Consider the following 125,135-nt stretch of genomic DNA (forward strand, 5'->3'; position numbering starts at 1 on the left):
AATGCAACACACACGCACATCTCCTCCAAAAACATAATATCTGCTCTAGCTCATTACCTAAACAGCTGACAGACTCCATTAATTTGACATTGAGTTGGGGAAAAAAAGAGCTTTATGCTTTGTTAGTTATATAAGGGCAAGCAGAAATCATTCCTACATGCTTTATCATTATTAATGCATTTTCTGACTGAGGGCAAATTATACAAGATCCTGCACCCTTGGAGAGGATCACCTTTGGAAATATTGACCTTGAAATAATGTAACCCTCTCAGATGTCAGTGGCAGAGGTAAGAAAGTGAACAAGCTGAAGATGGATAACACAACTACTTTTTGCAATGAACACCAAGACTTGCAATTATTCTCCCTTCTAAATCTACACATCTTTGTCTAACTCAAGAACTTCTACTTTAATGAACTCCCAGGAAAAACAGGAGTATTATTTGCCTTCCTAACCACTTCATAAGATTACAAAAATATACATATATATATATTTTCATCAATATAGTATGGGCATTTCTGATTTTTTTTATCAACAGTCTGTGAGCTATTAATTTTATCTAATGAACTTGTATTGATTATTAAACCAATATTTAATTACTGAAATCACTGCAGTCTTTTTAGACTGTCCCCTATCCATATCTCCACTGTCAGAATCTCACAAGCTGGCCTGCCTTATGTAGCAATTGAAACTAGATGTAATTGCAGCCCTTTTGAACCTGAAAGTCCATGAAATACTTGAACCAAAATCTCAGGATCTAGGCAGCATGCCACTATTTTTTTCACTCAGTATCCAAATATCATGGGAATGGCAATTTTTCAGTAGAATTTTATCAATCTGGCCACATCTACTGATAGAATAATAAAAAAAAAATTATGACTAGGACCATTAAAAAGAGATCAAATGTGCCACAAGTACTTTTGTCCAAGGTGGCATCCCACAGCACAGAACTTACATATGTGAGATTAACAAGGTTGGGTGCAAAATTCCTTCCAAAACTACTTCCAATGTTCTACCTCATAAACTTTGGAAGTCACATTTTGGTCTCATTTGCAACAATGTTAATCCAGAGCTCAATCAAACTCAAATTTATATCATTACAAACATGAGCAGAATTTGGCTCTTAAATTACAGCAACTAAGCACAACAGTTTTTATTTCCCTGGGAGTGTTTCTAAGCTCCTGATACAGAGACAGCTTTTATGTCTTTAATAATACCTCTTCCTGAATTCAACAAGGTAAGCATCAAACACAATCCAGAAGAGCAGGGCTCCCTTCATTTCTTACAATGGCTTTAATTTATTCTAAAATAGTCTTTAAATCAGTGCATAATACATGCTAAAAGTGACAGAGGAATCAAGCTTAGACCTCATTGTCCAAGCTTGGACCTCTCCGCAAAATGCTGTACCACCTTCTTTTGACATTTTGAGATAACAGAGAAAAAAAATAAATAAAAAGGTGAAAGAAAATCTTAGGAAGAGGGACTGTAAGACTATGCTGTACTTAATTATTGGATTTATCATCCAGCTGCCCCACGGATTACTGGATCAAAGACCAGGGGTTTGTCATCTAGTGAATAAAGCTTACAACTCATCCTACTTCAAAGCTTACCCAGCCTTTAGGCTTGGCTGTGTAACTGTACCTGTATGAATTCACAGGCTGCCTTTTCCATTCAGTGCCCCTTTCAGGCACTCAGACATTGGTGAAGACAAGGAGCCCCCTGGCCTCACTTAACACCGGGAAGTGTAGCTCACACACAGTTACGGATAAGCCAGACTTAACGGATGGGTCAGTCAGAGAACTAATACTAGGGCCCAAGTGGGAAAAATCCCACTGCCCTGACTGTGCTAATTTACCCTCTGCTGCAGAGCTGGTCCCACTGCTGAGAGCCCAGGATTAACTCCCCAGTGCACATGAGGATGCAGAGCACCCACAAAATGGTCACAGTCCTCCAATTCACAAAGACAAGAGCATGGATCTTGTCACCATATTCATGAAGAACCAGCAGCTCGCATTACACTGAAAGCACACACAGTGAAGTCCTGAGGCACAGTAACAGTTGTACAGAGACCTGTACAATTGTACCAGGTTCAGATTATTTTCCAGCTGCTTACAGATGAGCCACAGGCTTCTTTCTCTCTCAGCATCCTTCCTCCAGCATTTACTGGAGGTAAACCAGTGATTTATATACCCTGGCCAAAGCCCTTTCCAAAAATTTAATGATTTTTGGTCAGGAATTGCCACAAATCACAGCTCAATGCTGCCAGACAAACTGGGAAGAAGGAGTGTATCATTAAGTAATTGGCTAAATAAAAGAGACCCACTTTCTGTAAGCAAACTCTCCTATTAATCCGTACTCAGGAGGATGGATGTGGTCCGAAGTTACTTACTACTTGCTGCTTTGTGACTGTAGTGATATTTTTTAATAGCATCCTTACAAACACATTTCTTTTTGTAGTTCTCGGCCTGCTTAAAGCAAAAGACAGTGAAATGTTAAAAATGTGATAAAAAATTCAAGTAATGGAAATGAGCTGAAGGCTTGTGTTAAATGGGAAAGAGTACTTGACTAAGCTGACTCAATCATTGTCAGCTCTAATTCACCTGTAATTAACACAGCTCAGCACATTGAATGGTATATTAGTAGGGCTATATCAACTATTCTGGCCAAGTTAATCTAAAGGATAGAAAATAATGAGCCACTTTAGTTTTAATTCACTAAACAGTACACAGAAAAGCACTTCATCTTTCCAGTACCACAGGGAAAAAAAAAAACAACAAAAAAAACAGTGAGCATAAACTCCTGTGATGTGCCATGCTGCCTGTTACCTCTGTGCTGCTCTTGGTGTGACAGCTCTCCTTAGGATGAAGCATGCACTCAGGAACAATGGGATCTGAATCACCATTGCATCTTTATAAGTCTGTCTGCATGTAAGAGACTAAAGCCAAACAAAAAACATAATTCCTCCTGACAGACGTACACAGCATCAGACATCTCTAACAGAGTCTGGGTAGAAATAGTGGAGCATCTGCAGGCTGCTCTGCTTTTCAGGCAGAAAGCTCAGTCCATGGCAGCCTACATGCTCACTGTTATCTTCTGGAAACTAGAAAAACATATGTTACAGCAGCTGCTGCACTATGATTTCCCTCCTTGGATGCTGTTAAGGGCATTCAGCTAATTGTAGCACTGTAATTAGTTGTGTTCTGTATCTCAGAAGCAATTTTTTTCTACGTGGGAGAATTCCACTGGCACCACTTCTCTGAGGAACTGTAAAAAGGCATGTTAAGGTTAATAAATGGGGAAAGAGAAGGAAAGATAGTAAATTAGAAAAACTGGCCTAAACTGGGTCTACAATGCAAGTTCTGAGTTGCTCCTGAACAAAGTGGGCTGACAGGTTGCAGCCCTGAGTGAGAAACCTTGTACCAGCTCCTCCAAGCCAGATCTGTCAGTCCTTACTCCATCAACCCCACATTTCAGGTCAGTGGCAGATCCAAAGGACTAAGGACTGGGGGGTTTTCCTGTTTGCATTTTTTGCCTGTGCAGAGCAAACCTACAACCTACAGCTGCAGCTCTGGCAGCTGTTATCACTCCTGCAATTCCTCGGTGCAGAAGGGCTCACGTACACTTCTGCACGGCGGCCTTGAGGCAAGGATTCAGGAGAGCACTCCAACACGTGTAAAGAAATCCCTGCCAGCACTTGAGGAGAAGAATAACATCAGGCATATCTTTAATTCCCTGTAACTTCAGTGAATCTTCAACCCATCGAAGTCAAGCTCCCACTTAAGTACTGCCAGAATAAAGATAGTTCCTTGAACTGTAAAATAAGTAAGTTGCCATTCATTATGATTATATAGCCATGTAAGAATATAGGCGTGAATCTCTTTGTTGTAGCTTTGTAGTAGTTACAGAACTGTAGAAGGCTTCTCCATGTATAAACTGCTGTTACTCCTGAATCTGTCAGTTTAGTTTTAAGACCTAAACACTTATACATGAATATATGCCTATACCACAGATAATTACTGCTTCATTTTGAATAGATATTAGCTCAGGAACAGATGCGCAAACAGCACAATTAATGATCGTGTCTTTCCATGAGAAATAAATTATTTTTGCTTACAATTCTAATTTAGGTATGTTAAAAAAATTTGGTGCCAAAACACTTTGACAGGTAACATTTCTCAGTTCCAGGGAGCGTGGTGTTCAGGGATAGGTGCACTTTCAGGGGGGTAAAAGCCAGCTGAATGCAAATTATTGGGCTGAATGCAATTAAGTATGTTTGTTACAAATTATTAAATGGCTTTTGCATTTGATCACAAAATATATACTTTTACACACATGAGCATAACAACACATATATTATAAATACAAGATTTATAATTATGCAGCTAATTGTGATGCTTTGCCAAATTTGCTGCATGGGCAGGAGGAGGCTCAAAGACCTGGTATGTCTTGATATCAGCACAAACCCAGCCCTCAGTGAGCCTTAAGTTAAAAAACCCCTCATAGCCACTGGTACTTTACCTGGAGGTCAAAATGCTGAAGGAAAATGCGAAGGTAAAGACAGAGAAATTCCCCTGCAGCCTGTGCTATGTTGGCATTGCTGCCAAAGACAAGGGTGCAGCTCACACCCAAACCAGCTTGAGCTAGCCAGCTCTCATACGGCTGCAGCACCAAACAAAACCACCTCTGTCCAAAATGGTTTCATCTCAGCAAGGCCATTCTGTCCCTACAATTCATATTACAACCCCACAGCAAGCCCTGAAGGTCACAGAGGCCACTCAAAATGTCTTGTCTCCCAGGCGTGACACAGGCAGAGCAGTGCCACCTCTTCTGCAGGGACCCTGCTGCGAAAAGTAGTCATGCCCTCAAACATCAGACACTGTTCTAACACACTCATTTAAAATCTCCTCAAAAGCATCTGAGCATCAGTGAAATTCTGCAAAACATCAAATTTTGTGGATAAAGGGGGCAACACCTGACACCTACCAGGCAAAGAGTGACAGCAGGTGTCACTCAGCCCCATGTTCTTCCAGGATGGCTTTGTCAAACAAATTTTCTTATTAATTTTGTTGGGTTTGGGGTATTTTTATGATGACACACTACCTTGCCCGACTTTGGGAGTATAGGCAGTTTTGTGGACAGGCAAAGTGTCCAGTGGAAGGGAGTTTGCTTCTTCATATCAAAAGCATGTGCAGTCAGTCAGTAACCAAGCTCCTCCTTGGTACCCAGTGACTTGGCAGAAGTCTGGAGATGGGACTTTCTTTCTTGCCCTCTGACTGTCTCCTCGCCAAATCAATGTATGTGGGCACATGTAAATAATGCAAGAGTATAACCATATTTTTCCTCACCCATTATTCCTCCTGTAGCAAACCAAGCTGCAGGAACCCAGAAACCTGCTACTGTTCAACCCTGGCAGCTGAGTGTCCAGAAAGGGTCAGCAGTGCTACACAGACAGATCAAGGAAATTGCAGGTGCTCACCAGGGAACAATGTTATCCTACGTTCACCAAGTGCCAGTTCTGTTGATCCCTTGATTTCACAACCCCATCACTTTCTTTGATTTCAAAGGTGACGGGGAGGTGGGGGGAGGAGGAGGAGAGATCAATACAAAGGCACATGCTGGCTGGAATTAGGTAGACCATCCATCAGACCAACCCTGCTGTAGTGTTGGATAAAAGGGTGTGCTGAGCATAGAGGAGTAAAGTGATGGAGCACACCTCAGAACGATTGCAAGGTCAGGATAAAAGCTAGCATCACTATCAGCTAAAGTGGAGCAGATGACACTGAAGGAAGAAGGTTGAGTGGATGGTAGGGCTCTTGGAAGGGACAGCAACGCAGGGTTTTGTCACCCTACCCTCCTGTGCAAGATTTGGTTCCAGTTCCTGGCCCAGATGGACGCAGGTCATGCTGCAGAAGCGAGTCCAGGGGAGTTCTTAGCAGTTGCTAACTATTCTCCATGGCTCAGTCTCTGCTGAGAACACAGGGATGCCCCAAACCACACATGTCTCATGCCTCCTTCCAGTCTCACATTTTATTCCTGAAGTCTATAAGGCCTCATTATTTGATTCCATGATTTTAAAGTTGGAAAAGTTGCTGTCAGGCAAATCCCATGTGGTGCTGGGTCACTCCCTCCTTGACTCTGACTTTTCCTGGATACACTTGAAGAGAGGGATAGGATTACGTACCCACACTTATTTTATATGATGATATACCTTATTTTACAAAGCCTGCTCGGGCAAACAATTATATTTTTGGTGGCTTGCTCCATCACTCACCATAAATAAGATCCTGATTTCTAACTAGCTTCTAACTAGCTTCTTTCTAGATTCTCGAAGCTACAGTTGTAGCAATACATAATAATAACAACAACAGCAATAATGATAGTTACGTGGAAAGCAGTCCTTTACAAAATGGATGGACCTTTGTGAAGAGCAGTAGTGCTGAGAACATGATTGCTGCTTCCACACAAAGGGTATAATTGATCATAAAGTAACAAGTCACGTACTCAGAAATGCCTCTCCAATCACCCAGCAGGCAAATTATAATCCTTCATCAGCGACCGTGCGTGGAGCCGTAAGAGAGCGTTTGACACGGACATTTGTATCCCAGCCGCTTCCATCTTCCAACGAGGCTGCTATATTCGCACAATAAGCATTTACCCCGTTAAGGGAAATGCAGCACATTTTCCCCCAGGCATGAACTCTCAAAGACATTCACAGCCAGATAAATGGGTGCTTGCAGGGCCCACACCTCCTCACACCTTTCCCGCTAGGAATGCGGGAGCAGCGGGGAGCTTTTCCTAGCAACGGGCAGCGTCTCTTGCGGTCCCTCCTAGGCAGGGCAGCGGGGACCAGAACTTCTGAAAATCCGTGGAAACCTTCCGCCAGCCACCCGCAGGCTTCGCAGCCAACTTTCCGAGTCAGAGCAGCCGAGGAAGGATGTTCCGCGGGAAGCCGCGGGGCCCGGAGCGCGGCATCCCCGCGGCGGCGGGCGGCGATCCCGCCCCGGGGCGGGGGGAGGCGTGCGGAGGAGGCGGGGGCGCGGGGCCGCGTCCCGCGGGCTGCGGGAGGGCAGAGGCGAGCGAGAGGCGGCGGGAGGCGAGCGGGGCCGGCCATGGTGCCCTCGCTGCTGCTGCTGCTGCCGCTGCCGCTGCCGCTGCTGCTGCTGCCGGGGTCCGCGGGCGCGGGCGGGCGCTGCCCGCTGCGCTGCGCCTGCACGCACGGAGCGCTGCGCTGCCCGCCGCCGCCGCACGGCGCGCTGCCCGCGCCCGCCCGCGCGTAAGTACCGCGGGCTGCGCGGACGGGGACCGGGACGGGGGGGACTGCGGTGCCTTGCACCCGCCCGGCGGGCTTGGAGCATCCCTGGCCGCGCGGAGGTGCCGAACGTGAGGCTGAACTTTTCAAACTTTCAAAGTTCAAACCAACCCGGACGGGGAGTTTTCCCCTTGGGAAGGAGACGACCCATTCTTTCGGGACTTCTTCTCAAGGGGCAAACTTTCTCGCTCTCCAGTAGCTTCAGTGACAGAGGAACGGGGTGCAGGTGTCAGGGCTTTCAGTGCTCTCTCGCTGTGGCAGGAGGCATAAACTGCCTTTCCTGTTCCAAAACCAACCCCTTGCAGTGGCACGGTTAGATTTAAAGAAACCCGAATAAAATATTGAGAAGTCATCTTAAGCCTTCTGTCAGTTCTAGGTTTATTTTTTTCTTTCTTAACTCTGTTGGACTTCGTGTAACCTTTTCTCCCAAAGTTTGTGCGATTAGTTTTCCCTCTATCCTGAAGCATCAAAATCCTCTTCACTGTGCTCATTGCATCTTCTTGAGGTTCAGCTCATTGGCAAGTTATTGACTGATTTCTTTTCCCCCTCTCTTAATAAAAAAAGCTGCAGTGAGTTTTGACAGCTGCTTACATCTCTGCAGGGTGATCCATCATAACTTCCTGCTCAATGCTTTGCTGGGAATTAGGATTAAATTAAAATAACAAGGCATGATGGGCATTCACTTTTACCACTCACACACCATAGTCCAAGCTCATGATCTAGAGGACCAGACCAAATAACTGATATACGTAGGTATTCAAATGTTGTGTTGTTTATGGGCTCAGTTACAGCCCTGATCTAAACAATCATGGCGTCAAAATATAGGATTAGAGACGCAGACAATAGGATGGTTGCCATTTCCAGGATCCCTTGGTTATCTCTGCATGAACTGAGCTGGGGTTTTCATATTATGACCCTTTTGGTAACAAAGCCTGTGTTTTCCATTTTCATCTGACTTGTTTGTAAATTTAACTTGGTCTTGAAATTCCCTAGGCGTGATACTAACCCTGATCTCCTCTTCTCTTTCTTCCTAGCTCAAGAATAGATAGGAGTAAGAAAACCTAATTTGTAATAATCTAGAGCTGTGTGAACCACTCCTTCTAAGTCAGAGATTCTAGCAAAATCTGTGTCCTGGATTTGTTCCCTCCCTATTTCTCTGTGTTACCTTAGTGTCAGAGAAAGCAGAGCCCATGGGAACAGGAGATTCTCCCATCATGTTTCTTCCCCAGTGTTCACAGCACATGCAGAGCAGGCAGTGGACTAAGCACATTTATTAGGAAGGTGCACATCACAGCCCAGAGAGGTTATCAAGAGTCCTAAAAGTACATGATTTTATTCTTTCTCTATTTTGGTTTCATCTTTTATTCTTCCTTTTTCCATCCGTCACCCCAAGAAGAAACCACATCTCAACCTCAGTGATCATGTTAGGACAGATAATGGGTTTAGGGCTGCTTCCAGTTCTGCCTCACTGATAGCAACAGGGCTAGGTAATGGACAAAAAGAGAAAAAAAAATTTCCTTTCTACCTTCAATAGAGCATTTAATCCTGATGATTGTACACAAAGTCCCACTATTAGGCTGGCTGTAGAAACCAATTTTATAGTCAGAAAAGAGTTCAACTAAGATTTAGCTCAATACTCCCACAGAGCAAATATTTACACTTAGAGGTTAAAAAAATCCCTGTCTTTCACAGACATGTCCAGCTCCTTCTGCTTCCAACCTGACTTACATTGAACCTGAACCTATACTATTAGAATTTCCACTTCTTTGTATTTTTTTGATAGAAAGCTTGCATTCATCATACAATTACAAGCTGTACATATGGATGTAGTCACTAATGCTATATGTATTCTCACTCTTTTGTTTAGTTGTTATTCAACCTCTTTTCTTTCCTTTGAAAGAAAGGAAACTTAACTTTTCTCTTCCTTTGGTTTTCATACCAGTTTCTTACCCATATAGCTGCTGTCTTCCCCTCTGTCTTACTCTTTCCCCGCTCTCTTATTCATACAGGTTTTGGAGCTTTGTTAGTGCTCACTGCCTCTTTCCATACCCTCCCAGTCCTCCTAGCTCCCTTCTTCCCTGCAAAGCTCTGTGGATGAGAGAGAAAGCAAGAGCACATTAATTTTGTCCCCTCATAGCCACATCTGTGCCCATGTGCATCAGGGGAATCGCAGTGTGATGCTTGCAAGTGCATTAATAATTTGGGGGGAAAATGCTGGTTTGGGTTGTTCCAGCACAGTTCCTGGGATGCCCACATCCTGCCATCAGTGCCACTGTAACACAGAAACCAGACCCCAGAAAAATCCTTCTTAATTGTATGGTCAGTCAAGAAAATAAGCTCCAGTATTTAACTCCAGCTATATCTGAATAAAATCTGATGCTGTAATGATCTGTGCTTCCAAATGTATTTTTGATATTTTGTTATATCACTAGTACATATCCCATAGGGAAATTTCAGCCATTTTTTTCACCTGAGTTATCCTTGCCATGTCATGTTACTGCTTAAAAACTTTTTTCAAAATTATTAGGCTTCTGACAGGTTGCAGAATTATGGGGTTTATACAGTCCTGAATTGACCATATTTTTCTCAAGTTACTGTTTTAGTTTGGACATTACACAAACACTACAGGACTTCCATTATTCTGACACCTTTGAATGCCCTTTGGCTACAGCAGCTGTATGTCCTCTTAGTCTCAGCAGAAAATGAATCTTTAATACTCCATTATGTTTTGAAATGAAACATGATTTTCCTTCTTTTGAAATCTCATATGTACTTTTGGGGCTTTAAGCAAAGTCTAGTCAGATAGGCACCCAACTCCAGCTGTGCAGAAATGGGCATTGGATAACTTTAAGACATCTTTGCCCCTTCAGAAACTTAATTTCTTGGTGAGGTTCACTTTGCTGTGCCTGAACTTGTGCCCCTGTGTGCAGAGCTTCTGCAGTGGGGTGAGTGACATGCGATTAGGCACCCAATTACAAAATATCAAATACAAAACTTTGTGGCAAAAACCTGAAGAAGTAAACAGTTCTAACAAGTCTTCATTGGGAACATATTTGGCTCTTTGGGGTTGTCAAAAGAACTCAGTTTCAGGGACAAAGTCTCTTCCATAGGAGATTGTATCACCCATCATCACTTTGTGAAAAATGCTATTTGGGTGCCTGTGTGAGATATCACAGTTCACGTTTCAGGTACGTAATGCCCAATATGCAGGGCTTTAAAAATCAATGCTAAACCTTCACACTGCCCCCAGAAGCTGATGAAAATCCTAGGAAAATAGTGGGTTTTCAGCTGTAGTTTCAATCAATATTCCCAATCCTCCCAAGTTTAAGGATGCTACAAATTAAAATGCTTGCCAACAAGAGTCTACCTTACGCGTTCACCTTTTGGGCATTAAAAATACAAGTAATCTTATAAAATAGTTATATTAAAATATAACAACCAATCCAGCTATAATAATTCATTCATATCTATTGCTATTGGGCCTGTGCTTTTTATGTTATTATTATTTATCAATTCAATTAAACACTTTTTGCAAAAGGTCAGTTCTGTAATACAGTGGTTTCCTCCAGTGGCCTCAGTGGGCTTGGGGTTTGACTCCTCCTCCGCAGGACTGCAAGTGGCCCTGAGCTCCTGGGGCATCCAGAGCTCTTAAAAGCTTTTCATGGAGCTTGAGTCTATCTGGTGGCAGTTCCTATCTTTCCCAATGCTCCTGAATAGGCTTAAATACATTTAGCTTTGCCATTTCAAACCTTACTGCCTAGAATTATGTACTTTGAAAACCAATCTTGATAACATAGAAATGCCAAGGGCTGCTGGTTGCCAGGAGGTCTGGCTGGCTCTCCACTTCTTTCTGTCTTTTTCCAAGGACGAGAAGTCCTGCAGTTCTGTGGAGCCACAGCATTGTCAGCTCTGAATGACAGCAATGAGTACAAGCATACAAGTCATGATGCATTAGATATGAAAGAAACTTTACAGGTTTTCTTAAAAGTGCAAACATTTATCCTTTAACAATAGTCTTCAAAACAGTGCAGGCAACTTGTATTAAAGATGGGTGTATCCCCCCTTTCATGACCTACAGAAGTCAGGCCAGCAGTGTGGGCAAGTTAGATGTATAAAAGCTTTGTAGCTTTGTAAAAACATTTTTTATTAAAAGCTTCTTCAGCTGAATGGCCATATCTGAGTTTCACAATCTGAGTGCTGAAAAGAAAGAAAGAAATCTGAACAGGCCACCCCACCAGGAAGACTGAGCAGATGAGACATCTACAGACAGACAGAAACAGCCTCACATTCACAATTCCTGGTCCTCAGGGGGCACTTCAACAGCAGCAGGACATAAGCAATCCAAGAGGTTCCTGGAATCTTCTGATGATAACGTCTGTCTCCAAGTGATAGAGGAGCCAAGGAGGACAGGTGCAGTGTGGGCCTTGTTCTCACCAACAAGGAGGGGCTGGTGGGAAATGTGAAGCCCAAGGGCAGCCTTGGCTTCCAGGACCGTAAATGATGGACTTTGAGCACCTCAGGACAGCGAGGAGGGTGCACAGCAAGCTCATTACCCCTGACTTCAGCAGCCTTTGGTCTTTTCAGGCACCTGCTTGGCAGAGTCCCAAGGGATAAAGCCCTGGAGGGAAAAGGGGCACAAGAAAGCTGGCTGATATTCAGAGATCAGCTCCAGGCTCGGGAGTGATACATCCCAACAAAGAGGAAGTCAGGCAAATCACCAAGAGGCCCGCACGGATGAACAAGGAACTCCTGGACAAACTCAAACACAAAAAGGACTAGAGGGTGGAAACAGGTACAGGTAGCCTGGGAGGAACACAGAAAAATTAAGCAGATGGGATCAAGTTAGGAAAGCTAATGCCCTGATGGAATTAAGGAAAGGGGAAACATAACCCCCATTTTTACAAAGGGAAATGAGGAATACCCAAAGAAATACACGCCACTCAGTCTCACCTTCAGGCCTGGCAAGATCCTGGAACAGATCCTCCTGCAAAGGCACATGGAAACAAAGGAGGTGATTGGTGACAGCCAATGTGGCTTCATTTAGGTAAATCTTATGCCTGACAAAGTGGGTGGCCTTCTAGAATGGGGTTACAGCAGTGGTGGATGATAAAAAGCCACTGACATCATCCACCTGGACTTCTACAAAGCATTTGACACCGGCCTGCATGACATCCTTGTGTCAAAACTGAAGAGAGATGGGTTTGACGGGAGTGCCACTTGGTGGATAAGGAGTTGGCTGGGTGGTTGCACTCAGAGTTAGTCAATGGCTCAATGTCTGAGAGGAGAGCAGTGACAAGTGGCATTCCTCAGGGGTCATACTGGGACCAGCTCTGTCGGCAGCATGGTCGATGGGACAGAGTTCATTCTCTGCAGGTTTGGGGGCGGCACTGAGCTGTGGGGTGGGATCGGCATGCTGGAGAGGAGGGACCTTGAGAGGTGGGAGAGGCTCGAGGCCTTGAGACTGTGCAAACCTCATGGAGTTCAGCAAGGCCAAGTGCAAGGTCCTGCGTGTGGGCCAGGGCAATCCCAAGCACAAATACGGGCTGGGCAGAGAATGGATTGAGAGCAGCCCTGAGAGGGACTTGGGGGTACTGGTGAATGAGAGCTGGGACATGAGCCATCAATGTGTGCTGGCAGGCCAGAAAGCCAAGCGTATTGGCTTTGGGCAGCAGGGCGAGGGAGGGGATTCTCCTCTCCTACTCCGCTCTTGTGAGAACCCACCTGGAGAGCTGCCTCCAGCACGAGGGCTTCCAGCATAGGAAGCATGCGGACCCACTGGAGCGAGTCTAGAGGAGGCCATAAAAATGCTGAGTGGACTGGAGCACCTCTCCTAAAGGACAGGCTGGGAGAGCCAGGGTTGCTCAGTAAATATTCACAGAATCATAGAATGGTTTGGGTCGAAAAGGACCTTGAAGATCATCACCTCTCATTCCAAGCCATCACTGCTACAACCGGCACACTGCTCACCACCAGCATGGTAGTAGGCTCATGGCCTGATGTAACTGAAATCCAGGATCTGGTTTTACGTTCTGCACTTTCAGTCACATTTCCATTTCCTTTGTTTTTGCAAGCACTTTCACAAAAGGTATGCTTTGTTTTCCAAGCAGCCTGAGCTGATGGTGCAGTTACAGGGTTATAGAGCAGGAATTTCGCAGCTTCTACTTTTTGCTTCCTCCTGAAGTTATTTTCCTTTTGGATGAGACTGTTAAAACCTACAGCAGATTACTTCTACTTGTCTCTGCCCTTCAGGGAAAAAAAATACTTTCTTCAAGCTGCATGACAGTTTCATTTCTGATTTAACCAAACCTCACACAAAGCAAAACATGCCAGCATCAATCTAGGGACAGGTATGACCCAATTACAATGGCATGACAAACATATATATCCTTATATCACCCTTGTTAGGCAGGGAAGCATTGTTATTCCCAGTTTACTGACAGGGAGACAAGGTCCAAGGGAACTAAATGATTTGCCCCAATTCATACAGACTTTTTGGAACACAGCTAGGAAGTGACTTCAAGGTTCCTTGGTACATCCAAATTTGTAACCCCTAGACACATTATGTATGACAGCCTGCCTTTGTAATATGTAGGTATGACATATTTTTTAAATATATAAAAATATATACATATATAGATAAAATGAACATTTAACAAAATATTGACAATAATAAACAAATGTCTTCATATAAAGGATTATGATAACAATAAAAAGAAAAAATCAGGTTATGTGAATAGCATAGAAATATCTCGGTCAAAAAAGCCTTGAGGGGGTGAGTTTAAGGATGGGAAACAAATGTCTCTGGCTGGATATTTGTCATTCTAAAGCAAAATGGAGCAATTATCTGTTTTCACAGAGATAACATTTTGAAATATGTTAAATATTTTCCTATGGCTATTATCAGGGAAAGTGTGGTCATGGATAGATAAACTTGCTGGTAAAAGTACTGTGGTTCAGATGTGGAGAATGGTAAAATGTGTCTGTCTTCCAAATCATTGTTAATTTCTCAATCGGAGAAACTAAAAAATTAAAAATTAAAATCCACACTTGTTTTGAATCAACTAACCACACTGATTCAATTTATTAAAAAAAAGAATTTCATAATACCAGCCTGATTTGAAGTTCTTTTGCACTTTGTGCACAGGCGCATTCATGATGCCACACTGCAACATTACAGGGATGTTGCTGGGAGGAGAACATGGTGCAGCGAACACAAAGATACTGTTTTAATCGAGGAAGCTTAACATGAAAGCCACTTCTTCTGAGGGTCTAACATTAAATAGCCTGTAGCTCCCTTTAACAGTAGCAGCCTACTTTCATCAGGCTATAAATTTACTTAATAGGTTATGATTATTATTGATTTGATGGTGATTACTCTCAAATTTATGCTGTTGACGAACTGACACAGTATCTTTTGAATTCCATTTAACTAAGATCAATGACAAATTGATCAGGCCCCAGAGGTACAGAGAACTGCAGGAAAAATAAGGTAGCATTATGCTTTATTGGTTTTCTCCCTACCATAATGGTACAATTATAAACAAGGAAAGCTCATGCCTTACAACCCTTTCCTCCCTCTCTTTTTTTGTTTTTCAGATCATTTACGCATCTCCCTGTTAAAGTAATCCCATCACATGCATTTGAAGGACTTCAAGATGCCTTCATCATGTAAGTTGTCAATATTTTCCATTGGCTTTTCCTTAATTTCTTACAAAAATCATCCTTTTATAATAATGTAAAAATGTCTGGATAATACAGTCTATTGATGAAAAAAGTACACAGGGGAAGGATAAACATAGCATTCCTTTCATGTAAACAGTACACAAAAGAGCCTTTGAAAATGTGTGATTTTTAACAGCCATTTAAATAGCAAATAATGAAATATTAATCATGTCAGAGACAACTGGATACAGCTTAGTAACTGATGAGAGGAGCATTTGATTAGCAGAGAAGATAGATTTCTATCATCAAATATTACCTCTACAATGACAACCATGGCACTCTGTGGTTATACATTTATAGAAGACTCAAATAAGACATTTCTTCAGCATTTTGCAGTGCTGGGGGTTCAGAAGGGACTGAGCTCTTTCTTTGATCTTTCAGTTTGCAAGTGCTGTAATTCTGCACACCAGGTCTGCACTGCTTCTTGACCCTCAGCATTGTACCTATTTTCCATCAAGGATTCAAGACCATAAGGCTCCTCTCATCCCTCTTACCCTCATTTCTGCTGTTATTCCAGCTGAAATGGCATGCTTGAGTCTCCCTTATTTATTATTTTTTATTTTGTCTGCATTGAGTGGCCTCTAAAGGACAAAGCTGATGACACAGCAGTGCAGTGAAGAGCAGGGGAATGACCTCCCCCAGAACCTAAGCAGCAGCACAGAAGATGCTGCTTTCTTTTCAAGGTGCACTCTTTGTACTTCTCTGCTGCACATACCCAACTGCAATACAGTATTAAAGCAGAATCCAGTGGTGCTGTACTCTTGTATTCACTTGCATCTGAATGTTTAATGAGAACTTAATCATTTTCACACTGGAGGCCAACTTAAATCTACAAAATTTCTCCTGCCTATATGACTTGAGGCTATACTTTCTCAAACTGTACACATCATATTCTCCATAAAGAATGGTTCGTTCTTGGACATTTTCCCTTCATAACAAGTATTTAATTGATCTTTTTGTGTGTGTTTAATGAATCTCTCCAAATTAACTGTGTGCAAATCAATGTATTTTTCTGAAGTTAGTTTGTAGAACACGTTATAATTTTATGGAGATTTAGTGCTACTTTGAAAAATGCATATTTTATAATTATAAATCTCTGAGTCAGCTATTTGGCAACACATTACTCTCTGAAAGATGATAAATTATTCTCATGCCATAAGTCATTCCAACACATGTAAATGGAAAAACTGTGGCTGACAGGGAGGATCCCATGGAAGAACCATGTTTCAGACCCCAAAAGAGTTCTGTGAGCAGTCACTGATCCCTCCCAGCCTGTGCATCTCTGAGGATCAGGTGTCCAGCAAACCACTTATTCTACATCCATCTTTCATTTATAAGTAACCAGTGCAATAACAAAAAAAACATTCTCGCTGAATTATGATGATGAAAAAAAATCCTTGATAATTCTTTAAGACGCACATACACATTAACTGTGTGATTTCTAAGGTGCATCCCCCTTTATCCCTACAAATGAAATACAGAATTCAATCTGGTCTAAGGGATTTTGTATCACCAACAGAGTTGTCTTCCCATAATTGTAATTGAATTAAGCTAACACTCAGGTCTGTGACAATACTGACTCTGACAGTGTAGACATACTCCAGTTGTTTGGAAAGCATTTTTTCTTGAGATTATATTATCTTAGGTTTACTTTGTGTGCCCTTCTAGTCAATTCTGTTGAGAAATTTTGAAGATCTTTCCCTTTGTGTTGGTTTGAAAGACAGGTATCTGCTAGGGAGGGGCGGGACCTCTCTAGGAGTGGAGAATTCCAATCCCCTCCCTCCAAGTCATTATAATTTAGAAAATTAAAGAGGCTTTTCAGTCGGAGCTATAGGGAAAGGAATAACAGTTCTTTACTAGTAAGTATAACAAGGCAAACAAGTATCAACTACAGCATTAATAATAAACAGAACCAGGAACCTCGAGGGGTTTTGTTTCACAAAGCCCAGGGCAGTCAGATCCCTTGGGACTCTGAGAACACAAAGCTGGAATGGTGGAAAGTCCCAGGCTGGTGGCTGGAATGGCAGGATGTCCCCGGCAGGCAGGGGGAATGTCCCGGCAAAGTGAGCAGTGCTGAAGGAGCTGCGACAGCCGGACAGGGCTGGCCCAGCTCCAGCAGGGCAGGCGAAGGGGCTCAGAATTCCTGGGCACATGAGCAGGTGATGGTAGATTTCCCAGGACCGGACTTTCTGTTCTTTTGGTTGACAGACTCCCGCAGCAAGCAGCAGCCTGACCGTCCTCTCCGATGCTGAGAGCAGGGAGAACCCCCAGCTCCCACAGCCCTGTCTTTTTCCCTCCCCCAAAACTCGTGTGATCTTCCCCCCCCATCAATTTTCGGCCACGTATTTTATGTTGGTCAAGCACCCTCTAAGCACCAGTACTTAGTCTCTTGGCAACTTATGGAGAAAAAGTCTAGAGAAAAAAAAGAAAAAAATGAACAAACCTAACTCCCAACATCCTTATATATGGCTCAATGTATACTTATTTACTTTCAGGACTCAGCTTTGCATAGCCTCTTAGATCTTAATCTAACAAGCATTTTAAAAGCATCTAGTAAGTGGATTTTGGTTTTCTATGTCAGTATTGATTAATCTTGAGTACACACGTGGAATAGGAGCATCTGTACATCACAATCCGCAGTTTGGTGGAGAGTGCCATCAAATACAGTCATGTTGGTCTGTGTCGTGATGAAAAGAGCCACTTCCTTTCAGTTTGCATACACGTAATGAAAATGCCATTTAAATTCAAAAATTGTTTGTCAAGTGTGCTGAATCCATATCTGTATTTCTTCATCTGTGGATTAGATGACCATAGTTGAGAATATCATATGAGCACCATGAACATCATCTATGTCCTCACCCCACAAATAAATTCACTTAGCAGAACCAACGATGGGAGGGAGGAAAAGGCTCACGAGGCTTGGGCTCACTCTGTTTACATTAGTTCTGGCCCTCAGTCTCTAGCTTCCCTGCAATTTACTGAGGAAATGGAGACTGGCTGCTACAGCGGTACTCATTCCTAAGGGTTGGCTTTCCATTTTGCCAAGACAGAAAAGGCTGGTCCTCTCTCAAACCCCACTGCCACAGGATGTCTGACATGAGCCACAGATAAGACTCATAGGAGGGATTGAACAAATGTGCATAAAAGGAGGAAATAAAGTGGAAAGCCAATTGCTGGGGTCTCTTCTGGTAATGTGTTGCTTTGTGTCTACTGTTTTCATTGTAGTGAAATCTCTCAGAGCGACTCCCTGGAGAGAATAGAAGCGAGTGCCTTTGACAGCCTTCCCACCTTGTCTGAAATGTGAGCACCAGTTAAGAAAAGGCATCCAGGTTGTGGTTTCGGATCATCAAGGACTATACAGTCTGCAGAGAAGTATTCCTGGATCAAATCTGTCTCTGTTACTTTGATTGGCTTTGATTGAGATCTATGATGAGAAACATTTCTCTCCAAAGTACTGTATGAAATAGTGAGTACTCTGTAAGGCTTGGCCTTGGAGATCTAGCTCATGCAGAGACATGCCTGCACAGAGTCCCACTGCTTTCAGTGAGCTCAGTGGCAGGAGTGGAGCTCTGGCACTGTCAGGTTTTCTAAGCAGGGAAATAATTTGAGATGACAACAGATGAGAAAAATCTTTCTTTTTGAAGATGTCGTTTTCAAAGTCCTACATTATTTAAATACAGCTGCTTAGTATGCATAGCTCTTCTGTGGAGCACTAAAATATTACTCAAACAGAACATGCACTGATTTTAAACTTGACCTGCATAGCACAGGCATCTGAAAGAGAGTTAAAAGCAATGACTAGGAGAATGCTCTGAAATATTTAGTGAAATTGGAAACTCTAAATCTGATTCAGTATCTCATTACTGCCTTTTTCGCACAGCATGACCAGTGAGTGGCTGAAAATTGTGCAATTGAGTGAGGACGAATTCATCTCTTTTTTTTTTTTTTTTTTAATATGTGAACATCACTGAAGCCAGTTACTCACATAAGCAAGGGATACAGATTAGTCAACCTCTGATAGAGTCCAACTTCCACTAGAGTCAGTGGTGTGTTTAGGGAAGGAATGAAAGGTTTGACCCCATGCATTCACCTACAGTTTATGGCTAACTTGTCTTATGCCTGTCTTCCAAAACCCAAAAGCTAAGCAAGACCATTAAAGAGCTACAAGAAGCTAGCAAGAAAACCTCCTTGGATCTTAAGTGCTGTACAGAACATACATTGCAAGGGCTTGATGTCCCAACCTGAGCTCAAGTCCACATTGAGGGGATGATCAGGGTAGTGAGTTCAATAGCAGCCTTGAATTTCAATTTCCCTTGCCATCTCACATGCTGAAACCTATTTATTTTGTAAGTCATGCACCAGGAGGGAGCTGGGCTACAGTTATTTGCCTTTAGGGCAAACAGAGCTTTACCAGATAGTTCCACTGCAGAAAGTGCTCCTTGATTTTGAGATCTGCCTGTTTTTTGAATGACCACTAGCAAACAGGGCTTCTCACACATTTCTCTCCCAGTTTCTGCTGATCCACTCCTACCAACCACTGCTCTAAGGAAGTCCATGGTGCTTCTAAGAGGTTAAACTATCTGAGGAACCACCTTTTCTGGCTGGGAAGAGCATCAGTAATGTAATGGAAAGGAGGGGTGATTTGAAGGGATCTGATTGTGGAACAAGGAACAGGTAGACACACACACACTCAGGTCCAGGCTTGGCCCCACATCCAAGCCCAAATATCAGTGGATATCTGGATTTGGATGTCAGTGATCAGGATATCCAAACCAGACCAGCTCAGAGAACCATAGGAATTCAGGCAGTGTTATCTTTTGTTGGCTGCCTAAAACTTGCAGGCTACTTTTACTACCAACAGTCCCTCAAAATGCATCCAGCAGCATATTTGCAGGCTGTTTCTGAGGAAGTAAATCACAAGCAAAACTCAGAACCCTCCCAAACCTATATTGATGATAATACTGAAATATTTTTCCCTCCTTGCAGATTAATCCTGAACACGAAAAATCTGTTGCACATTGAGGATGGAGCTTTCAGAAATCTTCCAAGGCTAAAATACTTGTAAGAAAGAGTTCTAGTCCTTTGCTGTTTATTTTATTTATTCCTTTCTCCAAAGGAGTACACAAATCAAATTAAGGAGTGTAAGGAAAAAGGTATTTCATGCATTACAATATCCTAGAAGTACATGACATTGTTTACAATAGCTTTAACCTGGAGTTAGCCAATAGAGAGGTCTTTCAGTGTACAAGGCCAGGGCAGTGATGGACAAAACAGAAGTCTGCAAAGTAGTTCTGGTAAGTGCTTATTTCTAGAATAAAGCTTTCAGACTAACAGAGTACTAAACAAAAGATGTAATTAAAATCTCTCCCTCATGCGTAATGTAGTGAGAACATATGCTGCTCCTCCAAGACACTGCTTGAGAATTCTAAATACTTGATTTTTACAGGCCTTACAAATACCTTTGGAGCCTACTTTAAAAAATTAGATTTGTCAGTCACTTTTTAAAGCACTGTTAGACCTACCAAGTCAGCTTCTTGTTGCATCCACTCTGGTAATATTTTCTTCTATAAATAGGAAATATGCTTTTCTCTAGGAGCATTTGTAATACTGGAATAAGACAATTTCCAGACCTGACACAGATCTTCTCACTGGAAGCTCATTTTATTTTGTAAGTAGACACCCATCCTAATCCAGCTGCGAGTGTTTTCCATCTTGTTCCTGAGTCACTGACAAAAACACCTTTTTTCTTTCCTTCCAAAGGGAGCTCTGTGATAACTTGCGTATGACAATTATACCACAAAATGCTTTCCAAGGGATGAACAATGAATCACTGACACTGTGAGTAAAATAATCCTAGCTCCAGTTCCTTCTGCGAGGATAACACTTCTGCTTGAGGGAAGTGGGTTGATTTCATGAAAATCTTGACATTAAGCCCCATAATATATATATATATATATATATGCATTGCATGTTGAATTTTAAATACCTAAGAAACATAGGAATGTTCTTCAAGATGAAGAGCAGAGTTTTATCCAAGTGATAATTTCACTTAGGAAAGAAAATAGGACCAGGGATCTAAATCTTCATCTTCCATACAGTGTTGATTTTCAAAACACCATCAAGATATAAACTACAAAAACTGCACTGGAGGCCAAAGTCTCTGCTCTTACCCCAGGGATGTGGTTTTTTGAAACCACAACGGTTTGAAGGGATCTGATTGTGTAACAAGGAACAGGTAGACACACACACTCAGGTCCAGGCTTGGCCCCACATCCAAGCCCAAATATCAGTGGATATCTGGATTTGGATATCAGTGCTTTCAGGCACAAAGCAATCTGAGGGAGCCGAGCTTCAGCTGCACAGGGTCCCTCTGAAGAGGAGGGACGGAGATACAGAAGAAATCAGTACAAATTACAGCTGCTGTTTCTTACCCTGATTTCTTTTGCCTCAGCTTACTTTCTTATAAGTCTCCACACCTGAGACTTTCCTTTTAGCCAACAGCGGGATCATTGCTTCAGCCCCCTGTCAGGTGGGTGGGTTCGATGCTATGACATGCCCCACCTGAGGACCTCAGAAAGCAGCAGAAAGCCAAGGTGAAACACCCTCTGCCAGCACAGAAAGAACTCCGTATGGATTTCAAAGCTCACTTGTCTTCAGAAAAACTTCCACAATGTAGTGCTGGAAGAGAATTCACAAGCTGAGCCTCTCAGCAGGATGTGGCCAAAATTTGGGTTTCCCAAGGAAAGACCCTGTGAGCCATAGAGAGCAGCAGCAGGGACCCACTTGGTGTGGTAGCCACAAGCCCCAGGGGAGCCCTGTGAAGCCAGCCTCTGAGGGCCAGGCTCCAGTACACATGCAGTGGGACCCCTGCCCAAAACTCCATGGGTACTTGCACCTGCAAAGGAGCTGTGCACATGAGCAAGAGCTGCAGCTGATGGACTCGTCATCGGGCTGATGTGCCAGCACGACAGTAATTTTAACCCAGATTTTATGTATTGACCAATACCTCCTGGAAACAGGAGAGGAACTGGGCGTAGATGTGACTGGATGCTACTCCTACATGATGCTAAAGAGGAGCAATTGCTTGGATTAGTGCATCATTTCATCTTATGAGCCTCTTTCCTCCCAAAATAACTTCAGCAAAATTATGATTCTGCTAATGGTGTAAGAAAATGAACATAAAAGAGATGGAGAAAGGTGTTTAAAGTCTTTACTGTAACCCTAAAGTGTATAAAATTGGAGGGAGTCTAAGTCAGGAAACAGCCAACAGTCATTTTTTCATTTTTCTTCCATCCTTTTGTGATTGGCAGCTCACCACAAGTAGAAAAGAATTATCTTATCAGCAGCTTCCTAATTGTAGAGCTATGTGTTAACTCCACCCCATGTGGTTAGCTGTAATTAGGTGGAGTAATTCCTCTTGCTACAGCATGGTCTGGTGAAACACAAGTAATCTGTGGAGGTGTAAACTCACCCTGCAGTCACACTTTGCACTGCAAATAGCTAATTTAGCCTTTCCAGCAGCTAATGTTTCTTGTGGATTGGGAAATTGATCCCACATATTGTCATGGTCTTTAAGGCTATGGCTAATTTCAGCATTATGCTGAGGTATGTACCAGCTATCAAATGGAGCCAGGTGCTCCCCACACTTCAGCACTTGGGAGCAGGTTTCATAGGGCCATTTTGTGCTATCCCAAAAGCAAGTGGAAAAGCAACAGAAATGTTGTTTAATTCATAAATAGTTCCAGGTTTTCTAATAGGGCTTCATATTAAAGAAAAAATAATATATACAAGTGACTATATTGAATTTCTATTGGATACATTCACTTAATACCACAAACGGATATTATTAGACCCATAGGTTACATTTCCTAATGAAGGAAAAGAGCTGGACTTGAGGTGTAGCACAGCCCAGGCTTTAGGTGTCTGGCCCTAAAGGGTGGGGAATCAGGAAGCAGGGTGGCATCCAGTGTCCCTGTGCAGGGCAGGGGACAGCAAGGCTTCCACAGCACAAATCAAGCCTGGCAGCAGCACTTTTGAGAAGCTGATAACTCCCTGCCTGCTGGATGATGCACAGCTCACCCCTGCCTCACTGCAAAGCTGTCTCTTGGAAGAATTGTCCATGCATAGAGGATCTGCAATCCAGCAGCTCCCTCCAGGCTTTACAGTTGCTTTCCACCTGACACATCTCTAGGCCTTGCAGTCTTCCATCTGCACCTCAGGAGCTTACCTGGACTAAAGTCTTGTTCCAGGACCTCAGTCCCAGGTAGGCACAGGCAAGCCCTTCCGCAGGGGGAGGGTCTGTACCTCAGCAGAAGTTATCTTCAGCAACTAAACAGGAAGGAGCTTAGAGAATTTAAACTGCATCTTTCTTCATTTAAGAGCTATAGTTACCGTCATTCTTTATAAGCAGAGCCTCTAATCATTACAATGAATGCAGCACCAGGGTTTGAAACTTGTAGCACATAACATTAACCTCACCTTTTCCAAATCCTTTTCCCTTGTGTTTATTTAATCTCCAGCAAGTTGTATAAAAATGGATTTGAAGATATCCACAGCCATGCCTTCAACGGGACAAAGCTGAATCAATTGTGAGTATGCTATGCCTCCTCAGTAATTTAAACAGTAAATAACAATTTAAATACAGTCAGAGGCTCTTCCTTCAGTTTAACTGCATGTGTCTTCTGTTTGCCAGTACCCATGGGAAAACTGCATCTTTCAGTGTCAGTGTGACTCAGTCATTAATCCTTCAGCTCTCACTGCTTTTCCTGAAACATCCCTTAAAATAGCACAGCTTTTGTGAGAAAAGCTCATAATTCTTCAGAAAATTTCGTAATGTAGTGTAAAGCTTGAAACAGCAGCCCAGATAAGGAATCCACAGTTTATGTCTAGAAACATCAATAGTTTTTAATCTCTCTCACACGCTGGGGGACTAGTCTCTTGGTTTAGGCAAAATGTATATTTGCTATGGTAGTGAAAGAACCAGCCTTGTTGTTCCTGGTTTAAGTCAGAAGAATCTGGAATTTATCAGATTTAAGTGTAGATGATAATGAGCTGATGGCATCAGAGGAAGTAAAGGTCACATGGGAAATACAAGCACTCCCCAGCCAGGCAGTGCGACAACCACCGCTGTGGTGGGAGAAAGAATTTAAACAGGTGTGAAGAAGAAACAAAAGAAGTGATTTTTAAAATACAGATGTAAAGAGAGTTCATTTTTGGTTCCACAGAATCCTGAAGGACAACAAGAACCTCAGGCGGATCCACAACGATGCCCTGAGAGGGGCCACAGGGCCAGACGTGCTGTAAGTATCCACAGCGGCATTACCTGAGTGTCCTGCGGGAACTGCCCTGTGCCGCCAGAGCTGTGTCACCACAGCAAAGACAGGAGGCCTCGAGCCTGGAAGGAGATTTGATCTCTTACCCTCTGTGTACAAAGTGGAAACACGTCAACAAGATGCCATGCCTTTCACTGCAGAACGAAAGGAGCTTGCTCCCTGGCAAACACATATCAGTTCTAGTGTTGGCGTTGATCTACACCTCTTAGGCATTTTGGGGTTTGCTTTATTTGTGTCAGATCCTCCTGATCCTAGTCCTGTGTCTTATATTCTCACATTGTAAACTGACTTGTCCTTTGGAAGGATGGGTATGTTTTGGCAATGTATATTGGTTTAGAATTTGTTTATAAAAGTGAACAAGTTGATTGCATGCTGTAAGCTCATGCTGAATAAAACTTGTTATTATCATCCCCATGATTTATTAATCAAGGACTTACTGGAGGGCTGCCCTGGCTCTAATTCCACGCAATAAAACAGTGTGGTTCTGTAACTAGAACTCTATGCTATGCTATGCTGCACATGCCTTTTTTGTGCCTTTTATTTGTGCTTTATGGAACATGACATTACTGATATCACTTTCAGAATTGTGGGCCTTTTTTTCCTTTGTTTAATGTCCTGACTCTGAAAATCCCTAGTCACTGTTGGACTTTCTTCACACAAACAGCCCCTCTGCAGTTACTCTAAGCCAAACTGCTTAAGTTTGTGTTGGCAAGAATGGCAGATTCTTTTGGGGTTTTAATTAATAGCCATTTAATTAAAGCACCTAGAACAGCCCTTCAGAACCAAGCAGAGTGAAGAGGGTGTCCTACCTGTTAGCTGGCTGGAGAGTCACTAATTGCTCAGCTTCTTCTCTCCCTATTTCTGGCTTAAGGAGGCGTCCCTCACTCCATGCATGGATTTCAAACAGAAAGGTCAGGACAGAGTTCCTGGAGTGGTGGCTTTCAGTTTCCCCAGGACCAAGGGAGCTCCTTGCCTGGCTGCAACTGCTGAGCCAAAGGGATGCTCTTACCCTGCTGCTCTGTAGTGTCACAGACCATGTCTCTGAGCTGGGCATCAGGTGCTGAAGCAGCTTTTTAGAGCTGAACCTTTGTGAACAAACCAGTTGCTGTTACCTACCATCATGCTTTGGTGGTATTTTTATAGGGATGAAAAGCAAAGAGAATGCTCTCTTTATTTCACAGGGATATTTCTTCAACAGCGCTGGAGTCCCTGCCTAGTTATGGGCTTGAGGCCATTCAGGTCTTAAATGCAACGTCATCTTACTCATTAAAGAGGCTGCCACCACTGGATAAATTCAGCAGTCTTCTGGAAGCTGTCCTAACATATCCCAGCCACTGCTGTGCTTTTCGAAATCTAAGGACAGAAAAGTAAGTCCAAATACCATATTATTGTACTGCGGTGCTTCAGAAGCTCCAAAATGGCACTTCTGCTTTATTCAGCATAAAAGGCTTGATAATTTTTATTCCAGTTACAAGGAGGCTGTGGTGCATTGCAAGGCCTTGCAGGAAACAGCAAATCTCTGCTAAGGCCAGGAAAATTATGTCCATTTATTTTAGAGCAGAAATGGATCCCATCCTGTGCCCTGGATCTGCCAGCAGAAACATTTTTCTAAGTTTCCTTAAAGCTTATATTTTTCTTGGTATCTCAATTAAAAGCCTACTGGCACACAGAAGACAGACCTTTATCAATGACACGTTGCCCTAATTAAAAAAAAAAAAAAATTAAATCCCTGTAGCCTTTAGCCTAATTAATACAGGTGATATGATGACACAGTAGAAAGGGCAAGCTTTCAATTACCCACCAAAATTATGGCCTACCACAAGCCTACTGAGAGAGGTTACATGGTTTAGTTCCAACCATTTAAAGTAATAGACAGTGTTGTTCTCCCCACAACTGAAAACCGTAGCATGGGAGAGCTTTGCATCCACAAACTTCAGGCAGTTAATCCAAGACAACTGGAGCTCATTTTTCAGCACTTATGCTTCAAAGAAACCAATCCCCAGTTGGCTTTAGGCAGCCAAAGCAACACCAAATGAGTTTATTTTGAGCCATGAAGGTGCCTTGTTTCTCATCTGTCTCAAATGAAGCCCACAGAAATGACATACTGAGCAGGCAGTTGTAAGAGCCCTGACCGGTGTCACTCCCCTGCCTTCGCTTTAGGGATGTCCTGGAAAGGCAGGAGTAAATTCCTATTCTTTAGGATAAAATTAGGGGTTAATCTATGCTTTCTCTGCCTACCTCATTTTACTAAGGAGTTCTTGATTCTGCAAGAACAGAACAAAGATTCTACTGTCAAGCATTTCCATTACTAATGAACTGATTCAGTCACAGATCACATCTCTGAGTGTATTAAATGCAGGAGCAACACTGGCAGAGAAAAAATGGTATTTATTCTGATAATGACATTTCTGATACTGTATTATTTTTTGGGCGCTTGACTTTGCAGCGTGGGCATGATCTATAAAAACAGGCGTGCCTTAGTAAGTCATTATATTGTCTTAGTAAATTGCTGGGGAAAAAATCCCATACAAATCAGGAAATGACTGCTCCCCTATCAGGGGTATCAGCAATGAGGTGAGACAAAACCATTTCCATTCATATCAGTAGAGTACCTAGCTGCTGTTTTCAAAGCCTCAAAACCGGAGATTTTGCCAAATATATCATCTTTCAACTTGTACTATTCAAACTACTTTACTTCAAGCATGAAAAGTCTGCCTCTGGATACCAGACAGCTTTTAAAATAGTCATCCGGGGAAGATTCACCTCACCTGGAAGAGCACTAGTATGGGCTTGGGGCAGAGCTGCTGGAAAACAGCTCTGCAGAGGAGCCGGGGACCTGTCCCTGAGCCAGCAGTGTGTCCTTCTCACCAAGAAGGACAGTGGTGTCCTGGGATGCATTAGGAACTGCATTGCCAGCAGGTGGAGGGAGGTGATCCTGCCCCTCTGCTCAGCCCTGCTGAGGCACATCTGGAGTGCTATGTCCAGTTCCGGGCTCCTCAGTACAAGAGAGATACGGAGCTGCTGGAGCATACGAAGATGATCAAGGGACTGGAGCATCTCTCTTGTGAGGAAAGGCTGAGGGAGCTGGGGCTGTTCAGCCCCGAGGACAGATGACTGAGAGCGAACCTCATCAACATCTGTCCGTATCTGAAGGGAGGGTGCCAGAGGTTGGAGCAGGCTCTGCTCAGTGGTGCTGGGCAATTGGACAAGAGGAAACAGGCAGGAATGAATGCACAGGAAGTTCCATCTGAATATGAGGAAGAACTTCCTTCTGTGCAGGTAATCAAGCAATAGTACAAGTTGCACAGAGAGGGCGTGGAGTCTCCCTCACTGGGGATATTCCAGAACTGTCTGGAATGTGCTCTAGCATGACACAGGGAGGTTGGACCCGATGCCCCGCCATGGTCCCTTCCCAACCTGACCCATTCTGTGGTTCGGTATCAGGCCAGTTTCCCAGCAGCTGTTAACAGGCACTTCTCCAAAAGCCAGCCCAACTGCTTCCATTCATCCTGGTGGAGAATCTGGCCCACTTCAATACAATATTTCAGAACACACGGTTTAATTGAATTTCAAGTTATTTCACTATTAAAAAAATCCTACATAATAACCAAGCTGGAAGACCATCCTTACATGACTTACACATCCTTACACTGCCTATTTTCACAGCATTTGAAGCCTTCTCCTTCCCACTTCCAGATGTCTGCAGGAACCTTTGTGCTGCCTTGAGGCCAGCGCTGGCTTGCCTTACATGTCTGTGAAGATCACCTGCAGAGAAGACAAGGCTTTGGCCAAAATCCAGCCTGAAACTTAACTTTCTTTTCATCCTTCTTGCAGACAGAATTTGTTGCTTTCCATTTTTGACAACTTCTCCAAGGAGTGTGAAAGCACCATGAGGAAACCGACTAACGAAATGCTGTAAGTACCTCTCTGCATAGAGATGATGGAAGTAGCAAATACAGACCTCTTCTCCTTTCTGCCGTTCACATGCTTTTTCACTAAGCAGGTCTTTGCCTGCCAATTTAGTCACCCCTAGAATTTGCACAGTGGTAATTTTGCTATCATTAAACCAAGATTTGGATGTTCCAAAGGAAAGGGGAATTTAAAAACCCTCATGATTTCACAAGCTTTACTCATTCCATTTTGTCTTCTGTGTTCTGAAAGAAAACAAAGATTAAATACTTACAGAAGTTAGTGGCCTACATGGAGACTTTCCATTCCCTGAAATAAATGCAGTTGTTGGTGTGATTCAAAGAGCTGCTATTGTTAACTTTTTTTTTTTTTTTTCCCCCATAGGAAGGATAATTAGAACTCTGTATCATTAGTTTTCAATGGTAGAATGGAGTCCCTGAGCTAGAAGTGTGACGATCCCATGCCAGTGGTTTACTCCATCTAAACATGTCTTTTCATATCAGTTTTGCTTGACAGTGTTCAGTGTGACAATGAGAAAGGCTAATATGAAAACTGTTGTGTTGGCTGTGCTGGATGACAGGCTCTAACCCAGCTTTTAAGGGAGAAGTTTAAAGATTTGCTATTCTTCATCCCTCTGCAGCTAAATGGGAGACCTTGGGACTTCTTAGCAGCCCAGACATGGCGTCAAAGCATTCTAAAGTCTAGAAGAAACAAGGTTATGGTCACGAAATTCCAATGGCTAAATACAGCTGAAATGTGATTGATTCATTGGGATAATTACTTCCTTGGACATTATGTTGTTTGCTGGTTGGTGAGGCCTCCTACACTTGCCATTTGGTTTTATCAGTCTGCTTGTTTTGGATTAGCATCTGTTGCACTCCTGCTGTGCATTAAATTGTCTGCCCAGCCTATTGGCTCCTGAAGCTTTTTGCTTTGGCAAATCCCAATCCCAGCAATTCTCTGAGCAGGCATTATAATGAGCAAGTGAAAATAAGGTTATGGTTCATGGGCCTAATGGCTGCAGAACTGCAGCAGAAATCACCTGAAAGTCCTGAGTTCTTATTAGTAAAAAAAAAAAAAAAAATTAAAAACCCACAAAAACCCAGCTTGCACATAGCAGCACATTCACACAGCCACTCAAAAAATCACAATCATTTTTATAAGTAAATAGACTCAAATGTATTCCCTGCTCTTCCAGTTTGAGCCAGGTGAATAAATGCAAGACACTGGGCAGTTTTCCATACACAGAGAGAAGAGTTAGGATGTTTGTGATGTTATCTGCCTCACAGGAATAGCTGAAAAGCAGCTCAGTTTCATTTGCCAGTTAACACTCTGCTCCAGAAATATCATTTAATGGACATGCTTCAGTAGATGTGGAAGCTTAAGCATGTATTTAAATTATCCAAAAGCTACCAGTTTTCTCAAGAGTTGTCCTCAATAGAGATATTTTCCAGGTCCCACACTGCAGACTGAGTAGTTGCCGACCAAACACTCACAGTCAGGATGACTGAGAAGTTGGGAAACAGGCACCTGTTGTGGCAGGGAAGTGCCAGAAAAGACAGTGTTTTCTTTTAAAACATGTCTTCTTTGTTAGGCTTATCACCACACTCTTGATGACCTAGAGATTTTAGAAGTCTATCTTGAAAACCTACAACATTTTTTAATAGGCATTGGGTGCAGCCTAAATTTAATAAATTCCTAGCTATCAATGTGATTTCGTTAATCATGCACTCCTTGTCCTATAATACTGCGAACAGCAAATTCCTCAGCACCTCCCAAGCCATACATAGTCTCAGGAATTCATTTGCTGAATGCCTTTCCTTAACTGTGCAAAGGTGCACAGTTAAAATCCATAGGTTATTTTGGTATGGCTTCTACAACTGCCTGTGAAACCTCTGTGCATCAAAGCTGTAATCCATCAGCCCAAGTGTTACTGTAGCTTGGACTGCAGCCAACCAGCAGCATGAGAACGATGGCTCCTTCACGAAGCAGTAAAAGTGAAGTACTTACAAATAAGCAAGTTGTATAAGACAGCATTTCTGTGGATGGGACTGTGACCCCTGCTGCTCTCCAAGGCCACTTCCCAAACACAAAGCATCTTTACAAGGTTTCATTATTTGTAAACACCCTGTAGAAACACATGGAGGGAGTCACTGTTTTAAAACAACTGTTATCTGTTGTCTTTTTCAAAGGAATGTGAGTAGCGTGTAACAAATAATTCACTTCTGTTTGGGGGATGGTTGTTTCATGGTTACAGAGATGACTCCAACAACACATTGCTGTGGTCAGCAGAGAGGAACACACATCCCTTTGCAATAGACGATGAAAGTTCTCCCTACGGCTACTCAACCATTTTTGATGACAGTGAAATGGCCGGCTTTGACTTTGAGTATGACTTCTGTCAGCCTAAAGTCCTCACGTGCACTCCAGAACCAGATGCATTTAATCCCTGCGAAGACATCCTGGGATACAGCTTCCTCAGAGTGCTGATCTGGTTTATAAACATCCTCGCCATCGCCGGCAATTTCACTGTGCTCCTCGTTCTCCTGACCAGCCACTACAAGCTCACCGTCCCTCGCTTCCTCATGTGCAACCTCTCCTTTGCCGATTTCTGCATGGGGCTGTACCTCCTGCTCATCGCCTCCGTGGATGCCCAGACCAGCGGTCAGTACTACAACCACGCCATCGACTGGCAGACGGGCAGCGGCTGCAGCACCGCCGGCTTCTTCACGGTGTTTGCCAGCGAGCTGTCGGTGTACACGCTGACAGTGATCACCGTGGAGCGCTGGCACACCATCACCTACGCCATGCAGCTGGACCGCAAGCTGCGGCTGCGGCACGCCGTGCCCATCATGCTCGGGGGCTGGCTCTTCTCCATCGGCATAGCCGTGCTGCCTCTCTTCGGGGTCAGCAGCTACATGAAGGTCAGCATCTGTTTACCCATGGATATCGAAACGGGCCTGTCCCAAGCCTACATCCTGCTGATCTTGGTGCTGAATGTTGTCGCCTTCATTGTCATTTGTGCTTGCTACATCAAGATTTACATTGCCGTGCAGAACCCAGAGCTGGTAGCGGCCAATAAGGACACCAAGGTCGCCAAGAGAATGGCAATACTGATCTTCACGGATTTCACCTGCATGGCCCCCATCTCCTTTTTTGCCATATCCGCCGCCTTCAAAGTTCCTCTCATCACAGTGACCAACTCCAAGATCTTGTTGGTTTTATTTTACCCCGTCAACTCCTGCGCAAACCCCTTTCTCTATGCCATTTTCACCAAAGCATTTCGGAGGGATTTCTTTTTGCTGATGAGCAAGCTTGGTTGCTGCAAGAGCCGAGCAGAGCTCTACAGGATGAACTATTTCTCCGCTTATAACTCCAACTGCAAGAACGGCGGCGTAGCCACAGGCCCCAGCAAAGCCTCCCAAGCATTCCTGCTTTTGTCAGCCTTACAGAAGCCCTATCCTGCACCACGGCACAAGACATCCCGCAAGGAAAATTAACCCAGAGTGCCAAGAGATGCAGCACTTTGCAAGGCCAGTTGTGATTATCTTAGTGACTAGGGATTGTTTTACAATATCTTGAACATTTCATAATAAATAAACATTCCAGTCAGTAATTCTTATGCAACATGACTGTTCTGATGTTCAAAGTGGTGTTTTCCCTTCTCTTCCTTTGAGATGATGGGTGTGGAAGGCAGCTATCAGGCAAAACTTTTCTGCATGGGGAGCCAGAAGAGTCCAGGACCAGCCAAGCAGCCAAGCTGCTCTTGAAGCTAACAGCTACTGCAGTGATTGCAGCCTAGCTTTTTTTTCTCCAGGCCGCTTCCCTGGAGTATTTAAAGCCTGTTTGCTACCTTTCATGGCTTCTTTTTTCATTCCTATCAGCTGTGCTGGCATTGTTGTTTTAAAGAAAGAGGCACTAAACTAGATGCCTCCATTTCATCAACAGAAATCACACAGCCACCTACACACAGTTAAAGAAGAGCGTTCAAGCAATAAGCTGTAAAGACGTCACCAAGGAGGAAAGTTGATCTATTGAACCTTTGTCACTGACAATTTTGCAGTTTACATTAGATCTCAGTCTGAGCTGGTGGGTAGTTTACTTAAATTATTAACCCATACACAGCCATGTGGGATCTGGAAATCACAAGAGATGCAAAATCCCCCCTGCTGCACACAGGACTGAATTTAGGGTATCACATGTGCACACACACAAATCAAGTAAACTGTAAAGGCTCCCTCTCAACAGCAGGAGAACTGCCTCCTGCACAGGCAAGGACATGCTGCCTTATTTTCCCTCCTGGGACAGTCTCAAGAATGATTCCCACCTGTCCACTCTCTGATATCAGCAGTACCAGTAGCATTCAAGAATGCACCAAGGCCTCTTCAGCGCACACGGTCCAGCTTTATTCCCAAGTGATGAAGCAGAGTAGCAGAGTAGTTACCTTTTCATGACAATGTTTCCCCATTAAAATCTCTCTTTTCTTTCACTATGCATTGCCTGATGCTAAGTGATCATGCTAAATGCCTGGTCCAGATTTGTGACTGCACTGCTAATTTAAGTGCAGAGTCTGATATATACAAGAGAACAGTGCTACTGCAACCCCCTTTACATTCTCCTTTTCAGGTGAGTCCTTTGCTTTGACAGCAACTGAGTTCCAAAGCACTCCTCTTGTTGCCAAAACACTGCACCACAAGAAAAATTTGCTTCACAAAAATGAAAGCAATTCTTTTTACTAGTGACTGGTCTATCATTAGTTCATAATTGTGATAATTAGAAATAACATTTCTGACCCACCCATCTTCAGTGTAGTGGCATGATTTCAATCAGTACCAAAGCTCTGGATGTAAGTGCAGCTGTGCTCAGGAGCAGTTCCCACAGGTGGGGAATGAAACAGGATTGAGAACAGAGACTTAAAACTCTGTGGTTTAGCAATCAATACAAATTCCACATGATGCACCTCTTCACACACACCAGCTCCTGAGCTTAGCCCATGATCAAATAGGACTATACAAACCAATGGTACTGGTCTAAAAAAAATAGCTACTGCACCTAAAACTTCTCTATCACCTATCTCAAAACTGATTTTTGAGACTCATTACTTTTGACATCACATGAAGGAGTCCTGCACATGATTTAGGACATGATAGCACAATATCTTAAGGGGGCAACAACTGATTTACTTGCATTATGTTTCAACAGGACATGAGCTTGCCAGTACACTCTCCCCACCACAGAACATGGTCAGGAAACTACAGGCAAGGGAGATGAGTTAGAATTAACAACTGATAGTACCTGCCCTACAGAGCTGCAGAGGTAACAGCCAAGCAGCAAGAGGGTCTCTGTGGGCATTTTTCTTTTTGTACCTGCTGTAAGAAGAGTGAAATCCACCATTTACAAAATTGCTGTTAAAAAAAAAAAATAAATAAAAACCACTAACATCAAATGTAATTTATACTTAAAATTTGCCTACACATGAAAGTAAGCCAATACATAAAACTGTAATAAGAAGTTTAGATTCCTGCCAGAGCTTCTCATACAAGTTACACTTGTTATTCTATCTATCTCATTATTTTGACTTTACTTTCTTTTTGGTGTAAAGTTTTAGGCAGCCATTTACTGAAGTATGTTTGAAGGCCTTAACTGGTATTACACACTACATCCTGTCACATCTGCAGCAATATATTTGCTAAACTGTAAGTAGCAGCAATCACAAACAGTAATTCCATAGACTACTCAGATCAAAAGCACAGACTACTGCTTAGGTGACAGGCTAGAGCTTACATTTTAATAAGATTTTTTAGTATAAAAATTCCTGATCTCAGGTGTATTTAGTTGTAAATATCTTGTTCAAAGTTATAATTCTTTTCTAATATTATCTTCAAAATTAGCTAAAAACTAAGTGCTCTTTAGCCACTTTATTTAATGGTCACCAGGAAAAACAGGTCAAATTCTGAAGCACCATTCACAGCCTTTGTGGTGCTTAGTGAATGGTGCATATCCAGTCCTATTCCATGGATTCCTGTACCACACTACCTCTGCTTCCAGTCTTTTCCGACATTGGAAATGGTCCGACAGTTCATAATGTGCACATTTACAGAGCACAAACACCTCAGAGCCTGTGAGAGTGTGCTGAAACCTAAAAGCATCTATCATGTGGTAAAGGCTGCATTTCTTGTGCATTTATTGGTCTGAAGTGTAACATCAGTGCAGTTACAAGTCACCCAAATGGGGGAAAAGAAATCATACACTGGAATATTTTAACTGCCTCTGAATAGACATTTCTTCACATTCTAGTAGCAGCATCTATAAAATACAAAAGAAATGTCACACCTGGTTCAAATTCTCTAGTTCAGTGTCCTATCTTTGATACTGGAGAGTAGCAGATGCATCAAAAAAAGCATGCAATAAATTCAATAATTGTTAAAAAACTAGTTCCTGCCTTATGGCATTAGCACAAGGGTTTGCACCATTATGAAGAGGGCTTGGAAAAACCTTTGCCTTCACTTCCATACATTCATTCTCTCCCACTTCCACACTTTTTTTCTTTCCCTTCTCCAAGCCTCTGCACCCTCTCAGGGATTAGAGATAACCAAAATGCCTCACAGTGTCTCATGCCAGCAGACATCAGAGGCGTGCCTTAGTGTAGCACTGCCCTTCCAGCAGGATGATCCTGTTCTGAGAAAGCTTTACCGTGGAGCTGCCCATCTTGCCCTACAAAGAACAGGAGCCAGCCAGGGAAAAGCTGCAACTCTGAAAAACGAGGGCCCAGAGCTTCTTTTGGACCTTTATTTCTACAAGAACTAATAAAAACATTGATGCTGAGGGCTGGGAGGAATGCAGTTTTTGTGGAAGGGTGAGCTACTGCCATATGCATGGTTTGTACCCATTCCTCTAAACAGAGTTTATATTGAGGGAACACAAAAACAACTCTGTGCTAGAAATGTATATGAGATGACACTTTTATTATTATGCACAATTTGTATCATTCACAGTTTACTGGTCTGTAGTCCTACAACGAAGTGGAAATGTTCAGTAGCAAACTTAAATGACTTTGCATTGACAGTGAAAATAAATCACATTTTAATGTTACATCACACTACTCACTGCATCTCAGTAGACATAGCTAGTACAGAATAAACAATAATAACTCTCATATATTGAGAGCTCCAGGATCTTTCCCAGACATTTCCCTTATTGCATCTAGAGTGCATGTCTTTAAACTGAAGTCCAAAAAACATAAAGCAACTAAAAAAAAAAAATCAAGAGAAGTGTGCAGCTGAAACAGCCACAGGTTTCAGACTTGCACAAATATTGTGGCTTTTTTTTAAACTCAAAAGTCTTTGAAAATAATAACACAGTGCATTTTTACATTTCAAGTCACACCTCAGCTTTTAAGAACTGGGGAAAAAACAAAAGAACTAAAATTTATTTAATTATAATCAGTAAGTATTTCTCTACTTTCTTGAATTACAAAAAGATATAACATTTCAAACTTTAAAGCTATTCATTCCAATGATGGTGCTGCATTGGAAAAAATGAACTTATCAGAAAAGACAGCTGAGTAGCTAACAGTACAGTGGTTTAGTTTGCAAATTAAACAGATTAACAACACAGATTTTACACCTTTTTTATCACAGCTTCGTTTTTTGCTGATTTGTTTTGCTTTCATGGCACAACAATAGAAAGTCCAGTTGTTTCACAGAAGGCTTAAAAGGAAATAATGCTACAGTCTTCAAAGACATACTGGAGTGAGGTTTCACCACTCTGCATCTCCAGTGGCTTTTGCAAAAACATGGTCTTTACCATCAATGGACATCACTCCATCTTTCAAGTAGAACTTCCATTTGTTCTTAGTTCGATGTATCTGATGAAAAATAATAAACAAAATTAGTGCAACCATAAATATACATTAGACCATTCATCAAAAGAAAAAAGATATTTCAGTACAACCTGTTTTACACATCTGGTTTTTATTTTAAAATCTTTACAGCCCAAAATATTCAATGGAAGCATTATACATCAATTGTTCATAAAGAACTCCCTGCCCTCCCAAGAGAGAAACTTCCTGAATCTTATGCCATCATGTTCCATTCTCCTATCCCACAACTTTCCCCAAAAAAAGCATTACCTATGACAGCTCAACACCAACAGGACAAAACAACAGTAATGGGGCAATCCCAAAACACAGCACACCTTGCAGACCACTGTAGCTTAACTAAAATGTAAAGTTTTCCTTTCTGCATGACAAAGCAATGTTGCGTGCAGAGAGGTGTTAGGAACGGGGTAAAAGCATCAAAACTTGGCTTAAAAGCAAACACTGCTATTATATTGAAAAAAAAAAAAAAAAGAAAGAAAGAATTTGCATATTCTCTTTCTTTTTAAAGGCCTGCAAGGAGATCCACATTGCAGAAAATTTTGTTTAATGCTAAAAGAAGGAATTTAAAATACCTCTAGAAAATTCCTTGAATTGTCAGCATCAGTCTATTTTCAATTCCAGAAAGAAAAGAAACAGGACAGCAATTTTACCAACATTGTCTTAAAGGTAACAAGGTAATTTAAGACATAACTGTTTTTATCTACTTTCCATTGGGCCTACATGTTTTATTAAATCTGTTATTGCAAAGGGGAAAGTTACCAACATCTTTCCCCAGCTTCTGTAACTCTCAATTTCTAATAACATCTGATATTAAATTTCCTGTAAGACATGCCCAATGCTGACCTTCCCAGTAGTTTCTTTTCGATTGTCAAGCAATTTTTCAGCTTATTTCAGATGAAACTTGTTCTAGATAACAGTATGCACTACCTATAGCAACTCTAACATCTGAGTTCTGAAGCTGCAAAATTTGGTGTACCTTTCAATACAATACAGACACACATGGCTTCAGTTCAGAGGCATTTTCTGAACATATCCCCATAACCTTCCAAAATAACTGGTCTCAGGAACAGTCAATCTGTCACAGTTTCATAAAGACAATTTTCTTAGCACCTCTCTGTTTCCTAAACCACACCCATTAAGACAGGCCTAATTAGACACACAAAAAGTCATCACTAGTCACTTTTGAAAGCATATTTAAAAGGTCAATGCACACTCAAACTACAGGCACATTTTTGCATATTTACTTTAAAATATGCACCTTTTTTATCTTTTAAATTACTGACATGTAAGCATCCAAAACCATACAATAGCTAAAAGGACTTAATTTGATCTTCAAGAGTTCAAAATAAGGTTGAATTTTAAACATTGAAAGGAAGGAGGATAAAAAGGCACTTAACTACTTTGTTTTTCAAACACAACAAAATGCAGGCAGGAAAATCTCTCAGTAAGCACTATAAAGACAAAAAATGTAAAAGAATGTAATACACCTTTCTTTGTGTTATCCATTTTAAAAGTCTTAATTCACAGCTGAATATGCCTCTTACTTAAAAGTTAAGGAAATAAACAAGCTTTTGCACCTGTAAAAATCATAATTTTGTCAGACTGTTGTTCCCTTTTCCCTTTAATAGGCCATTAGGATTTTGTTCCCTTTTCCTTTAATAGGCCATTAGGATTATCCTCTTTTCAGAAAACAGCAGGAAAGTCTTCAGACTATTGTCAACTAAAACACATCATTTAAACACTATTACAGCATTAGAGTTTCTTCAAAACACACTGACAGGAGAGCAGACATGGATTTGCTGAAGATCTTGCTTAAGATGATTAAAGAACAAAGATAAAAGTGTATTACTGTACCTTTTCGTACTGACAAACTATCACGTTTTCGGTGTCAAACAAGTCCGCAAGGTCCTGTTCACTGACATCATCACCAGAGTTTAAAGGGTCCTAGAGATGAAAATTCTGTTTTATACATTCTTTCAGAACAGCATTGAATATACTTGGAATTAAACATACCCAAAACAAAAAAGTTACCATTACAAAAGTCAAGACCTGGAGGCTGTGAAGACCACATTGCACCAACCTTATTCACAAGTACCTTCTACATGTTTGCATTCTCAAAACCCAAAACACCCTAAACAAAAACACAGATCAAAAAAGCAAAACTGCTAACTGAAAAAGCAGATCACAGTAACTGAAATGATGATCAAGTTGTATTTATGTAAAGTCCAAAATTGCACATCTTTAAGAAAAAGGAAAACCTAGGCAACACAGGGCATTAAACAGAGAACAATGTCCTTGCATCACATTGTTCTCTGTCTAATCCCCTGTGGTCCTTCAGAAGGAAAGGAAACCTGGATTTGTATCCTGATCTCATTTAAATAAATCTTATTTAAATCTAATTCTTTAAATAATATCTTACTTAAGTAAAAAGCAGAACTCCATTCCACTGAGGCCAGGGTTTTACAATAAAACTTTTATTCTGATAGCTAAGTATCTTAATTCATCCAATAAAGAAATGACTTTCCAACAGTTCTTTCATTTGTCCACACTCCTCATAATGAGTTTTTGAGTAATTTCTCTGCAGTACCTCCTATCTCCAGAGGTTTGTAACTTCACTGTGCATGCCCTGCATTAAACTAATCAGGAACTGCTCTAGGTCCAACAGTTCAACAGCCAGGAGAGATCTAATATTGTTATGTGCTTCTAAAGGCTTAAAAGTAAATTTACCTCCTCAACTATATCTATCTGGAGGTCTTCATTGTCCCCATCACTGCAGCTGGACTCCATGTTTGAAGAACTGTCACATTCTTCATCATAGTCCTCCTCATCATCCAGAACTCTTAGATCCTCTGAATCAATAAAGCCAAGGAATTCATTCTCTTCTTTATCTTTTGTATGTGGTATTTGCTCCTTGGAAGAAACATCCCCAGTGCCATCGAGCTGGCTTATGCCTTCAATGTCACTGCAGAGGTCCTTCTCCAGTGGTAAATCAGATCCCGTCTGCTCCATGGGTTCCATGGGACAGGAATGAAAGAGACCAGGGACAGCTTGTGAATCAACATCACAATGGAAGCCATCTTCAGCACAAAGCCTGAGAATTTTGTTCAATAAATCAACAAGCCTGGGGCACTAATATGAGAGTTTCAGGTCCCACTGCTTGTAAACCTGAGTACATTTGCAAAAACTGTGTTGCATCTAACTTAAATGGATCTCAGGTGAAATATTTCTCAGCAATGCAGAAAAATTTTCTTACACTTCTCTGAACACCCTTGTATTCAAACAACTCTAAAACAATGGCCGTCAAGTGGACACTTAGAATTTCTATCAAAAAAAAAAAAAAATCCCTCCCATAAAAACAAAAAAGGAAGCTACTCCTCCACCCCCAAAAATAACGTTTTTCACTTTTGAAATAAAAGTCAAGATGAACTGATCCCTCTCCCTCAACTCATTTAAAATGCTTTATTTAAATAAGATATAAAAAGGTGGGAGAGGCAGTAAATATTTCAGTACATCAAGTTACTGTTCATAAAAGTGATAGAATTCCTAAACAGAGCATTCACAGGAGCGTAAAAAGGGCTTTAAGGTTTCAGCCATTTTCAGTTTCTCATTAAAGCTTTATTGTAGCACTTAATTCCCATCCACATACACTTTCTAGCTCAAGACAGTAACACTTTGTTTTGACCTCCCATTCTCACTACAGATAGTCTTCACTATGCTGCCATCAGAGTTCAGATGAGCAACATAACATGCTTTCTATTTACAGACATTTGGCATTACTGTCATTAAATCTGCATTTAATAAATTTGCCTCAATCAAATGTGAGCACTACAACTCAAATTCAGCAAGCCAGCCTGAACTTCAAACATCTGCAAATAATTTCTGGAACCAAAATTAGATGAGGTCAGGAAAGCAGCTTGTTAATTAAAATCATTCAAGTTTCCCACACAGCTCTAGCTGGGTTCTACTTTGTCCAGGACTTTTTCCCCAAGGATACACATTTTCTTCAAGGAGATTTTCACTTATCAAATTTGACTTTTCATCCTGAATGCATTCTCAATACAACTTTAATGCTCTTCACACATTACAAGTTAAAATCAATCCCAGCTGATCTTGCAAAAGCACTTTGCCCACAACTCACCCGTATCCATATGCGGATCAGTGTCAGAATCCAGGAGTCTTTCATGTCTGCTTAGTCACAAAAAACCCCTTACAATTCTCAAAAGTAATCAATAAGTCTAATACATTCTATCTATCCATTACATTTTTCAGTATTTTTAATTTGATATTCTCATCAATCACAGTATTTTAGCAGTACTTTTGACAAATTCTTACTGTAAAAACAAGCAGTCAGATACTGCTATTCTAAACAAGCTTAAGAATGAACCATAAAATCAAAATAACTTTTGTTCTTCTCATTTAGAGGTGCTTAGAAATGTGTTCAAAAAACAATCTCTAACAGATGTACTTTCATTAGCTGAGAAACAAAAGGCCTTACCTTGTTAGAGGAAGCAACGCTGCCCTGACCCTTTAGAAATGCATTTTCATCCAAACTTTCCCCTGCAATAATCAGGTCAATGATATCATCAGACACCTGCGGCTGCAGCAGCTCTGGATGCTCCATGTCCAGCTGCCCCTCCACATCCAGCAGGACACTGCTTGAGCTGCTTGCCAAGGATTCCTCAATAAAAAGTCCTTCAGAGCATTCTGGAGTAAACACAGCTGTGTGAAGGTTGTCATGCTGGAATTTTTCTGTGGATTCACTGCACTGATTCAACGCTGCATTAATTTCAAATTCGTGCTGACTCACAGAAGGCTTCTGGACCAAGGTAGCAGAGTTCTCCAGGTGTTGTTTTTCCACACAGCTTGGTTTAAACAGCACAGCCTGTTGGACAGCAGTCTCCTGGGGCTGCAGTGCTTCACCAGCTGCATGGGCAGCAGATGCATTCACCTGCGTGACACTGGCAAGGCTGGCCTGCAGGACTGAAGCTTGCCCAAGGGGATGAAACATCTGCTGCACAGGGTAATGGAGAATGCTTCCATCTCCTGAGGCCTGTGTGACCACAACAGGCACATTCACCTTGTAAAGTTGTCCTACAGAAAGAAGGGTTAGAAACTGCTTCAGCAGATGAAACTACAGGTTCATCCAGGCCACTGCCCTGTCACCACTAAAAACAAGAGCAAACATTCGGGAAAACTATGAGAAAAGGGACATTTGCAAAGCAAAACTTTCCTCAAGCACAATTCCAGCCCTTGAAAATCAAGCACTCAGAAGCTTTCTGAATCATGGCTCACATCCAATCCATCATGTTTAACACCTTTTTGGGTTTGGCCTACACAGTACCCTGTCACAGTAAGTTCAATAATTTAACTACATACTAAATTTTAAATAAATAAATAAAACCTATGTTTTCAATTTTTCCATGTCATTTCAGAAACTAAAGAATACAAGATGAAACAGTAAACTAGTCATAGCTACACAGAGAGTTCATACCTTTAAGGGCCTTTAGGTATTCTCTCTAAAAAACTGCCTATTTTAGTTTTTAAAAAAACCAAACAACTACTAATTTACATATAAGCTCTCAAGAAAACCACTCCAAATACAGAATGCTTGAAGTTGTTATTATTATCAGTATTAGAATTGAGATGTCAGAGCCAAGTTCCAAATTTCATTTGATTTTTCTTCTCCCCATACACATGCTCAAAAAGACACAGTCACTGGTACCACTCTATACATCTCATGACATCAGGAATTATACCTGGAACAGATAACTAGAGACATCAGTTTTCATCAAAGAACAGCTGTTTGAGAGAAGAGTCAATGACTGAACTAGGCCTTCCACTGATCACACCTAAGCAGTACAAGCAGTTTTGGTACAAGCAGTACAGGCAGTTTTACCACCAAAAGAATGGAATCTGAAAGGTAAATGGATAGTTGGGTTTTATTTGAATAAGAAATCAGTTTGTCTCTGAAGCATCACAGTGCCTTTAGCCTTCTGAAAACAGAGAAGATTGTCCCAGAGAGACAAGGAGGAGATTCTTTTGTTAGCCCACACAGAGGTAAACACTTGTGACAAGTTACAAAACTGACATACCAACCAATGAATGCAGTTACTTCCCGCACGCAGCCACTACAAACAGAAAGTGCACAGAGGAGGGTATTGGCTCTACCCACTTTACCTTCACATCTGTTTCATCTACTGTCCCTGGGACTGTCTTTCAACATCCCCAGGGCACTGAAAGCTTTGACATCTCCTCGTTACCCTTACCTGGTGCTGGCTGCAGCATCACTCCACCTGGCATCTGTAAAGGATAAGCAACACAAGAAGGGACGGCAAGAGTAACACCCACTCGTGGGGGCCCCTGCAACACAAGAGCTGGGTTTAGGCAGGAAAGGGCACTGAGTGCCACACCTGGAACATCCATGGGAAACACAAGTGAGTGCCTCTCTGTGGTCATCTTCACTGGAACTGCATCATGCTTTTGAGATGTCAGCAGATGAAGCTTACTCTGCACACACAGAGTAATGGCTTGCCCCAAGTGTCTCCTGCTTTCCAGCTATCACACTCCGTTTTTGTTAAGGTAACATTTTCCGTAACTCCTCAATGTATGCACCGTCCAGAAAGTCATTTTTCTACTCAAAGTCACTTTTACCCAAGTTTATGCATTACTCCACACAGCACAGGTTTCTTGCCTAGGCCTATGAAGTCACTTCATATTCTCTTTTCCTCCTGGGGAGCAAAGAGTTGGATATACAGCTCCCTTTCAACCTAGCTCATCTGAGGAAATCCAACTTTTAAATCAGGAAACTCACATATTGTACAAACATCTTCCCAATATTATATTTCAACTTGACAAGCTACTTAGCTTGAGGCTCAGGAGACACTTGGTAAGTTCATCAAGCTCTGGCAATTAGTGCCTACTCCCCAAAGAATTTTTGCTATGCCCAGCATTCCGAACTTGCCAACTATAAAAACGCTCATTTTCCTTCTGGCCGATTTCTACACCTCACAGATAATGCTGCTCCCAGCTTCACGAGTGGCAGTATTTCCCAGCCATGCATTATTTTAACAACCAGTAATATATATATATATGTTTGTTGTTTTTTGGGGGTTTTTTTAAATATATGTAGCTGTGCATTTCCACTACACTTTCATCCTATGGGCTAAATACATGCAGCTGTGTCTTTCCAACACTTCTTGCAGAACCAGCTGGTACATCCCATCCTTTTTCACTGCTCCAACAGAAGCAGCAGTGTTACAACTCTCCTGCCTGAAGCCTATTAATAACTGGCAAACAATTTTAAAAATTTAGGAGTCCAACGTAATCAAAATTGAAGTAAAACATCACTACAGCTACATACCAGCTTTGCTGCTGTGAAATGCTGAAAACCTCTGCCAGCTTGGATGACAAAAGAAGCTGTATTAAAAAAAAAAAAAAAAAAAAAAAAAAAAAACACATTAATTTCTTGGATTCAGTTATCTTTCAATAATTTACAGCGAACACATGGGAAACACAAAAAACTAAAGCAATCCAACTTCAGTTCATCCTCATCAGTGAGCACAAGTATTGCCTTGTCAACTTGAGGAAAACATGCAAGCATTTTTTTCACAGCAGAGCAAATCCAATGATGCTAAAAGTAGGAACAGTAGGATAAGATTTTCAAAAGCACCCAATACTGACTTCCATGGGAGAAAAAAAGAGCAAAGGGAAAACTTTCCCAGGCTTTTAGAAGCTAGCAATTTAGGTAGCCCTAACTACTTTGAAAATCTCTAGCCATGGGTAAATTCAAATCCCCTTTTTAGAGACAAATAGATTTACTCAGGCTGCTTGGCCTTTAAAAACTTAGGAGTAAGAAGGTAATGCTCATTAAACATAAAACCTCCAATAGGATTCAAACACAAAAGTATATTCCCTTTAGTCATATGGAATAAATAAAACACCTGCCTCCAACAACAGTTCACCCAACTACTCATATGGGGTTTGTTCTTTATGGGCAAAGGTCCTAACAGCCTCTCACTTTGGGATAAGTCTCAGATGAGTACTATACCACAACAATACCACAGTAGTCAGCTGGAATATATTGAGAAGAATAGGTCCTGATGTTAGAGACTGTGTGAAAGTCAAGTACTCCTCTGCAACAGGAACCCTGCTTTTAGAAAAACTAACTGAAAGAAAAACTAAAAAGCTTCCTCTCTTCTGTTTGAGCAAGGGATTACATTTTAACAAATTGAGAACCAGATAGCAGAACTGCATGGCACAAACGAGCCATAAAAACCTCGGCACACATCAAAGGGGAAACAGGAGCTTAACCCTGTAGGTAAATTTGCAACTGAAGGGCTAGACTATTGGACTGCAGACAAGAAGGCTAAAACTCTCTGCATGTTTTCCTACTGGAAATGAGCAGCTGATCAAGAGCATGTAGACAGAATTCTGTTAAAGTTTAATTCATCATTTACAGGTCAAATTCTGCTTTCAAATAATTACTGTTCGACATCAAGCTAGATATATATGTAAGATACATACAAAAACCAAGATTATTGCAAGTCTTCCAAAAATATCCCCAAATCACTGAGATATTCTTAAATCACATGCATTGTGTCCAACAACATCTGACCTGCTGAAGTCTGCAAAATGCTGTGGGAACTGCGTGGCAGCTGCAGACTGAACCGTGGAGAACAGTGGCTATGTCTGAAGAAGCCTTCTGTTGCTTTAGACTGTGTCACTTTCGTTTCCCAAAGCTGCAGGAAGATTAAGGTCAAAAAATAGCAGCTTTAAAAACAATCTGCATCAAAAAAGATAATCAGGTATTCCCAGCTTTTCCAAGAGTAAATTTACTGATTCTATCCAACAAACAGCATAAATAACTAACCAATTTCAACTCCCAGCGTCACTCCCAGGATACTTGTAACTCTAAGTTAGGGCAAAAGTTTGCATGTTTTGGAGGGCAAAGAAATTGAGAGCTCCATCATCTCAAAAGAAAAACATCGCTGCTATTAATGCAAGGGAACCTAACAAACCTGCTTCAAGTCTTTCAGAACCTGGTCCTCTATACCTTCCTCTGCAAAGAGTTCCCGCACACCTTCAATCACATCTTCGATAATGGACTTGTATAGTTCAGGCTACATTAGGGAAAAAAAAAAAAAAAAATCAAGCTAAGATGAGCATTAAGTCACTTGAAAAGATAGCACAAAGTCTAATCTCACTTCATAAACTGCTGTTACAAACTGAATAGCACAAACTGATCAGTTTAATAAACTGAATGTTAAATGCAAATGTCTGCAAGACCACTCATTCTTTTAAATCTAACATTCCTAAAAAAAATACTGGATTTGAGCCTCAAATTATTGCTTCGGCTACCAATAATTTGGTAAGAATTAAGAAAATTCTAGAAATATTCAAAAACCATTGCTGTGCTGTACTTTCAAACAAGCATGTCTAACCTCATTTTATCATACTAGAATCATTGTTCCTAACCTAAGGGCCAACCAATAATACAAGCTATTAAAAATGAACTGTGCCAGTTACATCAGAAGGAGAATGTAAGGAATCCACACAAAATAATAGAGATTTATTTATTTTTTCTTTGTGGAAACAGTCTGATGCTGCATAGTAATCTAGCTGTGAAAATTTGAACAGTAATTTTATCAGTGGAAATCATTCATCTTACAACAGGACTGCAACAGAACATTTTATTCCTTCTTCTGCCCATGTCAGTGATTAAATCCTAATACTCCAGTCAGACGTGGACAGCAGATGCACACGAGCTTCAATATTCCTACATGCCAATGCAAATGTAAGATAATGAGCTTTTTGCAATTTAAAGCCTATTAATCTTGACTATCATTACCACCAGAATAGCCTACACAAGGTACAAAAAAATCCAGCTGAGATATTTTAGGAAACCTTACAAGATTCTGGATTAATGTTTTTAAACATCATGTTGCACTTTCTGGGAAAAGTAACCAACACAACTACTTTAAAACAACCATACTCATGTATAATTTTTTATCAGGGGATATCAACCTTCAAAGATTCCCCTAGCACTTTTTCAGGACACTAGGAAGATAAGAAGGAAAAAAAAAAATTTCCTCCTGTACCATTATGCTAAAGCTGCTGATCAGCAGCATATGTCAAATGCTCTGCCTTCACTGCTAACCCAGTAGAGAATCAGAATGTAAATCTTTCAACGGGCCTATTCCTCTCCCCAGGATTGCCAAGCTACAGTGAGTACAAATATTTATTGTGCAACATAAAAACTGCACACAGCAACTGTAAAATTCAAACACCACATGCTTGCAAATTAGAGAAAAAACGGTTACAGTACAGACGCTATTGCACTCTAGCTTAATCCCTTTACACACAGGCACTCCTTCGCCAGAACCAGGCCATCCATAGCGGGAGCCGTCAAAACTTCGGTTTTATTCGTGTGCAGTAGGGTGGCAGGAGGGACTTAGCCACTTCCCATTCCGGCAAAGCCTCCAAGGCTCCCCTGGGATCCCCGTCCTTTGAGGGAGCACCTGGAGCCCCATGCAGGGAGAGGCAGCAGCGCAGAAAACCCGCCATGGCATAAAGGCCGCCGCCTCCCTCCCCGGCCCCGCCGAGCTGCCACAGCGTCCCCCGCACCCTGCGGCTACCCAGCGCCAGCCCTGCCGCAACACTTCTGCCCGCACACGGCTATTTTCGACCAAAAAAAATCTGGGGAATTAATTAAATAAATAAATAAATAGATAGATAGATAGATAGATAGATAAATAAATAATTTTTTTAAAAAAAAAGCTTTCGACGTCGTCCTTGAGCTTCCCGCGCCAGCGAACGGGCGGCGACTTCTGGCCGGGAGGGGAGGTGACTTCCACATCCTCATCCCTGTGCCCCGTGTCCCGCAAGGAGGAGCGGCCCCGGCCCCGGCCCCGCTAACCCAGCCCGGCCCCTCACCACGGGGCTGCCGTGGGCCATGACAGCGGCCGCCCCCGCCGCAGCCCCCGCCCGCCTTTAAGGCGCCGTTGCCAGGGCCCGCCCGCGCCTCGCCCCGCCCGGGCCCTGCCCGCCGGCCCTGAGGGCCCCGGTCCCCACACACACCCCAAACCCTGCCGGCTGCGGGGGACGGGATGCTAAAGCCAGAGCCTAAAACTCAGAGTGACCCGCCGCTGTCCGGTCTGGGCTTCAAGCTCCACCCTGAAGCATCGCCTTGTGAGCGCAGGATTTATCTGGAGCTGTTCCCGAGGTGGGGGAATGCACCTAGAAAAGCTGGCTACAAAAGCGTATCATTTTTGGTCTAATAAACCCTGAAGTCGTGATTACCTCCTAAATGGGGATAGCTGAAGCTAAGTGTTGCAGTTAAGCAGCAGCAATCTGGTACAACCACTCAATTATTGGTTACATTTGCAGCAATCTGTTCATATGTTAATGCAGAGATCTACTAATTTAGCAGTTACTAATCTGGAAAAATATTCATTAATCTCGTATGTGTAGGAGAATATATGCTTAAATCTTTATGCACCTTCGGTTGGTGTTGCCTTGAGGGTTCTGAGAACCTAGAAACATAATCTCTTTTTCCTTTCTTTTTTGTTTTTTAGGTAGCTGTCATTACAGTGCTGTTTGGCTTGCGAAAAGGAGACTCACCCATTAAGCTTTAATTTTTAAGGTTTACACACCCTGAAAAATGAAAATATTTTAATGAAAATACTGTCAGACCCGTAGTTAAATAGCCAGACTAACACCTACGAAATATAAGAAGCAACATCCTTAATAAGCTGTGTTTTCACAAGTGAGACAAATGCAATTTGCTATTGAAGTAATTTTTCTCTGCAAGAAAATATGTTTAATGACACTGCTTAAGTCTTGAATTAAACAGCAGTTGCATATTCAGCTGTTCTGTATGCTCTCCATCATTGTGAGGAAAAGGCAAGCCATGGTGCATTGCTTACAGAATAATTTAAATAATAAACCATATTTTTGCTTAAAGCACAGTGCTCATTTGAAACTGCCTGGGCTAGTGCATACCAAAAGTGTCCTTATTCTTCTCCTGACTGTTTTTTTCCTGTCGTGTTAGCAGAGATAGCAGGAAGGAGCCGCAGCCTTGAGGATCTCGCTGGGGCCTGAAGGTCGCAGATGAGGATCCTGCAGCTGGCTGCCGCTTCCTCATCAGGCAGCCAGACCTGACACAGAGCCATCTCCCTGCCAGCACACTGTACAGGGCTTCTAGAAAGGTGCACGGGCAGAAAGAAGATTCATAACTGAGCTCCCTGCTTTCTATCTCCCACTGTTTATCTGGGGGTTACTAAGTGCCTTAGAATCAGAACAGTTTGTATGCCTAGCTTCAAAAATGAGAGCTGGGGAGCTTTATACCAAAGGACTGGTCAGCTGTCTCAGATAGCAGCCAGGTGACTTTGCCTACGTCCACAAGAAAATTTGCAGACCCAAGTAAATTATCCTTACCTGCACTTGAGGTGGACAGCATGTCTCTGTATTTGCATTCCCACGAGGCACTGTGGGCATCCCCCATCTGTTCTAAATTATATTTTCTGTGTTGTGAGTAACAAAGAGCTGGTCACCAGGTCATGTCAGCTCCCTTCATGCTGGGACAGCAGATAAACCTGCTTATAGCACACAAATATCACTGGAGATAAAGTAGAAATGGAAATGGGAATACGACTTTCCAAGCTGCACAGGGAGGTTGCAGAGGGCACTTCCTACTAACCAAGACACTTCTATTTTCATCTGCGGCCTAGCAACACACCTTATAGAATTTCTTTTACAAATCCCTAGGGAAGGTGTCTTTTCATCCAAGTACTCTCAGTTGAACAGCATGAGAAAGCCTGGTACGCACAGAAAAAAATAATTTCTGAACAAGGGGAAAAATATAAAAATATCTGTGACTAGCATTACTCATACTGACTGGCTAGCTTTGATATGGTGAGCTTAACCTACTATCCATGTCCTGCAGTGTAAGGTACAACACTGTTGTCATTTTCATGCTTATGGAAGTTTTTAACATTTAGTCCTGCTTTTAAGAGAAGAAATTGAGGCACAGACCCACTAAATATCTTGCCCGAGCTCACAAATGGCAGCCAGGAATAGCACCGAGGTTTCATCAGCCTTGGTTCAGCTTCCAGTCCAGCTCTCCCCATTGCAGTCTCTTTAGGAGCTCACAAGAGTTTTAGAGAAGTGGCTATGGAAAAGATTAGCATGCTGTTCAAACCCTCCTGATTTTTCATGGGTTTTGTCTGCATTTGGGATAGTGCTGCTTAAGGGCACCTCAAACATTTGTTTACTAGACGGGTTTTAATTTGTAATTATTTATATCCTTTTGGTACATGATGTCTAGAGAAGATTTATTTTTGAATGATAAGCTTTTATTAATCATTAAAAAATAAATTCCATTTTCAAATGTCTTCCCTCTAAGAAACAGGAACCCGCAGCACACTCAGATGCTTGGTCGTGAATGCCCTCTCCTGTTTAAATCCAGCATTGCTGCTGGAGAGGAACACAGCCACACAACTGCAGGGCTGCAAAATTCTTTCTCAAGGCATATTATACAAACAGCATCTTGCCTTTTGTTTCCAAGTAAAAGCAATCATTCTTGGGAGGAACTGGTTGCAGAATCCAGGCAGTCTTCATGGAGATAACATGACTTGAGCAGAGTTGTAATTTCATTTTAAAGATATCCTCTAATGTCTTCCCTTTGTTTTCAGCTGTTGACTCATAGATATATGGCACTCCAGTCCCATAATCAATTTTATTAACAGCGTGATTTTGTTACAAGCTCCATCATTTCCCTCAGAGTTCTGAGACAGATAATACTGAGACCTGTGATTTGTTCTTTTTTCATTTATCATGTGTGACTCCTATTTCTTCAAGAGCCTCTCCTTTTTTTACCTGATTTAAGCTACTTTTTCAGAACTATAGATAGAGCTCTCCCCTAATTCAATTTAATGACAAATTTCAGGACATTGGGTGGTTTATGAGGGGCTCTGACCTGTACAAACTGCTATATAAAAATGGCAGTCTGATGGATTGAATATACTGAATAGTACTGTATATCTCAGCTCCTAAATTGTGTCGTTTCAGTAAGCCTAATTAAGGATGACACAAGCTTTGCCTCTCCTGAATACACCCTGATACATATGCCTTATGTGGACAGAGAGCCTCAAAGGGAAACAGCAGCCACCTGGGGTGGGGAGGGGCCATTTCACTGTGCTTATTCTTGTGCCTTTCTGTCACACTCCTGCTGGTATCAGGCTCAGTGCTCAGCCCCTGTTTCCTCACTTCCTTTACTGTCTGCCTTTTTTTTTCTCCCTGGGTGTGATGTATAGATGTGTCTGTATAGATGTTTCTACCACCCTTTTTTCCCAGAGAGACCCCAACCTCCTGACCTGTGCCCTAAGGATAGCCACAGTCCAGCTCCCTCTTCTTTTGTCCATTATCTTTGCCTTCATGGCTCTTTAGGTCCTTTCCCTGCCACCTGGTTTTACCCTTCTTCAGCAGTGGCTGAAATGTCACCCCTTCCTCACCTGTCTTTAATTGCCACTCATCTGCTCCTGGCTCCAGTGGGGAGGGATTAGCTACTGGGGGGTGCAGAACCATAGAGAGGCAGGGTGCAGTGGGAGAATAAATGCCAGAAACATCATTTCTCTTTATTTGAATTAGCTGCTGGAAGTTCACTGTTGAGCAAGTGATTGCAGAAATCCAGCAATTTTAGTGTGAAGTAAGAGCAGGGCAGCATGTTTTGGTCAAGGCCAGTTTGCTCTGCCTAACTTTGCATTTGGTAATTTTAAGAGGAATAAACCTGGGTAACTGCATCAGGCATTTGCACCAGCAGTGGAATTTGCAGCGCCAAGTAACCGCTAAAATCACCCAGCAAGTGACTTTGAGAGACAGACTGAAGCACAGCTAAGCGGTCTTACTGCCTCATTAATACCAATTTAACTCTGCTGAAGAATAACTCAGATGTATGGAGAATTACCTTCATTGCCATATTGACTGAGGGAAGCATTTATATGAGGACCCCAGTATCTGCTAAAGGTCATATTCCTGAGCTTCCTTTTCTGAGAAAACAAGGAGGGGCTCCTGTTTTCCTAATACCCAACTGTACACACGTTTTCATTCTTCTTTGTTCTCTTCTTTTCTTTTTACCCCACCTCCACTTTTGTGTAGACCTACCCTGAGCAGATTTTCTGCACTCTCATTTTTGACATTATAATCACATAATTAGCATCAAAGATATTCAGTAATGGATTTACATGGAGGGGGCTAAAACAGCCTTTTCCCTTTTCTGTTCAGGCAGCGGTTGGCTCCCTCCACTTTGGAGGGAGTCTCATCTAAATCCTGGTGTCATTACACTTAGTAACATCTGCTCCATCCTACAGATGACAGATGATGGTCCTTTCCTAGATGTCAGTCCAAGAAGGTTACAGTGGTAGCTCACCTCTGGATATCAGCAGGCTAACGCCTAAATTCTTGCTTTAAATCCTCCCTGTTTCACCGCTGGGTTTTGTTTGATATTTTCATTGCATTCCTTACAGCACTGATCTTGTCATTTCCATGGCATGAGCAAGATTGTCCTGAGGACAGGTCACCGTTGCCGAGAGCGGTACAGATGTGAAACAGGGATGCTCCAGGCCCAGCAAGTTCTGCTTGGTGCACAATGGCGGGATGTACTGTGTGAAAGCAGGGCCCTCTGCCTGGCCTGGCACTGCCCTGCTCGGGTGGGGAACCTTCACTGTGCCCCCCATCAGTCTCACAGCCACCTACTGTGCCTGCAGTGGCTCTGCCCATGCTCCCCCTGCTCCTTTTCCAGCTGCTTCAGCTCCTCCTCCCCACCCCAGGAGATCATTCACTTCCTTTCCCCACCCAGCCACCCGCAGCTGTTCCCAACTTTGTTCTCAGTACCTTCTCTTGAAGGCACTTCTCTGCATGGGTTCCCCCGCACTTTTCTGTTTCGGTCGCGCTCCTCAGTGAGCTTTTCCACTTGACTTGGAGAGGCATCAGCTCTCCTTAGAGACAACTCCGTGCAAACACGCTCTGCTTGCTGCCCTCTCCTGCCAGCAGCCGGCTCACCCTCTGCTTCCTCTCTCTTAGCCCCACTGCTGGTCACTTCTCACACATTACTCCCAGCACATCTCTACTTCTGACTTGTTCCCCTTATTTATTGCCCTTATTTTTCTCCTTATTTATTGCTGAGGATGGAAGTGAAAGCTATTCTCAATTAAACCAAAAAGGCCATCACAATGCAAAGTAATACTAGACTGTACCCACCCACAACTAGAAATACCTAATCACACTGGGATTTCAGATGACAAAGCAGAATTTTGAGCTGATGCTTTTATTTTTATTAGTGAGGCTTTCAGCAGGGCATGTGAGCACCACTTACAACATGTTATGCTTGTTATTGTAAAAAATTACAAGTTGTTTTTGCTGAGGAAAGAACAGTGCTATAAAATAGCAAATACAAGGCATTGTGAATACTAGGAAGCTGTCCCAAAATAAATGTTTTCACTTTTTTACTTATATTCTAGCAATTTGCTATCTCATTTTTTCATGTCCCTGAATCATATTGTTCACTGATACTTATAAACATTGCACAATGTTTAAGCTCTGTAAGGGAACTACACTTTCGCTAGATACCTGCTTTCCATTTGCAGGTGCTCACTGAAGGATAGCACACCACTGAAGTGAAAATGGATGTTAACTGTATTTCCCAATGTTTCCCAGAATAGCTGATTGCTTTGCTACAGACACCACAGCATAGGACAAGGGGCACAGTTATTTTATTCTTTAAGCCCATTCTTTGGATGCTGCCTCATAAACCTCTTGCCTCATTCCCATATTTCCCCACAGAGGTCTCACTGTTTCCCTGGTAACAGAACAGGCTTTGAAATTTGTGAAGGTCTTAAACAGTTGTCACTACATTATATTCAAATATCCCAGAGAGACCACAGGGAGCACTCAACAGGAAAAACCACGGCATTCTTTGTGTTAGTACTGCTATGAAATAAGGCAGAAAAGGGTCTGCCATAAATCATTGTGAGAACTCCCCAGAATGCTGCATCCAGCTCTGGAGCCCCCAATACAAGATGGACACAGACCTGCTGGAGCGAGTTCAGAGTGTGGCCACGGAGATGCTCAGAGGCCTGGAGCACCTCTCCTGTGAGGACAGACTGAGAGAGCTGGGGCTGTTCAGCCTGGAGAAGAGAAAGGTTCCAGGGAGACCTTACAGCACCTTCCAGTATCTAAAGGGGGCTACAAAAAGCTGTTACAAGAGAAATTAGTGATAGGACAAGGGAGAGTGGTTTTAAATTGAAAGAGGGCAGGTTTGGATTAAATGTTAGGAAGAAATTATTTATTGTGAGAGTGATGAGGCACTGGCACATGTTGCTCAGAGAAGTTGTGGATGCCCCTGGAAGTGCTTATGGTTGGCTGGGACTATGCACAACCTGGTCTAGGGAAAATTGTCACTATGCACGGCAGGGGGATTGGAACTGGTTAATCTTCAAGGTCTCTTCCTTCAAGGTCCCAAACCACTCTATGATAAATGTAATATAGTGCGTCACTGAGCTTTCTGCAACCAGCTTTATCTGAGTGATAATCCCCACTCACACGCTAGAACTGTTCTTTCTAATGAGCTGCAATACCCGATGATCAAGATCAACCAGTTAATTATAGTAAATTCAAAACTAGCTTGATAAATTTCTAGTGAGGGGACAAGAAACTGCTAGTTTGAAATACAGCTTTATTTTTTTAATCAATATGCAATCTACAAAATGTTATTACAAGATTATCAGCATGATTTCTTTGCACTTATACTGACAAAAGACCCAAATAAAATTATAGTTTCCATTAGGAGTAACAGCACTGCTTCAGAGTTATCAAAATTATTGCTAAGAACTACTAACTGCAGCAGTTAGTTACTGTGTTAAGTAACAAAAAGACAAATAAATGCAAAATAGAAGTGTGGACACCAACACCGCAGCAAAGAAGTCTGCTAGGTAAAATAAACACAACCAAAAGTAACGTGAAAACGTGTTCAAATGTAAAATACTTTTGGACAATTAATACAGAATCTGGAGGAAAACAAAGCAAGGAGCATAAGGATAACAGTGGCTTCGTATCAGGTTCAATGGAGTGCATTATCATCCTCATTTCTCAAGAGCTGCTACCCAGGAGCAACAGAACCATTGTTCCCAATCCCTGCAAAGCTTCAGCTATGGCATCGAGTAACATCTCTTTCCCTACCTTTGTGCTCTGTTCTGGTTGAAATAAGCAGGCAATGCAGGTTTCTTACTTACTGACATAAAAAAATCCTCTACAGACCATTACCACTATTCCTTTCTTCTTTTTTTTTTTTTTTGCCTTTTATTCTTAGAGACTTTGATGCAGATCCTATTTTGTCAGTTAAAAGACTTCCACTGACTTCAATGGGTGTTTGAATCCAAAATTACATCAAGTACCATTTACCTGGAGTAATACAATTAGTACGAGAAAGATGGATGCAAAGATAAAGTTTGTCGGTTTCAGCAAATACAACACTTTGTAAGTAAGGCAAACACACTATAAAAATAGTTGTTCTCATTGATTTCTATTTTAAATATAAAATCTTCCAAACCCTGCTAGTCCTTTGTGAAGGAAACAAAGATAACATCTAAACACTGCCCTGAAGTAAATGTTAGTGAAATGTCAGCATCTTAAGTGACCCAAACAGTTGGAAGCATTTCAGTGACTGCGGGCGCTCGCTGCAGGAAGCAGAGATCTGACACGTGTGAAACCTGGCTCCTCACATGATGCCAGTACCTCGTGGGTTATTTAAAGCTCCAGTCCTTTTGCTAGCTGGACACTGCTTATGCATCACAACAGCTTATAGCAGTTGTTCTTCATCTCCATTCCCCTTCCCAAAATCACAGTTAGACTACTTGTAGCCCAGATTTCTAAAGAATTCAGAGCCTGTATGTTTACTCAGTATCAGCTACTGTAACATTCATGGAAAATCTTAGCAATGAGTCTTAAAGTTAAGAATATTTGTTCAGTAAGTTATGCTCAAGACAACACAAAAGAAAGCTTGTATCTTGAAGGGTCAACACTACACAGGCTCCTTAAACACATCCTGAGATACAGCAGACACCTGAGAGCAGAAAAGCAGCCAGAGCTTCTGCAGGACTTGTAACACCACCAGGTACCCAATGCCCAGGAGGTGAGTGCTGTCAATGGAGATCCTAAGATGAAAGAGAGATGGAATGGAGATATTCTGGTTCCTCCTTCTTAAAAACAGAAAAATAGGGGCCAGCTGGGCGAGACATGCCTTGGAGAGCAACCACTATTATTAGGTTTACCAAACTAGCTGTTCAATGCCAATCAAAACAAGTCAGCCTCAGACAAAGGTAACTGCAGGTAATTGCAATGTATATTTTGCTTCCTCTACCTCACTGAGCAAAGAGGTTAATAAATATTGTAGCTGTGGACTTCAGCAAACTGCAGAGCTTGCCACGTTGCTAAGTATAAACACTTTGCCCTGGTGGCAACACTGTGCCACTTAGTTCAGCTGAGCAGAATATAAACCAAAATTAAACATTAATAAAACACACCAAACATGACTTGAAGGTGCTAATGGCTTCTCAAGTCAAAACACAGACGGAGGATGCAACAGCTGAGACATATTTGGATCGCTACTATAGTCCAACGCTTGCTTAGATTTATAACGATATAATCTGTTAATAAAAAGGGATATATAGAGAAGCCCAAATACCATAATAGTCTATTTGGGGCTTTGGCAATGCAATACCCATAAAAAAACCTGCCCTCAGGACTTACTATAGAATCTATTACCCATTTCATTCTCAGCTTCTGGATGGGGGGAAAAGTTTATTGTGATGAACTAGGTTCATATTATGGTCTTCTGTTTCCTCAGACTGGTAATTTTCTCTGTGTATATCCCACATATTTCTACTTTTGGGGAATGCCATATATCTGTATTTTTACACCATGTTCATATAAACAGTTACAAGCTGTACAAAATATAAAGTGAGGCAGTGCATTACTATACTTCTGTTCACCACTAATTTTAGTTTAAATAAGTTTAAATTTTAGTTTAAATTTTCCCTAAAGGCCAATTGTTTGTTGAAAACACAGTGAACACATTGACATTAGTGATTAGTAGCTCAGGCTGCCTGATGAAGCGTCACAGCTTCATGTCTCTTGTGACAGTCCATTCCTGCATTATTTTCCTGTGGAAAATGTCTTTAGAGCCACGAGCATGAAAACATCTCCTTTTCCATGCATGTCTTAAAAGTTACTCAAAGCCACAGCTCCTGCAGTTTCCATACCAACATCTGGAACTTGCATCCTAAAGGAGACAGAGCAAACAGCAGCAACAGCAACAAATGTTTTCTCCAGCTCGTGGGGGGAAACCTCCTCTGGTGTAAATTCTCCAAGCCTCATCAGATGAAATGGGCCTGGACTGATTTACATTCACTGAGAATCCACCCCTTATCTCACTTGCTACAGTAGTGAAAATTAACTGTCTAATGCTGGCACAGAAACTTCAATCACATCTGCCATATGGGGTTTTTTTTGCCCAAGAGATTGTTTTGAGTGAACTTATAAAGTTCTGAGAAGGAAACTGTTGCAGCCACAGAAGAATAAAGAATATTACTGCAGAGGACCCTTTTTCCCAATGAAATCACCCAGTTTCCAACTCATTAATTAAGGCTCTTGTTGAGAATATTATCTGGACTTGTTCTGCTCACATACATCAAGGGGAGCCAAAACATGAGGGACTTGAGTTTTCAAACAGCACTAAAAATTGTAATTGGTCCTTCTGGACCTTACACAGGTGCTGATAAATCATAAGCACTCTGGAAGTTTTTATAACCAACTATTTTATGTCCAAGTGACATGAACCCTTTGAGTAGTGCCATTAGGTTTCAATACAGGGTATGAGGTCATTCCCAAGTCACAGATCCACAACAGGAAAATTATACATTAGAATCAGTCAATGAAGTGCTCACATCCTGCCACTCTGACAAGGAGACCTTACTCGTACCAGGACTCCCATGACAGGAAGTTTACTTGAATGCAGGCCAGTCAAATGAGTACTGATTTGTAGACTCAAATCCATAAGCACAAAAAAAATTTCAATGACCGTGTTTACCCTAAACTAGGTCACTGCTCTTCTTCTAACAATAGAATTTCCTATGTAAATTGATTCCTACTAATATCCTATGACGGTGCCTCCCGTCCTCTCTCATTGCATTAGGCAGTTGCCAGCCTTATCTGGGTCTTCTCCATCAAGCCTAATCCACTTCTTTTCAATTTCAACCTGTAGGTAGAAAACAAAAAGCAGCAGGTAGAATTAGCAAATAATTGGACACTGAAAGTGTGAACTTCAGCAATGGCACGGGAAAAAAGCTTTGACACAAAATCAAAATATTTCCAGACACAACAGATTTCAAAATCACTACTCCCAAAAATAGCCCAGCTGAGGAAAAAAAAAAGCTGCATTCACAGTTCTATTTTTCAGTCTCATCCTAGATCAGACAAGGAGTTTCTGTTCAAAGTCATTATCAGAAGTACATGCAAGATACATTTAGAATACAAAGCACATTTTATTTTCAAATACTGTATGGGGTAGCAGGGAGGCAGAAGAGGAAGAAAACATGGAAAGCATAGCCCTGAGAATACCTGGCAATTGTAAAAAGCTTTCTGAACCACATGTTTCTGGGGCTGCAGATCGCTCTCTATGCCCAGGGACTTCACTTCTGTTCCCGAGGCACAGGTATCGTGAACAACAAACTGGACAGTAGCAAATGGGTACCAGTCAGATGGTATCTCCTGGTCTGATCCCAGTTCCAGTTTGTAAGACAGGCTGTGTGGATGATCCAAACCTTGGAAAAGAAAAAGAAAACCACCACACCATTAGTGAATTATGTTTCCTTTGTTTAGGTTCACCTCCTAGCAAGAGAGCACAGCTTTACCTTTTATGAACACACAGCTGTTGTCAGGATACAAGGTTATTCTATCTATAATCTTTCGCTGCTTGGGCATAAGGTGGCCTCTTGTTCATTTTATGTACATGTGTCTGCTTCACCACACTTGTCAGAGTCATCAATTTTACAAATTAATTTACACAAGATTTACCAGATCCTTTCAGCTTCTCATTGAGAGAATATTACAGATGTAGGGCTTTGTTGCTAAATTCAAACTATTTGATGTTTTCCCTTAAAAATGCGTTCCTTACTCACAGAAAAAAAAAAAAAAAAAAAAAAAAAAAAAAAAAAAAAAAAAAACACCAAAACCACAACTGGAAGGCCCCAGTGTAACCAAGGCAGAGATGCTGCCCTATATCCAATAAGCTAAGCCTCTTTCCAGAGCTCTCTGCTGTAGAAGTTTTATTGCAGTGTTTATTTCAAGTACCACAGCTATCTTGTGTACCATCATTTATAACAGTATGTCCACAGCTGGAAGATAAAGGTGCAGCTCAGAGTGCTGCTCAAACAAGATACATCCCACCCACCAGAATAAAGGCTACCTGGAGTCCCTGTCTAGCTTGGAAAAGAACATAACCCATTTCTTAAAAAAAAAAAAAAAAACAAAAATACTGCTAAAATAACTGTGATGTTATAAAGCAGACTCATGCACCATTTGTGCAGCATATTCTGAATTACTTTAATCATCCTAGGGATGATCCTAAGGATCACTTGCTTCAGCATTTCTTACATGTGGCAATAAGGGCAAGCACTTCTCCTGGCACACAGCAACACCATCATGAAAGCTTGCTTCCCAGAGCACCTGGAGTCAGCAGACTGACTATGTGTGTGAAAGCAGGATAACACAATTTAATATAATGAAAAGAATCCTCTCCAAATTCTTCAGGGTAAAACAGAGCAGTTCTGCATTTCTCCTTCTCTCCAGGATTTTAATCATCAGCATAGACAACTAACTATGCTTTGGCTGCAGGCAGGAAAAAAAAAAATAAAAGAGAAAGGATTGCCTGTATTTTGTCAAAGGCAAGCCTGGCAGCTTATATTTGGTTTTCATCCATTACACTGAATGGAATCTTGAAGTTCAGGAAAAAATGTCCCATTCTTTATGCACTGACTTCCTCCAGTGACAGGAATCAATTTTGTATCAGAATGAAGGAAATACTGAAGATGGAGTTAACATAAACTGAGTTTTATCCATCCCATGGGAAAAATCATGCTAATATTCCACATCCACAGGCCACAGGCATTTTGTAAGGCAAAAATAAATTTAAAAGCTGCATCTACATTGCTCCTAGGAGCCTTGGGCTGGGTGCCTGTCTGTGCTGCAGGTTTTCCCTGTAACATTACACAGACCTCTGGGCACACCTCAGGAGAGGGTCCCGCAAGGCACTGGAGCCCAAAGATCCCCAGTTTGCAAGGAGTGCCATGCCAAGGGCATGCAGCGTGTGGCTGAGGTCTCAGGACAACAACACAGAACACAGAGACAAGTAAAACTGTAACATCAGGGATTTTATTATGGAAATAGAGGAGGGAACAAAGTCAGAAATAAGGATTGCAGCCACCTGCCAATGTCTTGAGAATGAAGCTGGAACACAGAACAAGTGCAAGGAGGAGATGGTGTTTCATCACTCACACACGCAAGGACAGGCAGATCTCTGCACCTCTGCGATGTGAGTCTTGTCTATGATTTGCTGCTGGTCACCTCTTGCTGTATCCAAGGCCATTTCTCCTGCACTAACACTCTCTTTCCACAGTCCCTCTTCCAGACTGCCTGGATATGGTGGAATGCGCTCTGTTGATGTGAGCCTCTCCATCCTTGAACCCTCCATCATCCCAGCAACAGGACACCACAAGGAACATCCTGTTCCAGAGCCACACTGCAAGATGTCATCCTATCTGAACTGTGCTTCTTTTGGCTCCCAGGGCCTGCTCTCCTCTCCCATGGTAGTGCCAGGATGCAGCTTGGTACCACACTTACTTGCCCTGCTCTTTGTGCTGTTTGCTGGGATGGGCTGCACAGACTGCAGAGTGCCAGCCACAAGTGAAGCATCCCAGGGAGGACAGCAGGAATTGCAGCACCAAGATGGCATGGCATGTCTTGGCCAGGGAAAAGCTACTCTCTGCCTCTGGGGCTGTGGTTAATCAAGGATCTGAGGAAAAAGGGTTTGTTGCCTGTAGTTAATTTGTGGTAGAAGGCAACCAGCATAGATCTAAGGGCTTTTGGAGATCAAATTCAGAATCTTCCAGGGATTTTTGGGGGGAGAGGCCTATGAAGAAACAAATAGCAATGGAAATTGTCTAGCAAATTATTTTCTCTTCTGAGAAATGGAATCCAGAAATAATCACTGCTTGGAATTTTCCTGAGCAGGTATCAGATGGTAAATGCTGGCTAACAGGTGTCCACTTGAGTCCAGGCAGAGAGGAGCCATTCTTCTTGGGCTCTTGCTGAAGGTTTCCCTGCTAGACATGGCATTGTTGTGATTCAGGACCATCCGAAGAAACCTCTGGGTTTATATTCCAGCTGATCTGCAGCCATGAGGTGGTCTTGGTGTTGGGATGCAGTGAATTCTAGGGTGCTTCCTTTTCCTTAGGTGGTAACCTGCAAAGGCAGAAGACAACAGGTTTGGGATTTGGATAAAGATACTGCCTTGGGTCCTCTGGAGCAGCCTCCATTGGACCTTTTTGCCTATTCCTAAAACACAAGGTTCCTCCCAGCCCATCTGTCTCTTGTACCAACACCAATGTCAGAGGGAAGTACTCACCCCTTCACTTGTGGAGAAGTTCTTCTGCCACTGCTGAGCTCTGCTAGGAGTGTAGAGCAACTTCTTTCTTCCCATCGGCTGTCAGATGACAAAGTGGCTGACCAGCATTTTGGAAGACTGTGAACATCACCTTAGTTTTCACCTAAAACTGAGCAGTTCTTGTCATCTCTGCTCCAAGAAATCACTGCTTCCCAGGCCTTGTGCTACGCTGGAGTTAGAAGAAGAAAGAAGCGGCTGTGTGTAGAAGATCCTTTTGCAAAAGAAACTGTAATGCTGAAATAGCCAGGTGTTTGGCCAGAAGGAGAAAAAGGTGGTGCTGTGGAAAGACAGGTGGGTTGGAGCAGGCACAGTGTGCTAAGGTGACATAGTCAGAGTGCTGACCTATTCAAGTTCACATATTCAAGCTCAGCTATCCAAAATGTGGCCCATCAGGGACTGTTGAGACATCAACACCTGATGAAATCAAACCCCTCCTGAGAGGAAACCAGAAAAATTTGTAGATATTCCTGAGCTTTTACGATCTAATTTATAAGACAGAAACCCTGCAGTGTATGTGTCTATGCAACTTGCTAAGACTTCTGTGAATTGAGAGATTTTAGTCTGCCTTAATCTGAAAATCTGGCTCATTTCCTAAAAGCATTCCAAACTCTTGCTCTCTGTCTCCAAAGAATACAAAAAAAAAAGCCAAAACAAACAAACAAAAGATCAGTAAAACTATGAAACTAGATTCCAAATATCATTTAGCATTCATATAGCATTTCAAAAGCAATTAATGATCTAATTCTGCACTTATTAACATTGTTTAGCCCTTTTTCACCTGTGTAAGTAGCAATCAGGCAACCTTGATCTTGAGAAAGGCTCATGAAGCAAAGTAACTAAAGCCAAAATAATGTACTGGTTATCTTAGTTATGTAATAATTCAAAATTTGCCAAAACAGGTACAGTTCTAAAACTCTTATTTTGAACATGGAAACATAAACGATTACTACTAACAGATTTACGTACATTAGGTTGTTAGAAGTTAGTAACTCCTGCAGCTATGTCTAAATGGGTACATTTATTCAACTTGCTCGGAGAAGTGCATAGGAAATAGAGGAGTGGAACAGTACCACCAGCAAGCATCAGTTCGCAGTGGTGCCAGTGCCAGAAGGAGGTGGCTGGGCAGGGATGGAGTCCACCTGACAAAGCCATGGCTTTGAGTTTCCTCCTGGACAGTTTAGAAAATAATTCCAGGGAACCACATCACCTCCCACAGCAGTGTTCATGCACAGATGCTAAAGGCAGTAACAAGGCTGCCAGCAGCCACAACCTCCTCAAGCTCCAATTTGCTGTCTTGTTCAGTCCCTGCTTCCTCAGTGTGGCTCCATGATGCAGAATGAAAGAAGAAATAATCAGCCGAGGAACTGTTTGTTTATACAACAGCTCGAGGATGGAGGTGTCCTAGCAAAAAATATCACAGGGCTCAAATTTACACTGCAAGTGATTAAAGCACACTGCTTTGCAGTTTAGTCTCTCCCTTGCTCCCTGGAAACTCCCTGGGAAGCAGCTGACACAGCTTCTCACTACAAAGTCCGGCCCCGGTATTGTGCTAAAATCATGACATGTTCTGCATTTCCTTACACAAATACCCAGTGTCACAAACATAAACTCAATTTGCAGAAATATCACTGGATCAGCCCTTCAAAGCCTATTGCTTTTTTCCTTTTTTTTCTTTTCCAAACACAACATCTATATATCTGAATAGTCATGGACAGCTTTTAAAAGTCTGGTGTTTCTTGCAGCTCCTACTGACTTCACTTGGCCAGCATTCTTCCAAGAAAACACTTTAGTAGAATCCAGTGGATATTAACATATTTCAATGTCTATAAATGGAGACACAAAATAACTGCAGGCAACCGCTTTTCCTTCTCCCCTTTTTTTTTTTTTTTTTGAGAAGCCTTGGACAGAGGCTTTTGAAAGCAAAATCCTCAGCATATTTTCCAGCTGCAGTAAACACATTATGAAAGTTTACATATTTCTATTAGTTTGACTGTCTCCAGACTTTTGGCACGCCTTGGGACAACTCTATTTTTAAACTCTTAACTGTGTACAGAGCACTTGATAAAGAGGTTTAAAATTTACTGGCCAGTATTACTACCAAAATGTTTTTTCAAATGCACGAACATTTCACAGAGACAAATTATTCTGCAGATCTCAGCTGGAGGAATTATTCAAAAGTCAGAAGTTTAAGCTACTGGTAGAAAATAAAGTAAAGCCGTGGAATGCCTCAAAAAAACCCAAGTTCTTCCTTTCAAATAACTTAAATCTGAGGTTAATTGTGCACATCAAATCTTCGGGTGAAAGAACTGCAGGAAATTCAGAAGGCTTATAATCTTCTTTAAAATTGTCTAAACTGCTGGCTTGATTTTACAGAAGCAAACCTACATTAAATAAAGAATACTAAAAGTACCAAACAGTTTTGTAAGCATTGGGAAAACACATGGGTCATAGCAACATGGTGCAAATCTATGAAACCTGGAGCACAGGAGAGGGATTTTGAAGACCTGAAGAATCTTCTGCCTTCTTGTTCTCCTACATCTCTCCATCAACTCCTCTGCCCCCCCTGGCCATTTTCTAGTCTCCCCAGCCCATGTCCTTCACTTCACTCCCTCTGTCATTGCTTTTCCCCCACCATTAGTCCTGGCTTAATAGTAGAATGCCTGAAACCGGGACTTAAGAAGGTAAAAATATTTTCCGGACATTTTAGAGAGGCGGGTATCCCAGACAGGACAATACAAGACTAGGACAATCCGTATGTTAGTAACATACACTTACTCCTCTATTTAAAAATACAGATTTTACAGATATTTTACATGAAATGCTTTAACAGGTGCCCTTGTCTTACACAGATCCCCAAAGCCTCAGGTCCACATAATGAAAAGGATCCAGCAAAGGATCAAATGCCTTCACTCTACAGAACTTGAAGCAGGATATTGTATTGCTCAGGAATTTTTATGCCTTTAGAAAAGTACTGTCTTTAAAAAGGTACTGGTAACATGACTAAAAATTGGATTTTTGAACCCAAATATTTATAGTTTTCTTCTTCAAAAAGTCGTATTTTCTCCTCTAAATTGAAGTAAATTAAGTACTTCCATGTGTGCAATTAAAAACGTAGCTGCTTTTACTGCTACAAGTTTTCAGCGAGGTACCACCACCAGAAAGAAATGGGAATAAAGCGGGAGGCATTTTTTGTCAGTGCAGTTATTGCAATGAATGTACAATCTCAATGCACAAACCCATGAAAGAGGTAATAGAAACCAGCCTTTGCAAAAGCACCGTTGCCTTCCTACAACAAATTTAACCACAGCACCTTCTAGCTCTGTGTCATACCTACAATTTCTTAAATGTGCTAGATTCTAGAAAGCCAAGATCCAGCAGTGGCAATACCAGCTTTTCTATTAGCTGTGTGATATTGGCTGAACAAATCATTTTACCAACTTCTGCTTCCCATCCCACCCATTGCCCAGCTGGTACACAGGAAGCATAAACCCTTCCCTCAGCCTTACTATTACAGACTTGAGGTTTACTCAGAATGATCAGCTCTGCTTCCATGATACCACACACTTGACATGACTGACAGTACATCTGCCTCCATCACATAATTTATGAAAACATGGTTTAAAGAAATTGATTAGTCTGTATCCTCTTTTTCCTAAAAGATTACTCCAGCTTCTACCAACAGCATCCCACAGATAAAAACCCAAACCACAACAGCTGATGGAGGTACACAAGTATAAACCCAAGCATATGTGAAGGCATACACCCAAGCCCATAACACAAATTATTTACTTGAATTTTTATCTGGAAGCCTGTCAATCTTCCACACCACGGCCCTGTAGGCACTCTCATATTTTGCTGTTCCAACCGAGACTTGGATTACGGGATCAGATTCAACCTCATGCAAAGCCCCAAGGCATGCTCTCCTGTTCATTTTCGCTTTTAGGGACTTCTGCCTTTGGAGGTTCATGGTCCAAAGAGCTTTGATCCACTGTGTGGGAACAGGAAAGCGTATCATAACATTTTCACAGTATTTCACTGAGGGTAAACGTGTCGGGATCTGAGCAGTTGAAGACATGTTTATGAAAGCCTGAAGTTCAATGTATGCCCCCTGAACAACCACTGCAGCCTTCACAGAAAAGGGAAGGTCTTGCCCATTGTAGTGTGTCCTGAAACGCATCAGTTCCAGTCTGCAGGCATCTGGGGGTGTAAACTTAATAATCCGTGATTGCTCGAATTCCTGTGCTTTGACACAGTTATGGAAATGGCAGTCGAGAATATCGATCCACTTCTTCTCCTGCTCCTTCTCAAAGTAACGCTCGTCCCTCTTGTGGAGCTCCAGGTCATTCAGGGTTAGAAAACACTCAGCACCGCCATTCACAAAACACAGGCAGTAAATGTGTGTGATGACCACACTTTCTACAAGTTTTCCTTCTGCTTTAGTGACCTTTCCCCAAAAGTTATCCACTATTTCCAGAGTCATTTCTTGCTCTTCATAATTCCTCTTTTGTCTGGAAACAGTAGGAAGTTTCATGAGTTCCTCCTCGACCGTCACGAGGAAATCGGTGAAGTCGTTATAATCGGTGGTGCCCAGCTTTAACATCTGCTCCACCTCCGGTTCATGGGTCACCTCTACTTTGGGGTGGTACCTCCTCTTCTCTGTGTAACACACGCACTCAATCTTCACAGTGTGGATTTTTCCTGAGACACTGTAGCTCTCCAGTTTGGGTTCAGACAGCTTGCACTGCGGCTGCAGCTGGAATTCCTTGAAAGGTTTCTCCAGGCCCTTTTCATAATACATCTGTAACACCCCTCCAGGCAGGACGCTCAGGTAAATAGGGCCCCACTGCCGAGATGACATCATGTTCTTCTTTTCAGGAATTCTCAGCATGAACGGCCACCCATCTGATTTCTGGCTCCTGAAGAGGCTGTGTGGGATGGTGGGGGAGAGCTTGGGCCACGCATGGGTGCTGGAGATGGGTGGGTTTTCCACAGTCTCACAGCTGTCAGCTTGCAGGTGTTCAAGTCTCTCACAGATGTAACTAAAGGAGCCCTGGTTGAGGCTTTTCTGATCATGACATGTTTCTTTGTCTCTAGGATGACACCCGCTCCTGTCAAGCACTTTGTCCTTCCTGAGCGTGCTAACATTAGCTGGCGACATGCTGGGGGAGCACCCTTCCTTCCAAAAAGGACTGGAAAAAGCACAGTCACTGTGGAAGTACGGAAAGTGTCCTGGAACCAGCTCCTCACAGCTTCCTGGTGGGTTAGGGCTTCCTTCATCTGCTGATTTGGAGACCAAAGTCCTACCTGGATGGTCATTAGGTGAGGGGTTCAAAGGAAGGCTGCTCGGTTTCGGTGAGGCTAGGGATGGGCAAATCCCAGGGGATGGAGGAGGGTTAACATTTGATGGCCATTCAGGGATGGGATAGAGCATGTGAATCCCAGACTTTGGAATGCAGGGGTTTCCCGGGTAGTCTCTGGTAGGTGTAGTAAGTGGAGAGTTGCTGGGGGGTCCAGGACTTAGGTAGAAATCAACTACAGGAGATGAGAGTGGAGTGCTGCCTGTAGAGGATGACCTACTTGAAGACTCATGAACACTGGACAAGTTGAGCTTAAGGCCATTTGGTTTGCAACTACTCTGATTGTCAACCAGTTTCTGAGGTGACTGGAAGAGAGGCTCATCATCAAAGGTGACCCAGTTTGCTGGATTTGGGGAACACATCTTGTAGGAGAAACTTGAGGCAGTTGCACAACGCATCACCCACAAGCCATCTATAAAGAAACAACAAACATGATTCAAACCAAACTCAAATCACACAAAGATCAAATTTGCGAGCAGTTTGCAAATCCGGTGCATTCTGTTTTGGATGACGGCTGAGACAGCTGTGTAGAAACAGATAACCTGCCCATGAATCCTCACTTCTTTCCCAGGCTGGTGATTGAAGGGAGGTCTAAGCCCTACGAGCTGTTCAGAGGATCTGATGTACAGAGCCTCTCAATCAGAGAGAGGGGAATGCCCCACAGCAGTACAGGACTGCTTGAATAATACTTTCAGCTTCATACTATACAACATAATGCTATACAGCTTATGCATCATTTTGACTATGGAGAGAGACTTTCCATACTGGGCATCTGCTCTGGGTGAGGTTTCCTCTCCTTCCCCCATCAAAAAAGCAGCATTTTGCTAAGAATGGTGTAGCTATTTCCAAAAATAGAATCAGGAGTGAGAGAAGGGATTATATTTTGTGCTGAAAAGTTGTAGCAACTCAGTGCTGATGGCAAAGGTATACTCATTGCTGCCATCAGGGCAAAACCCTGGATGCCTGCCAGACCTGGGCAGGAATCTTTACATCAGCTCCTTCAACCCAGGCTTACGCTCTCGGAGACTGGGCATGTTGTAAGGAAGCATTGGGAAGGCATTAAACTTATAAACAAGAAATTAGCCCTAAGGATGAGCAGTACATTCCAGCTGAGGAGTAGACTGCAAGCCTCCACTGCAGACAAAATGCTGATGAAACACAAGTCAAGGCCAAATAACAACACTCACATCTGCCAAGCACTGAATTGGCTGGTGGCCTGGAAAAAGGACAGGTCTTTAAACCAATTAATAAACTACACTTCATCAAACAAAGTGTCTTTGGTAAAGGGCTCAGCTGGATGTCCTCAGAGCAGGACTGCAACCAGTAAACTATTAATCTTGCCATTGTGGCTCTAAATTGTGCTCTGAAATTTAAATGCTCACTGCATCCTTATGCAGGGCATGTTGTCCCCAAAGTTCTTCCTCCGAACTGCTCCTGCCTGATGAGGGAGCAAGCGAAAAGTTGCCAGTGCCTGAGGCGGAATCGAGTACAATGAAACACCACAGGGGCACATACACACATCGCTTATTTGATAGAAAGTTACTCTTGTTCTGTCAGAACACATCCACGTTTGCCTGAAAGCACAAGGAAGGCGGAGTTCATATAGACAAAAGCCACCTGCATGTACATTACTCTGTTAATCAGGGTCAGCTAATGATGACTTAGAGCTGTTGCCCTTCATGCACAGACAGCTCAGTCAGGCTGTTTAATTGCACAGCACTACAGAATCACATAACCATAAAAGCCATTCTTTACCTGTAACATTTAGAGAACAGTTCACTTCTAGACATGCTACAGTTCAGCCAAGTGAAACTTATGCTACAAGTCTTTATTTTCATCATTACTCCATTATTTCTGGGGCAGTTTGTAGCCAGTAAGAAAGTGCCATAAACCGTGGCACAGTCTGCTTACTCTGAGAAATGGGGAGCTCTCAATGGAGGAGGGCTCTGGTCCTTCATTAGTATTTGAACTCTCGACCTTTTTGTTCACAAAAATATTTGCACTATGCTAGTTATTTTATAAGCACTCTAATCAGCACTTACAGAAAGAGAGAGAGAAAAGGAGCAAACAAGTACAAATTACTATCATAGCTCAGACACACACAACTACCAGTGTATCCTTCACCCACACAATCACTTCATCATAAAGCGCAGCAATGGAAAGAAAAATCACAGCTATTTGGTCTCTGACTTGGTCATCATTTTTTCCTCCCATATCACACCCTTCTCCTCCTCTCCCTCTGGTTGCCAGCATGGCTCTTTCAGCATTAATTATTTCTAGAGCTGAAGTTTCAAAGTTTTCAGCCCTGTTATCAAAGCCTCATTTGTTAAGAGCAGCTAATGTGATGCTAACTTGGAGCGTGGCTTTTTCCTGGAATGACTGGAGCACTGGGTCAGCCTGGTAGACAAGAGAGCATAAGGAAACAGCCTCAAAGGCTGCCATTAAAAACTCCTCTGGCATTTACTAGAGATAAGGGATGGCCAGAGAGAGAAAAAAAACGCCGTGGATAGGAGAGAAAACCTTCCTCTGCGGGGGGACTCTGGGGATGCTGCCACAACCCTCTAGTGTGACCACAGCCATGCTCAAGGGGCAAATTACACAACGCAGAGATGCACCAATGGAAAAGAAATCATAAAATCAGGCATTTACAATAAGGAACACATTTGCAGTCTGTTTTCCTTTCTTGTTAGAAATGGAGTTTTCAGCGTCCTTTATTATTCCCAGATGTTTGTTTTGGGTGGGGTTTTTTTGGTTTTTTTTGTTTGTTTGTTTTCATTTTTGTTTTCCCAATGTCTGTTAGTATTCCCGTTTTAAAATGTGATGTTGTAGATTACTTGGCAAGGGCTTTTTTCCTGTTACAAAACAAAAAGATGTTTGAACTCCACCTGCCAAACATTTAACATCAGTCAGTAAGTGTCAATGAAGAAAACCACTTTCCCAGATGGAAAAAAGTGGGTAAAAACCACTTTCTTCTGCAGTCACAATACCTTCAGTGTACCTGTCAGAGGCTGTATCTTTCACCTCTTGTTGCTGTTGCAGCTACATGGGAGTTTTTTAAAGAAAAAAGATCCTGATGATAGCAAAAACACACATGCAAAAAGTGTTGAAATAGATAGTGATTCCCCTATTGTTGCTTACTGATCCCCAAAAACGACTGCTAGGAATGGAGGAAAAAAGCCCAAATGGATTTTTACAAGCTGATTGGATAATATCATGCTGATAGAAGGAAAGGCACCCTCTTATGTGTTAAGGATAGAACCACTTAACCACTCTTCAAAAAAAAAAAAAAAAAAAAAAGCCACAAAACAGTCTTATGTTGCTTTATGTCACTTGTTCTCTGATCCTTTTGCAGCTGTACAAAGCAATAAAGTAATGCTTTCAACTTCTATTTTGTCCTAAACCGTGCTCCAAATTCCTTCCTATGAACTGGGACATTCTTCCTTGAAATCCAGATAAAATTCAGGCTTCAGGATGGATGTGTTTTGCCTCCAAAAAGCAAAGGTTCCCCCATGGGACCACATAAACATAACCTAAATGCTTTGGGTAAAAGGAAAATGATACAAGATACCATTGATCACACATGGGTTATGTGGCCTGTGACATTTAAATTACAAGCATGTGCGGTATCTTGTTCAGATATGAGGCAGGAAATACCATTTTTAGAATATTGAAACTGCCAATAAAAAAGCTGGCTGAAATAACAGTTGATCCTAGGTGCATTAATTCCAGTGAACCCAAAAGTTGCAACTTATTTCAATTTATCTTCTTCTGCCTGACAAAAATCTTCCCGTTTATCAGATTAACGCAGTCCCTCAGCATTTAATGAGCAGTCATTGCAGCTCAATTTCTTCATTTTAATACCTTGAGGATGGAAGGAAGAGAAATTCTATCCCATTATTGAGAGATTTCATAGGCTGTAACTATCACTGGGTCATCTGTCGCTTCAGAAATCCCAGATCAAATCTGCAGCAAAAATACGGCTCAACTTTCATGCCTTGCTGGGGGATATTGTTACCTCTTCCTACACTGAGCACTAATAACAACTCCCTACTCACTCAAAGGTGTAACTCCAGGTATTGACTTTGGCACTTTTAATCCAGATGCACCTGGGTCCTCAGTGAGCTGAGGGTGCTGAAGTGTCATCAGCAATGTCCCCACCACACTGACAGTATGGCCTTCTGTCACCTCTCTCACAGAGAGGTAACATCTGATTCTCAGGGGTCTTCCCTAAAATTTGGCACCAATTAAAACCCTCAAGCACGTCCCCTTCTGTTCAAATACAAAGTTCCTCTTTTAAAATATTGGAGGAGCACAGGGTCAGATAATGAAGAAAGTCACGGAAACACCTCCCTTCTGCAAAGCATAAAGCAAGTGAATGCAGTGTTTAACAGACTCACACTCCCAACACACAGAAAAGCATAATTTTATAAATACATCCTTTATTGCCTCTCTAACTCCAGAGGCCATCGCAGCTCCACAAATATTAAGGTGCACATCCTCTAAACAAATTCTCTTTGTAAACACCCAAGCACGTACCTTATGTGTGCCACGTGTTCAGTGGGATTTTACTGGGTAAACACCAGCCTCATTACTCGCTCTAAGCTCAAAAAAAGAAAAAAAAACAAACCCCAAAAAACCCCCCACAGAGTTGTCTACATAAGTGTGACGAAAGAGTTAAATAATCCCTTCAAAATAAGCTGAGCTCTTCACATGAGCTGCTCTGTTTGTGGACAGTGCCTGGTCATTTTATTTCCACCCTTCCAGAAAAAGCTATGGACCCCATACACTACTACACATCAATTTTATTTCCAGGAGCAAGGTTGTCTGTTGCATGCAGGCCATATAGAAATTTAATGCAAAGCTCTGCATCCTGTGCACACTGTGGTGAAGCTGTCCCATAACCACGAGTTGTTACTGTTCCTTGTACAAACACCCAGACAATTCTTCAAGCATTTTGCCACAGAGCGCAATAGTCTTGCAGGGAAGGACAAATTCTCTGCAGTTTAAGCAATAAAGCACATATGGTATATAAAACACCCTAAATGTTTCTAAGCCCTTGTGATATCCAAGTAAAACATGGCAGATTTATCTCTGTGTTTTACAGCCATATTCTTTGTGTCACTGTTTTGGTTATTACTTAACTGCAAAAAAAAACCCCTGAAACACAACTTCTACATAAAATACTGCTTGATTTATGATGATTTGCCTCAAATTTTACTTTGATACTACATGTGGTTGCACTTCTATTTAACTCTGCTTTTTCTCTCCTAGATACACATTAAAAAATGTATCCAGTCTATACTCCTGAAATAAACATAAGCAAAAGCTACAGCTGACAGGAAATAGGAATTCCTTGGCATTTTCTTGTATTTGGAATATGGACTAAGCCTCCCACTGCATTACTCATTTTAGAAAATAAGGAACTGGTGTAATAGTCAAAAATACACTGACTTCAAAGAGCAATGTGACCTTTTATTTACATTGCTTGCTCTCTGAGGCATAGGCACAGCTGGGAGAAGTTCAGAGCTTGCAGCTAATCTGTTTAATTTGGAATTCCTTACTCTTGGCCCCAAGAGCTGGAGGAACTAAAGCTTTCAGCTTTTGACAGTGTGCACATCCCCAGAGCAAAGGCAGGCCCAGCTCTTGCAAACACCTCTCGCTGTTGCTTGTTCCTGCCTCGGTCACCGAGGGAGTTACAAATCAGGTGGCTGGTATTTGAAGGCACAAGCTTGAAAAAATTGACATTTTTAAGGGTATCAACACAACCCATCACAATTCCCAAGCAGAGACAACAGTTACTTCCCTTGACAGGGAAGAGGGTTGGGCAGAGGCTGACACTCTCCCTAGTGAGGATGATGTCACAGGGTTTGTGGTGTAGGGGACGGCAGGGACTGAAGGTGACAGCGCTGCCGGTCCCCGCACACCGGGAGAGCATCCGGAATCCAGCCAGGGATGGATCCTACAGCCAGGGATGGAGCCTACAGGCACTGCACAGGGGAGGCCTGAGGAAATTCCAATTCCTCTGCCTCTCAGGGTCCCGCCTCATGCTTTGAAAGGCTGTGAGCTGGTATGAGATTCACACAGGAGGGAAAACCTATGGGAAGCTCCCAAAGGGAAAATGAAAGAAAAAGCAGCCAGAGTCACACCTCAGGTAACCCTTCAAGCCTGCTCAGCTGTGGCTGAAGTGGATCCTCCCAAGAAGCAGCTCTTCTTGCTGACAAGAGGAAGAGGCTGGATGGTGAGGATCTTCTGCTGTATGTGAAAATTCAGCACTGCTACTCGAAACAATTCCCATCTTTGCTATGGATAATCACACAAACCTCGGCTGTTACACACTGTAAAAAAAACTCCTATTCATGTGCAGATCCATTCTGGGAGTCCTTCCCTAACACTCAGACGTGAAGTCATTCCAAAGCTGCCTCGAAAACACAACAAAACATCATGCATGACTGGTCTTGTGTATAGCACCATCAGCTTCCACCACTCTTCCCGTACACAGTGAGCCGTAATTCCCACACCCTCCCTCACCCTGCTCCAGCAGTCACATCAGCTTTGTCCTTCACTGTTTTCTTAGAGGGGAATAGGAATCGAGGCAGAAAAGCCTAGAGACATTTTTACTGGAAGGGTCTATGTGATTTATGGAGACAAACCAAAGGTATTTCCTAAAGAGATTGAGAGATTGTTACAAATCACGGCCGCACAACCGCCTGGGATCTGCAGCGTCATTCCTCTCAAGGATTTATTTGCAGAGCTTGCTATCAGGAACATAACTTTCAGAATGAGATACCGTAAGCTAATAGAACAAACTAAAATAATAATTAAAATTTTGTTTAAAAAGAGGAAACTAAAATAGAGATCCAATTAAATGCCATCAGGAAAGATACTGGAATGCAGACCTGAAGCTGCAAAAAGCAGCAGAGGTCCTCTTACCCTGCAGGCCACTTCTCTCACCTGAGGGGAACTATAAGGTTTCCTTCAGCAGGTCCTGCAGTACCTGCTGTGACTCAGCCCATACCCAGACACCTTACAGAACACATGAACCAATGAATATAACAGCATGGAGAAAGAAGGCAGGCAAAAATCAGCCTCCAGCTACCAAACATCCAAGGATCACAGGCTTGCAACAATCATTTTCTAACATAAAAAAAAAAAAAACCAGTTTTCCCAAGCCACAGCTACATGCAACTATTTTGTTTCAGGAAGATGAAATAACATCTTACATCACACCACAAACTCTGCATAATTCTGGTACAGAAATAAGAGCTGTATACGGGTACACTTAGAACCTGTTTGTTTTTTCTTTTAATGTAACCAAAGTGATAAAAAACACATTTATCTCTGGCATATCTGTAGGAATAACAAGCAGCAGTGCTCAACACAAGTCTGAGCATCTTTCTTGGGTGCATCAGTTCCAACTTCTCAGTCAGTTCCTGCGGATGACACCCAGCAGAGTTCCATCCTGGATGTCCAGTTTTCCTGTCTACTGGGCAGATTCCCCATCTCAGAAGGTGACAGACTGTCCCAGGTCCCACTAACACACATGTAGTGGCCTGAGGTTCTGTGCATCTTTCGGCTCCAGGCTGGGAACAGAGAAGACAGGAGAGGGTGGACTCCTGCTCATGCTTCATTTGCTAGCAAATGCAATGGCCAGGAAAACCCTCAGAAAGACAGTCTGCTATAAAAAACAGTAGGAACAGTTTTATTAGCTGAAATTAGAAGTGAATTAAATCCTGAGAACCACAAAATGGTTCTCTGTGTTTTAGTGAACAGAAGAAAGCTCATTTTTCCTAGAAGAAATAACAAAAAGCCTGATGAAATAATTATTAACTACTCGAAGTTTTTATTCTCTTCCTTTCTGGATATCACAGTGCCTTCTAAGACACATCAGTTGTGTGCAAGAGGTGACTGCAAGGTGTGATGGAAGATGTGATTGCATCTTCTCAAAGCAAAACAGTTACACATAGCGGTGTATTGTGAAATTTTCTTTGGTTTTTTTTAACGTTAGAAGGTGCTCACTGCAAACCTGTGACCCTTAAAAGTTTTTTAGCTGGAGGTTGGTGTACAACACACCTCCCACAGGGCCCACTCACATTCAATTCCCTGGGCAAGTCCTGCTTCATCCTCTGAATCACACTCTCTTCAGCACCATCACAGTGATGGCAGAGCTTACACTCCACAGACAGATTTTGGAGAGCCAAGGGACAGTAGGGATTCAAGCAAACTGGTTTTTGACACTTTTTAGATGACATTTTACTGTACAGGAAGTTTGTTGGGTTCTTTTAATAATAATAAAAAAAATGCTCTGGCTTGGAAGAGACAGGAAAATAAATCTGTTTTATTTGCAGTACTTGTGCAGGTCACTAAGTTAATGGATTGTTACTGCATCTACTGAAGCAAATTTTAACTGTGTTTAGGAAACATGTTATTATTAGGAACACACGCACATCCCACAGAAGTGCTCCGGTCACGGCAGCTCTGTACAGGGCTCTGGCAAGTACTTTAACATCCCGAACCTCTCCCTCTCTTCTCCCCCTGGGCAGAGACAGAGATTTATAATGGACTAAGAAGCAACAGAAATGCAGTTATGGGTGGCTGTCCCACTTCTGTAATAGCAACAGCCTAACAGCCTTTTCTTTTTTTTTTTTTTTTTTTTTTTTTTTCCCTAGGATTAAGCAGCTCTCTGGATTATAAAAAAAAAAAAAAAAAAGCCAGAGTACTTTGGCACACAGTTCACATATCAAAATATTAAGCTGATAGTGGTCAGCAAGAACTCTAAGACTGGTTCTCTGCTAGTGGTTTGCAGTGTCCAAGGGGAGGGAGGGATAGATGAAGTGCCACAAAGAATACACAGCACAGAAGAAACACTTGAAAACTCGTGCCACTAATCTCAGAGTGAGTAATAAAAGATAGGGAAACTAACAGAAATACTGTGTTTAGGAAAAGCATTGAACAACATAATAGTCCCTTTTTTTAAATTTAGTTTTAGTTCTGAGTCAGTTTTTATATCTGCCCTTAAAACTGCCTCATGCTTTAGTGCCCAACAAACACATGGCAGTACCTTCCTGGAGTATAATCCATGACATAAGATTTGTAGAGGTCTTCTAAACATGTAAAGTACTGTCTGACAGCTGTCAGGAACATTTCCTGACAGAACAGCTCACACCTCAGCGTGGTGGATACTCCCCTTCTCCCTGCCTTAAAGCTTCACAGGAATACTAGCACTAAGATGCTAGTAGAAGATGTGCCAATTGAATCCGTGTTTATTTACACAGAAGTATTTTTAATAGCAACAGATTACAGTCATGTCAGTAAGAGTAACTCATAACACAGACACCAAAAAAAAAGCCTCATTTGGGCTCCTCTCCAAAAGCCTTTTAAGACAGACATGTGGGCAGACCTGCTTTCTGAAGTAGAAGACGTCAGTTTATATTTATACCAATAAAAAGCAGAAGAAAATGAGTGGTGGACTAGAGGGATCCTGTTTACCCAAACACAAAGTCAAACACTGCCCAGGATAGTACAATCTCTGTTTTCATGTTGGAGTTAATGGCCCACACACGGATTAATTTACAACCTACATTAACTTACTATTCAGAGGTGATCACCAAGCTGGGCCATTAAGTTTACATATCCCAATAACTTTTGAAGTGATAGAAAATAACATTTACTACATATTCATGAGGGAGAAGGAAAATAATCAAAGCCAAGCACGAAGCAAGGACCTCGTACCTGCCTGGGGACAGGTTTTCCCAGGGGTGTTATGTACAACATCAGGTAAATACAACCTCTGGCCACGCTCCCTGTTGTGCAAACTACTCCTAAACTCAGCCACAACTGATTACAGAGCGCAGTGCTCAGTTCTCCTCCACTCACACACAGAAGCAAAGAAGGCAGCTAATCTTTTCTCACATCATTTTCTCCCGATGCACAAATCAAACAACATAAAGTGTTGTCTTCAGCTGCTGCTTTTTCTCCTTTCACAGCTACGGAAGAGTCTCAGTCCCCAGACCAGGCGAAAGCGAGTTAAACGCGCGAATGAACAGTTCATGTTTAAAAGCCTCAGGCTCCAAAACTTCTGTTCCCTCCTCCCCAGCCAGTCATTACCACTCAGCCCAAAAAAAGCTAAGCCCTGTTTGCAGAGAAATCAGTCCGGGTTTCTCCACCTCATAGAAAAAACACTGGTGGAGGATAGAATTGTGTAACTTTCGCTTGGGTCCGTAAAACAGCTTAGTCAGCAGTTTTCTCAGCACACTCGTGTGCCGCAAGTATCAGAACAGCTACACCTTTAAAAAAACCTTGCTGCAAAGCCCCCCTTCGGTGAGCACTCAGCTAAAGCCAGAAGGGGGATATTTTCTAGGGGGGTGGGATGTTTGTTTATTTGTTTGTGGGGTGGGGTTTTTTTTGTTTTGGTTTGGTTTTTTGTGGTTTTTTTTTGTTTTTTTTTTTTTTTCATTTACACTATCCTAGAAACTCCATCCCCGGAGTCTGCACTAGGGGGACATACGGTCAGTGCAGATTAAACATCCCAGTCCTGGGCAGCACAGCCTGTGCATCCGCTCCGTTTGTTTTCCCAAAGCCCTGCGCCCCGGCTGGATTTATGGGAAAGATTTCTGCAGCAATGCTTTCGAACAACGTGACCCCTACGTGCATACTTTAACATCGTCGGCCGAAACACTAGAAAACACAAGAAAGGCTCCAGGAATTCAATTCACTTCGACTATTAAATAAAAACACTCCTCGTTTGCCCCAGTCTCCTCTCTAACAAGGCAAAAGTCATGGGAACGTGATCCCGTAGGATGCCCGGCACACAAACCCTCCCGATTTCCGCCGTGATTTGCCCGGGTTCCCCTGGGCAAAACCACCCCCTTATTCCCACTTCTGCTTGAAAAGCAGTGGAAAGGAAGCGAGGGAAAGAGGGAAGCGAGGGAAAGGAAAGGAAGGAAAGGAAAGGAAAGGAAAGGAAAGGAAAGGAAAGGAAAGGAAAGGAAAGGAAAGGAAAGGAAAGGAAAGGAAAGGAAAGGAAAGGAAAGGAAAGGAAAGGAAAGGAAAGGAAAGGAAAGGAAAAGGAGCCAAATATTTTTGTTAAATGCACCATGTTCTTTCACCAAAACAAAAGAGCCCCATCCACCGGCCCGTTTTAAGCCAGAACTTCGTGGCTGCGCCTCAGCTACCGGGAAAATTCCACTTCGGACGGAGCCCCCCCCCGTAGCCCGCTCCTCTGGCCCGGCTCCCCGGGGCAGAGCCGCTCCCTGCCCGCTCCGTGCCCGCTCCTTACCCGCTCCCTGCCCGCTCCGTGCCCGTTCCTTGCCCGCCGTGCCGCCGCCAGGGCCCGCCCGCCGCCGGGAGCGGAGCAGCGGCCGCCGGGCCCGGCCGGGGGCGGTGGCCGGGACAGGCCCCGCCCGGCGCATCCCGCAGGAGCATCCCCGGCGCGCCGGGAAAGGCAGGGCAGCCCCGGGGGAGCCAGCGCGGGCAAAGCTCCTCCGGGGACAGGAGATCCTCTGAGGACATGCAGCACGAGGTTGGAAAATGCCTGAACAACCAGCGGGATTGTACAGTTGTGCTACCTTTAAGCGACGGAAAGTCCTTCTAATCCATTAACTCCCCTCTGCAGGCACCTACCGGAGGCGACACGGTACCGGGCAGGAAGACTGCCCCCGAAAGGCAGAAACACACAGATAGAACGTGAGGATGAAGAGGGGGAAACCACCTATAAAAGCCTCCAGAGCATTCCCAGGGCCGTGGAGCAGAGCTGCCAGGGACTGCAGACGGCCAAACTGCCCGTCTGAAAGGCTTTCAAGGAGCAGTGACAGCTCACTTAGAGCACAGAGCACCAGTTTCTTGTGTAATCCATCCAAAATTCTTTGTCAAGCATTATACCTCCATTTCAGCTCCACTGCTTTCCAGCGGTTGAAATGTCCTTGTATTTTAATAAGGAAGGGCTTCCTTCTGCAAACTGGTTTCTTTTGTCCCGTTTATCTTCTCTGTAAAGTTTTCTTATGTTTTCTATGAAAATGAAGCAATTCTACCTCTTTGTTTCATGCATGGGAAGTACTGCTCACGCCCCATCTGCATGTGCAATAGAAGTGTTCAGTACAGTTTTCCCTACAAATAAATTCTTCTGTAAGCATAACACCATCACACGTGCACTAGGATGAACATTTGCCATTCGTGGTTTAAAAAGTTTTGTGTTTGTTATCTTAATATTTAAAATTTTTCACCATAATTTAACCGGTAACTTGCAAGGCAGTGAATTGTTACACTCTTCTCTCATTGAAGGCCTGTTTTGAGCACCGCCAGACTGAGGCCTCCAGGCTCAGGGCGCAGGGTTAGGCAGCTCCACCTGCCTCCCTCATGGCAGCCCTGGAAGTGCCAGAACCTCATCCCAGCCTCTTCCCTTGGGAATTCCATCCCTGTAGGTCTTCCGCCCTTAAAATCCAGGCCTGGTGGCAAAACCGTATTTCCATAAAAATTCTATCTTCCATAAACAATTCAGTCTTCTGCCTTCTCCCAGGACACACTCAGCCTCTTAGAGGGAACCAGTGGATACCTCCTGTTTTGCCAAAATGCCAGGAAACTTGAAATAATTTCTAATATTTTCTACATACTCCAAAATGAGTATTTCAAACTCTCATGTACTCCTGCACAACATTCAATGAAACCTTTTTTTGCTGTTTAGCTTCTACATTAGCTCTTTATAATGGTTTTCAAGTGGAAAGGGCATTAATTTCTCTTATCTCTTTATCAAAGCATGCATATCTAAAAATAGATAATTTTCCTTTGCTGAGACAAGTGTATATATATTCAAGACAAGACTATTCTTCTCCAGTAAATTCTACTGTCATTTTATCTTTGAAATAATTCAGTGCAATATAAACTCAAGCATCAGAGAAAAATAAAACTGATACTAAGATTTAAAATTCCTTAATATAATTTGACTTTGATGAAACGTATATGCAGAACAAATTATAACAATTAAAAGGTATTTCTACTGTAAATACAATTTGAAGAGCATTTCAGATAAAGATACAGTATTATATGTTGCTAAAGGCAGTTACAAAACTCATTCAACATTTTACAACACTAACTAACTCAGTATACATTGCTGACTATATTTAAATTGATCTTAACATGATTTGCAGAATATTGCCCTGTTTATAAAATGTTCACTGTCTATGACTGTTTCCTCAAAAGTGAAACCTGTCAGTTCATCTCTGGCTAGAACCAAATATTTGTAAATAGAGACAGAAAAACACTTGTTTCTAGGCTTATTTTAATTCTTTGCTCTACTGCTTTGCTTCTCTTTTTAAAAAAAAAAAAAAAAATCAAAAAAAAAAATCGAAAAAAATCTGCAAAAGTTCCTAAGAATTACTTGTGTTTTGTTTTGAAAAGTCAGGCTCTTCTTCTTACCATTTAATGAATCCATCTTTCACTTAGAACAATTGCTATTAAAAACTCACAAGCCTAGTATGTTCACTATTTAAATCATGCCTATTTATTACATATAAATTGGTTACAGAAATTTAGCATATTAACGTCCTTTTTGTGAGAAAATGAGTCCTTGTTGACTTCATATGTTCTTGGGCTAGGTCAGTAATCTAAGAGAAACTTGTTCCTGCCTGCTTGTTTGGACTAAAAATAAACCAGGCTTTCCAAGACTTCAAAAGAAACTTCTGGTCAGGTCGATTGTCCCTCTCCAGGTGCGTGGTTTCTGTCCAACCCTGCACATGCTACAGACAATTTGAAAGTCACTAAGTATAAGGCAGAGAAGAGGCCAAAGGCTGCAGTTAATGACGCTGCACTGAAATTCTCAGTTCAGACCTTTTCAGGCTCATAACTTCATTAAAATAATCTTTCTTGGATGCAGCGTTCTGCATTCACTATTCAAGCACAGACTGAAGAGTTCTTTTAAATCCAAGAGAAAAGAAACTTGAAGCTTTAAGGGAGAGCAGGCAAGGATGAAGGCTCTGTCTGCGGCAGGAAGGGGGGTGTATGGCGATGTAAGGGGTTCTCACACTCATTTCAGAAGCAAAGGACTTCACACAGACAGAGCCTGCAGGAAGTTACATGCCACCGTTGACTGCATGCCAAATCAATTCATGAAAGAATGCCTGGTGCCTAAAGTAACTGGAAATTACCTGGACTCTTAAGCTTTGTGGGTTTAACTCTTCCCAGGACAAAGCCTTGTTGTTTACGGGAGACCGTAATTACAGTTTTGACACCAGGCCTGAGGTTCAAAGGCTTCTTCATTAGTTAGGACCTCATTAGCCCAGAGAGTTTTGGACTCACAGGGTGAACCAGTGCTAAAACAGATAAATTATGCTTTCTAGTGCTATCTCTGCAATTTCCATGTAAGAAGTTTATAACTAGAATTCTTTTAGGGCGGTTAGTGGGGTGTCTTGCCCCGCAAATTAAGCCCAAGGAGAATCGCACTTGTTTTCTTGCAGCTCAGCATTGCAGCAATTCGAATATGTGCCTCTGTAAGAACTGGGCGATTCTGAATGGGCGCTGATGTGTCTAAAGCTGCCTACACACACAGCAGAGGCAGACAATGAGCGCTGCCCCAGGCAAGTTTCCATGGGCTGCAGTTCACAGCCCCACTCAGGCCCTGCTTCACCACGGTCCTCAAAGCTCTCCTCTGTCCCTCTCTGTAACCAAGCTGGCAGCGCTGCAGGCAAAACTGCATATAAATAAAGTTTTTAAAATATTAAAATATTAAAAGAAACATTCAGGAATTTGGGCAAAAATGGCCTCTTCTAAACAAACGTGGTTTGAAGTCACAGCCGAGCAATATTGCAGATAGTGACATGCAGAAAATGCAGAGTAAGACAGAACAAGCATTCTCAGAGCAGCATCCAGCCTTCGTGGGAGGAAGCAATCAGACCTCTGGCAGCAATTACAATTTTTTACTGCACTAAGATTTGTTTTTATTATGACCCTGCTGTTGCTAAGATAGTGCTCTCAAATCACCTTACATACAGACTGTATTAAACAACAGGTTTGCCCAATTTATAGGGCCAGATGGTTCTCCAAAGTTTAATGTATCATTGGATTTACACTATTAAAAAAACCCCACAGCCTTGGCACTGCTCAGACAAGCCAGTAAATAACTTCTCCCGATTCCTGATAGGCACTGTGTGGATACAAAGTTTATTTCCTTTCCTGTTTGCAACTGACGCCTTGCACGTTGGAGCAAATGCGGGTTTTGGAGCAGTAGGAAGCACTATAGAACAGTGAAGTCACCATCCAGGAAACATGCTGGGCCAAAGATCTTCACACCAAAAATTCATCTGCCAGCAAGGGAGGGTAGGGCACGTGGAGCAGCAGGATTACAAGTACAAATTAGAAATGAAGCTGGCTTGGGAAAAAGGGAAAATAACCATATAAACAGCCAAAGGTGGGAAAACAAACTGTTCCAGCCTGGATATTTTACATTCGAGAAGATCCTGGCACCATCATGCCATGAAATAAATGTTGAACTGGTTCAGAATGAAGCTGAAGGGATTAACAAGAGACATGAAAACACCATCAGCTTTAAACCAACACTTTGGCTGACTGCTGTTTAAATCATAGATGTAGCAATTTAAGACAATCCTTGTTCAAACAGCAATGAGATGCACCCTTGCACAGCTTATGACGACAGCCAAAGATTCCTGTTTTAGAAGTTAAGCTTTCGGGCAGGGAAACCTCTGACCTCCAGAGGCTTAAGGCCTTTTAAAATAGACAGAGGCTTTGGTGCTTCTTGGGCAGTTTCAAACTGATGAAACAGTGGTTCTTACGGGGGCAGTCTTGAAGTTAAATTAATGCCTGATTACAGCAAATATTTATTTTGAACGCACAGAATAGTTACTGGGGATGTGCTTTCAGAAATCTAGGACAGCTGAACATTTTGAAAGCCAGGAACATGTTAGTATAGCTTTAAAACAAAGCTCAGAAAGATTTTTTGAAAATCCAATTAAAACCACTAAAATAGTGCTGTTTTCTGAATTAGCCACTTAAGTCCGAGAGTGAGAGATTATTCATGAGGTGCCCAGTATTATGGAGAAATTAATTAAGCACTCAAAAAATGCTATAAAAACTTGTGTGTCATAGTGAACTGTCATAAAAAAAGGTAACTGACATTCAGGCTTTTCTTTAACTCCGATTTTACACTGTATTATACTAAGGGTTTTTACACTTTACAACACTTTCTCACTAGTCTCCCCAATTAACCACCTAGAAGGAAAACATTCACACTGTACATTTTTGAAGATTAATTCTATTAGCAACATTTCTTTGCCCAGATTTTGCACATTCCATGATGCTCTGCATATACCTTTGCAAACAGAGTACTTCAAAGTAATTTTTCTGGAAAACTTTGCCTCAAAGATGAATTTTTGGCTGCAATGTTGAAACATGTCTTCAGTTTTTAACAGCATTTGAGATACTGAGAAAGATTCAGCATCACCTGGTTAGCAGAAAATAAGCACACACTTGATACAGTTTCTAATGCCACTGAGTTAAATGAAATATTCCATGGCCCCTTACAACTCTACTACAGCAGTAACCAAAACACTGACTTAAATTTCTTTTGTCAGATTTTATTTTTGGGTATTGATAATTTACAGTAGTCTAGCACTTACTCAAAACATTTCCTTGAAAAATTGAAGGCAGCTTAAGTGATCAGAATTGTCTCTTCTTGAGACATGGTTATTGCTTGGTGAGGGACACCCAAATACATTCCCAAATAACACTGAAAAAAAAAAAAAAAGCTGATAAATGTATGTACACTGGAATTGGACATAAATGCCTACACATTCTACATGAATTCCAGCTTGGATATTGGGGGACACTCTGAACAAGCATTTGATTTTTTTAATGCAAATTGTAAACACACACTTTTTTTATTCAGACATATAAAAATGGCCTAAGCAAAGTCTTTTCCTAAATGCAGCAACCTATGGAAAGTAGTATCGGTAAAAGTATCAGTTCAGTAATTTGATTCAGAGAATTAAACCAACTGGATTAGTACCTTCAGTGCAAGATGAAAGTTCTCAGAAAACGCAGCTTCAAAAGAATTGGAAGAAAGCAATTAGCTTCCCAACCCTAAATTAAACAGTTGAAGCTGTATCTGCTTCCATAAAATGGCTGGAGAGAAAGCCAACACTTCCTAACCCTGATTAGCACCCACATACAGTTCTAAATTCAACATCAGTAAGAAGCCCTGCAGGCTCTCCCCATCTCCTCTCCCTTTCACAACCACTTCTATTTTGCATTTCTGAAAGGAAAAACTATCAGAACAAAGAAGCCCTGGGAGCATCCGGACTGGTGTAACTATTCCACCAGCAACAGCTGGAACACCTCACCACAATGTCACACTCTGCAGCCTGGGCATAGCCAGAAGTAAGGAAAAAGCCAAGCTGGTTTCATGTGGTTGATTTTATTATTACATACCGATAATACATTTCAACAGATCTGATATCAGAGTAAACCCCTGTGGGACAAATAAGTGCCATAATGGGAATAATGGAACAAAAGACTGGTGTGGAAAATGTGGAACAGCACAGCATGTGACTTAAAAAAAAAAAAAAAAAAAAAAAAAACCTACCAAAAACCCAACACCAACCCCACCCCCCAAAAGCAAACCAATGCTGTGAAAACATGTGATATTAAGCTTCACTTGAAAGAAAAAAAAAAATTAAAAAAATCTTAGGAGAGGCCTACAGTTCACAAATTTCTGAAAACACAGGAAAACCCATGTGCATCCCGCCAGTGAATCCATCACAATTCCATGAAGACCTTTTGCAAATTCAGTGTTTAAATCTCCTACATATTTCATATTCTTTACTGTAAGAGCACAGTAAGCTGATCTATTCTATGCACATTGTTTCACTCTTTTGAGGCAAATGACAGTTTCCTCTAGCCTTAAATAGCTATTTCAACCAATATATATATATACATACATGTGTAAAGAAAATGTTACAGAAATATCTTAAAGCAATTTCATTGAAGTAGCCCAATTCAACTATTTGTGCTCTTTACCTCAAAATCCGAAGTGCCAAATGTGAGCAGGAAAGATTTCCACTGTTGCAGTCTAACAGTGATTCCATTTACTTGGTGAATTTATAAAAAACATTTCAAACCACTATTCCAATTAATTCTAGAGGGCTGAAAACAGGAGTAATACATTCACAGTAACTGCACAGCCTGCATGGCCAAAAAGTCTCCAAACTCATTTTTAAACTGTTATTAACAAGTAATGGAATGTACATGTGCTGATCATTAAATGCAGAACTCAAAAATTGACACCTACTGCACCAATCCAAATTTGTTAACGCAGAAACATATTTGAAAATATACAAAATCTGAAGTTGTTACATGAAATCAAAACCTGGTTTTAAAAAGTGCACAGTAAAAACTGAAGGAAATTACTATATAAATTATCCACAGAGTGTGTATTTCTTGGTTTAGAGACAACATTAAAGTTCTGTTTTATCTGTTACAAGTTCTAAATATTTTAAAGCCATTTACAGCACCAATTCAGTTTTTACTAGACCCAGTACCAGCCTCTGCTTCCCGGAACAAACAGGAACTGGATAATGAATGGTCACTATCTGCATCCTGTGCAGCAGCAGCTTCCAAAGACTTCAGCTGTAAACTATCGATTTTTGTTCTTTTTAGAATTTCCCTGCAACAAGAAACAAGCAAAGAGAACATTATCATTTAGGTAAGGAAATCTAGACAAGGTAAAAAAAAAATTCTGATGTCTGATAATTTATGCCTACAGCAAACAAGGTAGAGTCAGACTGAAAATAAGCAGTCCACAGGCTTCTAATTTTGATAGATTATAACAATTTGTTCTGAAAATTCCTCTATCTCTATAGCACAACAGAGGCAAGTTGTACAAGATCTCTCAAATAAGCACAACAGTTCTTTACTACAACTGAAACCTGTGAAAAACACTTGAGGGACATCCCAAGACACTCGAATTAATACTACTAATATTGTAAGGGCAGTGAAGGCAAGTCAAATCATAATCCAACTTCAGATGCTACTCCAAATAACTTCTTACAGAATAATTGCATCAAATTAAAAATCAATCCCCTGCCATATTGTTTTGGTTTTTCAAAATAAATTTTATTTTAATTCAGGTTGTACAGATTATTCCTAGTTCAGAACAGAGTTTGTTCTACAGCAAGCCAACTCACATTTGACCTGCAGTAATTCCACAAAGGGAATGTGGAGCTTAAGTTTTGTGCAATAGTTACTTGCTGGCAATTCTCAGTCTTCCTACTTCCTGAAGATAACATTTGTTTTGAATCTAACCAACAAGTCTCCCCAAGTGATAAAGGGCTTTAACTGCATCATTTGGATTTCAACTCCTACATTTTGTAACATCTGAAAACCTGTGTGGCTTCTGTTGTGAGCTTCTAGGGTCCTTACAGACAGAGTACCAATTCAAGTCTTAGAAGTATGGCAAGTGAGAAATTCCAGAAAACATTTTATAAAAAGATTAAGTGCTAAGATCAGTATGCAGCCAATAGCTTCCTTCTGGAAACACAATGGTTTTTACACCACAAAGTAATTTTAAAGAATACAATATCAAGTTAAAACACTCAGAAATCTGAAGAAAAACAGGGGGAAGAGTTTACTCTAAAAGATAAAAATCATCATCATGGGATCTTTAATCAGAACATTGAATTTTGTTTATGCTTTTTATTTTTTTAATCCTTAAGTGATACCTACTTCCATGCATCCCACTATTAAGGAGAATAATGATAATGTCTTTGTTTCACAGTCAGACAAGCAAAGGGCAAAGGCCTTCACAAGATCTGTTCCTCCCTAGAAGGATCAGAATAGGATATACCATGGTTTAATCACTGGCTGCTCAAAGAAGCAGACTTCTGTATTTTTCACCACTAGGTAAGTCAAAAATCTCTTCCTGACAAGTGGGTAGACTCTTTGCCTGGTAAAGAATTTAAATGTGCATTTCAAGCTCACAGAAGAATACTAGTGGCAACTTTTTCATTCCTACATGGGAGACAGACAAGCTAGAATATAGAAATAAAACAGAGAAAGAGACCAGCTGCCAAGGACAGAGTATGCGGCAACAAAAAGGAGTTCAGAAGGGACACATCTACCCAGAACCAAATCATAGCCACCCAGCTTCACCAGTTGGATTTACAAATAGTTCCATTTTCACCACATTTAAACAAAAAAATGATATGATCTGCCATCAGAGGGTACACTTTGAGACTCTAATGTGAAGTAGTGACATGAAGAGCCTGTTCTTTTCCACATGTATGTTTTGCAAGAATTTTTTCTTCACTGAAACCTGAAGGAGCAAATTTGGAGTTTTCTTTCCAGCTGGCTCAGAGAAAGAATTACAGCTTGTGAGCTGTTTTGTCCAAGGGCAGTACAGCAGGAACACCAAATGTAACCCTCAGAGCCCCAGCTGCAGCCAGCTCACCTTGCTGGTCATCTTCAGTGTATCGATCTCTTCCCTTTGCTTCGTCAAGGTCTCATTCATACTGCACAGATGGTCACTCATCATGCTTAGCTGGTCCTCATAGCTCCTCTTTGTCGTCATCAATTCATCCTAAGGGAAAAATAAAATGACCAGAGACCCTGGCTCAGTATTAGTGATACCTGGCAAAGCAGCACACTTCCACCTCCTCTTAGTAAGCTCCACTTTTAATGCTCAGTGTGTGCAATTCAGCTAAACAAAAACAAAAAAACAAACCAACAAAACCTGTTTTATGAAAATAAGTCAACAGTTACTTTTCTTTTACCTGAAGTCTCATGCATGGTTTGTTCCCTTTATTTTTGTGTTGTTTCCTTTAGATTTTCCCCCACTTTTTATGGCTTACATAACAGTAACAGCTAAGTTTTCCACCATTGCCTCCGGCCAAGATACAAGTAATGTTTCAAGGGTTAAAGCATGGCCTGCACAAGAACATACGGCAGCCAAAACTGAAGCAATCACCACGCCACAGGCAGCTAGAGAAAGCTATGATCTTTCTGAGATTACAGAGACATGGAGGGATAGTGTGCATAACTAGAACACAGCAATGAAGGGATACACATCGTTTAGGAAGGACAGAAGTGAAGAAACCATGCTCTGTGTGAAGAAGTGGCTTGAAGACTGTTAAATCTCATAAGCAGGAGAACAACAGGGTGATATGACAGGCATCTGCTGCAAGCAGATAAAAATCTCCCATCCACAGACCCTGATCCTTGTTACAGGTTTTAACTACTCTGACACGTGGCAGCAAGGTGGAACACAAGCAACTGAGAAGTTCTCTTGAGTGTGGCAAAGAGCACCGTGATACCATTGATCAATGGGACCAAGAGATGCCCACTGCTGGACCTGCTACTCTCAAATAAGGAAAAGCTGGTCATGGATGTGAAAGCCAGTGGCAGGCTTGACTGCAGCTACCATGACTTTGTGGAATTCAGGATCCTGAGGGAAGTAAGATGAGTAGTAGAATTATAGCTACCTCCAAAAGAGTAGATTCTGGCTTCTTTCAAGGTCTGCTTGGAAAGGTCCTAGGTAAAACTTCCCTGGAAGTTACAGGGGCCCAGGAAAGCTGAATGATCAAGGACAGAACAAGGAACAATCCAATGGCTAAGACATGGAGTGACTGTGGCAGAAGATCAGCATGGCTATAAGAAATATCCAGTTCCACAGCTTGATCTGAACTCTCTGCTCTGACCAAAGGAGGGGGACAAAACACCTTCAGAGGACCCTTCCAACCTAAAGAAGTCTATTATTCAGTATTATGCAGACTAGTAAACATACAAATGGTGTGTACCTGCTATCTTTTCCTATGAAGTTTAATATGCAGTTGGAAATTAACATCTCATGCTGAGTTCAACATCAATTGTGGAATTTCTTAAAGGAACAAATCAAAAAAGTGTTCAAAAGGGACTGTTCATGGACACAACAGTTCAAAGCTAACATTACATTCACGGCCTGTATGGGCCAGTTTTGGTACCATCACAGACAGCTGAACAATAATGACATGAACTAAGTGTGAAGAAAACACAAAGGAATTTATGAGTTGTGTAGTTATTTATACTTCATTGTACTACTGGCTCCTTTCCCAGGTGTGTGGAGGAGGACAAAGGGACGGGACACTCAGAGGATGGCTAAGAGCTGCTTTTTGTTAACAACAGCTTCTTAAAGATCAGCCCAAAACTATCTCTGCTTAATATTAAGATATCTATATTAAAAAAATCCAAATCAACCTGGCATTTTTTAAAACTTTCAGACCCAGGTGCAAGAAAGGATTAAGAATTCCTTGTATCATCTGAGATCAGTCACACAACCATCCCTTTCAACATTACAACTCTCATTTTCATGAAAATCCTTGACACCAAATGTGCTAAAATACACAGGTTTGACCACTGTAGCCTTTTCTTGGAAGCATGTTCCACTTCAACTTTATACCTGGGATTTAAAATGTATTTTTTAAGGCTCTTCTCTACATACCACTAGAGTTTTTATATTCCACAACACAGAAACTAGTAATGGCATGGCCAGACTAAACTGTTGTAATTTTTCTGCTCCAACTTCCCCTTAACACATGGTTACAAAATGCATCTGTTACATTACAGAACAATTTACTTGCCTGTAATCTGGTGATGTTTTGACTGGCAAGCTTCAACTCTTCCGTGAGCGATTCCTTGGACTTCTCTGCCAGAGAAAGTCTTTTGGCAAGTGCTCGACACTACCGAGAACAGGATAGCGAAGGCACAAGGGATGACAGTCAGTTCCACAGTATTGCCTTGAGGCATTTTTAAGTGGTTGCTTTGGACTTTTCCATCTTTCTGTGATACTTGGATTTCAAGAAACTCAGAGCTTGTGCACATTTTTAAATGCACAGGTAAAGGAATCATTAACATTAAATGTTTCATTTTACACAGCTACCATATTACCAATCCTGTAAATACCATATTTTTCACATAACTGCTACAAAACTTTTACTTAAGTAAAAAGACATGCAAACAGCTCACTTCATACAAGGCTCAAATATCAGAAAAGATGGTTCCTCCATACTATGTCATCTTCCATTAAAAATATATATATTTAAGAGGATTTGCTCTATTAATGCAGAGCTCTGCTATATTCCACATCATTTATTACACAAATCAAAACAGCCACTCCTTTCAAGAAAAGTTCCCTCATGACTTGAAATGAAAAGGAAAACATAGATAAATGAATAATCTTGCTCATTCTTGCAGTACAACTTATGCCTAAGAGCCAATTTTCTCAGGAGAGCTGTTTCCATCACTTCATAATACACTCAAATATTTTTGAATGACATCAGCATGACTATAAAATAAAGTCAAAACCTCCTTGGTAACTAAAGCCAGCTGCTTCAGCTTATGTGAGCAAACCTATACATGACACACATTATACTTCTTAATACAGCCAAGACAAGGCTACCAAAGGATTTATTAAACACAAAAAGTTCTTTTACAGTATCTGTTTTATGCATGCTATACCACAGTCAAAAAATATTCCAAGAACAGATTTTTATAAAACATTATGCTCCATATATTAAAACTGACTATCATAGCACTTGCCTGTGGGAAGTTCAAAAAGAGATTTATGTCACTGCCTGCATGCTCACCTCAGCATGGAAGTGCACTGATTTGCTGTCAGCAAGCTGCAGGTGAGAGGTCAGCTCTGCTATCCTGGCCATATAGTGAGTCTTTATCAGGTCTTCACGAGACTCAACATCTGGAGCCTGGCAAAGAAAAATTTAAGCAGACATCACTTATGTTTCGTAGACCGAACACCTGAATCACAACATTGCCTCTATACAGGCTTTTTTCTTCTTTCCTTCTCAGGCCTGGCTGCTCTATCAAAAAGAATCAAATTCCCCAAACACAACAGATAAATTACAGCAGACCACACTGCAATTTATCACTCTGATGGGGACTCTTAATGTCAGATTTTCTTACAGGACAAAGAGCTGACTGGAAAGGTAAGTGTCTGATGAAGATGAAGATCCACTGCACAAGTGAACAGCTTTTGCCTACATGAAAACTTCTAACAACAAGGAAGAATTCCTTCACGTAACTGTACTTCAGAAGTATACAAAAGTCATAACTATTACTAATGTTGCATGTTCCAGAAGTTTCTTTCAACATTTGAAATTAAAAAAGAAAATAAAAATAAGAAAGCCCAACAACTCGGTAGTTCACAGACTCACCGACTGGAGTCAGCTTTCACATGATTTGTCATTACCTTCAAGTTCAGCACTACGCAGAAGCCTTTAAGAACGCATACCAGTTCTTATCAAGCCCCCTAGCCCTTTTTAATCACACTTTCAGAAGACAAGGAGGAGTGAACTAAACTCCTCCATCAGCTCCCTGTAATCTAAGAAAAGGGAAAGCAGTGAATCTTACTCTCAGAAGTTCCTGCTGGAACAAGTGTTACATTACAGCAGGGCTAAATAAAGAGTTAACATTTAGTCTGAGGGCTGGTTCAGGGTTTGTTTCAGTGTGACCTCTGCTTTGTGCCCCAGGCACTGCAGCCAGGGTCTTTGATGCAGCTTGAGCCCTTCTTCCAGGGTTAAGAATCGAGGTTTGGAATACAGTTTGGGCTACTGAGGCACAGACCAGTGCCTTCCTCAAATTACAGAGAGCAGACCCTGGCTCCAATTCACACTGCTCCAAAATGCTTACATGGGCCAAATAACAGTTCACTAACAGAAGAAAAAAATTAAGGAACACCTGGCTTTCAGAAATTTGATCATTTAGTATATAAAGATTACACAGTCAATTTGTGCATTCTTGGTAATTAGACCTGTGGAATAAATTTAGCAGAATCAGAATTGAAGTATTTAACAGATGGGCTTTAATAATGTTTAAAACAGATTACCTTTTCATTATCAGTAGTTACAGTCAACATTCCAATCTAGAACAAGAAAGAAGATACACTTAATGAGAACTGCAAAAAATAGATACCATAGCTGCATTTTGGTTTCACTCATAGAAGGACTTTGCATTTAAACAATCTTGCAACCATTCAAACTGAATCAAATTTAAGTACTTCCACCTGTAACATAAACAAGAGTTGTTACACGCATGCCTTGAACAGAATTACACCCGACACCAACTCTCATATATATATCTCCTTTCTTACAAAGTGCACAGGGAAAAGGCAATAAAAGCAACAAGATGCAGTTGTGCTTGTATGGTTATGCAACTGCTTGATCATATGAAACTTATTCAGAGCCACATTAGCACACTGAAACGTTACTCGTCATGTTTAAGAGGAAATAAAGTCAACCTGGATTTCTTGAATACCTTCCAAATTCCTTCCTCTCCGCTCTGACTAGCAAGCACTGACAAAACACGAGCAGTAGCCAATACCTGGTTTCATGAAAGGATATCTTCACAGAGAATCAAAGGGGCTTTTTTTCCCCTTGATCTCAACAGGACGAGAGATTTATGTCTATGGGAGATATTCACAAAATATGTTGACCTATGAGTAACATTATCCTCAAACTCCTAAGGATTGAAATAGAGGATCACAAACTTAAGATGTCAGTTTACTTCAAAATTGGGGATTTCAAAACAATCCACTGGTCATTTTTATCCTGGAGCAGAAAAGTGGAGGGAGGAAAAAAAAAAAAAAAAAAACACGAGAGAGCGAGAGAGCATTCTAGAATGTGAAGGAATGCACATTATGCACATTCTGAATGCTGAGTAGATTTATTATTTCTTACAGATGACATTCCTGTTAATACCACTATGCCACTTCAGAAGTGGAATTCAGGGGAAAGGCCAAGTCATTTTAAATATGTGTAGTAAACAGGAAAAAGTCATTTACCAACAGAGAAGAGCAAGGAAAGAATGCATGCTACATCCAAAAGCAACTGCTGAACCCAAACTGACCCCTGTAAGTCTTCAAACCCATTTACAAACACTACCTACTTCCATTTGCTTTAACACACACAGAGATGAATAAAAGTATTACACAGGCCCAACACCCAAGATACACACCACCAGCAAGATTTCCTAATTACAGGCAAATCAGGGAGTGAAGCACCTACTATTTCCCCCTCAGTTACACAAGTACAGAACTACAAAAATATCTTCAAAATACTAAAGATAGCAAACAAAATCTCAAAATCCAAGAAGTGCTAAATTCTGCAGAAAGAATTTGCAAGCAGCTTTGCAAATACAAGGACCCCATGAGTGAATGCTTTTCAGTAAAGTCAAAAGGCTTTCATTTCTAGTGTTCCACTGATCAAACAGCACTGCTACTAAAGAAGGTGGATTTTTCTCTATTGAAGGGAAAGGTCACTTACCAGACTGGTGCTCTTAATAGGTTCCCTCAGACTCTTTTCTGTGGTTTCCTTCTTTTGTTCTGCTATATTTGGCAAAACTGACTGCTCCTGGATAGCTTCAGTTAAATGTCCGCTAAGAGAGTTCTTCAGTTTTTGGTTTTCTTTTTCTAGCTTTATTTTAGCTAGCTGGGCCTCCAACATCCAGTGTTCTTTTTCTTGTTCAAGTTTTGCAATTTTCTCCAAACTCTGCTGGACCTTTAGGAGGGAAAGTTTACAGTCCAGGTTATTGAACCCAGGGAGGAAAAAACCCATACTCAGGAAATGTTTGAGGACAGTATTATTTTAAACCATTACATAAGTGAGCTGACAAAGTGCAGCAGGTAAACAGCCACTGTTTTGAGCTGTGTGCTTAGCTGTGGTTCTTTGTCAAAAATGGACACGTTATTTAATTCGTTTCAAACATGCACAGCTCATAAAACTGGCAACACTGTACTAGGTGAAAAATCAAAGTAGGGAAGAATTTTATAAAAACTTTAAAGATGCGTACCTAGCACTATCACTGCCTTCTTCTATGCTAGAAAGACAAACTGTCCCCTCCCAGCTGTCCCACCTCACACAGACAGAACCACCCACTTTGTCAAGGTAAGAAAACAACTAATCAGGAGATGTTAATTTTGAGGAACTAAGGATTTTTAGGAAAGTTAAGATAATAAGTTGCTGAATTAGCTGAAGTGGATAGGTAATCTTTGTTCGCAGTTAACAGAAGCCGGATCTTAGATAAGCTACCCCGGATCTTGTAACTCATTGCTTGTCAGCTTTATGTTTATGTAGTTGTGCTTGTAATGAAAAACAAAATGTGGTAAATACGACATAAGATAGCTGCAGATTTCCTGCTTAAAAGACCCATTGAACACAGGAAACTGTAAGTTCTAACAAGGAATCATTTGTCATGAATGCATTGAAAAGGTAGAAAGGTCAGGACGAAGAAGACTCATCTTACTTCCTCATTTTGGGTGACCCCTCCCCAAAATAGACCCCCTACTCATTATAAGAAACAAAGTACGCATGCTCAATAGCCTTTTTGCCAATTAGCATATGAAGCGAGGAATGGGATGTGACAGGGTATGAATATGTATTTGTATTTTGGATAGTCAACACTTTTGTAAATAAAAGACTTTGTAATTACCTGTGAATTTCACAGTGCGAATTAGGGAACTACCCCACATGCTGCCCGGCCGTAATAAACATACACTTTCTAACTTTAAACTGTTACAGAGTTTTTGCCCGTCACAGTTGGGTATTGATACTAGATCAATACCCATATTTCTTTAATAAGTCAATCTAATCAGAACAGATCTAATCACTGCACATTTTTGCTGAAATTCATTTCACTCCTACTAATACACTCAGAATATTGGAAACTACAAAGAAAAAATTAATGAAGTATTTGCTTCTGTAACAGTTCAATAACAATGAGTCAAGCACAGGCTGAGTATACAAGCTAATAAAGAAGTGTCAGTATTAATTAGTTATTCCCATGCATATGAAACAATGGACAAACTGTGTAGGCCTTTTAAATAACACGTTACCCACCCTGCCTCCAGAAAAAAATAATATATATATGCATCCTGGAAGACAGAAACTCCAATCTATTGCTCTAACTGAAAAGAAAAATCACTGCTCTTAACCAGTGATTATAATAATTCCTAATAGTCCAAAGGAGAAGTCATCAGTACACAACTTTAAAAACTAATCCTTCAGTATGCCTTGTTCCTGTATTTATTTTGCATTTATTTTAATTATTAAAGATTACCTGACTTCCTGTATTTCCAAATGAAGATATCAATGGCATAATCCTGGCTCCTGTATCTATCTCCATGTACATTCTGCAGATAACCAAGCCTGACAAGGGTTTTACTTTCAAAACTCTACAAGACATCTACAGTCTAATTTTAAGGTTCAGCATGCTCATATATACCTACAAATGACCACAGACATAAATGTGGAGACTTTGATACAAGTTTATCTTTACAAAACACACTACCACATATGTTAGTACAACGTACACCACAATACCTGCTGTGCAAGGCCTTCCCTGCTTTCTGTAGAACTCAGGAGGACTCTGCGATTGGCTAAAGCCTCTTCATAAGGCACTGAATCTGCACAAGGCTGCAGAAGAATCAAAAAACCCCTCTCAAAACACGTTACACACTAGATCAGATCATGTGTTCTTTTATTTTCTTACTATTTTCCATATCTTAGTAAAGGGGAAAAAACCCCATGTTCCAAGTGCTTACCAGGCAGTAAGAAAAAATGGTTTGAGCTTTCAAGAAATACCGCCCCAAAAGGTACAGCTGATTAAAAAGTGCTCAGAAAACTCCAGGTGTTAATTAATGATAAAAAGCATCTTAAAGTCCTCTTTACAGACATTGCAGTAAAGTGATTTAGTAACAACTGCTAAGCACATCATGACTTAATGGTTAATTTTAATGGAGGCAACAGGGAGATCTGACAGTATTCGATCCTTTGGTTCAGCACATTTTCTCCAGGGTACCTCCTTTCTCTTTTCCTACATCTTCCAGTGAATTCAAATGTAAGAATACAGTTTCATTTACTCCATATTCCTGGTGAATACAGGAGGAAATTTAAATAAGCAGCCACCCTCTTCTCCTAGGAATCTTGGCACAGAAATAATTAGTGGAAACGGGTAATGACAGAATTGGCACATACCCTCTCAGCTGTGAGGGCACCCACACTTTCTCGAACTTTTCAGTAAGTAGTATTATTGCACTGAGGGTTCCATTTCCTCAGCCAAAACCTGTCATTCAGGGAATCTTTTCCATTGCAAACACTGCAAATCCTTAGTTTGTGTTCTCCTCGGCATAACCAACTACCAATGGAACCACAATCTCTCCATGCAAGCATGCTGGCTGAACAAACCTTCTTCAAGGACCTCATGTAAGCAGCTGCCTTCTTCTTGTACTGCAGCATGCACTCAGCTGAGAGTGGGCTGATGAACTCTGCTCCTCCCTTAGGGCCATAGCTCAGCGAGGTGGTGAAGTGATCCAAGTTGTTGCTAAAGAACGAGGCCATCTAGACACATCAAGAGAAGTGCCTCTTTGAATTCAGTTGGCCAGAAAGATTCATTGGAGCAATTAGTCTTTCAAAAGACATGTATTTAGTGAAACTGGACTTGTTAAGAAGACTTTGAAACAAGCTACGGGCTCTTCCAGGTAACTTAGAACCTCCTAAAACAAAGTATCCTCTTCACAGTATCTACTTTTATCATTCACTCAGTTGTTTCTAACTCATAGCCTGAAAAAAACTCAAGAATCAACCAGACCCTATAGATTCTTAATATCAGAGGCACATAGAGATTTTCTAAATCATTCAGCTAAGTTGTTCTGGTTTTTTTCCATAAAAATCTGCACAAGTTAAGGCACTGTTGAAACAAAAATATCCATTACCTTGCCCGCTCCATTTGTTAAAGCAGCAACAGAGGATAAAATACAGTCATTCGTAGTTATGAGTTTCTGTGTGGCAGTTGGAACTTCCTGTTCTAAAGCAGCTTTCTGACTATAGTGCTTGGAAATATCTGGAAAATGAAAAGCACATTCATGCCAAATTAAGAATACAAAACTTTTTAAAAGTCAATCACAAAAGCATCTTAGCCTAAATATATTAATTTCAACAACACCAAAATTTAAAAAGAATCAAGTATTTATCCTGTAAGAACATTCTCAATGGGGACTAATTAAAAAAAAAAAAAAAGTAATTTTCCTGACAAGTGAACGATGTGCACCTATTTTAAAACAGTTTTATTGCTACAGAATGGAGAAATCCCAGCTCCTCACCACCACAAATGGTAACCTGAAGTAATCTTAAGAAGTTCAAAATTATTTGGGATTGAGAAAGAAGAGAGAAATCAAACATTCTGGGGTATGGGAGTGTGAGATAAAAGCATTTCTGGTGATAACTAATGGATTCTACTGACAGTTTTCTTCACAACTTCCATTTTCTGTATTTCCTTTAAAGTGTTACGTTGGATTGACTTTACATTATAGTGACCACACTAAGAGGTAGAAAGTATTTTAAACTGATCTAGGCTACAAAACTCTTGGTTTAGGGTCTCATTTTGTGTGAGGTACAATCCTTCATATCTCCTTTCTTTCCTTTAAAACAAGAACTCTGCTAAACAGGGCCATACTATTCATGCTATTAGGAAAAAAAACCAATTTTGCTTAAAATTATGGAAGTTTAACATTTAAACAGCTGACTAGTAAAAATCCAGTTCATCTCTGTGGATTATTTTCTCCCCAGAAACAGCTACATGGTACTGAAATTCTAGGACATGCAGGAGTATCAGTTTTAAAATTCTGAGTTTTAACCAAATATCCCTTCACTGAAAACGTAACATATCCAAGTTGTTCTGATAAAAGCAAGGGAAACTATTTTCCAGAGGAAAGCAAGTTTCAAAAAGAATCCAGACTTCTTTGTAAGCTTTGGTTATATATTCATGTTAAAAATAGGAAGGAAAAACTCCACTTTAAAAGCAGGTACTAGGTCAATGCTACATATGCAGGGGAAAATATGTACATTTCATAGCATTCCATTCTGTATGCTAGTTTCAGGAGAGAAATGAAGCTCAGAAAATAAGGTGATACTGCTCAAGAAAATCTGGAGAGCCACAATTAAATCATCCAGCAACTCTGAAAAACAAAGCTACCAGAATGGAGGAATGAAAACCATGCATGCAAGTTTAGTTTCTTAGCTTGTAAAAGTAAAACAAACAAGATTTAGCACATATGATACACTGACCACTTTATTATAGAGAGAGTGAACACGTGCTATGCTAAGCAAGAAAAGCAAAGCTGAAGCAAGACTACATTCGTTCCCAACTCTCACCTTTTAAAATGTCATGGAATCCATGAAGACTGGCAGCAATGTTTGTAAACACAAAATTGTAATTTGTCCTAAGGAGTCCTTCTGGTCTTGTACCTAAGAGTAACACATATAAAGGAAAACCACAACAGTAAGATTTGACCATGAATGAAAGAAGTTAGCTTTGAAATCAGTTTCCATCTACTAGAAACATTTGCATGGAGTATGAGTCATAATAGATTCATTTACTTAAATTTCCCCTTCAATATCAAATATACATAGATCCAATTTTGGCAGAGCAAGCAGGTTAAAAACTTTCAAGTTCCCTAGTTTTTATTTCAATTTCATGAATATCAATTGTTTTCATCTCAAAAACCACACACACAAAAAGACATGTTCACAGCTGTAGGAAAGACCATCTGGGCCTTTCTAAAGAGTGAAGACTGAAATAACCTGAAGCTCTACAATAACCATTTCCTACTGCTGTTTACAGGATGCATTTGGAGATCGTTTCCCCACACACATACACACAAAGGCTTTACCTCATTTTACTCAGTCATTACCATGACAATTGTAATAACTTTATGAAGACAAGGGGCTGGAAGTGATGATGAATAATAAAATATAGTTTATTAACGATTCCATAATTAGGAGTTGCCAAAAGGCACACTGTTAATCATACTATAAAAACCCACAGAAAGCCAGTCGCAGGGTAACCAGCCAAACCAGCACTGACACTTACTTGGTAAGGCCAGAAGACTGACGTACGTGTGTAGCTTCTCAAAGACTGCAGTCAACCTTTTCATGTCTCTGTGCAGCTCCATATTTCTAGCTCTTAAAGCAGCTGTGCAAAGAGAAGACTCACACTCTTCTTCCAAACTAGGAATATATGAATTATTTTTTTAAAAGCAAGCAATTTTCTTAAAAAAAACAAGTTCACGAGTTTTGGAGCACGTACATATTCTCTACCTCCCCAGTTCAAAGCAACAGCAGACCTGGAATTTATTTTAGAAAGGCTAACATAGCAGAGGAAATTAGCAGTGAATAATAATTACTGTGTACATCTCCACTCCTAGGTGTTTCTGTTACAAGCCAGGAATGACTCTCTCGCAGCAAGGAACTGATTGCAGCAATTTAAGTTTGAATACTTTTCCCTATACTACATAAATTCTCTTTTGCTTCCTAAGGAGCGTGAGAACAGGCATAAAGGAGACGTAAATCAAGAGTTATCCCTTAGTCCAAATCCTCCCTTAAAGCAGTTCTTTGCACCTGTAATTCACCTCCCTTCAAAATCAACCCAGGAACAAAGATTTTCACAGCAGAAGGGATGTACACCGGGCCAGGTTTCACCACATTGCGACATTTACTGAATGATGAATAACCCTCAGAGAGGCTCAAGGCATCAACAGTTTCAGTGTATCACACCTGAACAGTATCAATGCTATTTAATAACACTAAGAAACATAAATGAAAACTTCACTATTTTTAAAGTCTCATCTGTGAGGGAGGTATGTGTGGAGGGGCTTTAAAATACATGTTTTTAGTTCTAATGCCTCAAAAAAGCCATGCCTAATCTCAAGGTTTAGAAAAAAAATTTTTTTAAAAAGTTCAGCCTTTTAAGACAGAGCAGAGCACAGAGTGTTTTAAGATTTGACTTAATATTTGAGTTGTAGGTGCTGACAGTGCTGCATGCCTGACACAGTGCCTTTAAATTTGATCTATCAAATATAAGATACCTTTTTAACTGATAAGGAAGAATCTTTCTTAAAAAGCCTAGGTAGGAAGCTAAATGTTCTGAGAAGGCCTTCAATTTCACAGTTGTTTCCTGAAAGGAAAAAACAACAGGTAAGTAAGTATTTGTGCTCTGTAAAAATCTTTTCTGATACTAAATGGAGGAAATCTTACCAGGACTGTCACAGTATCCTCCGTGATGCTCTCAAACAAGTGCAGCATTCCTTCCTCCAGAGGGCGAACATAGGAAGCGTTTTCATGGAGATACTGTGAGAACTGAGGACAGAGAGGTTTTAAAATGGTGCTTGCTGACGGCTCGTGTGAACTCTGCCGAGGCAACAACCGAACGGGACATTTTGGCAAAGCCCCTGTCCTCTTTAACGATGCCTAAGATGTCACTGTGAGACACAACAGTCCAGTGATGTACAGCAACCTCTTCTGTAGGGCAAAAACACACCTCGAGGGAAAGTGAGAGGTACTGGAGTCCAGGCAAAACAACAGCAGGGCTTTGCCACGGTACCCTGTCTCTTTTTAACTGCCATGCACAGCACACCAAACCCTCATCCTTTAGTTTTAAATAACCTTGCATTCCTTTCTCAACTCCATCCAATTAAGGCTAGATCCATGCACCATTTAGCCACCAGAATAAACTATCCCACCTTCCTCCCAAAAGTTGTTTGCCTTCCAGACTTGTCCATCAGCACAAATATTTGCAAAGCTGTGCTGTGCAATGTACTGAAGAACTAAACCCAAGTCAAGCTGAGAGCAAGAGATGTGTCTTTACATGTGTCCAGCCCAGTTTTCAACACGAGTAAAAGCATGCTTATGCTAATGCAAAGCATGGAGCTCCAACTTATCACAGGAGAATTCTTACTTCTAAAATTATGACAGGTTTGGGCAATAATGAAACTTTGGCCTCATGGACCTGCCTGACTTAGCTAAAAATTGCTTAATTAAATCCTATAGTTAATTTTGCCTTCAAAAAAGCAGACGTGAGAACATTAAGGTGTACTCTTAAACACAATCAAACTGTAACACCATCGGCTATCCATTTTGGTACCTCGGTATCACAAAAAGCTTCTTCCACAAATTAATACAGGTAGTAAAAAGCAATCCTGGTTTTTATTTTACCCCACAGAAAGATGCCTTCACCTTTGATTATTTACACCACAAGAGCAGCTAAAGATCCCAGGCAAACAGTAAAAGAGATTTTAATTGTTCCTTGAATTATTACAGCGTGGTAACACAGTGTTAACAAGAAGAGCGAGATGCTAAGCTCTGATCCATGCATGCACAAACCTGGATGGAATTAGGGAAAATTCCTAAATACAAGGAGGAAGAAATAACACATGCAGAATGCTCCTGGCTTGTGCTGCAGGAGAGAGGACTTGAATTATCCAGCATGATGCTGTAGACCCAGCAGAACCCAGCAATCCAACACTTAAAGAGAAAAGGAATACTTGAACCTGGCAGGGAATTGTCCACATCTACTTTGAGTATTTGGTGGGGAAAAGAGCTTGAAAGCACCAGACAAGACCTGGAGTTGGGGAAAAATAAATCAGTGCAAGTCTGCTAAGCCACTACCTGACACTTGCTTCATTTTCTCTACCATATTAAGGGGAGGTTTTTGAACAACCTGGTGGAGTAGCTAAAAAAATTAAAAAAAAAAAAAAAAAAAGCCACACTGAGAACACTTTCCAAGCAAATAGACAAATTAATCAAAAATACAGGAGCATCTACAGCTTCAGTGAGCAATAGAAGATGCTTCAGTGCTAGAAAGTCACAGCAAAGGCCCTCAGAAATAGCATGCATTGAGGGAATTAGCTCATGAATACACAATGGGGCAGACTACAAGAGACATAATTAAGAAAACAAAGCCTGAAATACTGAATCAGAGTCAATTATAAGAAAAGGAAAATTAAATTATGGTTCTGATTAAGTTGCAGCTGTGCAACAAAGAAGTGTTAACTAGGAGGTCAGGGAAAAAAAAAATCTGTGAGATGTCTAGGAAATCTGATTTTACCGCTTTAGTGTAAACTGCAGAAGTATCTGAGAATGCAGCCACCACACCAGGCCACATTAAAAAAAGAGACACCATTCCTGCCCCAAAAAATCTGAAATATGAGAAAACCACATAATTTTGACAAGAAGGACATGCCATTTTGAGTGCATTTGGTGGCAGGAGCAAGAAAATGTTCTCAAACTATGCTGAATATCTGCATAAGGGTATTCTTGACTAAAACAGTTTAAACAACTGAGAAGGCAAACAGAAGGGAATTTCTCTAATGGATAACCACCTTCATAAGCATATTTGTTACCTGCAAAGAGATTATAGGAGGTTTTCCAAGGAACAGGAAAGTTTTGTGATAGTTAACATTGACACCACATGCACTGCAGGCACTTGCTCAACACAAATCACAATTCACCTCAGTACTTTAAGTCTGAGCCCCACCAATTACTAAACTGAAACCAGAAGACTGAATCACAAAATACTCCATGCAACTTCAATATTCACAGATCCCCTTAAACTATGAAGTCAACTCTGATCTTAATGCAATTTGTTCCAAAGCATACATATACACATCCCCACACAAATTCTTGTGCACAGCAAAGGAAAACAAGGTCAAAACATGCAGTTTAACAACTCTAAATGATACTCTCTCAGAAAAATATTTCCATGGAATTGTGTCAAAAGAGATTAGAGTTCTTATATTAATTTCAACATGCTTTACAAACCTGAAGCTTCAGAACACTTACAGGAAACATCTTCACACAAGCAGCCCAAAATCAGATTATAAAGTTGGTTTTTGACAAGGGAACAAAGTCCAAGTTCTCTCCCTCAGAAGCCTGCCTTCTATCCTTTATTTATTATTAGAGCTAAACACTTTAAACACAAGACCATATTCTGTCCCAACATTTCCTATGCCCCAATGCATTAACTAAAACAAGCTCTATTTAGCAGTGCAATATTTGGGCATTATTATTTTAAAACAAGTCAACCGAACTTTCAACAAATGCACTTCAATTTAGCAACTAAAAAAGGAAAGCTTTGATTTGATTGTCATATTGCTCTCCTAGCAGAGGCACAGGGGAAAAGGATTCTCTGCAGCTACACCTCACCCACATTGTGAGAATTCATGCAGCAGAAAAGATGTCTCCTGCAGGAGGGGCTGGCTCCCAGGAACACATCGCATTCCGGTAAAGGTGAAACAAGCTTGCATGACTAAGACCAATCACTCATTAAAGTCGAACTAATTGAATATATTAGTAGCTGAACTGTGTAAACTTTACCTTCTGATTTAAGGGTGATATTACGTCTGTTGCAGAATCGATGGGGAAGATCTGTACCTTCTGCTCAGTGTATGTGTGGAAGTTCAGGAGAGCTGTTACAAGTTCTTGGACAAAAGCCATGGCCTGGCCAGCAAGGTCTCGCAGCTTCAGCTGTAAAAACAGTCATAAAAAGATTGTATTTGACATGGATCTTCTTAAATATGAAAAAAAGCCCTGTTTGGATACAAAAAATCATTATCAGAAATTTCTTCCTTGTTATTATTTCAGCCTAAAATACATAACAGCAATTATGTTTAACTTAATTTTTATTAATAAACTATAATGCCACTCAGAAGGGCATTGTTGACAACAAAGTATCTTTTTATTTCACACAACTAGTGATGGTTTGCCTCCGCTGCATTTTTCAAACTTGCAAGCCTCAAAAATGCTTAGAGTTCAGCACAATTACAGAAGCCATGTTTGAAACAGACTAATTGCTGACAACAGCTCAACACCAGGTTGCAAGGAAACCTCAATTTAATTAGTAAAAAACCAATGATGTTTTCTCCCAGAATTAAAGGTGTCTGCTTCTCTAACCAGGAACACTCAATTCTTATTCTCCTGGACAGAACTGAGCTGCTGCTCATGAGTAAGGCTCAGTACAGCAGGAAGGTATCAAAGAAATTAATCCAGAATGGATCATAAATTCAAGAGAGAAGAAAACTATTCTCTGTTGGGAATTATGGGAAGAGAATAATGTTATAGTGACATTGCAGCCAAGAATAACTTACCCTTCAGAGACATACTCTTAATGCTTCAATGGCCTGTTAAATCAGGTCAGTCTTGATTATGGATCTGGGATGATGGCAAGTAATTAAAGCAGCCATTATACTCAGTTTGTGTATGTTAATTAGCCATGCAAGGAAGGGAAACAGACACTATTTACTGTTTTGCTGTCCTTTACACTGTAGCCTGTGCTAATACACCAACATATTGCCTCCACTGGCAAAGCCAGTCATAAAAATCTGTCCTGAAACATTTTCAAGACTGCAAATCTTGAAGCGTGAGGCTCCCTGACATAGTGCTGGCAGAAAATAGTAGAAGAAGAAAGTTTCCATGCAGTTATTCAGATTTTTCTTGGAACTCAGCAGCAGCAACCTGAAATTTAAGGCTATTTCAATCACAAAACTGAACAGCAGGTCACATGTTCTCACAGCAGACATTATTAGGAAAAAGGTCTCTTTATATGCACTTCTGAAGAACAGAGAAAGCAAATGAATTAAATCTTCCTACAGTAGCATCAGAATGCACTAACTTGAAGGCTTGAAACACACAACGAAACAAAAAAAACCCACAGTGCTGCAGAGCCCATCCTCAGTGGTAGCAACACAGGAAAATTCTGACTGCATACAGGTTTCTGATTTGCTATTGTAAAAACACTTAAAATATTCAGCCATTCACAGAAAACCAATGCTCATTTTTGAATACTGAATAAACAGCATTCACAAGGAATCTCATTAAATTACAGTAGTGAACAGAAACTGTTTGTTTTCTGAAAATGTTTAAATATATAAGGGTTATTTTGCTGCAAGTAAGAGGTGCTTTGGCAAGAAGTATCCCACAAAATGTACATGAGCAATGCAGAGATCTCAAAGTGACAAGATTTATGCCTTGAAAGCGTTGTGACTGGTACCAAGTCATGTAACTAATATGGCATTTTAGTGCACACACCAGAGTGCAATTTACAAATGCATACATTTTCACTGGAGCTCAAGTGATGCGACTGAAGAAGCTCAGTTTAAGAGAAAAGGAATTTAGGATACCAAAACTACCTTTTTTTCAACAGAAGACCTCTGAACTACTATAGTTTTAATCAACTTTAAAAATGAAATATTCCAACTTCTGGCTTACTGAAGGTTGACCCAATAAAAGAATATTTCATATAACTCTAATAATACTCCTTGACATAACAACAATATACACAACCTCTTGAAAAGTGCAGAGGCTCTGTGGGCTGAGAATATCATGACAGTAGTAAGACAGGCTATTTCAGGTACTAAAATGACTGGGTTTATTTCAGTATCTATGTAGAAAGTTGCACAGAGTCACATGAAACCACAATAAGCACTTACCTGGTTCCTTCTGTTGTGCAGGGGTACATTCAGAGCATTGTATCGAGTAGATCCTACAGGACAAAAATTGAGTTATAACCACTTGTTAAATTGTGGAGTGTCTTAAGAGACATTTTTTGTAAATACTGATTAAAAAAAAAATCATTGTAGGGATATTACAGGTTATGTAAGCAATATTAACTAAAGAGATGCAAACAACTGACTCCAATAAAGTAGGCCTAAATATCCTCACTTAAGGATTTCTGTGATTAAGTGGAGGGAAAGTTCAATACTTGCCTCAGATTGTAAGTCAAATTTAATCATTTGAAGACCCTGAATTTGAAAGATAAGAGCAGACTCCTCTCGTCCAAAGAACAATATTCATCACAAACAAGAGTGAAAATATCTTTTAAAAGAAATCACACTTAAAGAATTCAAGATTATGTTCAAATTTCAATCACATTCCAAGGAGGGGTCAAGTAAGACTACTATATTTCTGAATGGTTTCAACATTTCTAAAGCTCCTATATACACTTAATATGTTGATAATTTAGACTAAGATGTACTCTCCATGTATTTCAGCATTCTTCTCCAGTCATGGAATAGCTAGAATGACTATTCACTTACAAGCAGCCACAATTAGAGAGGCAGAGGGCGATTTTTACCTAGAGAACAGCTTACAAAGTCTCAGAGATTTGAAAGGGATCACATCCATTCCCAGTTCAGTTGAACAACAACCAGATTAGTTTAAAATTTGCTCACAAAAGAAATTTACAGCTTATTCCTTTTGTGTCATACGTTTAGCGGAAAAAACCCTGTCCAAAATTATTGAATTCTACTTCTAACTAAATGCTTCGGAAAACTTTTTCTGCTCTGGAAATCTTGCTTAGCAGTAATTTGATTATTACTGAAATTAGCTGCTAGTTACACTTGAAGTCAACTACAGGGTCTATAAGAAGACAGCTGAAATCCACAGCAAACAAACATCTCCTGACTTTCACTAATCTATCACTAAAGAGATGTTCTCTACTACACAAGCAAAGGCATTATGCTATGGCAGCTGAGTGAGCAGATAAATTAATTTAGCGAAGTTCTTGCTACAATGATAACCACCTATTAAAAAAATGCAAGCTAAAGGAGCCAGAGAAGTAGAAATAGGCAGCAGATGCCAGGCAAAGTGAGAGAAGTGAAAAGGATACCAATTCAAGGCACCAATACCTAAGCATGACAGGCTGTATGGGAGTCAACATCTCCTAAAGAGATGATGACCTGGTGTTCCTAAGCCAAGACTCACTGGATTGCCAAACCAGTGGAGTGCTTGGAACACTCACCCCTGCCAGATCAGCTTTTAGAGAACCTGAGGCTACTTGAACACTGTCATCAGGTTTTAAACTGAACGAAAAACGCAAAAGCCACCAAAGAAATACACAAAGAAGTCAAAAGCCTGTTTTCACTTCTCTGCCCCTTCTTCACCACTTTCAGCTTTTTTTACTATTCCAGGTCCTCCTCATCTTGAAGGGTCCAGAAGAGTCCAGGCAGTGCCTGCCCACCCTTGTGCTACTTAGGAAAGCACACAGTGCACAGCACAGACCCAGCACATACTAACCCATGCTTGTACCAAAGCCATGCAAAGGCTGAGCACTCCTAACTCCAGGGGATCCTCTGCCCTTCAGCTCATCTAGCAGCAGTTGGAAAGGAAGCAGAAAAACACTGGTTCAGGTACAAGTCCCTGGGTTCTAAAGGGCTTTTTCCCCCATGAAGAGACGAACGAGTTTAAGACAGCCTTCAGATAAGAACTACTCTATATGTTTTCTGATCAATGAGACACCCTGACAAATTCCCCACTAGTTATAAGTGCAGACCATTATTGATGCAGTACCTCTGCAGCCACCAGTTTTCCCCCACTTTAACTTACTGCAACTCTTGAATATATCCTGCCAAAACTAATACTCTTTGAGATGAGTAATCAATCTTTATGGAGCAGCCATTAAATTGACAGTGCTTCTTCATCGTTTACAATATTCTGCCAACACTTAGCAAGACAAGCTGCAAATCACTCAAAAGCCTTCAAAAGTTTCAATTTTCATTATACATATAAGAACTTGGTATTTTAGAATTACTTAAGAAGACCACAACAAGTATCAGAAATACTTACTACAGTTACCTCCAAGTGTCTGTTCAGATGTCCAACATTTCTTACAGCTAATACATTTTAATTCATAAGGAGTACTTCCTCCAGACGGATACCCAAAAAATCAAAGATACCCAGACCAGGGCAATACGTACTTGTGTCATTAAAAGGTACTTTTTCATTAATTATGCATAGAGATTCTTCCAGTCTACTGCCCAAAGCTGCTTGAAGATTCTTTAGCTGTTGCTGGCTATATAACAAAGAGACAAACGAAAAACCACACACACACACACACATTGTAAACCTTTAAAATTTTATCTGTATCACCAACACCATAAGCATCCCTTGAGTGTATAGGTATCTGTCTCCTTCTAGAAGTTAGACAGAAATAATACAGTGGGAGTCACTGTCCTCCTTTATATCATATTTAACACAACATTGAATCCTAATCCCTAACAAAAGCAGTGCGAAAGTTACCATAAACTTGTAAATCTTAAATTCCATTCTTGAGGAGTTCCATTTACTTCAGAGTTAAAATTCACCTTCTTCTCCTGTTGTGCAACTATTATATAAGCTATATGAAGACATTATTTTCTACTAGAATTTGGATGGGAAGTTAAAACAGCCTCCAAATTAGTTACTATACATCCAACATAGTATTCCAACAAGCAGGTAATGAGTTGTCAATAATTCAATTAACTCTGTCACATCACTATTTGAGATACCGCAAAGGCTTTTTAAAACCCCTATTTAAACATTGCTATGATACTGCCTGTTCTGACAAGACTTGACAGTCATGTTTCTGATGCATTCTCAAGTGATTTTTCACTAAATTCTCTTCGCTTGCATCTGACTATGCATATATATATGAACCTAAGTAATTAAGATTATTAATATAATGAGAATAGATTCTTGAGATGAACAGTAATATATTCCAGCATTATATGTATATATGTCTACAAAGAACACTCCATTATCGATTCAGACCAAATTCCACACCTTACCCAACTTAGGCCCCCAAATTCTTCACTGTTTTGCTTCCCATTTGACATCTAGAACTCCTGCACATATAGTGGAGGGTGGGGGGGAAATGTGTCAAAGTGACAGGTTTTTTTTCCTTTCTTACAACATTTGATACATAGAAACTTGTCAGGTCTAACAAAGCAAAATAATCCAAAACAGACAAGGAAGATACGAAGAAAATGGCCAGTAGGTAGCTCATGCGCATTAACGAACATTTTTCTTGGAGAGCAGCTCCAAAATTGCACACAAACTGTACAGCAGCTACTTCAATAGCACTGAGCATGATAAAAAATGAACTCCAAGACAAACTGCAAATGTACTGATATTTCCCTTTCATACCATAGAGGACTAACAAACAAGTAGTTTGACACGTTTTGCCTCACATTCTGCCCTTTAATTTTCAAAGCATGTAGGCTGTCACGTCTCGTATCTCTTGGCTATTCTGAGTAAAGTGTGGGTGTCAGAGGCAAATGGATCCCTTCCGCTGACAAAACAGGGAAAACAGAAGGGTAGTATTCTCAGAGACACATCCTGCCATGTGCTCAACAGACACTGATTTCAGTGTTTAAAATGCAGTGTCAGGCTTTCTAACTTTTAAAAACTTAATACAGTATAACTTAAAACAGTAGGGACAACTTCTCACAATGACATCAATGATCCGGTCACCATAGAACATGATAAACAAAGCCTGAACTGATTAAGACTACAGCAGCAGCAAAGACTACTGTTTTTCAAACACCACAAAAAAGAACCAAACAGCAGCCAAACACAGCTTTCATCTTCTCCTGCTAGTCATTTTTAGTGAAATCCTGACTTGTATTAGTGGAGTGATTGCACTCAAATATCTTCACATCTATCATCATAATTAAAATACACACTACAGGGTGACCATGTGAAAGAAGGAACCCTGTATCTGATCATTCACTACACATCTTATTCATTAAATATCTATACTACACATGTATCTTCTAAAAAAAAAATGCAGCTTAATGAACTTCAGAAAAACGCACTCCAATTTGATTGGGCCCACAGTCCTCAACTTCACATTTTCCACAACTTCTCTTCAAGACAATGAAAATATTCCAAAACTAACAATATAATTCTCTGATAAAAACTTTCAAATATTCTAGCTGAGAACATTACACCTGAAGCAAAAACCATTGTACAAGAAGCTTTTGCAGTAGATTTTTGAAACTCTTTGCAGTCAGTTCTCCCAGCATAAGTTACTCTAACTTTGTTCTTAGAAGCAGTTTTAACAAACTCCCATATATTTGTTTCAGAAGTTTTTACTTTCTATGGTTTTCCATTACAAATAAATTCTTCAAGCTTTCATCAATTTGACTGCTATTCAAAAAGCTTGGAGATAAAACAGCTCTCACTGAGAGCAGAAACTGTGGGAATTGCCTAGCCCCATATATAGCAAAGGAAAAGGGGGCTTGACCTGCACTGCTCACATTTGTCTTCATGATAATATATCTGAGTTTTATCAAAGTATTTTAATGAGACCCCCTTTTTAAAAGATATTATTCTTAAAAAATAACCCAGTTAATGTTTCACAGCAATTATTTCTTTACATCAAGGAAATTTTCATTATATGAAATAAAGACACTTACCATTCTTCAGTTCGAAGCCTACAGTCCTTAGCTTCTCTTTCTAGTGTCTGAGACTTGATCTTTATGCAAGAAGATAATCTCACAATGTAAGTGCTGACACAGCAAGACACTGCATTTCAAAACTTTTCAAACTTGCAAGCAAGAGGAAAAACTCCTTACTTCTAATTTGGCTTTATCATTCTGCAGCTTTTCTATGGTCTCTGTGTATTTCTTCGTTAAGCTGTCCACCACAGCTTGGTGCTGGGCAGCATCCGTTTCCAAAACCTCCAGTCTACTCCTCAGCTCTGCTTCTAAACGTTTGTGCTGTTCATCTGCTTCAAAGAACTACAGGAAGAAAAGCAAACCTCTTTAAAAAGCTTTATTTTTCTACTGAATCCAGTCCTTTAAGTTACTCCAATTTCATTAGCTAGATGAGGTTAACAGCAATTACCAGTTCTCAGAAAAATAGAAATTTTATTTTATTTACAGAGAAAAGATTCAGGAACAAAGTATTTCAATAAAACAAAGTTTTGTAGCACTAAGCATTCTTTAAATATACTGCTGACTAATAGCAGACACAGAAAAAACTGAACTTGAGCCAAAAGGTTTTTCGTAAGTTTTCTAAAGTGAAATGTATTCCACTTTGGTGAAGTAATTCCTGACTTAATTATGTCAACTTGCAGAAAATATTTTAAACTTTAAAGCAGTTCTGAAACAGTTAATGAACTAATAATAAATTATTAGTTAATTAAAGTACCAGACTATTTTCAGTAGGGCAGCTGTCACCAAAACTTAAAAATCTAAAGGAGAAAACACATGTTATTCCACACACTGTCTTAAGAATCCAAAGTCCAAAATACTTTATTTGCCTAGTGAACATCTTTATAAACAATCTACCTGATCTAATCTACTGCTTTGCATACAACTAAGCTCCCAAACCCACCAGTTGTCAGACAGAACTTTACTTTCCATATCTTTGTTTGTGCCACCAGTTTTCTGAACCAAAAATAAAGGTGAAACAAAATTTCACTCACAAGTATATGCAGCCGTTCGTTTTCTTCTATTTTCTTCTGAAGATCTTCATTGAAGACGCTTTTCTGTTCTTGACTCAGCTGAGATGAAGATTCTACACTTTTCTGAAAAAAGACAAAATGTACTCATTATCTCCAACTCCCAGGTTTGTGAGAACAGCTCCCACAGCTAATTCCCAGAAGGGGCACGCCAGCAGATGTCCTGCTGACACTGACTGATATATCAAAAGGTGTGAATATTGCACAAAGCACCAGCACTTTGCTTCACACCCTTGTGACCCTACAACACTGCCTCAGGAAAGCCTTCACTCACGTGTCCCATTCACACACATATGGAATCAATCATTTGGATGGGCAGCAGCCCACCTGAATTCACTGGAATGCTGCATGATCCCATGCAGTCAGTAATCCAAAACCCTCCACACATAGGCTCAGTTGGTTTGGTAGCTGTGTATAAGGCACATCTGTGCCCAGCAAGGGTCCAGGTGTAAGCCAGGCTGCTCCCAGCAGGCTGTAGCACAAGGTGCCATGGAAACCACCGTGGCTTCCCTGCCCATCAACCACACATATTCCTCTGCCAACTGTTTCCTCACTTTTCACTCATTTAATCCAAAAGATTCAGACCACCAGTGAATCCCATACACCACACTGCTGAAGAAAGGTATTATCACCAAACACAGGGGAGACTCCTTGCATTTAAACTCAACACCAAACTTCAAGAACTAGGGATATGTAGTGCAGATAAGTCACCTCTGTATTTCATGCCAGCCTGTGAACTCCACCTGAGATACAGGCACACGTTCTGCTCCTTCTACAAGGATTGCATCTCTGACACAGATCAGGGAACTAAGGCTGTGCATTTTGACAGATGAACAGGAAAGAAACTCAGTGGCAATGGTCTGCAAATTCCTCCAAAATCTGGAAACACAGCTAGCAAAATAGTAACTTACAAAATTTGAAAAAAAAAGGATATAAGGGTCAAACTGCATTTGAAAGAACAATGTACTGCGGTGCATGAATAATGTAGTCAGAAGCACAATGCTTGTCAAGAAATTGGACAGCAGAAAAAAAGGCAAGAGTTTAGGGGAAAAGTAAAAAAGATCATCCAATTACTAATCAACTGAATGATTTCTTTAAAGCCAGCCTTGATAACTACAGCACATTGAGAAAAGACAGCACCAAAAAGAAAAGACAGCAGTAATTAAGAGGGGCTTCCTCATGAGGAAAGTAGCAAGAGATGCTTGACAATTACTTAAGTTCAAGCACACCACCCCTGGAATTGTGATGCTACCTAGAGAAGGCACAGTTGGTCTTAGAACATGGTATCACTAGGTTTAATCAGCAAGCATTTTGGCAGAGAAAGATCAGAGTGTTGAAATAATTCTGTCATTTTGAAATAACATAAAGAATACAAGCTAAAAATTTAGACTTTAAAGCATTTGACAAGAATCACATAGAAAAGATACGATCATAGGCTGAAGAGTTAACTACCAACATCAAAAGAAAAGAGGCAGGGATGGGAAATAAGAAACCAGCTTTCTGCATAGCAGCTGACTAATCACAGAGCTCCAAAGTATTTCCCAGTTGTTTGAACATTTAATAAATAAATATCCATAAAAGAAGACAGCAATTCAGCATCAGTCAGCTGACAGACTAGAAGAGTAGAGAACTACACAGCATATATTATATATATATATATATAATCTCAATACCTGTTTTATGGGTATTTTCACTAATATCAAGTAAAATAACACAAATTCTGACAAGAGCATTCAGCTCAACCCTTGACACAAAATACCTACAGCTAAAAATCAGGATAAGGCTTTGACAGGGAAGGAGCAGCCATCTGCTAAGCAAGTCTTCTTTGCCCTCAGCACATACCTTGTTCTTTTTGCCCCGAGCTTCACTTAATGCAAGTTCATCTTGAAGTAGCTCCACCCGCTTGGCAAGTTGCTGATTTCGAAAGGTCAAGCTATCCATTTCTTGTTGCAGTTTCCTCAGTGATTGATCCTTCATTTTCAGTTGCTCCTGCATGATAAAAATAAAATTAAAAAAAAATTCACACTTACTTTTACATATTAAAAACAAGAAGAAATTAGAAAATTGCTTAATTTTTTAAACACTGAAGAGGCAAAAAGTATAATTTCTAAACTAAAAAAATGTATTTCACTTCCCTGAGCTGACCACAGATCATACCCAAGTATCTATTTAATTCTCTGTGATAATCATCAAGAATCAACCTTCCCCTTTTACAAACTCAGCATTTACAGAGAACAACAGGCTGGCTGCAGAACAGAAATTCTTTTACTAAAATCAAGTTACTTCTTCATCGTTTCATTGACATTATGCTTTAGTACAAATTACCCCTGCTTACTTACTTTGTCACAGCCTAATACACCTAACATGAACAGTTTCTAGAGGTTACCTTCAGTGAGGCAGAGTTTGCTTGCTCATCTACAACTCCTTTTTTCAGGACTTGGTTCTGAGCGCGAAGCTGAAAAACAAGAGATGCCAGTAACTATGCAAAACAACAGACTAAATAAAAGCCACTCATGAAAAAGTGCAGAAAGCATCACATTCTCTCAGGAGAGTGCCAGATGTGAATGCTTTTTCAAATATTCTCTTCAGGTAGATAGCAGTGGTATCAGGCTGAAAAAAAAAATCCATTTCACATCCTGATTTGACAAGAAACAAGAAGGAACTCTACAACCTGAACATTCTGGTCAAAGAGAAGAAAATTCTTACTCAATAAACACCTTTGAAGACCAGTTACTTAAATATAGTTAAGATCTGAAGAACTAGAAACAAATATGGAAAAGTTGAAACCTCTTCCTTGACTAATGAAGTTCTTGGTCATATTCAGGGCTATTTCATCTTTCCCCTCTTCCCCCCAGAACTGTCTATAAGTAGTTCTGGACATAAGCAGGACTCACAAAGTCAAAATCCGTATCAGTTCAGGAGGAGTTTAACTCTAATGCAAAATTACTTATTGCCAGTGGCAGCAGATGATCCAGAGACAACAGACTGACACAAAAAGGCATAAAAAGGATAGAAGGGGAAGCCCTCTAAGCCTTACTCATACAGTACCCAAAATCTCAGCTAAAATCACTGCAGTGAAAAGTGATACTCAAGAAATCTATTTCCCAGTCACTTCACAGAGTACCTCTACCCTGCAGCAATGAGGATACTGACAGTTCCACCTTCCCATTCCTTGAAAATTGCTTGAATCCTGGTTTCTTCAAAGGCAGTTTATATTCACTTGACATGTGCGAGTCTAGCTGCTGCAAATATAAATTAAAAGCATTTGTACAGTGTTTGGGAATACTTCTGGCTGATGCCTAAAAGGCAAGATTCAGTGTAAAACAGCAGTGGCTCATTGTTTCAGTGTGAGGACTGACTGTATTTGAAAGGTCAGAAGTCACTGCTAAGCACAGCTGTTTCCTCTGCAGTATTCCCACTGTGCTGTTCAGGCATCACAAAGGCAAGACCAGAAACTTCCCAGTGCACCACTGAAAAACTTCCAAGCACAGGGTTTCCCTAACAAGAAGGAGCAGTGCAGTAGTTTTCCACACCTACTACTGCAGGAACAGATCAGGTGCAGAGAATGAAGCAGCTCAGGCCTGCTGCACCCAGAGACCCCAGCTGAAGGGTGACCCACAGAGGCTGCCACAAGCTGCTTTGACTATTCCTTTATGAGAGCCAGAAGCTGCAACTTGTGTGTTTTAAGAGCCTCTTCTTCTCCTCATCCTTCTTCTGGACTGGTCTCTGAAGTGAGAGGAAAAGCAATCCTTTGGCAGGGACTTCCCCCAGCACTGCTTGAGTCTGTCAAACTCTTGTCCACCTCCCTCTGTGGCTTTCACAGCACCATTAAGTTACCAGGCTACTCCAGAGCTACTCTCCATTTCTACCTGCACACAACAAGCAGCCAACAGCAAAGAGGAGAGGGCTCTACAAAGGGGAGTCCCACAATGAACTGCACTGCATGAGAAATGGGATGAGATGAAAAAAATAGTTCCCACAAAGGAGAAGAAAAACGCCACAGGCTGAGAGGTGCATGATGAAGCTCAAAGAAAGCTTCCAGACACCATGGTACTAGAATAAAGGATCCAGCAGCTGGAACTTTTGGAAGCTATAGTCAGAAGCCCACATTTCCAATGCTCATTCAGGAATCAAGCATCAAAATCCCTCCATTATCTTATCCTCAGCCATTACTGATCTCCAAGGAATAACAGAGCCTCTATAAAACAAGACATGTGAATTCTGTTACCTACAAAGCTGCAAAGTAAATTAATTTTCCTTAAAATTATTTTGTGGAAGCATTAAAATTATATTTATCTGTGAAAAATTTAGATGCTACACGTGGTGTTTTTATAACAGTTCCAAGGAGAAGAGCATTTAAAGACATTGTTCTGTAAGCTGGGAGAAGTGTCAAATACAGACAAGAGCCTTGTAAAAAGACTGATTTGGGGCTACACAAAACCAAAGTGCTGCCTTTCTCCCCCAAGGCTGTTAAAGGACTCTGCCACTCAAGACCAAGAGTCTCCTCTTCCTTTCAATGAAGAAAAAAGAATGAAGGGCTCTGTATTTAGCAAGGCTCCAGTATTGTAGACGTCATCTCAGGCACCTTGGAAAGGTAAGGCATTCTCCACTATGGGCTACACATCTTTGCAAATCCTGTGTCAAGCAGCACCAGGAACAGGATGCAAAGTCACCTAGGGCAGAAGAAAGAGGACAGACAGGAGGCAAGTGTGGAAGCAAGAGTCCTGCTCACTTCCAAGAGACTGCCAGCACCACTGACACCGCCGAGCTCCCACACCCGCTGGCCAGAGCGAGCTCACACGGGTGAGATGCACACCAAGACCTCGGCAAATGTTTACACCCAAGCGGATAAAACCAAGTCTCGCGCCCGACTGGGAAGTGGAGAACAAGGGAAAACACTGCCAGTTTCACCTCCCTGGCACAGCTGGAGCCCACTGTCTGCATTCCAGGATGTCCTGCAGACGAGGCCATTCTGCCTCTCGCCGCGCTCCCTCGGCACCCCGCAAACCCGCACGTCCCGTACCCCCCCCTTGGCTGCCTCCGCCTCATCCCTCGGAGGAAGCACCCCTGGGCCCCCGGCACTCCGCGCTACCACGGAAAGCAGCGCTGCAGCTCCGAGCGGCGCCAGGGCTGCGGGCCCCGGTGCCCGGTACCTTGGAGTACTCCTGGGCCAGCTTCTGGTACTTCCCCTGCAGCTCCGCCGCCGCCGCCATCTCCGCCCCGCCGGCTCGGCTCGGCTCCACTCGGCCGGGCTCGGGCGCTCCGGCCGGCCCCGCACGCCCGCGAATGGGAAGACGCACTTCCGGGTTCAGGGCGGCGGGAACGTGATGACGTAACTGCGCCGTGCGCGGGGCGGGAGGTAGAACCTTAAGCCTCCGGCGCCACCATCTTGACGCAACTTTCAAGATGGCGGCGGGAGGGGGGGCGGGGCTGCGAGGCTGCGGGAGGGTCGAGTCACGTGACACCGGCGAGGCGCTCGCCGCCGCCACCCGTTGCCGCGGCAACGGCTGCGGGGCCGCGCGCAGCCCCAGGGCTACGGGGCGCCGCCCCACCCAAAAAGCTTCGTCCGCGAGCGGGGCTGCGGGTTTATGTCGTGACAATCGCGATGGGGGGGTGGCGAGCGATGCTCCGGTGTGCCGGCGCCATCCCTGCCTAGGCACCGTTCCGCCGCCGGTCCCGCGGCTCCCCGCCCGGCAGCGCTGTCGCTAGGGGGAGCCCCGGGACTCGCGACACGCACAGAAACGGAGGCAGCCGCGGGTATTTGCGGGCCCATAGGGGCCTCAATGGAACAAAAGGCGTGACTTCCCATAGCTCGCAGCGGGTGTCAGTGCCGGCGCTCGGATCTCCCTACAGCCTCCAGCCCCTGTATCCTAACTGACGGAGATACTGAGTATATCCATTATATCCTAATGGAGGAGAACAGGGGTGGATCCCGGATCGTGCAGTGCCCTCTCAAGCTGCCGAAACTCGAGTTCCGCAGTCTGGGGCATCACTGAGAGGAGATCTCATCAGTGCATATAAATATCTCAAAGTGCCAAGAGGATGGTGCCAGACTTTTCTCAGTGGTGCCCAGTGACAGGACGAGGAGCAATCTCTGTAAGCTAAGACACAAGAAGTTCCACTCAGCACAAAGAAGAGTTTTACATTGAGGGTGGCAGAGCACTGGCACAGCTGCCCAGCGAGGTTGTGGAGTCTCCCTCCCTGGTGACGTTCAGACCCCACCTGAACACGCTCGTGTGGCACCTGCTCCAGGTGACCCTGCCTTGGCAGAAGGGTTGGAATGGATGCTCTCCTGAGGTCTCTTCCAATCCCAACAACTCTGTGATTTAGTGATTCTGGGTATCTGCACCCAGTGTTTTCCTGGGGGACCTTTCTTTGCTCTCTTCTCTCCAGCATGTAGGTCTCTGTTTCAGAGCCACCTTTGAGCTTCTCCAGCATTCAGCCATCCTTTAGAGACTACTGAGGCTCTGCTACTTTTCCCCTATTTGCTTCTTTATCCTCAGACTGGCCAAATATTTAGACGTGCATATACCATCAGAACACTTCAAGTGGAAACTGAAAACATTATAAAAGGTGTATAAAAGGTGTATTTGGTCCTGCCAGGTACTCAGCCAATGCAGATTTTTTTTTTTTCCTGAGCATGACTGGAAACAGATGTGTAATGAAAAGAGTAATAAGGCAAAAATGGGATGAGACTTCACCAGTATATGCTGAGCATCTGGCAATTTGCAGGTTAAGGGCTTCCTGGTCTAGGACAGAGAGGTAGCAGCAAATTATTATTTTTGTTCAGTTTCCATGGTATCATTTTTTTCCACTTGATTTCAGCACTGTGTCTTCACAGCTATTCCTCAGTAGTGGGTAGTGCTAGAGGTGATAAATCATCATTTTGTTACCTCCTTTTGTCTTTGTTCCCCTTAAGTAGGAGTGGATAGAAGGTGCCAGTAACGGAAGCTAATTTTTTCCTAGTCTTGAGGCTTTGATGGTGTGTTGTGCGTGCTGTTCTTTTGGTTGTCACAATAGTCCACTGTTTAGGGCAAGCCCTAAATATGACACGGGCCAAATTAGTAAACATGTTTGTATCTCCACAGGAAGTCTTAATGTTGGAGGACACATTGCTGATCCCTATTGCCAACAACAGCACTGTGAGTTTTTAGGAAGTATAAAAGGGGAGGTAGGCAAAACACACACTGTCATCATTCATTCAAATGATCTTGCTGCTGATCTGCTTGACCAGAAGAGCTTAAACAGCAATCCTGGAATAAGAAATAAGGAAGCTTTCATTTTTAACTATTAGAGCAGATACACATCTCTTTCCACTCCATTTTACATCTCCTACAGAGGTTTTCGAACGAAGTAAATGGGGTTTGCAATTGCTGCACATCAGGGTTAAGAGCAGCATGCCTTCCATGGCATATCCTTATATGTCAGTGCAGTGAATTTTTTATAGGAAAATTATTAAAGTCTTTACATTTGACTCCAATCTGTACTTTTAGGTTTGCATTTTCTAGGATGTATCTTTCATTGAAATGTTACACTGAAATACTTTGAACACACTTTGCAAGTACTCCCTGGTTTGTGCTGCCTTCAAATATGCTTTTGTGATGCAGTTTTCTCCTTCTCTCTGGTGCAGTGAAGGCTGGCAGAGAGGTTTCACAGCTGAAAGCTGGGAGATGGAGCTCAGGGAATTACAGTGCCTAGCTGTGGCAGGACGAATTGCTTCCCCGCTGACAACAGCTCTGTTCCTGACTGGGCAGCAAGTACTCAAAGTAGAAGAGCACAGAATTTTTCTGCCCACGTCCACCCAGAGTGGCAAGACCCAAGTGTGCATCATATAGGGCATTTATCATAGGAGGCAATGCCAGTTGCTTGAAACAAGTGAAAGGAGCAAATAAAAGCTGTGTGCTTTTGCTGCTTTAAAGCTGAGAGCTGGCTGAAGGACTTTTAGGCTCACCAGAACAGCCCTACTCCAGCAGTATTTAAGCATCAGGCTAGCCTCTTGTGTTTTGAAGTGGTACTGTCTCTTGCCCAGTTTCTCATGGATCCCAGAGTCCCTATAATGTCAGGATCATACAACCTTGTAATTTATCAATTATCCCATGGTGGTTCTTGGCAAAGAGCCTCAGCAAATTTCCCTAAAAATACAGGTGACAAAAGTTTGTTTGTTTGTTTGTTTGTTGGTTGGGGTTTTTTTTCACTCTTTCGCAGGAAATTCTCAGATTCATCCTTTTGATTTGCCGTGGCAGCTGCAAGTGCTACTTCCCCAAACATCAGCTGTGAAAAAAATGCCTTCATTGTTCTGTTTCCTTGCAAGTACATCCTTAATTCTCACCTCTCCCTGGAGAGCAAGGCTGTCCCAGCACTGCAGCCCAGGGATGTGTCACCGCAGCGTGGTGTCGTGAGACTTCCACAGCACTGACTCAGTAATTGCAAGGGACTGCTCCTCTTGTCACAAGTTTGGAGTGAAAGAGCTCATGGGAGTGGAATGCCAAGCGGTGTGGCGTGGTTGCCACAGGACCCCCAAAATTCTGCCTTCTGTAACACACCCACGAGAATATAAATACAGGTTATGGCAGCAGAGTTAATGCAAGCTCAAACATGATGAGTGGAGCAAAGGAATCCCTCCTAACACTCATGGCATTTTTGTTTCCGTGGGGGAGAACAGAGAGCAAAGAATAGACCATGTAACGAGGCTGTCCTTCCCTAGTGCCTGTGCTCAGCAGCTAGTACAATGGGTGTTGAATTCTAGGTGCTGTCTCGAGACAACCAATTTATTTAAGAATTGCAGTGATTGTTTCAAAACCATCCTATTTTCAAGCTCATTTGTCCTCCTTTCCCTGCTCAAACCATGTCTTCCCCTCTGTCTTATTAGTCAGAACTTGTACTCACAGACCTCGGGAATAGGTGCAGGTAAAGAAATAAACAAAGCACATATTTCAGATTATCCAGGATGTTTTCTGTGCTTTGGGAAAATAAACTTCATTGTCATCACTTATGTCCTCACAAGTATTCACAACAAAAGGGTTTCTAAGAGACAGGAAAAATTCGAAGATGATTGGAAGAGAGCCATCTTCAGTCATCAGACTATCACAAGCAGCACATAAACCACATCCTCAGAAGCTGCGAACACCCGAAACTGGTGTTTTGTTTCTGTTATCGTAGCAACGGCAAGTCTGAACAGCAGGATGTGTGCTCACCATGAATGCTCGTTATTTCGCGTGGTGATTGTAACAAACTGCTCGTTACAAATAACCTTTCACCTCGTCAAAACCTGATTGCTCTGATTAAAAAAAAAAAAAAGGCAAGTAGAAAAAAAAAGTATGTACAGAAAATGCGCGTCACAGAGAAGTTGAATTATTATTCTATTCATTATCATAATTTCAGTGTTTCCATAGAATTTAAAAATAGAAATGAGAACAAGTCTCTCTCTCTCTCTCTCTCTCTCTCATGTCCCTTCCCAGCCCATAGGTTAAATAGCTTGAGTCATCTATAGGGTGTGTGCATGGCCAGGGGAGCAGTGCCTTTGTACAGAAAGAAATTGCTGATGACGAGAAGATGGAAAGACTGAGCAGGCAGCTGCCTGTGATAAGTCAGAGTTGAACTTTGCAGCTCATGTTCCACATGGGTACAACACATACCTGCTCTGGGTGCAACAGCAGGAACTGCTGTTCCTCCACAGCAAATCTTTACTGATACTCACTCCATAAAACAGCAGAACTTAGTAACAGCTCTAAAAGTTTGGGGTTTGCTCTTTTTTTTTTTTTTTTTTTTTTTTTTTTGGATGTGAAATTCCTCCTCTCCAGGGAAATGAAACCTCTTCCCTAGCTCTGCCATCTTTTGTTGAAGGTCTGTACATCTTCTACAGCCTCGTTTCTTGCTTTTCTTCATGCTTGCAGGGGCCACAGTTGAGGAACCTCAGCCTGGCTAGAACTGCCCACACTGAGATTCCAGAGTTTGCTGGAGAAAGAAAAATAAAAGCAATATACATTAAAACCCCAGAGACAAATTGCCTGATTTCATAGAGAAAGAAATAATGGAGGAGGAACATTGTGAAGATTATGGAGTGAGAAGCGGATGCTCTCTCATGTACCCCAGTTGTGATACAGATCTGCAAGCCTTGGAAAGAAGTCTTGACTTACCCATCCAAGGAACATCCACAAACCTGGAGCTGTTACTGCAGCAAAGATGTCGTGGGTTTGTCTTCTCTCCAGAGACAGACACATGAGCAGAGGAAGGATACCAAGAGTTTAGGGAACATTTTAATCAGAATTATTCCTGTTCATGATCTAACTTTTATTATTTTTAAAAGGACTGTGGTACCTCTTGGAATAATTTGGACTTTTGGAATGAGCTAAAGCCAGGTCTTTGGTGTGTAATGACTGGGATGTAAAAAGAAGAGGGATGGAGGACACGTGGGGCAGGGCTCCTCGCTGACAGCACAGGGAGAAGGCACAACACACCACACAGGAGGAGGATGCCAATAAACAGTTTTTTTGGGCAGCACCAGCCCAGCGATTGGAACAAGAACTTGGAGTGGTGGAAGAATAAAAGGCAGCAGGAGAGTATCCCAATCAAATTGACCACTGAAAAAAGTGCCTTGGTAGGGACAGGTTTGTCTTTGCAGATTAGTATGAACTGGGAAGGAGAGACAGCATGAGGAGCAATGTCGTGTCAGTTTTCAACTCTAACAATGGGAAGAGGAAGAATCCTAGGTGGGATTATGAGGCTGAGATTAACTATATTAGCATTTAAAATATGAATAATCTATATGTTTTATTTTTTTAATTTTGATGCATTTGGGGTGAGGAAGGGCTTGTGTAGTTCTTAGTGTTTTCTCTTTTGTTGTTGTTTTTATGATACTGATCAGTTACAGCAGCATTATCTCAGCTGAGTGAGATATCACGTTAAGAAGGTAGCAGTGAATTCGAGTGCACTTACAGGAACGTGTAATTAATCAAAGAGTGACAGAGCTGGTCAGAATTTTTTTGTTTTCGTTTGTTTGTTTGTTTTTGTAAAATACCTAAGTAGCATTCCAGGCCTGTACATTTTAGAATCAAATATAATTCAGATAACTATTAAAAAAAAAAAAAAAAAAAAAAAAAAAAAAAGCCACACCAAACAACCCCCACAAGAAACAAAACAAAACAAAACAAACAAACAAAAAAAACCCCCACAAACCAAAAAAACCACAAAAAACCCAAACAAAACTCTGCAGAACTTCATTGTCAGTAATTATTTAAAAGAATTAAAGTTCTCCTGTATTAAAACCCCCTTAAATTTCAAAATTACATAATTTTTTTCAAATGCCTTTAGGTAAAACAACGAGCTTCTTAATCTAGATGAAATACAGCAAGAAACAAAAGGACACATAATATTACTAAAAATTGAAGCTTAATTACCACCAGCACTTATTGACTTGAAATCCAGCATTCATTAGAAGGAAAGCATAGGTGAGCCACTCGCACAAGCCAGCAAAGAAGGGAAGATTCCCAGAACAACAATGCAGGATTTTCACCTCTAATTGTGTCCCATATTTATGTGTATAGATCGGAGCTAAAATGAAATTTGGTATCGAGCTCTACCTGGGGCGTTTTTGCTTCTCTTCATCCTGAAACATTATCTGTGATAAATAAAACAGCACCACTATGAGGAGCAGAGCATTTGTGCAGTTGGGCACCAACAAGTAGGGATTAACCAGCACACTGGAAATAATGAACCTTGACAGATCTAGGGTTAAATACTTTAAAATTAGATCCTGCTGAAAGCCGAATCTTGTTGCTTAGCAACAGCTGCACGGGATGCTGCTGTCACTCAGAGGATGCTTCTCTGGGGAGTTCACATCATGCTCACAGAAAATGGGCTGTGATTGGGGCAAGGTGACATCATATTTTAAGGTAGCGGCCAACACGATTGCACTCGAGTTAATACCCAGAGATTTAAGGAAACATCTTCTCTTTTGGAATGGCTCAGCTCTGCCCGCACCTCACCTGACCCAGGGAAGAGCCTGCGCAGAACAGTGGGACGTGTCAGCCAGCACATCACAGCCAAACTCAACAGGTGGAGATTATACATTTTAAATTACTGAGAGCCAAAAGAAAAGCAAAATGCCTGCTATTTGTGGAGGCCTGAGTGTATTCAGAGCAGTGAAACCTCCACCAGCAGTTTAGAAAACATGCACAAAGCCAGTGAGAAAGAATAAAATGTACCCTTACTGAAAATAACCAAAAACTCTGTTCGCTGAGCTAATGTTAGCACTTGTAACAACTGGGAACCTACTGGATTTTAGTAAGGAACCAAGAAACAAAGTTAATTAATTTTTTTTTAAAAAGCCCTTGAGGCACAAAATCAGTTTTTCAAAGTGATGCTGTGTTAAGGTTGGCACAGGCACCTACAGAGATTTTTCTGAATATCTGCCTAGAAACTCTAAAGCACATAAGCTTTAGGGCATCTGAGGTTAGTCTGATAGGAACCACCCTGCATTTCTAAGTATGAAAATACCGAGATTCTGAACTGCTATCAGCACCTCTGGAATGGATACAGAAATTGGGTATTCATTCCAACCTATTACACTGCCCATTAGGGCCTGGAGAGTCAAGATATCGAGGAAATTAAGATTATGGAAACCAGCACAAAACCAACACTCAGGTAGACATACCCAGATTTAGGACACTGGAAATCCTTCTCTGAACATTGAAAGAGCACGGACAGGTCCTTCTTTCTTTATTTTGGGCAGGCTGTGCCAAAAAGTTGCTCCTGGTGAGCAGGAAGGTCACCGGGAGGGATCACAGAGATCATGACAGATCTCATTAAAATCAACTTCCAGGTCATGAACTACCAAATTTCCTGCTGACTGGGGCCTCACCATTTGGCAGTAATGGAGAAGAACAAAGATAGGGACATATTAGTTGATAATAGGATTAGTCAACGGCATGTGAGCAGGTGAAGGCCATGCAGGCAAGAGTGCTGCAAAAGCAGGGAAATATTAAGGCCAGATTTAAAAAGAAGAGGATTCTAGAATGGCTTTCACTCTTCTCATGCATGTGCCAGCAGGCTGACTTCAGCCTGGAACTGAGGTACAGAAAAGCGGTTAAGAGGAACGAAGATCATGTCTTCCAAGCGGAAAACAAATAATTCTGCTTTGTTTAACAAGTCAAGAGTCTAAGGAGGGAAATGATTGCTTTTGTACTGATGCAATAGGAAAATAAACATGCCGCTGTTTAACGAAGAGCTGTTTAAACGAACCCTGGCAGAGGGTAGGTAGTAATTTTATGTCAGCTCTAAAAAGTTTACTACGGTAAGAGCAGACAGCTTTCAGGGGAGCCTTCTAGAGGAAAGCGGAGAAAAAAGCCCCAACCAATCTGAAGACTGGAAATTCAAGCAGAGCTGATATTGCTTTACCTTCCCAGATGCAAGAACCACCCTCATGGGTAAAAACGGGGAAGATTTTTATGGATAAATATGCTGGGAAAGTTCACAGTTACAGCACTGCTGGACTACTATGTAATTATCTCTAAGCTACATGCACTCACTCAGACTACGCAAAATAAGAACACTTACAGGTACCTGTAACCTCAAAACCTGTGAAAGAATAACCATAGTCTGTGTCAAACTTAGACGACCATTTTTCCAAATATATCTAATCTATTAGGTATTTCTTCAACAACTGTCCTTAACATACAGCTGGTGTAAGTACATAATTGCTTCAGTTAATGCTTTGAGAGTTGTGGCTCCATACAGAGGATAATTTCCAGCAAAGTCATAACAGAGGAAAACACTCCTGGGAAATTTAACGAGCTCAAGGTTCTCAGAATAATATACTGAATAACAATTAGAAAGGTATCATTAACATATGATACATGGCTATGATTTTGTCCAAACTAATTAGAGCAATTGTTATCTTATTAGTCTATTAAGATGAACACTAAATCAAATATATTAATAGCACACACACATATATATATATATATATATTCTGTAATGTGTGATTTAAATTTTAGTAGATATGGCAATAAAACAAGTCTTTGTTAACATCTACTGTTATCACTTGGAGTACTGAGAAAGTTGTATTGTCATCAGACTCTAGAGAGCAAGCTTAACTCAGCGATACCAGTGAGTTAAACAAAAATACAAGAGATGGACCAATGTGTGTTTTTAATAGAGATAAACATCATGTCACCTTCTTGTTTTCCTGCTCTGGTGTTTCTGCCTCTTGGGCACTGGAAAGGCACACACCATGTGTGTGCATCTGAGAAAAGCTGGCCCAGGAGCAGCAAGCTGAGGTATAAAATGAGAGGGGGAATATTATCCTTGCTAGTTAGATGGGTTATTCCCACCTGTGTGCTTTCCATAAGGCCTTCTATACAAAGAACCAACAGACACCACAAATCATTACCTAGAGAAAGTAAGCACTGAAAAAAAACCCAAACAAGAATTATGCTGCTTCATCCAGGGACTCATTTTTAAAATTTACCTGTCCTGTACTAGGCTGTTGATCTTTTGAGTCTCAACCAAGCAACTTGTTCACAGCAATACAGGCACAGAACGGCAAATAATCACATATGTTTCATCAGCAAAAGATTCAAGTTATTTCTGTTTAAACAAGTGCTTTGCACAGGAGGGCAGAAGTTAGGCAGTAGCGTTTCAGCAATTTCCAAGGTGTCAGAACATTCCTTAGGTTCCAGGTTAAAGGGTGAAACCTTGGCCTTAATTAGATGCTCTTCAAACATTAGGGGCCAGCTATGGATGGATGTGACTGTAAGCAAATCC

General features: G+C 41.4%; 4 protein-coding genes across 8 annotated transcripts; 1 reads left to right on the plus strand and 3 right to left on the minus strand.

Moving 5' to 3' along the window:
- Positions 1 to 7,107: 7,107 nt before the first annotated feature.
- On the plus strand, positions 7,108 to 31,886 carry LHCGR (luteinizing hormone/choriogonadotropin receptor). Of its 2 annotated transcripts, XM_040057992.1 has the most exons (11): positions 7,108 to 7,271; positions 14,904 to 14,975; positions 18,255 to 18,329; positions 20,016 to 20,090; positions 20,623 to 20,697; positions 20,790 to 20,867; positions 23,549 to 23,617; positions 24,254 to 24,328; positions 25,543 to 25,728; positions 28,196 to 28,276; positions 30,528 to 31,886. In XM_040057992.1, exons 1-11 carry the CDS (start codon positions 7,108 to 7,110, stop codon positions 31,768 to 31,770), a joined length of 2,193 nt encoding a protein of 730 aa, XP_039913926.1. In that variant the 3' UTR covers positions 31,771 to 31,886. The 2 variants fall into 2 exon arrangements, with proteins under 2 accessions (XP_039913926.1, XP_039913927.1); XM_040057993.2 differs by lacking the exons at positions 7,108 to 7,271; positions 14,904 to 14,975; positions 18,255 to 18,329; ... (1 more) ...; positions 20,623 to 20,697; positions 20,790 to 20,867 and adding exons at positions 22,580 to 22,634; positions 23,221 to 23,292.
- A 4,099-nt stretch (positions 31,887 to 35,985) lies between these two features.
- Positions 35,986 to 47,120, minus strand: GTF2A1L (general transcription factor IIA subunit 1 like). 4 transcript variants are annotated; one of them, XM_040057994.2, is made up of 10 exons: positions 47,082 to 47,103; positions 45,817 to 45,924; positions 45,167 to 45,268; positions 44,764 to 44,887; positions 43,510 to 43,565; positions 42,416 to 42,509; positions 40,645 to 41,240; positions 38,877 to 39,149; positions 38,004 to 38,093; positions 35,986 to 36,137 (listed from the first exon to the last, which is right to left on the minus strand). In XM_040057994.2, exons 2-10 carry the CDS (start codon positions 45,856 to 45,858, stop codon positions 36,030 to 36,032), a joined length of 1,485 nt encoding a protein of 494 aa, XP_039913928.1. In that variant the 5' UTR covers positions 45,859 to 45,924; positions 47,082 to 47,103; the 3' UTR covers positions 35,986 to 36,029. The 4 variants fall into 4 exon arrangements, with proteins under 4 accessions (XP_039913928.1, XP_039913929.1, XP_039913930.1 ...); XM_040057995.1 differs by lacking the exon at positions 45,817 to 45,924 and having other exon boundaries at positions 47,082 to 47,120; XM_040057996.2 differs by lacking the exon at positions 38,877 to 39,149.
- A 7,353-nt stretch (positions 47,121 to 54,473) lies between these two features.
- STON1 (stonin 1) lies at positions 54,474 to 77,613 on the minus strand. The gene is made up of 4 exons (XM_040057990.2): positions 77,554 to 77,613; positions 64,711 to 66,690; positions 57,819 to 58,021; positions 54,474 to 57,456 (listed from the first exon to the last, which is right to left on the minus strand). Exons 2-4 carry the CDS (start codon positions 66,674 to 66,676, stop codon positions 57,382 to 57,384), a joined length of 2,244 nt encoding a protein of 747 aa, XP_039913924.1. The 5' UTR covers positions 66,677 to 66,690; positions 77,554 to 77,613; the 3' UTR covers positions 54,474 to 57,381.
- A 6,065-nt stretch (positions 77,614 to 83,678) lies between these two features.
- PPP1R21 (protein phosphatase 1 regulatory subunit 21) lies at positions 83,679 to 115,634 on the minus strand. Its single transcript, XM_040058836.2, has 22 exons — positions 115,526 to 115,634; positions 112,759 to 112,827; positions 112,215 to 112,361; positions 110,337 to 110,438; positions 109,483 to 109,647; positions 109,324 to 109,382; positions 106,843 to 106,937; positions 104,578 to 104,630; positions 102,467 to 102,616; positions 99,350 to 99,451; positions 99,181 to 99,269; positions 98,187 to 98,323; positions 97,469 to 97,561; positions 96,031 to 96,158; positions 95,504 to 95,656; positions 94,640 to 94,732; positions 92,585 to 92,818; positions 91,150 to 91,185; positions 89,894 to 90,010; positions 88,889 to 88,987; positions 86,725 to 86,853; positions 83,679 to 84,942 (listed from the first exon to the last, which is right to left on the minus strand). The coding sequence occupies exons 1-22, from the start codon at positions 115,583 to 115,585 to the stop codon at positions 84,913 to 84,915; spliced, it is 2,340 nt and encodes a 779-aa protein (XP_039914770.1). The 5' UTR covers positions 115,586 to 115,634; the 3' UTR covers positions 83,679 to 84,912.
- Between the last annotated feature and the right edge of the window lie 9,501 nt (positions 115,635 to 125,135).

The sequence above is a fragment of the Hirundo rustica genome, chromosome 3, assembly GCF_015227805.2.
Source record: "Hirundo rustica isolate bHirRus1 chromosome 3, bHirRus1.pri.v3, whole genome shotgun sequence".
NCBI classification, from domain to species: Eukaryota; Metazoa; Chordata; class Aves; order Passeriformes; family Hirundinidae; genus Hirundo; species Hirundo rustica.

What these genes read in the sequence shown, in the direction of transcription:
- GTF2A1L (XM_040057994.2), bottom strand. Translation starts at nt 45,858, where the DNA reads ATGGGCAGAAGAAGGAATAAAATGTTCTGTTGCAGTCCTGTT. An exon ending in ATTTCACAGCAGCAAAGCTG is followed by an intron (nt 42,510 to 43,509) that starts GTATGTAGCTGT and finishes CTTGTGTTGCAG; the next exon opens with GGGCCCCCACGAGTGGGTGT. An exon ending in GATGCTGCAGCCAGCACCAG is followed by an intron (nt 41,241 to 42,415) that starts GTAAGGGTAACG and finishes TTCTTTCTGTAG; the next exon opens with GACAACTTTACAAGGTGAAT.
- PPP1R21 (XM_040058836.2), bottom strand. Translation starts at nt 115,585, where the DNA reads ATGGCGGCGGCGGCGGAGCTGCAGGGGAAGTACCAGAAGCTGGCCCAG. An exon ending in CAAACTCTGCCTCACTGAAG is followed by an intron (nt 112,362 to 112,758) that starts GTAACCTCTAGA and finishes TTTATCATGCAG; the next exon opens with GAGCAACTGAAAATGAAGGA. An exon ending in CTATTAAGAGCACCAGTCTG is followed by an intron (nt 91,186 to 92,584) that starts GTAAGTGACCTT and finishes TTCTTGTTCTAG; the next exon opens with ATTGGAATGTTGACTGTAAC.
- STON1 (XM_040057990.2), bottom strand. Translation starts at nt 66,676, where the DNA reads ATGCGTTGTGCAACTGCCTCAAGTTTCTCCTACAAGATGTGTTCCCCA. An exon ending in GCTTCCAGATAAAAATTCAA is followed by an intron (nt 58,022 to 64,710) that starts GTAAATAATTTG and finishes TTCTTTTCCAAG; the next exon opens with GTTTGGATCATCCACACAGC. An exon ending in AAGCTTTTTACAATTGCCAG is followed by an intron (nt 57,457 to 57,818) that starts GTATTCTCAGGG and finishes TTCTACCTACAG; the next exon opens with GTTGAAATTGAAAAGAAGTG.
- LHCGR (XM_040057992.1), top strand. Translation starts at nt 7,108, where the DNA reads ATGGTGCCCTCGCTGCTGCTGCTGCTGCCGCTGCCGCTGCCGCTGCTG. An exon ending in CTGGAAGCTCATTTTATTTT is followed by an intron (nt 20,698 to 20,789) that starts GTAAGTAGACAC and finishes TTCCTTCCAAAG; the next exon opens with GGAGCTCTGTGATAACTTGC. An exon ending in GGGACAAAGCTGAATCAATT is followed by an intron (nt 23,618 to 24,253) that starts GTGAGTATGCTA and finishes TTGGTTCCACAG; the next exon opens with AATCCTGAAGGACAACAAGA.